This window comes from Rousettus aegyptiacus, unplaced genomic scaffold (genome assembly GCF_014176215.1).
Source record: "Rousettus aegyptiacus isolate mRouAeg1 unplaced genomic scaffold, mRouAeg1.p scaffold_m13_p_5, whole genome shotgun sequence".
NCBI lineage: Eukaryota > Metazoa > Chordata > Mammalia > Chiroptera > Pteropodidae > Rousettus > Rousettus aegyptiacus.
In genome coordinates this window covers 63,950,758-64,094,936 of record NW_023416308.1, presented here as the reverse complement: position 1 = coordinate 64,094,936, position 144,179 = coordinate 63,950,758, and the positions used below count along the sequence as shown (strand labels likewise).

Below are 144,179 nucleotides of genomic sequence, written 5' to 3'. Positions count from 1 at the left end.
TTATTAGACTAATATTTTATCATATGCCTTAGAAAATAAACAATGTTTACATTTTACATTCACATCGAAATAGTTAAATATGGGAGACCAAACAACAGTTTTGTATAATCCATTTATAAAAGATGTAATTAAAATCTGTTGATGAAATTATAGAAAGATGAATTTAAGCCCAATCATATTATTCTGTATTTCAGATGGAGATAGGTTGAATGTATTTTTTCCCCAGCATCTGAATAGAAAATCACAGGAGAAAAAAAAGGTATATAAGTAGTATCCCATAATCCTCAACTATTTTTTGAGTAATAGTTTCACAGGTGACAATTTCTGTAGTGACAACTTGAGTAATGAGAAGGGGAAAAGAGCCTTCAGATATCAGTGATGTGCTCCCTAATGTTTGCTAAAGGAGTAACATATAGATCCTGTAGTGGAGCCAACATGTTATCATTAAAACTGTATTCATTTATATTTTTGTCCTTATATTTTGTCCCAGACAGGATGGAGAGAAACAGTGCTAGATTTCTTCAGAATGGCATGCAACTTAAAAGTTATGAATTATTTATTTATAGACTTTTCCATTTAATATTTTTGGACCATGGTTGATGACTGGTAACTGAAACTAAGGATAAGGAAACCACAGATAAGGGGGCACTCCTGTATGTAGAGTAAATGTAGCTGGGAGAGAAATTGTTGATGTAAGGTTTCACATATGCTGGGTGTTGTCCAGTAAGTTCTTTAGGATTCTTTCCTATAACTAGAATTACTATGTCAGAGGCAGGCTTATTTTTAAGAATTTTAAAACATATTTTCAAACTACCCTACACTAACCTTAAACAAACCTATCAACTACATATGATAGTACCTGCTTTATACTTTCAGCAATGTTAGATAATATTATTTCTTAATATTTTCCAATTTCATAATTTAATAATGATAGTTCACATGCTTTAGAGAATAGTTTGTTTATGTGCCTTTTCCTCACTGTAATGGGAGGTCTTAATTTTTAATAATAGAAAATACATTAAAACAAACAGAATTAAGCATTATAAGGGTAAATATGCAACACCGACTTATTTAAATAATTTTAGGTCATCACAGATACAGAATATTTATAACCATAAATACCTATTTATGTGAGTTATATTAGAAGTATGTATCTGGCAGTATATTTTTACAAAAACTAGATTTTCTTTTGTGAAGCAGTTCGTTCTCATTACCAGAAGATTGCACAATATAAAGAAAGAGATGATCATTTTAAAAACTCACACACAAATTATTACCATAGATAAACATAAGGATTTGGGACCTTCAGAAACTTCCCTGTACAAATTTTGCTGTGTCTATGTACATGAATAAATTAAACAATCCAAAATTAATTCATATTTACATACTGCATTATAATCTAACTATCAAAACATTTTATTAATTTGGGGTTTCTTAATAATATCCCATTGGTGTATGTATTCAGATAATAAATTACTTATTGGAAGTTTACACAGAAATAACATTTTTAAATAGAGACAGAAAATGGATTTTTAAAAAAATATATGAAGCCTGATACTATAAAAAAACTGTCATTTATTTTAATTATGATATCCTGATAGCCAATTTGAGTTTGACCAAATTGCTTTTCCACCAAATTAACTGTGTTTTTTTTTACATCTCCTATTTGTCTAAATCCAGAACTAAATATAGTCATATTTTGATTTCAAATACTGCTTTAAGCTCTAAAAACTGGGGAGAAATTGAGCAGGACTAAAACAAATTAAATAGTCATCTTAAAGACAAGAGAATATCAGACTGCTGACCATAGAGAAAAACTGAAGTGAATATCAAAGGGAAGGACCTATATTGAAATAAACTCAGCTGTGGGAGCAGGAATGGGAGCAGAGTGCGGGACCCCAGAAACTCAGACAAAAATTCGCCACGTGTATGTTGTTTAAAAATCAATTCCAAGGATGAATCAACAATGAAGTGTGGGAAGGGTTTAAATGTATTTCTGGAGATGCCAAAGGAAATTAATCTAATCAAGTATCTGCTGATCCGTCTCATTGGAGAAACCTAATCAGGGTGGAGCTTCGGGGATTCCATTAGAAAGACATCTCAAAGCAGAGTTTATTCTGCCTGGAGGCCTTTGACGGTGGCTGAACTGTGGAAAACTCAGCTGCCTTCCAGTACCGAGAGCCCAGAGAACACTGCACCCCTGACCCAATGGGTGGCTTTGCCTACAAACATCTATGAGACCAATTATACAATCATCAGGTGAGTACACACTTGTAAGTAGATGAGTTCTTACTTATTTCCCTTAAAAATTGAAAAAGAAAATTTAACTGTCAGCAGGTTTAAGACTTTCCTAAGTGGATATATAATCCACCCAGTTAATAAAAATTGCGAAATTCTTTCGGTTTACTCTTGAGCTATAGAATTTTTATCTATTATTGTTTTTTGACATTTACAAGTGTATATAATCATTTTCCTTATGTTCTTTTTATATATAAATTGTAATATTTAGAGGGAAAGTTCTAAATTTTGTGTAGTTTTATATTTGGCATAGAACCTAAAATTTAATTGGAAAACCTTATGGTAGAACATAAAAGTAAAAGAGGCTTAAAGATAAGGAACAGTTGGCCAAATAAAATTGTAAATATTCTTTAAGTCTCATTTGATCCTTGACATTTGAAGGGAGAGGCAATATGATTCAATAGAAAGTGTTCAAACCTCTACACAGGGTCCAGATAATGGAGAAAGCAGTCATTTACTACAGCTTCAAGTCTCACTCATAAGAAACCACGGTGGCTTGTCTCATTCTGTTTCTAGCTCGTACCTTCAGCCACAGACACCAGAGCTACACTTAGAAGGTGGCCATAGTCGAGGTGCTAGAGAGCAAGTCTGTTCTCTTTTTGCCATTTCTCTTTCCATTTTAATTTTTCATTCTTCTTTCCCAGGACTTTTTTCTTACATTGAGCCTCTTGAGTGGCCAGTTGTTGGTCTTACTTCTATTTAAGACATGCCCTGGTGATATTCGGCAGAAGGCAGGCTAGAACAGAGGGTGACAACATTGAAAAGTACAAACATAGTATATGTAAGATAAATATAAATTTTACTTCAGAAGTAGGCAAGGTTTCATTTATATTGTTATGGGCTATTTAATTATATGAGGGACATATCCCACGTGGGTGGTGATTTTCACATGCATTTCTTCTCTTTCCCCTCTGAAATATAGAAACATATGCACTGCAAAATTTCTGAAATAACTTACCTGCTAAGACTTAAGAGCGAAGAATTTTGAGTTCCTACTGTATAACTGAGGCCTTGTACGTGGCCCAAAGTCCCGGAAATGGAGTCAACTAATGGCCAAGACCATTGGTCCAAAGAAGACATTGTGACATTACTGGAAAGCATGGAGGATAATCTCCCATCTCATGACAACCACACATTTAAAACAACTCAGTCACATATGGACTGGGAAAAAATAGCTTTTAAAGATCATTCTGGAGAAATGTGCAAACTCAAGTGGTTAGAGATTTCTTACAACATAAGAAAGGCTCGCACTTTGACAGAATTAGTCCTGGAAGCTAAGGAACGTGTTAATTATCTCCACAAAAGCAAAAAGTGCAAGAAACATCCGGACTTGCCCAAGAAGCCAGTGACTGCTTACTTCCGCTTCTTCAAGGAGAAAAGGCCCCAGTATGCCCAAAAACACCCCGGGCTGAACAACAAAGAGCTGACCAAGGTCCTGTCTGAGAAATACAAGGAGCTCCCAGAGCAGGTGAAGCTGAAGTATATTCAAGATTTCCAGAAGGAGAAACAGGAGTTTGAGAAGAAACTGGCTCAATTCAGAAAAGAGCACCCTGATCTAGTCCAGAATTCCAAAAAATCTGTTGTCCCCATGAGGAGACCAACCAGAGCCCAGAAGAAATTTCAGAGGAATGTGAGAGAAGCGAAGTCTCCCCGAGAAAACTATTTTTCCAGGAGAATGAAATTCAATGGAGAGCCCAGGAAGCCCCCCATGAATGAATACCACAAGTTCCAGCAGGACTTGTGGGAGAGCAGGGAGCTGCAGGACCTGCCACTGCGGGAGCGCATGGTGGAGATTGGCAGACGCTGGCAGCGCATCCCATGGAGCCAGAAAGAGCGTTATAAGAGGCAGGCCGAGGAGCTACAGAAACAGTACAAGGTGGACTTGGATCGCTGGCTCAGGAGTCTGTCTCCTGAAGAATATGCTGCGTACAGGGAGAGAACCTACACGAAGTATAAGAACATGAACATGAATGGAGGCCCGGACCCCAATATGAACCCGACAGATCTGCAGTCTCCATCAGCAAGGAGCCTGCAAACAGGGTGTGGACAGGAGCAGGGGATTCAGGCACCACAGATAGAATTATCAGAGGCTGTTGGGAGCCATTCTCATGCCTCTTGGGGATCAGAAGAAAATCAGGAAGATGCCAGACAGGTGGGAGGCAGCAGCTCCTCGGACTCCAGCAGTGGAGATGAAGATGAAGACTGTGAGTCTGGGGACAGCAGCTCGAGCTCATCTTCCTCAGGGGACACCTCTGACTCAGACTCCAACTGAGCTTGATCACACCCTAAGGATGGGACAGAGAACTTCCCAGCAAAAGTCCATAGCCTCGAAGTCAATTTGAAAGGATCTTCTAATTGTCTCTTTTCATTTCTTTGTTTCTTCATTTCCTCTCCTCCTCCTCAATACAGAGTAGAATAGGCTGGGAAGAAGGGAATTGAGGGCAGTGCTCTCAATATCAGCTCCATAAGCCTGGGAGGAGAGGACCCTTCTAGGAGAAGAAATGTAAGTATGAGCCTGTATCTGGTCCCCTACACTGTCGGTACTGCTCCCTCTAGGAACGCCATGTACTTAAAGCTCTTGAAACAAACAGTGACATTGGGCTGGGGGAGGAGGCACAGTGTATTAGACTGAGTATTTTTGAAGTAAGTTTTGCTTTCCTCATTTTCTGTCCACCAGAGATGGCCAGGGGCCCCCGTGAGCCTGTGACCCCAGCATTCCTTATAGAACTCTTCCTCTGGACTCTGGCACTACGTGCGGTGTGAGAAAGGAGTTGGCCATTCTGAAATGTGAGAGTGAGCAGTGTCATGTAGGAGGCAATATTTACATATATATATATATATATATATATATATATATATATATTCAACTCATATGTTTCTATTAAAGTTTCTTACTAGTTTATATATATATACATACTTACATATATATGTATATATGTATTTATTAAAAAGTTAACTATTTCTTTTGAATGAGCATCTCCATAAAATAAATGCATTATAATCTGGGGCACTGCTGCTTCAGGTGGTGTCTGCATTTATTCTTTGCCGAAGCCTAAATTCCTTCCTGTTGTTCTAGGTTCTAGTGAAGCTCATTTAGTATTCAGGATGGATATATGCAGGCAGGTAGGTAGGTAGGTAGAAATATAGATAGATGATAGATAGATAGATAGATAGATAGATAGATAGATAGACAAGGATGCATGGATAAATACACAGAAAAATACATAGTACTTAAGAAAGAGATAGACATAAATACATACACTCTTCTGTTCTATTGGTTTGTCTGAATTCTTATCCCAGTACCACATTACTTTGATTATTTGGTTTACTGGTATGTTTAAAACTCTAAGACTATTTCCCTCTCATTAGATTTCCCCCCCCCCCTGTATATTCCTGGCCATTTCTATATTCTGTTCTTGTGAACGTTAGCATCATAGAAGTAATTGTATCATTTTTATATGAAAACCATTAAGGTTTGTGTGTTTAGCTAACTAGATATCTTAGTGAAGTATTAAATGTTTTTCTAGATAAATAATCAGTTTCAGAAAATAATGGCAATATTAATATTTTTACACCTCTAATTATTTTTCTTTCTAAATGTGTTGGTTAGGATACCCAGAACAATGTTAAGGAATAGCAGTGGTATGAGCTTGTCTTGCTTCTGACTTTCCAGCTAAAGTGTAAAAAATGTGCAACTATTGAAATTATGCTGATTAATATACACTTGAAATAAATTATAATCTATTTAGAAAATACCTAGTATGTCTTCGTTATTTTTAATCCATAATGTATATTATTGTATAAGAAATCACTTCTATGATTGACCGGTTCATTTTTTCCTTAGCCATATTAATATAAGAAATCTGGTTCTTGTTTTACGTAATATTAAGCCCTTGTCACATTTCAGAAGTTAATCCATTTTTTTTTTTATTTTGTATCAAAAAGATGGTTAGAGTTTAGGCAAAATTTCCAGCCTTTCCTATGTCAGAAATATAGCATCTACACAAATCTTACACAAAGATTGGGAGAACAGGCCTCTGAGAGGTTCCCTCTAACCCCCGGGCCCATAGACCCTCAGACCACGGCCCCACCTCTCCGGATCTAACTCCACCACTGTGCCTGGCCACGTCCACTATTCCTGAAGGTCAGTTCCTGCGGCATTTCAGGATCCTCTTCTCACACTTCCTCTAGTCCCCGAAGTTCTTCCCCACTGGACGCCTGCCAGACCTGGAGGATCCCCTTATCCCCAAGAGTGAGACTTCCGAGTTAGGGTGAGAGAGAAACACAGAAGGCCATGGGCCCCACATCGACACTCTCCTCTAATTCGAAGGGGTAAAACTCGGCCTGAAATCAACCCCTCCGGGGGCAGGCACCGCCACTCGTCCCTCCCCGGGGGGCCAGGTGGCTTCGGTCGCGCCCCAAATGGTTCCGGGACCAGAGCCCCTTTGCACAATGACTTTTCGGCGCTCCAGCTCGGTCTGGTGAACTGCGTCTCGGGCAGTGAACCTGGAGAGAGGGACGAAGAGTTTAGTATTTGCCGGGCGTTCCCTCCCCCCACCCGAAAAGGGGGAAGCGAGGGCCCCCGCAACAGCCGGAGGGCGGGGAGTGGACCGTGGGCGCATCTCTGGACCCAGGGAGAAAATGAGGTCCCGGGGGAGCCCGAGAGCCAGAGAGCGATGGCCTGCGGGACCGGGAGCGAAGCGGGTCACCTGCGCGTCCCGTCCTGGTGACCCGACCCGGCTCTGCGCACCTTAGTTGGCGGGGACAGGCCAGCCCAGCCGCCTGCTCTGGGAGGAGCCGTCTTTGGACGAAGTTAGCGGTGACCTCCAGGACTAGGGTGCTGAGAAGGATCGCCTTTGGGATCCGAAAACGAACCTGGGATGGATCCAAAGCGCTAAACCAAACACAGGGGAGCGCGAAAGGGACTCAGAGCGGCTGCATCATAAAAACCAGACTCAAACCGCTCAGCTCCTGACTCTGCTCAAACCCACACTTTTCCCCGATTTCTAAGACTGTAGAAGGGGCGACCCCACGCGTGCCGGTTCCCTCCGACCCGCCTCCCACTCCAGGTAATTATAAATCTCTATGGTAATTATAATGCCTCAGGTGCATCAGCCTCAAAGTATTTTCCCTCTGCCCATTTGGGCGGCTGATTCCTGGCAGTGGATCCAGGACAGACGAACAGATGGACAGAGAGACGCGCACAGCGATATAGTAGCCCCTCTGGCAACGTTTTTTGATGAAAATTCTCTAACAAATACCAGGAAGAAAAGAATTGATTCCTCTAAGCCATAGGGAAAATAATAAAATTACCAAGCCCGGAAAGGAACAAAGGCCACTTCTCTAAGAGATGGGGTGCAGGAGCCAGGGCAGTCTTGACTTCTGACACTACCAGGGCGTTCCTGACAGTCTGCGCCTTTCAAAGTACTACACCTGCGAGGCCGGGATTTTCATCTCTTTTAGCAAAGTGCTGAAGCTTTTGCAAAGACTGGCTCAGAACGGGAAAGAAGAGAAAACAAAAGATTATAATGGGAGAGGAGAACAAAAAATGACAAAGGCACAAGAACCATCTACACTTTCTCACAAGCCTTCACAGACCGTGCAGCAGATGGTAGAAGGCAGGGTTTCACCTACCTATCTCCTGGAAAAGTTGAAAGACTGCTCTTCACTTCTTTGAACAGGCTCCTCTATGGCTAGCACCCTTTTCTTTCTTTCTTTCTTTCTTTCTTTCTTTCTTTCTTTCTTTCTTTCTTTCTTTCTTATTTCTTTCTTTCTTTATTCTTTTCTTTCTTTTCTTTCTTTCTTTCTTTCTTTCTTTCCCTTTCCTTACCTTCCTTCCTTCCTTCCTTCCTTCCTTCCTTCCTTCCTTCCTTCCTTCCTTCCTTCCTTCCTTCCTTCCTTCCTTCCTTCCTCTTTCTCTTTCTCTCTGTCTCTCTCTGTCTCTGTCTCTCTCTCTTTTAAAATTATATCAATTTAAAAAACACAGAAAGCCCAGAATCAGGTACACGCCCTCAAACTCTAAGACACCCACTATCTGTTCTTTCCGTTTCTCTGATTGTGTCTTCATGCTTTCATTCCCCTCTGTATCTTTTTTTCCATCTTCCTATACATTTTTTACCCTGGTAGCATGCTTTTCGGTTAGCTTTTTTTGATGCACGATTCACAAATATCATTACCAACTTTAAGTGTACAATTTGATAAGTTTTGAAAAGTGCAGAGTTGTGTTGAAAAGCAAATGGAGTCCCTATGTTGGCGTAGTGCCTGTTCATATCACCCCTCCCCCTCATTTTCCTACCAAGTTGGGTTCTTTTCTTATTGACTTTTGGGGTCCTTCCTATTTCCTTTGCAGAGTCATTTGTTGGATGCAGATATGTCGAATATCTTCTTCCATTATTGCCTTGCATTTTCAATGGTATTTCAATACACAGAAGTTATTAATTTTAATGCATTCCAATTTATTTTCCTTTGTATTTAGTATTTTATGTGTCCTACTTAAGAAAACATTCTCTGAAAATACATACTTCTAAAATGTTGTAAGAGCTTTATTTTTATTTATTATTCTTTCCCACAGTCATAACTGCAATAATGTGGAAATATTTTTTATGCCATAAAGGTTAAGATTCCTCTTTATTTATATTTACAACCATAATTGACTCAAAACTGTCCTTACCCTTTTATAATTCACAGATCATTATTTAAAAAATCTAAAAGAGAATAAATATTTATTCATGGTATGGGGATTACAAAAGAAGTACAGCATTAGTGGTCAAAATTACTCTCAAAGAATGGATTATTAAACTCGGGTATGATAGATAAGTAGGATTTAGTTAGAAGAGATGAGGAAAGTTTTTTCAGTTGACACAAGTGTGTTTGGAAGAAAGTGTCTTTCCTGTATTGAATATTAAACTTCATTAAAACATGGATTTCTTTTCACCTATTTATAATAGATAAACTAAGACAAGAACCACTACATATATTATGTGCATTATATCATATATTACGATTTTTCACTATAATTATTACACGAATTTCAAATTCATACACTTATATTGCCACCACACTTAATATAAAATGATGTTTTTTATTATATTAGAGGGAGCTTGAAGGCAATCAGATATCTATTTGTCTTGTTCAAGATTGCACAAGCAGTTTGGGTTTCTCAGATTTTGGCAGTCCCCTGATATTAGTACTTATTCCTGATTTGTCTTTAGCCAAATGTAATTATAGCAAAAGATAGGCCTAAGAGGGAGAGAGAAGGAGCAAGATGGGAACTATTAACAAAGCTTATACTTCTAGTTTGTAATCCAGGAATGCTCAGAAATCAATCTTGAAGCCTATTGATAAAAGTGGAAATGTGGGAAAAAGATTACGTAAAATGATACAATCAAGAAGAAAGAGTCCCTCTTTTTCACCAACTATGTCATTTTGATACATCTATCATTTTCCAGGAGACTGACCTGAACTCTTGGCCCAGACCTTCATATATGGCCATCTAACTGATGTCCTTAGCCTCGGACCACCATCTTGAGCCAGAGGGACCAGAAGTAACAGGAGAGCCAGCACATGACTGGCACTGTGTGACTAGGGAGAATTGTAAAGGCTTTGTTTGCAGATAACATAGAAATCGTCTTTTAGCTCAATATCATGTTGATTCTATACTATAAAATAATAAATCGTTGTCATCATTTTCTTAGTGTTTAGGTTGCTCTTCTTTGACATAAATTGAAGGTGGGAGTGGAGTGAAATTACTGAGAACATATTAAAAACTGAAGAGTGAGCAGTCCGTGAAACATTTAATTGGATTTTTCCTATAGATATTTAAAAATACAAATTTGGAACAAAAGGAATATCATCTATTTGGAGATGTAGTTTAGAGAATTACAATTGAAGCCATAGGATGACGAGATAATTGCCCCAGACATGCAAAGTACACTTAGCGAGCCACAATATACAAAGGATAGCTTTTAATAAAGGAGCCAAGGTGAATAAATGAAAGTAATCATCAGAAGGAGGTAGGAGAGGCAAAACAGTTAGGCACAGGAAGTCAAGGGACCAGTAGAGTTTTACAAACTCAGGAGTCCCTCCTAGTCCTCTCCCTGCTCCCTGCTCTAGCCCACTGTTCCAGTTTCTCTCTCCTTCTTCCTTGGAACTCTCATTCTCAGTTTTCAGGCAAATTAAAACTACTGTAATTGAGGGAGACAAAAGATTATATATATATATTTGGATCAATAGGAGGAGAAATCTGAGAATCCCTACTTGGGAGACTGAGGGCATTAGTAACTATTCTACTTTTTAGCATACGAACAGTTTGAGATCTAATTTGAGTTTCATATAAATAGTCTAAGACTTGTAATTTTTACTTAGATGACTATGTCAGGAATTCTATTGATTAGAAAATATTTATTTGGATAGAAATTATGGCCTGATTATTCTCCTATATAGGGCAAAACTTATAAATGAAGAACACATTTCTATAAATTACTCATTGAAACTGCATAGAGCAGAAAAATAAAGGTAGCAAGTTCTGTCCAAAATGACTTCAAAATGACAGAGCCTGGAAATGGTTTAAACAAAAGTTTACATCTATCTCATCCTTATTTAGAGTTTGAGCACATGCTTTTCGTAAATTGATTAATTTATTTGTATTTATTGACATTTTGTTTCATTTTCATAACTTAGAAACAATTTTCACTGTGATCGTGTTACCCTTTAAAATAGCAAATAATTCTGCTTTTTAAAAGTGACAATATAAATTTTTCTTTTAAAAAATAAATGTATAGAGTAAAAAGTGTAACTGGTGCTATGCAAAATACTGAATCAAAGGTAGGAAATAAAGGCTCCTGGTTCCCAGATCAGGCAAGAGCCCTGCAGGTGAACCCCAAAAGCCCGGAAATCCTCACCATCTGGGTGGGAACAAAAGCAGAGCGCCGCCCTCAGACTCCTCAGACCACTGCAGTCTGGAGATTCCCAGGCGCTCCGTGGGTTCAAGGCTGCCGCTTAGAGACAAGAGTTTTCTGAGTCCACGTAGGAAGTGGTTCCCTGGTTCTCTAGCATCCTCGCTGGATGGAGCATCTTTCTTCCAAAGAAACCCACCCTCGCAGAGAAACGCGTGCGTTTTCAGGAGAATGTGGTGTGTCGGGAGCCATTACAAGGCACTGAATGTGTCACGTAGCTTGGAGACATAAAGCAGTTGCTAACACTGCTTGGAGCCATATAGCAGCTGCTGAGACAGCTTAAACAATGATTCAAGGAAACAGGACGTTAAGTTAAACATTACTGACCCTGGTGAGGAGATTCTCCCCATTAAGAAACTTTTTTAAGGTAATGGAATGTTTTTACAACCGTGAAAGCAGGGATGTTTGTACCCTGAGAGCTGGATGTTTTATGATCTTGTGTAAATGTCAGCATTCGACTGATATACGTTATGCTTTGTTATTGTATCCAAAAACCTATATAAATGCTGTACTAAATAAACTCCGGCTGGCAGCAGTGAGACTGTATGTCCTCCCGAAGCGGTTTTCTGTCTTCTCTTTTTTTCCTTGGGCTTCACCCCCCTCTTTCAGGTGCTGTTCGATTTTAGCCGGCTGGCTCGGGCAGTGGTGCCACTTTGGATCGGAGTTTCCAGGGCCAGCGCCCATCTCGGTGGCTCTTGCCGCCCACCGCCGAGTGTGACGCGGGGGTGGGGCGCTTGGGCGTGACCGCGCCCTGGCCTCCGGCTCCCAGGAGCTTGGCGAGTATGACACGCTGTCCCCACTAACATGTCCAATGGATCACACATCAGTCTGGAAAAGGTCTCAGGTTCTGTTTGGCCAGGGATCTCCGGGACCTGTGGGGAGTCAGAAGGCGTGGATGGGGTGGGAGGACAGTCATATTCTGAAATGTGAAACGGGCTGTTCTCCAGGAACCCAGAGGTCTACTTTTTTGTCCAGAAGCGCCTGGCGATGCCAAGCAGTCCTGGTTGTCGCTTAGGACACTGGACGCGGGATTGAGGTGGTTCGAGTGTCACAAGAGAGGCGGAATCTGCGGGCACAGCCAGACAGGGCGCGGGAAACCTGCGGGTCCTTTAAGTGGGCGGGGTTCGCGGTATCTTTGTGCCTGCGATCTCAGCTCTCGTCTCCTTGTCCCGCTCCGCTGACGCCTAAACCCTGGGGGCTCCACGGTGCCCTCTCTGCGGAGCCCACTCTAGTTAAGACCTGCTCGGGCTCCTTTACTGAGCGCGTCCCGAGGGACCGCTGGGAGGAAGGCCCCGCCGGTTCCATCCATGCCTGGAACCGTGGGTGATCTCAGCGCGGGTCTTCCTCTGCGGTAAACGACAAGCAGGATTTCCTGATTTTCTTTTATTATTATCTTTTAAAAAATTATTCTGAGTGAGAAAGAGAAGCCAGACTAAAAAAGAACAAGAGTACATTTGTAGAAGTAAATTTATATAATATTCCAGAAAATGCATCTAATCTATTAATGGCAGAATACAGATCAGGGGTAGCCTGGAGATGGGACTAGAGGATGTGTGTGGCGGGGTGTTGTGTGGGGAAAGTTGGGTGAGAAAGATTATAAAAGGGCAAGAGAAATTTTGAGGGATGATGAATGGGTTTATTATCTTAATTGTGGTGATGGGTTCATGGCTGCGTACAGATGTGAAAACTTGAAATTATACACTAAATATGTGAGGTCTGCTGTGTGTCAATTATACCTCAATAAAACTTTTGTTTTTGTTTTTGTTTTTAATTAAAAGGCAGAAACTGAAAAAAAAGACGGGGTTTAACTTCTTGGTAAATATGTTCACAATTGTGTGTGTGTGTGTGTGTGTGTGTGTGTTTATTAGAGAAGTCATTTTGTATGAATATGCATTTGGCTATGAAAATATTTTGACATCAAAATGATACCAAAATACAACCAACAACCTAAAACTACTTATTTCCCCTCCAGGTATTCCTTCCACACCTCTGGGATGGGGCTGCAGAATCTTGGGCTTTGGGGTGAGCCTGGGACAGCACTGGACTGCATGCTCAGCTGGGGATTCAGATGAGGTCTCATCCAGGAGCCTGTGCCAGCCCCCTGGGAACAAGCTGCTCCTGCTCCTCAGGGTGTGCTCTCTGATTCACCCCTCTGCTGAGAGGAAGAAATAAAGCCTGGAACCTAAACAGAATAGAGATATGCCTGGGGCTCACAACCCTGTCTCCTCTGGAATCAGCACAAGCCTTTTAACTGTCTCCTCAGCCCTGCCAAGCACAGTCTCTATGTGGAATCACTGGGTGTGGGTGTGCTGAGGTGGTAAACTGGGTCCTGCTCCCTCAGATCTTTCTGTGGGGTCAGGGACCAAGCCCTCCAGTCCAAAGATTTCTTTCTATAATTGCTCTTGGATTTATTTATCAGGATTAATGTCTGTTTGCCCCAAAGATTGAAAGTGTCATCACGGCAAGGATTTTATTTGTATTTTTTAATGGTTATATAGTTAGGATCTGTAATAGTGAAAAGCATTAGGTAGATCTGATAAAAATTTCTTGTTGAATGAAGGAATGAATGAATATATAATGCAGTGTCGCATCACCCCAGACTGGCAAGAAAATTAAAATATTCAATATCCAGTATTGGCAAAATTATTCAGCATCACTAGTAAAAAGTATAATATGTAATGCTCATTTTAGAAAATGTTATATGATAAACATAAAATTATTCAGGACCCATAAACTAGTTGTATATATTTGCAAGTTTTATGTCTTTGTGTTAGGCAGAATTATGCCCCCCCTCCAAAGATGTCCACACCCTGAATGTCAGAAGCTATGAACATGTTACCTTGAATGGCAAAAGGGACTTTGCAGATATGATTATTCTTAAAGACCTTGAGATGGGGAAATTATCCTGAATTATCTTGGTGGGCTCAATCTAATCACAAGAATTCTTAGAGAATCTTTTCTGGGTGCAGAAATTTGTGTTCTTTTAAGCCCCTAAGTTTGTGGTAAATTGTTATGGCAGAAACAAAAACCAAATGAAACCCTAGAGAAAGCCTTGTACGTGTGCCCTGTAAAAATACAACAGATTTCTTATATTAGCAATGTTAGTATAGATCAATCTGAAAAAATGAAATGATAGTCAAAAGTATCACTGACATAATTTATTATGCTCATGAGTTGCAGTATTATAAAAATTGAATAAAATATACACAAACAATAAGACTTTCAGAATAATAATTTTACTTCAAAAAGGAAATTACAAAAAACATGATGATTCTATTTATATGACATTCAAAAACCTCCAACATGAGCAAAATTACCATATTAAAATATTTAAAAATAAAGGATTAAAATAGTAAAATGATAATAAATCACAATGCTCTGTTAAAAATATAAAAGAAGGTGTAAGCAGCAAAGGTAACACAGGTGGCTTCAAATTCATCACAAAGACTGAGTTCTCAAACCAGGTTGCTGGAGACTCAGCTGTTCATTACGTGGTTATTCTATATACATTAGAAATATTTCCTTATATTCTGTTGTTTCTATTTAATACCTAAAGAAGTAAATTAGTACAACAGAAAAAATTTAAAAAGCAATGCATTTTAAGTATTTTTGTACTAAGTTTATAAAAACGCATAATTATTGTCTTGGTGTACAGTCAATCTTATTATAATGCTTAAAACATTGCTGCTGAGAACAGTTCCCCTAATTATACAGTATGTAGTGTTTCTGGAGTTAACATAATGCTCTCATCTGGTCTCTATAAGCCTGATTCTATCTTTATATTTATATCCTAATCAACAACTTAGGGAGGGGTCCCTAAACACTAGTAGGAGAACCTGTGGCCCTCAAAATGTTACAAGATGAAGCAAGTTCCTCATATATCTGTGGGGCTCCTCTCATTAGAGAAAAGAGAGGGGAAATCATTGTAAATTTATTTATTTAATAGTTGTGCAGTAGTCATTTTATTTTTGTAAAAGAACCACAGGATGAATTAAATTTTTAAAAATCATAACCTTTTGAGGCTTTGTCACACTAAACCTAGTCTGGCTCACAGCTCATGGAAAAAGAAAGGTAATCTGTTTCTCGACCTGACCAGAATGCTGCAGTAACTGCAAATTAACCCAATCCCTGGATCTCTACCAAATGGCCATTTCATATTGATCGAGGTGTGTCTCATCCACATCTGGAAAGATTATTTGTCTGGAATAGGACAAATTTTCCAAAATATAATTGCAGTATTACAGCCTCTCTAAAGAGCAGAATATGGCCATCAAAGATACAGCAGCTTCACCTAAGTCTGAAGCTTCACACTATGGCTAGAGCAATAGCACAGCTGACGACAGATTTGTGAGAGGCCAAAACGACTTTCCCAGGATCACACACAGTTTCAGTACAAGGGCACGGACATTTTCATCGGAAATAGCTCGCCTTATGGTACTATCGACAATGAGCACCCAACTGGCTCTTTCACTCAGCCCTCGATGCAGGTGCTAATATTTTCTTCTTAAACTCACTCTTCTCATTTTTATTTCTAATTATAAAAAACGTATCTTTTAATTTTTTTATAGATTTATTTTTATTTATGATGGCATTGGTTAACAAAATCCTATAAGTTTCAGGTATACAGTTTAACAGTAAGGCATATATACATTGAATTGTGTTCACTGCCCATAGTTAGATTTCTTCCTGTCACCACATATTTGACCCCTTTTGCCTCATTTACCTCCCTCCTTCACCGTTTCCCCTACCCCCTGGTAACCACTAGTCTATTGTCCATGTCCATGAGTTTCTGTTTGTTTATCCTGTTCATTTGTCACTTTTAGATTTATATCCCACATATAAGTGATTTTCAACTTCTTCTGTCTGGTTTATTTTGCTTAGCGTGATTATCTTGAAGTCTATCCACGTTGTCGCAAATGGCAGTATTTCATCTCTTCTTATGGCTAAGTAATATTCCATTGTACATATGTATCACAGCTTCTCTTTTTTAAAGATTACAGATATTTTTAAATTTATTTATTTTAATTAGTTTTGAGTATACAGTACATAGGTTAGAGATCTATATATTTCACAAAACGATCCCCCCAATTACTTCCTCTCTCCTCTGGTAAAATGTATCTTCTTGGCATGTTCAAATAAATACACACTAGTGGTATAAATGCTTCCAGCTGTGTAAATATAAAAATACGAGAAAATGTGTCATATGCTTACCCATTGCTGTTTCTCCATAATCATAAAAAGAAGATATCATTTTAGTATATATTTATTGCCCATTCTTTCTATTCAGCATAGAATTGAGTTTCATGATTTAATTGGACAATATTTTTTTTAATAAGGGAGTTAAGTGCTTTTACTTTTATTAATATGAGAATTTTGTTCAGTTGTATTATAGTTATAGCATTTTATACTATGTGTTATATGCACATATTTGTCTTTCACTATCTTGTCTGTATTTGTTGCTTTTGTTTTAGTGTTGACATATTTAGGAAAGTTGGATTTTCGTTCTAATGACTACCTGATATAGTTCCCTAGAGTCATCTCTCTTTAGACAAGTCATTGTCTCCAGACTAAGACAGCCTCACTTCTATTCTTTCTTCTCCTTTCATGTTTTCCTTCATCCTTCAATTTGACATTAAGTGTTTCTCTTGGTGGTAATAAATATGCCTGTGCTTCTACAAACAAAATCTTTGGCTCCCAGACATTGGAGATGAGTCCGTCAATATGCTTATTCTACAAAAAGCCTTCTCATCCTCCTTTTCTCCCATTTTTCTTAATTCTATTATTTCTACATTATCAGGGCACCTAACAACTATATTCCTTTCTTTTAGCTAAACCCCGCATTTGTTTGTCTTCTTTAATTTAAAGTTAAACATATTTCATCCTCACTACCAGCACACTGGAAGAAGGAAGCTTTAAAAAAATACTAGAGGAAAAAACAAACAAACAAACAAACAAAAATGTATGTGACAGTGGAATAGAAGGGCAAGAGGGCAAATGAGGGAATGGGAATGAATATGTTTATTCTGATCTGGGAGGGGATAACACACCAAGTCTTGGCTCTGAGACAGCAGGCCAGGATGGCGGAATATGAACAGGTGGAGGTCATAGCTTTTTATGTGGGGAGGGAAGCACTGGCCCAATAAAAGTGAGCACGATCAAGCACTGGTGATGTTTCAGAAGAGATTGGGTATATTCGGGGTGGTATGGCCGTAGGTGATGTTTCAGATCGATGTGTCAACCCGGAGGCAGGAGTTTGAGAGACCTGTTTTAGAATCTCTTTTCCCCCCAAAATTTTAGATACTATTCACTGAGCAACTGTCTGCTATGTGACAAATCTGAGAAGCCAGAATGACTAGATTAGTAATATGGGTCAGAAGATTATATACTGAACAAAGATATCGTATTTCACATCCACAGCATCTGGTATTTCTGGAACTTGGGAAGTAAAGAAGTTATCTGTGCTTGAATTTGCTGAGGTCTGCCTTCTCCTTCCCCTCACACATATTTAATCTTTTTTCTTGGGCCTTGGTGTCCTTGTTGAACTCAACTTTTAATTGACTTCCTAAAGGTTCTCCTTAGGACAGGGCTTTGTCTCGAAAGTGGTTAATTTGTCAAATTCATGAAGTACAGACCATTCCTCCATCTGCTTTTGCCATCCTCCCTCTCCACTAGGAGTTGGGGTCTGGGAAGCCCTTCCTGGCCTCAGCTGCTGCTCCTGGCCTCAGCTGCTGCCCCTCAGGTTCTGAGCTCTCTGTGCAGGAATCCCTGAGTTGGGGGATGATTATCCATTAGCAACTGAATTCTAAGTTTCTCAGCTCTCAAAGCCTTTGAAAACCCTATGGCCTTTTCTAGCATCCTCCAGAACAGTCAATCTTGAGTACCCTGGATCTTCCGTAGCTTAGTGCCACTTGCTTAGTGTGGAGTTCATGGGGACACCTCATCACACTATCTTGTCATGGATGCTACCTTCTTGTCCTACTTGCTCTGTCAGCTTCTGTGTCAGATTTAAAGATATTAAAATATTTCTGCTATTTTTGCTGCAGAAAAATCAGACTGGTGAGAAATCAAGCACCACTCGTAGAGTTAGAGAACTCAGGTTTATTATGCTGGTGGTCCCAGAAGAGCTAGCACCCTGAAGATCTGGGCCCTGATCTCAGGGGTAACCTTCGCTTTTATGGGGCTTATCCATGCAGTTACAGATGGCGCGAGCCAGTTGGTTAATTTGTCCTCAGGTGGTTACAGAGCGTGGGAGTTGCTATGGGCTACGGGCAGTTAGAGAGGGGAGGGTGAGTCTTCAGTTGATCTTGAGGTCACCCTGCCCTTCTGCCTATGTGGCAAACGTGTCTACACAAGCAGACCAAAGAGCTGATTACAAAGTTAGCCATTTGAGTGGAAAATTCCTCTTCATTGCTACTAACGTGTTGCGAAGAATCCCTATTAACATATATAACATGCATATGATTTGAACCTGACATATTAATTCAAAATTATCTGAGATACAGAAGAGAGCCTCCTTGTCTTTCTGTCTTTGTGCATTACAACATTTTTGATAGAGAATATATGAGAACAACGTAAAAGACCCATTAATCATTAATCATTAACTGAAATACTATGCAGCTGTTAAGAATGAAGGAATTAATAAAAACCCACGATACGTAACTACACTAAATTTTTAAAAAGTAATTTATACAGTATATCTTTAAATAACATCATTTGGTTCAACTTCATTTTATTGTATGTTGAGGAGGAAAAAAATTTGATTGTTAGCTGGGGCCACTGTCTGTGTGGAGTTTTCACGTTCTCTCCACATTTTTATGGTTTTTTTCTGGGTGCTCTGGTTTCCTCCCACATCCCAAAGATGTGCACATGAGGTGAATTGTGAGTTGTCTCCATTGTCCCAGTCTGAGTGAGTGTGTGTGATGGAAGGGCCTCCTGTCCAGGGCTGGTTCCTGCTTTGTGCCCTGAGCCATAGGGAGCATTTTCGGTCACCTACAAACCTGAATTGGAATAAGTGGGTTGGAAAATCATTATCTTACTTGTTTTTATTAATATTTCTTAAATGTATGCACAGCTCACATTTATTGCAGTTTTTAATATTAGAAGCATTTTGGAAATTTGGCGATGTTTTTGTGACTAGGAACTTCAGTTAGACTATGGAAAATTTAATACATCAATTTAAAGTTGCAGTTTTTAAGAACCTATACAACATTAAAAAAATATATATCTATCTATACATAGATATACACTAAAAAATGAGTATAGGTATTAAGAAATATCTAGACTGAGTAAACGGTTCTATATTTTAACTTTATGCAATTGTATGTTCTCTGAGTATTTTGTATGCTAGAAGCAGGCATTACTATTTACTTTTTAAATTTTGAGGAAATCGGAGAGTCACATGCAGTTGTAAGCTATGATACAGAGAGGTTACTTATGGCCTTCACTCATTTTCCCCAATGGTGGCATCTTGATTAGCTATGGTGCATTATCGCAACCTAGGAATTGACATTGATAAAATTCACAGACCATATTCAGCTTTCACAAGTTTTATGTGTACTCATTTGTGTGTGTGTTTGTGTGTGTGTTCCTTTAAATGTGTAGATTCATGGAACCACCAACACAATCAGGATAAAGAACATTTCATCACAAGGATCCCTTACCCTAGTTCTTTATAGCCACAGCCAGCTCCCTCATTTTTCTGTCTCGAATACCTGACAAGTACTATTTTAATTTCTGTCTCTACAATTTGACATTTTGAGAATTTTTAATAAACGGGATTATATAACATGAAACTTTTTGAGACTGCCTTTTTAAACCCAACATAATTCCCTTGGGATCCACCTAAGTTTTACATATATTTATAGTTCCTTTCTATTGCTGAGTAGCATTTCATTGTATAGATATAACATGGTTTGTTTTACCATTAACCCATTGAAGGACATCTCAGTTGTTTCCAGTTCAGGAATATTATAAATACAACCTATACACATTCATGCATACATTTTTGTATGAACATAAACCCAATTCATATGTCTAGGATAAACGTCCAAGAGTTCAATTATTGGGTCATATGTTTAGTGCATATTTAGTTTTATAAGAAACTGCCATATGCCCTTCCAGAGTTACTGCACAATTTTATATTCCCACCAGCAGTGTATGAGTAATCTAGTTCCTTTGTGTCCTTGCCGGCATTTGGTATTGTCACAATTTTATCTTATCCATTCTGATAAATGTGCAGTGCTAGCTCATTGTGGTTTCAATGAACATTTCTCTAATGACTAATGATACCGAATATATTTCCCTGTACTTATTTAATATCTATCATTTTCAGTAAAATGTCTATTCATGTTTTTTTTTGCCTATTTTATAAATAGATAGCTTGTTTTATTTACTGTTAAGTTTTGAGAATTTTTTATCTATTCTACATACCAGTCCTTTGTCAGATATGTGGCATGCAAATGATTTTCCCCAGTCTGTAGTTTGTCTTTTCATCCTCTATGGCTCTTTACCAGGGCAAAGTTTTTAAGTTTAATGAAATCCAGTTGTATAAATGTTTCCTTTTTGTAGATTGTGCTTTTGCTGTCGAACATAAAAATTACTTGCTTAGCCCCACATCCCAAGGATATCTATCTCTATGTTGTTGTTTTCGTAAAAAAGTTTTATAGCTTTATATTTAATTCTGTGATTCATTTAAGTTCATTTTTGTTTTAGCTGTGAATTTATCCAAAGCTCATTTTTGTGCTTATGGTTATCTAATTGTTCTAGCATTTGTTGAAAAGGTTATCAAACTTCCTTTGAAATGCTTATGCACCCTTTAAAAAAATTAGTTGAGTATATATTTGTGCAGATTCTTTACTTTTTAACAAAATAAAAACTTAACATTCACCAGTTATGGAAGACTAATATATTTTTTAAAGGGGATGGTTCTGAAAACAGAATAAAACACCTTTACATGTCAAATTGGTCAATATGCATAGTACTATTTCCTTTAAACATATTAAAATGAAAATTTAAATCACTAAAGTCACCCAAAACTGTAAGTAATAAAAATTTATTAAATTGCTTGATTCTATACATTGAATGAGTTCCAAAAGGCCTATTGTAACCAGGAATAAGCAAAAGCTTAGGGTACCCCCAACCCCTGAGATGGAATTGATGACTACTGCCACCTTGTGGAAACATTTTTCCATTACAGGAACAATTTAGTGACTTCCAGTTGTGATAACCAAAAATGTTTCCAGACATCAACAAATGTCCTCTGAAATGAAAAAAGCTACTGCCAGTTGAAACTATTGCACTAATTACTGGAAAAAAAATAAATATGAGACATGGATCAGATCCTTAAAATAGTTTAGATATACTAAGTAGTTCTTAAAATCTTACAATCTAGAACATATAGAATAATAACGTATAAGAGAGTAGAAAATTTGCTTGTAAAAATGTAAGCATGGCAGTGAATGAGTAATAATATGAAAGAAAAATAAAAACAAATTCATTATAGTCTAGCCACTTATTTTTTAGAAAAAAACACATTTCAATATATACAGAGTTACAGATAGGTATTTAAAAATAGGATATTAGAGAGAAATAATAGCCTCTACTGTTGCAGAAAAATCAGACTGGCGAGAAACCAAGCACCACTCAGAGAGTTGGTTTATTATGCCGGCGGTCCCAGAAATGCTAGCGCTCTGAAGATCTGGGCCCTAATCTCAGGGGTAACCTTCACTTTTATAGGGTTTATTCGTGAAGTTACAGATGGCATGGGCCAATTGGTTAATTTGTCCTCAGGTGGTTACAGAGCGTGGGAGTTGCTATGGGCTACGAGCAGTTAGAGAGAACAAGCAAAGGGGAGGGTGAGTCTTCAGTTGATCTTGAGGTCACCCTGCCCTTCTGCCTATGTGGCAAGCATATTTACAGAAGCAGAACAAAGACCTAATTAGAAGGTTAGCCATTTGAGTGGAAAATTCCTCTTCAATGCTACTAATGTGTTGCAAAGAATCCCTATTAACATATTTAACATGCATATGATTTGAATGTGACACTTTAATTCAAAATTATCTGAGATACAGAAGAGAGCCTCCTTGTCTTTCTGTCTTTGTGCATTACAACATTTCTGATAGAGAAAATATGAGAACAGCGTAAAAGACCCATAATCATTAATCATTAACTGAAATACTATGCAGCTGTTAAGAATGAAGGAATTAATAAAAACTCACATGGTGTAACTATACTAAATTTTTAAAAAGTAATTTATACAGTATGTCTTTAAATAACATCATTTGGTTCAACTTCATTTCATTATATGTTGAGGAGGAAAAAAAATTGGTTGTTAGCTGGGGCCACTGTCTGTGTGGAGTTTTCACGTTCTCTCCACATTTTTATGGTTTTTTTCTGGGTGCTCTGGTTTCCTCCCACATCCCAAAGATGTGCACATGAGGTGAATTGTGAGTTGTCTCCGTTGTCCCAGTCTGAGTGAGTGTGTGTGATGGAAAGGCCTCCTGTCCAGGGCTGGTTCCTGCTTTGTGCCCTGAGCCATAGGGAGCATTTTCGGTCACCTACAAACCTGAACTGGAATAAGTGGGTTGGAAAATCATTATCTTACTTGTTTTTATTAGTCTTTCCTAAATGTATGCACAGCTCACATTTATTGCAGTTTTTAATATTAGAAGCATTTTGGAAATTTGGCGATGTTTATGTGACTAGGAACTTCAGTTAGACTATGGAAAATTTAATACATCAATTTAAAGTTGCAGTTTTTAAGAACCTATGACAACATTAAAAATATATATATCTATCTATACATGGATATACACTAAAAAATGAGTATGGGCATTAAGAAATATCTAGACTGAGTAAACGGTTCTATATTTTAACTTCATGCAATTGTGTGTTCTCTGAGTATTTTGTATGCTAGAAGCAGGCATTACTATTTACTTTTTAAATTTGAGGAAATCGGAGAGTCACATGCAGTTGTAAGCTATGATACAGAGAGGTTACTTATGGCCTTCACTCATTTCCCCATTGAATGAGTTCCAAAAGGCCTATTTTAACCAGGAATAAGCAAAAGCTTAGGGTACCCCCAACCCCTGAGATGGAATTGATGACTGCTGCCACCTTGTGGAAACATTTTTCCATTACAGGCTATTAGGAAAAGCAATGAGTGTGTGTAATCCTCGCAAAAGCTATTTTCTGCTTTCTGGATTCCTTAGATATGATAGAACTTTAGAGAGAATCTTTTACTTTCTCAAAAACAGCTGTAGATGTTTTCATCAAGGAACTGTGGTATTTGTGGTAATCCATTTTAATAGTTTAATTTGTTAAGTAATTTGTGTCAGATAATTCTGACTTAAAACTACAAACCAACCCGGATTTTTTAATTCTTTCTGTGAAAAATAAAAGTTGATTCTAAAAGTTATATAAAAGCTTTTGGCATCTATGAAACTGGGGAGATCCCAGACTCCAGGACGGCTTCTAGACTCATTGTCCTCCCAGCCCTTCGACCCTCCCCTAAACCCTTTGTGCAGATGCAAAAAAAAAAAAAATTTTTTTCTCCCACCTTCTAATTTATCCTGGCTTAGCTAATAATAAAATGAGACAGATTAACAGGAGAAAGTATCTAAATTTAATAGATATGCATATTCGAAAATGCCATAAGAATACGAGACCTGAGAACACTTGGGCAGTTGAAGCTTATATGCCATCTGGAGCTGAAGAGAAGGGTGGGTTGTGGTTTGGGACTTCAAAAGCCAGGAAGACAAGTCACAGAGATGGAAAAACAAATATTTGGTAAATGTTTGCTGTACCATCTTTAACAAGAAAACTTTAATCAAATGGGCCTTGCTAGGTTTCCCCTGGCCTATCACACTTGGTTCAGATTAAACCTATAGTTAGTTACCTATAATATCTTCCTTCCTGGAGCAGATTCTCTATCTAAATTCCTTTTAGACAGTTAGGGGGACAGACAATGTTTTTTATTTTTTTTATTTTTTATTTTTTATTTTTAGTCTGAGTCTTAAAAATAACTAGTTTAAATAACCAGTATCTCACAAGGCATATATTACTTCCCCTCAATATAAAATGTAAACATGGTATGAGGTGATGAGGTGTTTAGCATTTCAGTTTGTTCACCGGATGAGATAATGAAGATCGAACCATGACAGAACTAGAGAAAGAATGAACGTCAACTTAGAAATGCTAAACATGAAGCTGGTTACAGTAAATCTGAGTCTTTGAGTTGGTTCCTCCCATTGTGTAAAAGCAACTCTTTTTCTTTGGCTGTCAAGATTAATCATTCTAGACCAGTGGTTCTCAAACTTTAACATGAATACAATCCATCTGGAAGGTTTGTTACACACAGAATACTTAGTTTCTGACTCAGTGGTTCTAGGATTGGCCTGAGAATTTGCACTTCTAACAAATTGCCAAGTGATACTGTTAATCTCGTGACCTCACCTGAGAAACACATCGGTCCATAGATAAGACTCTTAACACATTTTTGTGTCTGTTTTGAGAAGGGGTGGGTAGTCTTGTCAAGTGTGAAAATTATAAAACTCCATGGGGATATGTTTTGGAAATGTAACTATAGGAAAAATAATGTACATGGATATTGAGCAGATAAATAAATGATAGATTATGTGGTTATTTGCTAGTGTGTGTGTGTATATATATATATATATATATATATATATATATATATATATATATATCTAGCATTTGAATCCTTTCTTTGTGGAATATGTCACTCTATGATTCTTTGTGGTTTCAGAACTCTTTCCCACTAGACAAGCTTTAAAGTCTAGACATTTTTTTTTTTTCCTTTTTTCCTGCTCCTGGAAGCTAAGGCACAGACTCATGATCAAAGTGTTCTTTTGATGGGGGGCGGCGGGGAGAAGGGTGGGGCGGGGGACGGTCTCCAGAGCAAGTACTACACAACAGCAAGGTTAATGCCACCCAGTGTCCTGCTCCTACAGCCACACCATACTCACCAAATTGTTCCTGTGACATGGTTTTTGCCATAGTTATGGGTGCCTGGCTACCTTGATTTCTGCCCACTTAAATTTTTTTTTTTTAATTTCAAATCTTGCCAGAAGTTCTGTGAGCTGCTATTGCTTTTCTGTTCGAGTCAAGTTAGTGTATGTTGCTTGCAAAATTGAATCTGACATATACCAAAGTATTAGCTAATAATGATGGTTACAGGTAATATGAATGACAATAGAGCTTTTTAAAAAAAATTAGGATTTTGTTACACTTTACATTGCAGATTAAATTACATTGGACTCACACTTTTTTCTTTTGGCATAAAAAACTAAATTAAGCTGGGTATAAATGTCAATGACTTTATATAGCTACAATTTTAGTCATCATGTTTCTGAAAAATTCTTATTGATATTTACCCCTTTAAAAAGAAACACTAGAAGAATCCTATTTTTATACAGAAAAAAATTTGAAAATGGAAAAGAAATGATGGCAAATCAACTTTTAAAGGACAATGATTTAGAAATATAGAATATAGAATAATCAGCTTCTAAAACATCTGCATTAGAAATCAAATTGTGTAAAATTATTACTTTAAATTTGTAAATATTTGAAAATTGGAAAGGGAGAAATTTGCAAAAAGGTTGATTTACATTTTTTAACTTAAATTGGACAGATATGGATGAAAAAAGGCATTCTATGGAAAGTAACCTTACAGGGTGGTCTGATCATAAAATCCTGGACAGATCATGGTGGGTAGTCGCACCCCAGCCTTAAGCAAGCTCTGCGCATTGTTTCTGTTCATGTAGGTTAACACATCTTTGAAATAAGCCAATACCACCCTCAAGAGAACACATAACTATCTTGTTATATAACCTTGTTAACTATCCTGTACTCAAATCCTTGCTTTGCTCTCTTCCACCTCCATATAATCTTCCTTATGTTCCCTCCTTAATTTCAAGTGCATAAAAGAAGCCGAAAAATTGTTATTTTCTACAGCATTTGAGATCTTGGTCTCCACCATATGTTATCAGTTTGGCTTAAATAAACTCATAAAATTTTCCTACATATTTGGATGTTTCTTACATCGACAGACAAGTACCAGTAATATCCATTAAGGTATTTGTAGGAAAACCTTAAGTTCAGAGTGTCCTGAATAGTGTCTGTTGGTTTAAGCCTCCTTTCTTTCTTTGCTTTGTTTATCTTCACACTCTGACCTGCTTCTGTGTCCTATGATATGCAACTCCTAAGCTGGTGATAATGCTGGGTCAGAGCTGATATACTATTTGCAGAGGTGATTGTAATGAAAGTTTCACTTTAAAATATTTTATTGACTTTTGAAAGGCTTACAAACTGATAAAATGCCGCAAAGATTATTTCTTTTTCTGTAACAATTGAAAAGTAGGCTGTTGACCTAAGCCCTACTACCTTTAAATACGTTAGTGCATATTTCCTATGAATAAAGACTTTCTCCTACTTAACCATAACATGTCATCGAAACCAGGAAATTCATAGGTACATTGCCATTTAATCCTCAGACCCCATTCAAGATTATCTAGTTATCCCAAGTAGTTACCATAACAAAATTCAACTCAGATTTCGAGTTGCATTTATTCGTCATGTCTCTTTAGTCGTTTTACTCTGAAACGGTTCCTCGGTCTTAACTTTCATGGCCTTGATGCTTTTGAAGGAGAAAGGTCAGATATTTTGTAGAACATCTCTTAAAGTGATTTTATATGTTTCCTTATGATTGGAAATGGATTATGTATCTTCGACAAGAAAATCACAAAGATGGTGCTGTTTTTATTGCATCCTGTCTAGAGGTGAATGATTTCAATGGGCCCACTGTCAATAATGTCCACTGAGATCACTTGGTTAAGGTGGTGTCTGCCAGGTTTCCCCACTTTAAAGTTACCTTTTTCCCTTTTCACTTAAGTATTTTTGTGGCTTGTTACTTTGAAACTATATGACTAGCTCATTCTTCATTAAACTTTAAGTTTATTCATTTATGTCATTTCAATTTATTCATTTATAACTGCTTACTCATGATTTCCAATTTTATGCAGTTATAATTAATTACAAGCATTATATATTTTGATGTCAAATTGTTCCAAATTCAATCCAAGTTGCCCTCTCACGTCCTTTTGATGTGTCTCCATTATTCGCTGAACACTTCCTTAATTTTCTGTACAAGATATTTCAGAGTTATCTTGTATTTTATTTGACACAACCTTGGAATAAACCATTTCTCTGAAGATCCTTGGTCCACTTAGTGGTGAATAACTGTGCTCACTACTTTGAAGATGTACTGCTCCCAGGTCCTCTCAGCAGACAAAGCTAGAGAATATATGTATGCATACATTCCTTTGTTTGCTTTTGTTAGATTATACGTAAGTGAGATCATATGGTATTTCTTTTTCTGTCTGACTTGTTTCACTTAGCATAATACCTTCAAGGTACATCCACGTTGTCATGATGGCAGGATTTTATTTTTTATAATGGAATAATATTCCTTTATATATACCTGCCACAATTTCTTTATCCACATATCCATTAATGGACACTAAGGCTGTTTCTATATCTTAGCTATTGTAAATAATGCTGCAATGCACACAGGGATGCAGATATCTTTTTGAGTTAGTGTTTTCATTCTCTTTGGATAAATACCCAGAAGTGGAATTGCTGGATTATATGGTAATTCAATTTTTTTATTTTTTGAGCTGTTTTAACTATAGGCAAAACACTCTTTCTCTCAGGTGAGATGCCATTTCCCAGTGCCTATAAGTATCCAAAGCAATTTTTAAAGTGAAAGGTAAACAGGAATCACCTCACACTAAATTCTATACTTAAAGGTCAGTTTTAAATTTGGTTTCACCAAAACTAATCAAATAAGAAAAGGTATAAAATTCAGGAAAGCTGATTATCTCAGTATAGGGTCTCTCTCCTTGACTGAATTTTGCTAGGATATGGTGTCTCTTTAGACCAATAAATTACATAGAATCTTTCTTCTCTAAGCAATACAGAAAACACAATGTTTTGATATTGAGATGACAGCTTTATAGTATGTCTGCTCACCACAACTTTTTTCTTTACAAAGATGATGACAAGAATGACCAGGATAATGGTGTTTTATCTTTCTGAGTTGATTGGAATTAAGTGTTTAAAATATTTTTGAAGAAAAACTTGTTACAGTGTCTGTAGATGGCTATAATCATTCTCTGATTTTTTTTTTTTTACACATCTAAAGTCCAGTTTTATTTAGTTGTAGGGTTTTTATCCTATTCTTCAATATATGTTATACTCAAGTTTCTGTTCCAGCTTAAAGGAATTTTTATGAAATATTCTAATAACATTCTTATTTATGAAAAGAGACTTTAAAGAGAAGTAAGTAAAATGTCTATGTTGGTTGGAGATTTAATTTAGTTGTGGACAAACGACCTGTGTTACAGGAATTAGGATAGAAGGCTATTAAAATTTTGGTCTTGGCGAAAGCCAGAGAGCATTCATTAAACTGGTTATTTCACATTCTTTGGATCATACCACAGTTCTCTTACTCTTTGTCTTTTCTTCCCTTGATAGTTTCACCTTTTTTCTGTGTATAGAATCTGCAAAAACTTCACCCCTCGATCATTTGAAAACCTCTTTCAATTACTAATAACCTTGCTCGTCTGGGACTAAGAAAAAGAAGGCATTCTGCATCAAAGCTGGTAGTAGTAGAAGATTGGCAAATGTCAGGCAGCTTTTCTCAGAATGGTCTGAGATTTAGAAGAGAATAAATACTGAATTCTAAATATTGGCAATGCAGTTTAGGGGACAGTAGTGTTGATCTTTATTATGCATAGGGCTTGCACAATAGGAATTATGTTGCTATTGTTATGAATTATATTGTCCTTGGTCATTCTAACTGGTCAAGAAGAGCTACCAGTTAAAGAGTCTGATCTCACTGGAGTAAAAACATAAAATAATTTTAGTTTTTCTAACAACTTCTTGCAATCATAAAATTGTTAAATACCTTTTTCTTACCCTTTTTCCTTGTTAGGGAATCTTGGACCATACGGTGGAAGAAGGCCAGGAACTTTCTTGGCCATTTGACACTACCAATGCCTCCTCCATCGGTAGACATATGGACTGACTATACTATTGCAAGGAGTGCACAGTCCCACAGGCCTCCCTTTGGGGTTGTCTGGTTCTTTGTGATGTTGGTGGTCACTGCTGATGTGGGGGTTTCCTAGCCTTTGTGCATTTCCTTCCCTCAAAGCAGGGGAAGCAAGATTCAAAAGCTTGATCAAGTGGGTTTGGTTGAGAAAGCTTTGAGGGATTTCAATAATAACATGATCTAATTGTTACTTCAGAAAGAAAACTCTACAAAGTCAAAGATGGTCTGCACAGGAGCAAGAGTAGGGGCAGAGACCACTTAAAAGGCTGTTATAGAAGTTGAGATGACAGATGATTGTGCCTCAGATTGGAGGAATACTGGTGAAGCTACTGAATTCATGATATATTTTGACTGCAGACACAATAGAACTTACTGGTCGATTGGATGCAAGGTGTGAAAGAAAACAGTGAAGGGACAGAGGTGCATCCACATCTGCAAAGCAGATACTACGACAACTGCAGAAGGTGGGAGAACTTCTTGGTGATCAGCTGGGGACAGTGATAAGAATAAGAAGCAAATGATGTAATCGGAGGACGGTAGGAACTTCAAAAGAGAATTCATAGTAAAATAACGTTGACAGAGCAAAGGTCCATCCTTCCTCTCTGACCTCATAAGTCCCCATGGGACTCATTTTTACTTCTGTATGAAGTGGAAATTTATCTGTTTTTAAGGACAGTGATATTATCAAATGAAAATAGGTGTCAGGTAAGATGGAATAGAGTAAAGGCTGTTAGAAGCATAATCAAGAATCTAGAGATTTATTTATATCTTATGATACCGAAGGTCCAGACATACAGAGACTTTGGATGTAAATAAGGTTAGGGGATGAGAGTGTTGGAAGAAAAAGCATGAGGGGAGCCCTGATCCTGGCACTATTAGGTAAAAGCTATCATGGAAAATAGGCTGAAGGCACATGTTGATAAAGAATGAGAGATACTGAGCAAGAAAATTTGGTTTAAAGGCCAAATAATAGAACTTACCAATGCCGAGTTTCCACCTGGAATGTTAGCATCATGGTACATATATCCTGTGTTGATAGGAGAGCAAGAGTGGGGGTCCTCTCTCTGTTTTACACTTTAACTTGGTGGGTCTTTTCTAATTTATACATTTACTGCTGGGTAGAGTAATTGTGACATCAGAAGGAAATTATCCAATCATGGTTTTCTGCCTTTCTTTTAAAATTTCTTCTCACTTATTAGTCTTTTACCCTTTCTGTCTACACTTGTGTCTCACTTCTCACCTGCACTATAGGTTATGGTATACTGTACAATGTACTAACATTCTAACATCTTATTTTAAGTGGAAAATGGGTTTTTGGCAGGTTTTGGACCTAGGATTTTAGAAATACTCAACTAGAATGTATCTCTTGTCATGAATCTCAGCCATCATAACATCAATCTTTCACTTTTTCAGAAAGTGAACATTGCTGTCTGGAAAACCAGATCATCATGTCACCTTGTGACATCATTAATGGCTTCATGTCTATATCTGTACAGTGAACATCTAGGTGACCCCTCTCATGAAAGATAAAGCAACATCTTCAAACAAAACATGAAATCTGACACAATTAAACATTCCTTCTCTATTAAATCTTAACTATCGGTATGTTCGTTAAGGAACTTATGGATTCTGCTTTATTAGAACACATGTCACACTTTGTTCAGTATGTTCATTAAGGAACTTACGAATTCTGGTTTATTAGAACACATGTAACACTTTGTTTTCAAACCTCGCTGTGACCAATTGATGGGATTTGAACTTTGAAGTTACAAATTGCCTCTTCTACATGTGGAAAGGGGCGGGGGGAGATTATGTAAGAGCAATTTAACTTTATGAATGGAGAAAATAGTTCTAGCATGTTAGACTTTCACTGAACAATGAGCAGATCAACTGTGTTAGTTTTATTGAGAGATGGATTTTCTAATACTGGAAGTCCCTTATACATTTTTTCATTTTAAAGGAGAGTTTGGAAGGGGTCGACATAAATCAACAATGTTGCTTTAAGTGTGCCTGAGAAAATAAAATATTTTCCAAGATACAAGTAATTAGAAACTGATAGCAGCCTTTTGCTATAAGGTTTAGATGAAATAATTTAGATGAAATAATGGATCTATATCTGTATTAACAAAAGGCCAAAGACGTACTGAGCCAGCTAACTGGACATTTTACAATGGATTGGCAAGATAAAGATTGTAGATGCCACCTATTGAGGCAGCGACAACCTTCACATTTAAGGTAATACTGCTCCTTCTTAGAAAACTTTACATTTAATTACATATTTAATATTTATGTTCTCATTGTATTATAGACTTCCTAAAGGCAAGAGTCATATCTTCAAAGATTTTCACAATGTCTAGTATGCTGTAGCCTCTCAACAAATATTGATTTAAGAAAAATCTAATTTTAATTTGAGAAGATTAATCAAGTTGGGAAACTGCTAATCCACTGATTTATTCTAATAATCAAACCTTATAAAGTTGAGATAGGAGTAGGAAAAACAAATTTCACAAATAAGTCATTTGAATCACTAATTTCTATCTTTCCTTCCTGCAACAAACCTTTTTCTAGAGATGATTTCGATCTACGTTTGGAGAATTGTAGTCAATAAACCAATGGTCCCATGGGTAGCAGAGAGAAAAGGCCAAGGGTCTAGAAATTAATAAATTACATAATCAGTCCTCAAAAGTTATATGTGTAACACCTTTTTGTGTGTATTGACACAAATAACACAAATTGTGTGTGCCATAGAGAAGACCCTTATCACCCAGCTGTTAAAGTAGAAACTGGGCTCTTACAACATACAAATATTTTGAAATCAGTGAATTCACTAAAGATATTTGTGTGACACTTAACTATCAGGGATTCCACAAAAATTTCAAGAGAAAAATCATCAGATACATTCACAAACAATTATAGTGCAAGAAAAAGAAAGTAGACTCTCTGGCAACTCCTTAGTAAAGTAACTTAACTACGTTAATCTAAAATAAAAGGCAACAAGCATTTATTTGATATCCAAAAAATTAGCTATTCAGAAGGCACTAATTCAGGCAGAAACCCAGTGTTCTAATTAGGGAGTCAAAACAAGGGGTTTTTAAGAGAAAGAGAAAAGTGGCTAATCACAGTAATAGAAGAATTTCTACTAGTGCTAATAAATCGAGAAAGGAAGTTTTATTGGTTTGGATAAGCTAAGTTATTCTTTAGCTATAGGTAGTGGTGCTAAGTCTAAAAACGTCTTTAACTTTCAGTCCCGTAGGCAGAATGTCTGCTTTGCAAACAATTGTTTGGAATACCATGTCCCTTTGTCCCAGTCTGAAGGTTATTTTTTCCATTACAAACATTCCAAAGTTTAAGGAGCAAGACATGTAAGGCAGTTCCTCTGGGATGGCAGCCCCAACTCCATTTCGAAGTGGCTCTGTTTATATTATTTTTCACAGCTATGATCACAAAGGGCCTTAGAGAATGCAGTAACGATTGGGGCTGTAACCACTGATGTACTGTCCCTTTCATAATCCACTCAGTAGGCATTTTTCCTTTGGCTGCAAACTACTTTCGGTTAGATATGAGGTATCCAGTCATAAGTTACTAAAGATTTCCTCTGGGGTGAAATGAATGGGAGCAGGAATCCTGTTTACCAGGACCACCATTTTGCAAATTTTCTAAACACTTTTTTAAAAGAAATATCTATAAATGTGGGAGCAGGAGGACGGAGAGGGTGACACTTGTTGAGAACCTGCTGTCAGTTATGGAGCCAAGCACGTTCGATGGGTTAGTTAATCTTATTAATTTGAACCTACAACATTCTAGTGAGGTAGTGAAAAACCCCAGTCACAGTAGAAGAAACAGGATTACAGCAATTTGGAGGCTTGTTCCATTAAGGGGGAACAAAAGAACTCAATCCTCTATCAGTTTTGATGCTGATGCCTGGTGGAGGAACTCTGGTGTTACAGTGGAGCAGCCAGGACCCTAAATGCTTCCCAACCGTGACCAATTAGAAATCAGGACAGAATACGGTTGCAGCAGAGTAATTTACAAATTAGAAGCAACAGGACTTCAATGTACTCTGCAGCTGAAATTCAGCGAGTCCTGGAATGGGAGTGGCAAAGAGGTAGTAAAGTCGGTAGAGTTCTTTAGGAAACAAGTAGGAACATTTTCAGGGGCCCCCCCCACACAGACTTTGTCCGGGTTGCTGGAAGAGCAGCAGACTGGATCGCTTGCCAACAGGAAGAATACTCCTTCCCGCTGGAGGGATTTCTCTCTCCCCTCCAGGCTCCCGGGGGACCGAAGCAGCCAGGAGTTGTTTCATTCGCCTCTGCAGGGACCGGGAGGGCGGAGGCTGGGATTTGCAGAAGGTCAGCGGTGGCCACGCTCCGCGGAAGTCTGGAAGCTCGCCGCGTCCCTGAGCGCGCTCTTTCTGCTCAGCTGCTACCCCGAGACTCGTTACAGGAGCCTGCGCTCCAAGCTCAGCCGCAAAGAAGCTATGGAGAAGTCCAAGGGCCGCTTGTACCTTTGGATGTGCTTGGCTGCAGCGCTGGCGTCTTTCCTGGCAGGATTTTTGGTGGGTAAGTGTCCAAACCCCTTCCCTCTGTGCCCAGGGCTGCCGCTCCTCCGCACAGAAAACCGAGTCCGACAATGCTGGCTTCACCCGCCCGCTGAGCTCAGTCGGGGTGGAGAACTCCGTGAATTTCAGCCAAACTGGAAACCGAATGGAATGCTTTCTGGCACTCCTAATAAAGTGTGACTGAAATCCAGATTTATTAACTGTTCACTGAGTGCAGGGTACTGATAACCGCTGATGGAAAGACAATTTTGAATTGTCGCAATCCTCAGAGATGAAAAACGATGGTTTCAGTTCCGAGCACCATTAATAAATCAAAACTTACAATTAACATGGACAGCACTGAAAAAACTTCCCTCCCTTCATCATTTGTTGACTATTTGTGAAATGCTCCCTGTGTGTCAGGTACTGCACTAAGAACTAGATCCCCGGGGAGAACAAGAAAGGCAAAGGCCCTTGTCTTGATGGGCAACATGTGGGAAAATGAAAAGACCTTCATATAAAACTTGTTTTAACCACCTCAAAATTACACTACACAGAAGAATTTGAAGGTTTTTTTACATTTAATATGAATATTTTTATAAAGCTCACCATAATTTGTTTCTTAAGGAAAGGCTTGTTTGTTTGTTTGTTTGTAGTTTTTATAAAAATCAAAAGCAATTACGTGTGTATTCTTCCCCAGGGTGGTTTATTAAGCCTCTCAGAGAAACGACTACTTCACTGCGTTATCATCAAAGTATACGGTGGAACCTGGTATCTGAGATGAAAGCTGAAAATATTAAGTCATTTCTTCGGTAAATTAGTTTTGGATATTTGATCCTAAAAATAAAATGTTTAAAATATTGCAGAGTGAGAAGTGTATTAAAACTGGTGATAGTCTTTGTGTGAAATTATATGATACTACATTCACTTACAGTAGTTTTAAATGTCCTTTTAAACTACTCTTAGGGTAAAATCTATTTTAATGTTGCAGGAGTGTTCCTTTCCTTCATCTACAGAAAAAAAGTATCTGATTGCTTTATTAAGAGATGATTCTTTGCAACTTGATGTCACTTTGGGCTGATACTGAGTGTTATTCTTTGCTCCCCATGCCTGGATTTAATCAGCAATGTTATTTAAACATTATGTCAAGAAGACTTAAGGTTGTAAACTGATTTAGAGGAAAGGAGGTTAAAGTTTCAGATTGCTTGCCACAAATTAAACTTCTATCCCAGTTTGCAAATATAAGTAATACAAATAGAACAAAATGGAAGCAAAAGAGTCAGTGCAAATCCACCAGTCTCTAAGCATGAAAAAGAGTGATATGCGGGAGAGTGATTAAGAACTCTGTAAGGTAGTCACCATGACATTTATTTCTATATTCAGACTCTTAAAAGAGTGTCATTAGAAATACCTCGGCTTTATTGAAGTATAATTTACATAAAATAAACTGCATCCATGTATAACCTACATTTTGAGAGTATTGGCAGATGCATAATATACTCCTCAACAAACTATCTTCTCAGTCATACAGAAAATTTACTTTATGCTCTTTGCAGTTTATTCCTCCCTTCATCCATCCCCACAGGCAATCAGTTTTGTGTCACTATGACTTCTTTTACATTTTCTAGAATTTTATATAAATGGAATCATAAGATGCCCAGGAAGAGAAATAATTTATCAAGTACCATAAACAACCAAGTTAATAAGGTGGCTCAGAAAGGAAATGAAAAGTGTCCATCTTCACTCAGCATAATGAATTTGGAATTCATCCAGGTTGCATATATCAGTAACTTATTGTTTTTTACCCCTGAGAGGTATTCTATTGTATGAATATACTACGATGTATAGTTGATGGGCTTTGGGTTGTTTCTAGTTTTTGACTAGTGTGAATAATGCTGCTATGAACACATGTTTACAAGTTTTTGTGTGGACATGTTTTCATTTCTCTTGGAATTGATGATAAGTATATTTTCAACTTTTTAAGAAAATGCCAGATTTCAAAAGCGGTTGTATCATTTCCAGTTTCTACCGATCATGTGTGAGTGTACCAGTGCTGTGCATTCTGGCCAACACTTAGTATTGTTAGTTGTTTTAATAATAACAATTCTAATGGGTGGCATCTCATTGTGCTTTTGATTTGAATTTTCTTGTTGTTAAGCATCTTTTCCTGTGCTTATTGAACTTTGTATCTTATAAAGTGTCTACTTCAAAATTTTTCTATTTATAAATAGTTTTCTTATTGAGTTATACAGTTTATTTATGTATTCTGGATATAATATTTTTGTCAGACAGGTATTATTAATATTTCATTCCGTTCTATGGCTGGCCGTTTGTTTGTTTGTTTACATAGTGAAGTTCTTGAAAGCTAGAAATTTTTAAGTCCAGTTAACCAATTTTTGTTTTATGTTTAATACTGTGTGCTATATAACTTTTCCTATGAGAATTTGTGAAGATTTTCTTCTTTTTCCTTTTAGAACTTTTATAATTTTAGCTTGCACATTTAGGTCTGTGATTCACTTTAAGTTAATTTGCATATGGTATGAGTCGATGATTTCTTAAATACAAATATTCATTTATTCCCACAACATTTTTGAAAAACCTGTTCTTTTCCAATTGAATTGACTTGGCATCTTTGTTCAAAATCACTTGACCATAAAATGTGTGGCCTGTTTTTAGATTTCATATTTTCTTCTGATCTCTTGATCTGTATATTGCAATATCACAATATCTATCTTGTTTAGTATAGTTTAATGGTAAGTTTGATAATCAGAGTTAACTCTCCAAATTTCTCTTTTTAAAAATTGCTTTTACTGTTTTAAGTGATTTGTATTTCCAAATAAATTTTAGAATCAACTTATCCATTTCTACCAAAAAAAAAAAAAAAAACCTGCCAGAATTTCTATAAAAATTGAGTTGAATCTATAAATGAATTGAGAAGAAAAATAACATCTTTAAAATACTGATGCTCTCAGTCCCTTCATTTATTCATCTTAGGAGATGTACTACAGTTTGACTTTTCACTCATTGAGGGACACTGGCATTTTCCCCAGTTTTTGGATATTATAATTAAAGCTGCTATTAACATTTATATACAGGTTTTATGTGATCACAGGCTTTCATTTCTCTGGGACAAATGCCCAAGAGTGAAAATTGATAGGTTGTACATTTTTAGTTTGAGAAGAATTTGCCAAATGACTTTAGAATATGACTATTTTAGATTTTCCATTGGCATAACCACTATTTTAAATTTTACTCATTTTGACAGGTGTGTAGCAACATCTCACTGTGGTTTTAATGAGCATTCCCCTAATGATTAATTAATAATATTGAACGTCTTTTCTGTGCTTATTCATCATCTGTGTACTCTCTTTAGTGAAATGTCTGTTCATGTCTTTTGACTATTTTAATTTTTTTTCCTTTCGAGCTTTAGAAATTTTTATATTTTTTCAGATACAAGTCTTTTCTTGGCTTTGTGGTGTACAGATATTTTTCCCGGTCTGTTATATGTCTTTTCGTGTCTTAATAGGGTCATTTGCAGATCAAAAATTTTTAATTTTAATGAGGTTGTTTATCGGTTTTTCCTTTTATGGAACATGCTTTTGGGTTCATGTCTAAGAACTATGCGAATAGCCCTAAATCCCTTTTCTCCTCTCTGCCCCCTTCCCAAATTTTATAATTTACATTTCACATTAAAGTTTGTAATTCATTTAGGGTTAGTTTTTTATATAAGGTATAAGCTTTGGTTGAGGTTCATTTTTCTGCCTGTGGATGTCCAGTTTCTAGCATCATTTGTTGAAATGCTATCCTTTCACTTAATTACTTTTGCACCTTTGTCAAAAATCAGTTTGGGTATGTTATAGTTTTTTTTTGGGTTTCTAGTCTGCCTTGTTGATCTAAGTATCTATTCCCTTCAGTACCATGCTCTTTTATTTTTAATTAAATGTATTGGGGTAACATTACTTTGTAACATTATATATGTTTCAGGCGTATAATTCTATAAAACATCACCTGTATATCGCTTTGTGTGTTCACCACCCAAAGGTAAATCTCCTTCTTTCACCATATATTTGACACCCTGTACTCTCTTAATTCCCCACCTCCCTCCTCCTCTCTAGTAATCACCATACTGTTGTCCATGAATTCGTTTGTTGTTTTCTGTTTTATATCCCACGTATGAGTGAAATCATATGGTTCTTGTCCTTTTCCATCTGACTTATTTCACTTAGCATGATACTCTCAAGATCCATTCATTTTGTCAAAAGTGGCAATATTTCATTATATTTTTTATGATCGAGTAGTATGTCATTGTACATATGTACTACATCTTCTTTATTGAAGGACATTTAGGTTGTTTCCATGTCTCAGCTATCGTGAATGATGCTGCGATGAACATAGGGGTACTGATATCATTACAAATAAGTATTTAAAAATTTTTCAAGTAGATACTCAGAAGAGGATTGCTGGGTCTTGTGGTAGTTCTATTCTTAATTTTTTGAGAAACCTCCATACTGTTTTCCAAAAAGGCTGCACCAATTTACATTCTCACCAGCAGTGAACAATGAAGGTTCCTTTTCTCCACATCCTCTCCAACACTTGCTATTTCTTACCTTATTGATAGTAGCCACTCTCACAGGTGTGTTGTGGTATCTTATTGTGGTTTTGATTTTCATTTCCATTATAGCTAGTAAAGTTGAGCATCTTTTCATATATCTGTTGGCCACTTGTGTGTCTTCTTTATTTCTCCTTTATATTTAAAGCAGCAGTCCGTCTGCAGCCTTTTTTGGCACTAGGGATTGGTGCTCCTATGAGAATCTAATGCCTGATGATCTGAGGTGGAGCCGAAGCAGTGATGGTAGTACTGTGGAGCAGCTGCAAATACAGTTGAAGCTTCACTGGCTCACCCGCCACTCACCTGCTGTGTGGTTCAGTTCCTAATAGACCATGGACCAGTAGTGGTCCATTGCTTAGTAGTGGTCCATGGCTCAGGGGTTGGGAACATCTGATCTAAAGGATTGCTTTGCTGAATATATTATTCTTGACTGATTATTTCTCTTTCAACCTTTTGAATATTTGATTCTAATATCTCCTAGCTTGTAAGGTTTCAGTTTAAAAATTCAATGATAATATAATGGCGTTTCCTTTATAGGCTAGTCTTCCCCCCCGCCCAGCTACCTTGAAAATTCTTTGTCATTAACTTTTGAGAATTTTAATATAATGCATCTTTAAGAGACCTTTTGGGATTGAGATAATTAGATGTTTTGGTAGCTTCTTGGATTTGAGGGTTCATCCTTTTATATAAGCTTGGGAAGTTCTCATAGATTGAATAGGCTGTTTTCTTCTACCTCTTTTAGTATACTCATTATTCTTATATTTTTCTTTCTAATGTAGTCATAGTTCGTGTAGACTTAATTTTTTATTAACTCTCAATTCTTTCTCTACCCAATTCATTTCTAGATTTTTATTTTTAAGATCATTCTTATTTCCACCTGGTCTGTTCTATTTTTAAACTCTCTAATTAATTCTTCATCTCATTTATTGAGTTCTTTAGCTCCAGAATTTCTGTTTGGTTATGTTTTATAGTTTCCTTCAATCTCTTTAGTAAAGTACTACTTTTATTCCTAAGTTGATTGAAATTCCTGAGCTCATTGAACTGCCTTTCTGAAAGTTTCTTGTATCTCCTAGAGCCTTTTCAGAATTGCAATTCTGAATTCTATCATTTAAATCACAGTCTTCCATGTCTTTGAGGTTGTTTTCTGGAGACTTTTCATTTCCTTTTTGAGCCACCTTATTAACTTGGTTGTTTATGGTACTTGATAAATTATTTCTCTTCCTGGGCATCTTAGGGATTTACATCTTTTAAAAATACTATATTTTGCTTTTAATGGTTTAGCAAGTTGATAAGTAGAGATCTTTCTTTTGTTTCCTAATAGATGGTGATATAGTACAAGTTTTTGTTTTCTCTTATCTGCACTGCTGGGACTTCCTGGATCTCTGTGGGGTGATGTCACCTTAGCCATTGAAAATGCCTTTTATTCCCCCAAAGAGCTCAGTGTCCCCTCTGTGACTGTGTCCTCTGAGTCTCAGGGCACCACCCACTTGTGGTGGAATGTGATGGGTCTCTAGGCCTGTGAGTTTCTGGTGCTGCTTTCCAGCAACCAGAAGCCACCAGTTACACTGTACTATCTGAGGTTTCAGTTGCTACTACCTGGTCCCACCAGACAGGGGGAAATATGGGAGGGGGAGGCGGGTTGGCGCATCTAAAACCTTCCTTTTTCCACTCAATTTAGCCACAATGTGTATGGCTGCTCAGCCTGGAATGTTGATTCTGCCCCTTCTCAACCTGCTGTAATGCAGACACCTCCACCCGCTACTGCCTCTGCTGAAGCTGGGCAGGGGCAGTGGAGGAGGAGCTGTAGTGGATTTGCATGTCTATGGCTTTGTTTTTTTCCCTGGTGATGACAGCTGCTCTGTCCTTCCTCCCCTGCTAACTCAGAATATCCAGCTTTGGATGTTAATGAGGGAATCTTTTATTGAATTATAGTTGTCTGACTTTAAGGTGAAAGACTAGAAAGCCTGACATTGGCCATGCTGTTAATGTCACTCTGTCCACACTGTCTTGATTATTATTGAAGCTATATCATAAGCCTTAATGCATAAAATGATTCCTCCCACTTTATTCTTTTAAACAATTATTTTAGCTATTATATATCCTTTGCCTTTATATATAAAATATAAGCACATTTATGTCTAGAAAAATCCTTGCTGGGATTTTGATAAGAATTGCATTAATCTTATAAAACAATTTGGAGTACTTGTCTTTACTATGTCCAGTCTTTCAATTCATGAACATAGGAAGTTTTTCCCATTACTTAAGTCATCTTTTATCTCTTTTATCAACATTTTATAATGTTCTGGTTACAGATTCTGTATTTGTATGGGGTAGGCTTATATCTAAGTGTTTTTTTTTTTTCATTTTTTTTGGGGAGCAAATGTAATTCATATTATTTTTAATGTTAGTTTCCACATGTTTATTGTTACTAGGTAGGAACACCATTGTTTTTTGAGTGTTCTTGTGTCCTATGGCCTGTCTAAACTCACGTTGTGAATGTTTTGCAGATTAATTAAGATTTTTTATGTAGACAATCATGACATACTTAAACAAGGACAATTTCCAAACTGTATGCCCTTTTCCTCTTATTTTTCTCTTCCTCCCCTTTTTTTTTTTTTTTTTTTTTTGGTACCGACTGGAATTTCAGTATTAAGTTGAATTAAAATGAGGAGAGCCAACATCTTTTCCCTGTTTCTAATGCTGGGGAAAATCATTCAGAGTTTTACCATTGTAATATTATCTGTAGATTTCTTATAGATGTTCTTTATCAAGTTAAGGGAACTCTCTATTCCAAGATTGCTAAGAGGTTTTTTTGTTTGTTTGTTTAATCATGAATGGATATTAAACATTATCAAATGTTTTTTCTGCATTCATTTACATGATTATATATTTCTTCTTTAGCTGGTTATAGTGATTATTTCTTTACTGATTTTTTTTTGGAGGGTGATCAAATTCTATCAGGGTGTTCATATCTCCTCTGGGAATTTAAAATTTTCTATTTTCCCATTAATTCTGTTAACTTTTGCCTTATATATTATGCTCATTTATTAGGCATATACACATTAATGGTATTATGTCTTCAAGATGGAAATACCTTTTTCTTTATGAAATGTCCTTCTTTATCTTTGGTAATAATCTTTATCTTTATTTTATTTGGTATAAATATAGCCACACCAGCTTTCTTATACTATGTTTGAATGGCACATTTTCTTTCATCCATTCACTTTTAACCTATCATTTTCTTTACAATTAAAATATGCCTTCTATAGAGAACATATATTTACTATTTGCTATTTTATCCATTTTGGTAATCTTAATTAAAGCATGTCCTCTGTAGGCAACAGATAGTAGCAACATGATATTTTATCCATTCTGGTAATGTGTGCCTTCTAATTTAGTAGTTAGTCCATTAACATATAACTACTGATATGGCTAAACTTAGGCCTACTTCTTCATTGTTTTGTTTGCTTTCTTTATGTTTGTTCATTTACTTCTCATTTTGTGTTCTCTTTTTGGTAGCGGGGAGAATATTTGAAATTTTATTTCCGTTTATCTTTTTTGCTATACCTCTTTGCATTGGTATTTTTTAGAAGATGCTCTCGGGATTACATTTCACATCTATAACTTTCCACTGTATTCTTAATGTTACTATACCACTTAACATAAAATGCAGAACTCACATTCCTGTATGTCCATTTACCCTCTCCTCTACCATTATCTTACAGCTGTCAGAAGTGTCATATGTACATACAATATAAACCTCACAAAAAAAGTTATAATTTTTTTCTTTGGGTAGTTTTATGTATTGAAAGCCAATTAAGAGATAAACATTTCTCAGTTGTTTATTATTGTCAGTGATCTTTATTTGTTTCTGAAAATTTAGGTTATCTTATGGTATTTCTATTTAATCTGAATAACTTCCTCACACATTTCTGGTGATAACACATTTGATTAGTTTTCTTTACCTATAAAATCCTTATTTCATCTTAATTCTTGAAACATATTTTCCCTAGATGTAGAATTCTAAGATGATTATGTTTTTATCTCCTTTCAGAACTTTAAATATATATATATTTTTTGTCTTCTGGCTAGTATTAGTGTCTGATGAGAAGTCCACAGTCATTTAAGTTATAGAACATGTCATTTTTGTCTTTAATTTTCAGCAGTTTTACTATATGCCTAGGCATGATTTTCTTCAAATTTATTCTGTTTACAGTTCTCTGAGCTTCTCGACTTTGTAGATTTATTTATTTCACTAATTTAGGAAGATTTTGTTTATTATTTCTGCAGCATTCTTTCTCGTCTCACCTTCTGAAACTTCATTTAAACTCTAGAATCAAATAAGTGCATACAGTAGAGATCAGAATATTATATCTTAGTTTCCATGGATGAACTAGAGGGACTTGGAGTAATGAGGAATGAAAACAGCTATTCTGTTCTTATGAAATTTGAGCTGGTTTATGACTGAGGCACATCAGATATCAGAAAGCTAATTCAAAAATGTCTGTTTTAAAGGGTTTATTTGGGGATATAGGAAAAGAATCAGTAGGATGTGTCCAAAAGAAATCACCTAGAAAATTCCATGAGGTGTCAGAAGCAAAAGCTGGTGATGCTCTTGACCAAACATTGAAACTTATGTCTGTTTCTTGTAGCACTGCTTTGTTTTAATGTGTAATATAGCATGGAGTGGTTAAGTTTCATATGGATGGTTTGCATGATTATTGTCTCTTTGGAGTTGCCTTTTCTTTCTTTTACACCCAACTGAATACGGAAATTGCATACCAAGAATGATGAGAGAATAAAGGTAGAGTGGAATAATTGAAATAGGAGCCCAGCACTTGACTGAAAGGAGTTGCCCACAATTTTCATAGCACCTAGAATATGTAGAAGGTGGTGACTTTTGGTGAGCTTCAAAAGAGTTGTTAGTTTTGAAAAAAGGAAAAGGGAAAATATTTGGAAGAGCCAATGGAGAGTAAGAAGGACTCCTAGCTGATCTTTTAGCCCTGAGATTTGTGTGTGTGTGTGTGTGTGTGTGTGTGAGGGTGGGGGGCGCACATAGGAAATAAAACAGTCTGCAGGAGAGCTGGGTTCTCTGAAGAAACCAGTTAAGGCAAGGAGGTCAGGCAAACATTCAGAGAAGGGACTGAGGATAGAGAACTGTTGCTCAGAGATCTGGAGGATTTATGATCAGTGCAAGAGTCTAGGAGCGTAAGGAGGATTCAAGATTGTGTTAAAAGAGTTAAGTATAGTGGAAATTCTTTGATTTTTCTTCAGCCACTTTGTTGTTGGCAGAGCCTTAACTGCTGGGTGTTTGCCCTTCTGCAGGAGGGCATGTGTTCAGTAAGGGTTCCTTTACTTCCAGCCTGGGGATCTCTTGATGGGTCTATAATCCAATCCTTATACCTCTCTTCCCTCTGGCAGTGGTTAGCTTGAGAAGGGGTATATGACCCTATTATGCCTAATGAAATGGGAGGAAAATTAAGCGGATATCATCTATAAAAAGCTTTCTTCTGTTAAAAGAAATGCAAAAGAAGAAATAGCTGTTCTTGTTTGTACTTTTTTGTCCTAAACATCACAGTGTGATTATACACACACACACACACACACACAAAGAAAAAGATGCTTGAGGAGTCCTAATAGATAATTAATAACTTGCAGGTGGGAAAGACGAATGACTAGAAGTGATAGAGGAAGGTTCAGGTAAATAGGACGTTTATATTTGAGAGACGACCTTGTGCAAAGGCTAACAGGTGGTCACTTCAAGAGAAAAATGAGTATACTAGATGATATAGAGCAGAAAAGTTTATGAGGAGTGTGGTGGGACGTGAAGCTAAAAATATTGAAGAGTGGATTAGATGAGGAAGAGTCCCGTATGCCATGTTGGAGTATGAAGTTTATAATGCAGGGTGTAGGGAGCCAGAGGATTTTAAGCAATTAAAAATATGATCAGATGAATGTTTCTAAAACATCACTATTTCTCAAGGTCAGACAACTGACTTTCAGATTCTAGCCTTGGCATTTAATAATTATGAAATCTTGAACAAGTTATTTAAGTACTCTGTTTCCTCATTTTCCAAATAGGAACGATGGAAGAAGGGTTGTGAGGATTAAATGAGATAACCCATGTAAAAGCATGTGGTCAAGTTCCTGGTGTGTAATGTTTTCAATAAATGTTAATTTTTCTTTACTACTAATCTTTTTTGGTTGTCTGATAGTTAACTAAAAATCCAATTTACAAAAGTATTATTGCTCTACTGATAGGGAGAAGGAGTTTGGGAAACTCTTAAATATTACTTCAAAATGAATCTTATTAAGAACTATATTTGTGAGATCACTTTGATGCTCCAGATCATTTAAACCAAGAACCAATTGAACATTGCCAAATTCAATTCAGTAAACATATATTATGTAATTCCTGGATAACAGGGAGGAATTAAGCCCTAAGGGATATAAAAATAAAAATTCATGGACTTTAACTTCAATGAGATAAATAAACAAGTGCATACAATATAAGAACAACAGTAGACATATATGTTAAACAGACTGCCCAACTGGCGTCTTACAAAGATTATGATTTTTTTTCAAAACTTTTTCATTTACTAATGAGCAGTAGGAAGGTGCACCATTGACATCGAGGCATGACATTCATCTAGGGTGTTTTCTCATACCCAAGCCTTTGCTGATTGTGTTTACCATGGGACGTGTTTTTTTCTGGGGAGCATAATGTAAAAACTGCAGTTATTCGCAAATATTTAAAAGCTGGAGTAGGGCAGAAAAATAAAATTTTCTCCTAGTTTTTAAGTTCTTCTGGCTGTACTAATAATCAAATTAACATGAGACAGATCAACAAGAGAAAATAACAAAATTTAATACACATGTACACATGGAGTTCCAGTGGGGCCTGATGATAAATCAGGAGTTAAGGTTTATATGCCATCTTGAGCTAGGGAGAAAAGGGAGGTTTGTGGTTCGAGACTTCAATAGATAAGAAGGCAATTTAGAGGGAGATAGAAAAGCAAATATTTGCTAAATAAATGTTTGCTGTACCATCTTTAACAATGGGACACGGAGAGGATTCCTATCAATTAGCTTTGCTAGATTCCTCCCTGCCTATCACACTTAGTTCAGATTAAATTCTAGTTTCAATGATGTCTCCCTTCCTAGAGCAGGTCCTCTATCTAAATTCCTTTTAGACAGTAAGGTGGAAGGTCAAAGGTTTTCTCTGAGACTTTTGTTTGTTGGAAATAACCATCTTAAGATAATCATTATCCCCAAAGGCACATTTTGAAGAGTGCCAAACTCTGTTCTCCCTCACTGGCAAGTCTAGAAATTGGTGTCTCTAACTGAGTTTTTTATATCTCTGATATAAGAATGAGAATAATATGCCTAAAGTATGAGTAATGCATCTAAAATAGTCCTTAGGCACATCATCTGAATATAGTAGTCTTTAACTCCACTTGTATTTTATTTTCACTTTAGTTCTTTTACAAAGCTCCCTCATCTGGCAGGAACAGAACAAAATTTATTGCTTGCAAAGAAAATTCAAACCCAGTGGGAGAAATTTGGACTGGATTCGGCCGAGTTGGTTCACTATGATGTTCTCCTATCTTACCCTAATGAGACAAACGCCAACTATATATCAATCATGGATGCACATGGAATTGAGGTGATGTAAGATTGTTGGTATTTTTTGTACTTTACAACTCCACCTTTGAACGTGAATTGAAATTTAGAGTCAAGTAAAAAGAAACTTGTTAATAATGCAATGAAACTCATATTTTCTAGATAAGTTAATAAATTACAAACTAATCAGTGTCTAATAAAGAGAAAACTTTAATGGTGCAATGAAACTCATATTTTCTAGAAAAGTTAATAAGTTACAAACTACTTATTCAGTGTTTACTATGTGTTAGGCATAATACTAGGTCATGAGGCCAGAATGAAGACTAGGGCATGGCTCCTTTGCTTAAACAAGGTGAGGCAGACATTGAACACCTCGTTTCAAACCAATATGGTAAGTGCTATGAAGAGTATGGTTAGGGTTCTTTACAAAGAAAGGGCCACAGACCAGTGTTGACGTAAGAACATTCAAACCTGTAGAGAATCTTTAGGAGTTTTTTTGAGCCAAACTGATGACGAATGCCGGGTTGCAGCTTTTTACATATTTGAAATTAAGGAGAGAACATAAGGAAAGTTACATGGAGGTGGGAGAAAGCAAGGTGTGGATTTCATTAAGGATAATTAACAAGGTTATGTGCTCTCTTGAGGGTGGTTACTGCTTCTTTCAAAGGTTAACCTAGATGCACAGAAACAATGGACAGGGTTTGCTTAAGGCAAAGATAAACCTTTTACTTAAAAAGTTATATGCCTGGAATATGACCTGCCCAGCTAGGAATTTATGATCAGAACACCACATGGGATTAATTTCCACAGAACTCTTTTTTCATCCATACCAGCCTGGGAGTCAGAGAAGAGTTGATGAGTCATGAAAAATTCTAAAGAGTTAATTAATTACATAGAAAAACAAGATAAGAGAATTCTAGGCAGAAGACAACATTGGCAAAGGCTTGGAGACATGTGCTGGTTTAGTATTATTGAGAGAATTTAAAGATTTTTCTGTATGTAAAGAGTGTAAAATACAGAGTGAGCCATGATAAGGGATAAACCAGAATACAGTTGATCCTTGAACAACATGGGAATTAGGGGTGTCAACCCTTAACCTATGTATAACTTTGACTCCCCAAAACTTCACTACTAAGCCTACTGTTGATTGGAAGCTTTACTGATAGCATAAACAGTGAGGTAACACACTTTTTGTTATATGTATTTTATACTGTATTCTTACAATAAAGTATGCTAGAGAAAATATGTTATTAAGAAAATCGAGATAAAATGCATTGAAAATGTATTTATTGAATGTATTTATTGAAAAAAATCTGCATATGAGTAAATGGATTGCACAGTTCAACTTGTATTGCTCAAGGGTCCACTGTATATGTTTTGGGGACAGGTCATAGAAGGGCTATACACTATCCTAAGGAACTTAGAATTGAATTTCAGTCAATGCAAGCCATTGACAAGTCCTAAGTAATGGAAGTGTGTGCCTAGAGAGGCATTTTAGATAGTTTGGGCAGTCTGTAGATTATACCTACAGAGTCTTAAGATAATAGTCCAGGTAAAAGAAGACAAAGCCCTGAATTAGGATGTTAGCAGGAATGAGGAAGAGGGGTAGATTTGAAAAATACTTAGGAAGCAGTATTGGCAGGATTTGATTAGTGTGATTGCCTGGAGGAAGGAGGTGAGGACAGAGTCCCAGTGTCTGGTGTGTGGCTAGCTAGTGATGCTAATAGTGTTAGAGAATGCAGACCCAGAATCAGCCCTGGAGTGAGAGAAGGTAAATTCCTATCTTGCTATTTTTAGTTTGGACATCCAAGCTGAAATGTGTATCAGGCCCTTAAATATACGAGTCTTGAAAGCTGGGCATTGTAAGCATATGGATAAAATTTTGAGAGTCAGTGAAGGAAGGGAATATAAAATAAGGCTAGCAGTGTACTAGGGACAAAACAAAGAGAAACGTTATTTAAATGCAGAGGGACCCACAAAGAAAGCTGAAAGGAATAGTTAGAAAAGGAAGAGAATCATGGGAGTGCCACCCTTTGAAGCCTGTTTTTATGCTTCATATAGGAGCTTTTGTTTACCTGAGATTGCATGCATTTATAGAAGTTTCTACTATTTTGAAGGCAACAATAATGATAAAGCTCTTTTTTGTTGTTGCCAGTGAAAGTTATTTGTTTAATAACAGAACCTTGTTTCAGGATGCTTAACCTTAAGTGGATACTTGAGGCAAAAATACATTAATCTTCAATAACAATGCAGAATATTTCCAACTTCGTGTGTTTTGATGCTTGCTAGATTTTCAAAACATCATACCTTGAGCCTCTACCAGATGGATATGAGAATGTTACAGATATTGTACCACCATATAATGCTTTCTCAGCCCAAGGCATGCCAGAGGTAAAATAAAAGACATTTTCTTATTCAACTCTTCAAATCTTCCTTTGTTATATAAAATCTCTGTAGAGGACTAAACCAAGATTAGGACGATCATACATCCTGTTCCATACTTTGAAGTTCAGTGCTATGTATACTCTACCTAAAAATAACTTAAGAAAATAATAATTAAAAAAAGGACACCAGAAAAAGAAAGAAAATAAATACGTGAAAATCAGACTGTGTTGAAGCAGATACCACTCTTTGAAATAAAAAAAAGAAAAACATGCCTTTAATTCAGTAAGGACGATATACGTTTTCCGAAGCTTTTTCGTTTGTTCGTAGTCTAACTTCATTACAGATTTATAGATATGATTTTATAGATCATGCCACAGAAATTTTAAAATTAAACATAGTTGGAATTTTAAAATGACTTTTATTATTCTATTTCCAGTGACTCAGTATACACTGATAATTTCTGTAAAGTAAAATACATAGTTTTCTGCATATATTGAAATATTTTCAAACTATGTCCATAGAATCAGCATGGATCTATTTATTAAGTCCAAGCCAAGAAAGATCATTTTCGATGATCCAGTGTCGGGGAGCAAACTTATTCTTTGGTTTTCTCTTTAATTATAGCAGTATTAAGTATTTTTCTCTTTTGTTTTCCCTGCAGGGAGATCTTGTATATGTAAACTATGCTCGTACTGAAGATTTTTTCAAACTTGAAAGAGAAATGGGCATCAATTGCACTGGAAAGATTGTTATTGCAAGATATGGGAAAATCTTCAGAGGAAATAAAGTATTGTTATTTATTTTTCTAGAGGGAAGGAGATAAGAAATATTCAATTAATGTAAATGATTAGCTTGCTTCACAGCTTCCAAAATTGATTTCACTATATATATATATATATATATATATATAATATATATATATATAAATAAATGGTGGACAATATATATATATATATATAGCTATATCCATGGTTGCACAGAAAATCCTTTTATCTTACCTCATATATCTAGAAAAATTATTTTAATAATTTTATTACCAAATAAATATTTGCTTTTTTATTTAATATAAATAAAAGGAAATTTATATAAACTAAAAAAATAAACTCCCCTGCATTACCCAGCTTCATTGCCCTGACATAATTAATCTTAACAGCTCTTTCCAGACCTAATTCTGTAAAATATGAATATAAATATATCTGTCTCTGTACTCATTTTACATACATTATTTTATGAAGAGGGCATCAGTTACTATATATTGTATAACTTTATTTTTTCACTCAGTAATAACTCATGGGTCTTCTTCTGTGGTTCAGTATATAGGACTCTTGATCCATACAACTCGGGTTCTGGTCTAGTCTGGGCTTCTTGTTTTCTAGATCTTTTTCTGCGAGCAAGTTGCTTAATCTCTCTATGTCAGTGTTTCTTCATATATAAAGTAGAAATGCTAATAATAACACTAATCTCTTAGAATCCTCCTTAGTATTAAATAACTTTACATTTGAAAGTACTTCAGGTAGTGACAGGTATTTAGTTTTTTCTATCTGTTTATTAAGTAAATACCTCATTATTTTAGATGACTGCATAGTACTCAGAATTGATAAGCAATTTATTTAACCATTCCTCTGTTGACAGATGATTGGTGTATCTTAAATTTGTTATTACAAATAATTCCATTATGAACACCTTTGTCAAAATGTACTTGAACATTTGTGTGAAGATTTTTTTGTAGTGTAGATTCCTAGGAATTGAATGACTGAGTCGTAATGCATATTATTTCAACATTTTGATGGGCATCATCAAATTATCCTTCAAAAAAGTTGTGACAGATTGTACCCTCTAATATTATGTGAGAGAGCTTTCTGAATATTGGAATACGCTTTAGTTGATCAAATCTGATGATTATCTTTTCCTTTAGTACTTCTGTTAACGAAAAATTCAGTATCATATAGGATAGATTTTCTTATTTGTGGTCAGTTTGGATTACAAAAATGTTTACAAAAACACTGTGAGCAATTTTTCACATAGAATTTTAAATTAGTGTGGTTCTACAAATACTGTGGAATGCTTCCTCTATAATGTGCCAGATCTTTGAGGGTGGACAGTTAAAAGTGATTAACACATGGTCCCACCTTTCAGAAACACCCTCAGTTTAGTAGGGGAGAAAGATATTTAAAAGATATATTTTAAAACATTTTTATCCATCCTAAAACAAAATTTTATTCAAAATATATAAGTATAATGAAAGGAGACATTAATTTTGAAGTTTTAGGGACAATAGGAATGCTTCACAGAAAAGAAGTGATAACTTGTTTGAAGTTGTATAGAATAAATGAGAGTTATTAGGTCTACCAAGAGAAATTGTATTCAAGGCAAAGAGAACAAAATGAGTAACAGCATGATAAAAAGCACTGTTTAAATTTCCTAACATTATGAAATTGATTTTCTCTTAGATGAATAAGTCAACCATTTGCCATTTTTACATCACGGGTTGCACATTGCTCCTGCAGGTTAAAAATGCCATGTCAGCAGGAGCCATAGGAATCATCCTGTACTCAGATCCAGCTGACTACTCTGCCCCTGAAGTACAACCATATCCCAAAGGATGGAACCTTCCTGGAACTGCAGCCCAGAGAGGGAATGTGTTAAATTCGAATGGTGCCGGTGATCCGCTCACTCCAGGCTATCCAGCTAAAGGTAATGGATGAGCCTGCCATGGTCCATTTTTGCAGAAATACTACCTTCCCTTATAGAAGATATAAAAGCAGGCATCTACAGGATAACAGTAAAACTGTGTGCAGTTATAATATTTTGGATTACTATTGCTAGGAATTCAGAGATATTTCCCTTGTATTACTTTAGTTTTAAATTTTCATGAGTTGTAGACATGGAGAAGGGAAGGTCAGCTCAATTCTCTCTCTAACTTTAGTAGAGGTTCAGAAACACAGAGTCTCATATCAAAGTAATACTGCTCTTATCAAACTAGAATATAGGGTTTCTGAATTGACTAGTGATTTTATCCTTCTCTAGATCATACATTTCTATACTTAAAAATGAGTTCTTTATTATTTAATATGTAAAATGTGAATTTTTTTGTGTCATTTTATGAAATGTGAAAACCATCTCCATGATCAGGATAACGAACATATCTATTACCCAAAAGAGCTTTCTCTCTTCTCTTTGTAATGGCTCCCTCTTAACCCTTCCTGCCTCTACCTACCCCCTGCCAATCCCTAGACAACCACTGATCTGCTTTCTGTCAGCATATTTATTTTGAAGTCTATCCATGTTGATCTGTGTCAACAGTTCATTCCTTTTTTGCTGAGTAGCATTCCATTGAATAGATATATTACAGCTTGTTTATTCATTTACTTGTTGATGGAAATTTGGATTGTTTTCAATTTGGAGGCTATTACACATAAAGCTACTTTGAACGGTTGTATACAAGTCTCTTTGTATACTTTTATTATTCTTGAGTACTGACATAGAACTAGAATGGCTGGATAATATGATAGTGGTATGTTTAACTTTCTAAGACACTTTCAAATTGTTTTTTAAAGTGGTTGTATCATTTTACATTTCAGCAGCAGTGTAAGAATATTCCAGTTGTGACATCCTTGCCAACATTTAGTATGTCAATTTTTAACAATATATTCTAATAGAAATGTAAGTTCTCCAAGTTCCAATTCTTTTTCAAGGTTTTTGTGATTATTCTAGGTCAATTCCATGTGAATTTTAGAACCAGTTTACCAATTTCCACCGAAAAGCCTCCTGAGGGGTTGAACAGTCTATAGATCAGTTTGGGGAGAATTGATATTTTAAAAATAAATAAATAGTGGCTCTTCAGCTCCCTGAACGTGGTAACAACTCTTCATTTACTTAGGTATTCTTTAATTTCTCTCAGCATGTTTGAAGTTTCACTTCACAGATCATGCATATCTATTTTCACATTTATCCATAAGAATTTCATAGTTTTATGCTATCTTAAATTACATTTTAAGTTTCAGTTTCCATTTGTTTATTGCTAGTAAGTAGAAATACTATTGCATTTCTAAAGTAAATATATTGATTGTATATCCTGCAAACTTGTTAAACTCATTAATTAGTTTTACTGGGTTTTTGTAGATTCTATCAGTTTTTACACAGATGATCATGTCACCTGCAAATAAAAAACATTTCCTTTGTTTCCAACCTGATGCCTTTTATTTCTTTTTGTCTTATTATATTGGCTAATACTTCTAGTATATTCCTGAAAAAAGTTGTTAGAGCAGATATCCTTGCCTTGTTCCTGCCCCAAGGAGAAGTCTTTTTCTGTTAAGTATGTTTTTTATAGATTATTTTTGTTAGATTGAGGAAGATGATTTCTATGCTAATGTGATAAGAGTTTTTATCTTAGCACATATATCTATGAATAATATTGAATTTTATCAAATGCTTTTACTACATCTATTGAAATGATCATAAGTCATTATTATTTTATTAAGTTGCACTGATTGATTTTTGAAAGTTATACCAAAATTTCCATTCTGGGATAAACTTCACTTGGTCACAATGTATTATCCTTTCATATATTGTGGGCATATTGTTGGATTTGTGTTAAAATGTTGTTAAGAGTATATGTGTCTTGAGTTACAGGGATATTAGCCTATAGATTTATTATAATATCTCTGTCTCATTTTGGTATCAGAGTAATATTGGCCTCATGGATTGAGTTAGGAACTATTTTATCATCTTCATTTTTTATGCAAGAGTTTATAAGAATGAGTTTGGTTTTGTCTATAAATGTTTGGTAGAATTCCCCAGCAAATATATCTAGGCCTGAAGTTTTCTTTGTAGGAATACTTTTAACTGTAAATTCAATTTCTTTAATAGCTATATGGCTGTTCAGGCTATGTATTTATTATTGAGTGAGCTTTGGTAGTTTGTGTCTTTCAAGGATTTTGTCTATTTCATCTAAGTTATTGAATTTATGGGTATAGAGTTGTTTATAATATTATGTTATTTTTTTTTTGTTTGTAGGTACTAGAGTGATATCTCTTCTTTATTTTAGATACTAGCAATTTGTCTTTTTTCTTTTTTCCTGATGTCTTGCTAGAGATTTATCAGTTTTATTGATCTTCTCAAAGGACCAACTTTACATTTTATTGATAATCTCTTATCATTTTTTTTCCTATTTCTTAGATTTCTGCTCTGATCTTTATTATGTTCCTTTTCTTGTTTTTCCTCATTTACTCTTGGTTGTCTAATTTCTTAAGGTGGATCTGATATCATTTGTCCCTTTTTCTAAGATAGGTATTTTAATATTATACAGTTCTGTTTTGGCTAAAAGCCAAAGTCCCAGTGAGATTTTTAAGCCTGTCAATATTTTTCAGTCTTTCTTTAAAGAAAATACAGTGTTTGAATAAGATCTTTATCATGTATTCCAAAGAGATCATAAATTCCTCTTAATTTTTTTTATAGTTATTTCTAGTTTCCGATTATGGGACATATTTTTCAGACATCTGGTTAATTGAAACTTCTCTAAGGATTCAAGATATGCTTGAGGAAATAAATATTCCTGTAAAATTCAAGAGAATTATGTGAAATGTCGAAACAAATTTGAGAATTTATAATACCTATAATTGATTTTATCTTAAAATGTAAATGGTTTAATTTCTTACTGTTGAATTAAATAGACCATATTAGATAAAATAAACTGACTTTAGTGGAACTTTACATTTTGTATATAATGTTAAACCTATAGCAAATCTGAAATAGTAATAAAAAAATTTCCTTATGCCCCTCGCTCAGATTCTGTTTTCATATTATGCAATTGATTTTTGCAGAGTACTCCTTTAGACTTGACGTTGAAGAAGGAGTGGGAATGCCCAAAATTCCTGTACATCCCATTGGCTATAATGATGCAGAAATATTATTACGGTATAGTTTTCTTATTGGATATGAGATTAAGATATTTTGCACTAATGTGTTCATTTTTTCTTCTAAAATCAATGTAATTTTGCTAGTAGTAGAGTCTTGTAGCTTAAGCTCCTGAAACAGGAGTAGCAGAGCACACCTTTTTTATTTTCCTCCATGAGAGCAGTCAGTTTAGTGACGAAGAAAACATTACTTTGTTTTGCTACACATGAGTCCCAAAAGCAAAACTAAGTTCAAAGTAAAAATACTGATTTGAGATTTTTCAAGTAGTTGGATTTTCTTACACTTCATTTGATATCCATACTTAATCTGCATTTTAAAAATATAATAATGACTACCACTTAGTAAATGTGTGAACTTGGACTACTTACTCATTCTTTCTCTGATTCAGTTTCCCTATCTTTAAAATGAAGACAGAAATAATTTCTCCCTTATAGAGTTATTACAAGTACATGAGATCATTCATGTAAAGTATCTAGAATACAGTAAACTTTCAATAAATGTTTTCTATTGTATGTAGTCTAACTAATGTTCTTTTTCAAATATACTGATGTATATTTTTAAAAAATGTCTGTACAATACAATTTAATAATTACTTTATGAGTGCCTACTGTGTAATGAGCAGCTTCTCTAGAAATTCATTTCTTCTTAACAGTCATGTATTTCACATCTTCAGGGTTTCTTGTATCTAATGCATCCCTACATAGATATAGCGAAAAGTAAGGAAGCCAAAGCTTCCCTTTCCTCTCACTATTTTGTTTTATTTTAATCCTTAGCTCTTATCACTAACACATGAAATACTTTGCTTATATATCTCAGTTATGGCTCTCTAACTAAGTTCTAAGCTCCACAAGTGAAGGGAGTTTTGATAGTACCTGGCACTTGGTAAATGCTCAATAAATATTTGTTAAATGTATGAATGAAATAGCTCATTGTCATACTTCATGATTTTTTCTAAGAAATTGTGCTCAGCATTTTTCTGCCATTTTCATTTTCTCTTGCTAGCCATATGGGAGGAACTGCTCCACCAGATGACAGCTGGAAGGGAAGTCTGAATGTGAATTACAATATTGGGCCTGGCTTCATAGGGCATGATTCCTTCAGGTAATTTTACATTACTTTAATAGCCTGAAAAAGTTTTATATGTTTAATGGGAAAATATCAAGATAACTGTTCTGCCAAGTATATTTTGCTTATCTTCTTTTTCCTCATTTTTTCATAATGAGTAAACATCTTATGTCGCTTCAGAAGTACTTAGAGAATGATGTATAAAATTTCTTCTGATAGTGGTACTACAACATTTATTCTATAATGTCTCAAAAATTACTATACCTGAGTTATAGGTTTAACCTTTAACTTCCCTTTTAGTTAAAGTTTTAAAACAGTTTTTATATAACTTTCAAAATGTTACACATGTGGAAACTTGTCAAAATATGGCGGAATGAGAGCTGTCCCCACATCTCTCCCCTTGAAACAACAATAAGCTGAACATCTACAACTCAACAAAAGCACCCAAACTGCACACCAGCACGTCTGAATGTGGGATCTGTGCATAAGAGCTACCACAGGTCAGAACCCTGGGTGTCACGCAGTGGACTGGGAGAAACAAAGAAGCTGCCTCTCATAGCCTTGTAGGAGGAGGAGAAGGGAAGAAGGTATGGTGAGTGACCAGAACAGCCCTGCCTAGGAAAGCTGTGAGCTCCATGCAGCCAGCGGCAATGCCCAGGCATCAGTTCAGAAGGCAGAGAAATGGAGATGGCAGAAAAGCAGGGATGGCAGAGATTTTTACCAGCTGCAGTTGCAAAACTGAGGCTGAGCTGCAGCCCCCGTCCCCCAACCCAGAGGGCCCCTCCCCCCATACCCTTCAAGATGGAATGGCACAGAGGCACAGGGGAATCTGAGCAAACACTACCAAAACTGTTGCTAATACTGACAGGAACTGAGACTGAGGGTAGCGAGTGTGATTAAACATTCATAAGGGAAAAAAAGATATTATTAAGACTCTATATAAAGCAAGAGTCTTAGATGCCACCTGCTGGAAACCAAAAGAAAAACACCTTATTGCAACAGACTAGGGACCATTTTAAAATAAATCTTTCTGAGGAAAAAAAAGCAAAACATACTTCCATTAATACCCAGGCGAAGAAATAGTCCATTAAACAGCATGAACAACCAAGGTGACAAGGCATGACAAAAAGAAAGAGAAAAATCTCTAGAAAATAAGTTTACAGATATAGAAATATGTGACTTAAATGACAGAGAATTCAGGGTGGTACTTCTCAGTGAGATCCAAAATGTATCATATCAACAGTTTCAAGAACTGAAAAAAACAACTAGATGAGCAGAATGAGTTCTTTAGCAAGGAGATTGAAATCCTCAAAAAGAACCAAATAGACCTTCTGGAGATGAAGAACACACTGCAAGAGTTGAAAAATGAAATAACGAGCTTGGGAAATAGAGTCAACGAAATGGAGGAAAGGATCAGTGATATAGAAGACAGAAATCTAGAAATAACTCAGAAGGAAGAAGAGACAAAATCTTACACATGTGAAACGTTAGGCTAACTTAAGGTAAAGGAGTAAAAGAAAGAAAGGAGGCAACACTTACTCATCACTTACTGTGTGGGTGGGTTAAATGAATTAAAATGGGCAAGTGCATGAGTATTGTAGGGCTCAATACACTTATCATTTTAATTTTTATTAATGCATAGCGCTGTTGCAAAGGAGGAGTGATCACAGGGTATGGATTCATTGAGCTTAATTTTACAGAAAAAGTTTTCCACTGGATTGAGGCAGGCAGGAAGTGCCAACTAGAGAGATCAGCTTGAACAGAGTTGTGAAACAACATGTTGTTATTAGAACTTTAAGTCATTTTATTTGCCTGAAATGTAGAGAGAAAGGGAAATGTAACACTGATAAATCAGAGAAGATATAGCTATTTTTATGAAATCAAAATTATTATATCAGTTTTGTTTGCTGACAGTTTACCTTAACAATGTAATCTTGGGTTCGTAGAGTGTTTTTTACTTTCCATAATTTATTTTTCATTTCAGAACTTTTACACTATTAGTTCAATTTTCTTATTTTCCAGGAATTTTAGATTTTTTAAAAAAATATATAAGTGCTTATTTATCTCTATAATTCAATCAGAAAGGGGTAACTTTAATATAAGAAATTTTATTGTATAATTTATTAATACCCTCCAGAGGCAGGAAAACATATACAATGAAAGATAAAGGACTTTCTGATTTTCAAACAGAAACAAATACAGAAAACAGAATATATAGTTTCAGTTCTAGTCAGTCACAGTTCAAGAGAAAACTCAAAAACATAAAACTTCTCTGGTCACGATACCAAAAAGCTGTTTACCTTTTACTATAGACACAAAACTCTTAGTTGACTTGAGCTCAAAACAAACACACAAATTAAGAAAATTGCTAAAAACCACATATTTTGTGTATCTCATCCCCAAAAGATCTTGATAATTTATTAATCCATTTGCAGAGATTACTAAATTACAAAACATGAATTCAAATTCCTAACCATTGCTGCCACCAATGGGGAATAACTTATCTACATAAACAAGCTAGAAACATAAAACACATAATTATTAGAAAAAAATAAGTGATACAGAGAGTCAGCAAAGTTAAAATTTTATTGCTACTTGGGATTTTACCTCTGAGAACCAAAAGAAGAAATGTCTGGGTTTAAGTTCCCCATAGCTGATCTGTGAGATGAATCCATTGTACACCTCAGTGGGATCCAAAAATGATAAAAGGTGATTTTTTTTTTAAAGTAAAACTATTCTTCTTATACAAATACAAAATAAAATGTGTCCAAAACTGTATTAATTAATAAGGTAACCTGAAAGGAGTTAAAATTAGCTCAAAGGAAAATTCAAAGTCGATACAAAAAATCAGCTCATTAGCAAGGGTGAAAAACTGATTCAATAGCAGAACTGATTTCTTCCACGCTAGGGGAGGGAAGTCAGTTGAATATTCACTAGACAGATTGTACATTTCAGTGAACATGAGTTATTTGCATTATTGTCATGTGTCTACAGATTAAATTCTGTCTCTAGAAAGTTGTAAAATCATCTGGTTAAAGACAATGATAGGCAGACAGGCAGGAGAAAGGAAGGAAGAAAGAACTCTGATGCATGAACTAAGGTCTTTCTCAATTTTTCCTTACAGGAGAATATTCATTTTACAAATACTTTTTGAGCATTAGCTATACCCCAGGCATCATTCTGGATACTGTGGCTTCAGCAGAGAACAAAACATTCAAAAATTCCTGCCCTGTGGAGCTTCTATTCTAGAATTCAGTTTATTTGGAACATGATGAGTTTGAAATCATGATAGGACAAACAAGTAGATATTTAGGCATTTCTGGAGTCAGTGATACTAAAACCTAGAAAGGCATAAGGATTAAAGATGTGGATGAGTTTCTTGGAGAATCTGAGCAGATAGCTTATGTTTATTTTCATTAAATTTCTTTTTATTAAAAAATTAAAAAGTATAGATTTTTTGCTTAGTCCTCATTGTTACATTCTTTCATTTTCTTCATTTAATGAATAATATCGATGAATTTGGGTTTCTTATCAATAGATCTTAGGCTCATATTTTTAGAAACACTATGTTATACAATGTTTCTACTTTTCTGCTATTAAGTTTTAGCAGCAGCAGAAACAAATTCTTTACTTAATGTCTTAAAATGAAAAGACTACCCATTGGTTGGTTTTTTCCCATAGGCACTTTTAGTCGAATATTGCACATGAATTAAATATGCATTTGGAAGTACAATATACTTTTGGAGGGAAAAACCAGAATCTGCACTTGACAATATACAGGTTTTGACAGCTTGGTAGTTCTTCCATGAAAATTGAACCATAGATTAGAAACTGCTGGGATCCCCTGCCCCCAAGTCCCTGCCAATAGATAAAGCCTTATTTGGGTCCCTTGTGAAAAAGAGGCTCAAAAGTTTCCATGTCATTTTGGATTCATGAAATGTGAATAATTTTTTTTTCTCTCTGAGCTTGATTATATTTCCCCTTGAATTCCACTTTGGTTGATTGTAATTCATGAATGAATATTTAAAAGGCAGGCTCTGATCAGAATCAACAGTGATGGCCTGGAAGTTTCATTATATGGTTGTCACACATTTTAGCAGGTGTTTCTAAAATTCTCATTTTAACAATAGAGTTTTATTATGCTTCTTTCAGGCAGCAATTAGGCAGCCCTTTAACTGATATACTACTACAATTATCTTGTAGCAGTTAATGTAAATACAAGAACACATTAAAAATAGGCTTATTTCTTCTTAAATACATAATGAGCTGTCTTTCTTATTTTTGGAATTAAGTATATTTAAAATTTTAGAATACTCAAGACATTAAATAATATTTGAATTTAAAAGAAATTATCAACGATATAGCTGTGAGGGAGGAGGAATTTAAAATATTGACATTCAGTTTTTAAAAATTTTATTTTAAGGGCATGTTTAGTACTCAGGAGTAAAATGTCATGATGTCTGCAACTTACTTGCAAATATTAATATTTAACAATATTAACAATTATTGAATTTAAGTGGTGGATATATGGAAATTCATTGAATTATCATAGAGTTTTCTGTACTTTTGAGATTTTTCATAATTAAACACTGGAAGAATTCTGTTAGACATGATGCTCTATGTGAAATAATTTATTTCATTTAAATTCTAGGAAGGTTAAAATGCATGTTCATAACATCAATAAAATTACAAGGATTTATAATGTAATTGGAACCATCAGAGGATCTGTGGAACCCGGTGAGTCAGAGAATTTTTAAAAACACTTTGTTTTTACAAAGATTAAAAGAGTAAGAGAAGATAAATTTTACTCTACAATTGAATTTCTTTTTTTTTTTGGACTGAAATGAAACAACTAAATTTGAAAAAAAAAAAAACAAAAGAAAGAAAGAAAGAAAGAAAGAAAAGTACCAGTCTAAAAGAAGACTCTGGGTATATATAGTTTTATTTTTTTCTATGGAGGAAACTCAAGGAAGAAGTTGAATTTAAAAACATAAATTGTAACTATTTATAATGCACTCAAAATTGTAGTTCTTTTAAACACATTGTTTTCCAGACAGGTATGTTATTCTGGGAGGTCATCGGGACTCCTGGGTGTTTGGAGGTATTGACCCAACCACTGGGACTGCTGTTTTGCAAGAAATTGTTCAGAGTTTTGGAAAGATGATGAGTAGAGGTAAATAATGTTTCTTTGGTAGGTACTGAAAAAAACTGACTCACTTTTCTTTTATTTTAAGGTAGGTGTACCTAACTATGTATGTTAACAATGCTTACAGGTTGGAGACCCAGAAGAACTATCATTTTTGCCAGCTGGGATGCAGAAGAATTTGGACTTCTGGGTTCCACAGAATGGGCTGAGGTAAATTAGACAAAGAAAGTTTTATTTTCTTGGTCAACAGGGGAAAAAATATATGTATCTCAGGCTGACAAACAGATTCCATTACTTAATATGGTTTTAATTTGGAGAAAAAGAAAATTTAAGAACTGGAGTTTGTTTTTACTTTCGCATTAGTTTGGCAAAACAGAAGAACCTCTTAATTACTCAGCTACAAACAAATTTATTTGTTGTCAAAATATTTTAGTTTCTCTTTGTATTTGTTTTAAGTAAGAAAAATCTGTAAGTTCAGAAAATAGTCAAAACCAGCAAGCTGTTTCTGACAAGTGAATTGACTTATCTTAAAACTTATACATATCCCTAGAGTTAATTTTCAAGTTTTTGAAGTTTCCATGGAATTCTTCTATCTAAGAAAACATAAGATGTGCTGTTAAGATGACTTGACTTTGATTATAATTTCACGTTTACAGATTTATATAAAATTGCAACCCTAGGTATATTTTACCATTCACAAAAATACTTTATTGTTTAGTATTAGATGATAATTTAGTAAATAGAATTATTTTAGGAAATTGCCTTACTTTAGAGTTTCCAAGATTTATTTTTTCTTCAGATATGATTCATTTTCATTTGTGACTGGCTCTTAATGTTTTATACTTGAAGTGTCTCTCTTAGGGCCACCTTCTTTCATCTTTTTCCATTAGCCTCTCTGCTGAGTAACTCTAAGCTGTTAAATGTACAAAGTAAGCTCATTTTTATAAAGGTGGACACAATATCAATACTTATTCTCCCTTCACCATGCTCTATTTATCTTTTATAAGTCCGGATTTTATAAGGTTGTTTCAAAGCATGTTATACATTTCTTGACATTGTCTCTAGTTCTTATAATGCTTTCCTCCTGACTCATTTCCTCTTACTTTACTTTAAAATAATATGAATCAAATCAATATGGGGGTAAAATCACACACACAATTGTTTATCATTTATTCTTTTATTCCATTTATATTGCACAGTTTTATTACATTAGTATGATGAACATGCATTTTTGAAGTAGACTATTTAGATCAATCAAATTTCATTTATTATGGTTGTTTACTTTTAGAAATATGTGATTTCTTATGAAAACATGTCTATATAAATACATGACTGCTTCTATAATTTTAGCAGCTTAAAGATAAAAGGAATCTCAGATATAAAATAATATGTTTTGCATTAATTCAAATACATATGGGTTGAAAGACAATTTCAACACTTTTTAGTTTTCTACCAGAATCTTTATCATATTCAACAGCATACTTTCTGTTAAATAAATTAAGGAATCTTCCTTATTTCTAATGTAAATCTGTTCTAATAGAAACTCTGATTCTATCTGTATGGCCGAGGCAACTATCATCTGGCCTGTGGGGGCAGATGCAGAGAAGTGGTAGTCCTCATTTGTGCCATAAACTCTCACAGCTTTAAATGTTTTTTTGAAAATCTCTTTTAAATAACATGTTCTTACAAGGTAGCAAGCTAGAAAGAGAAGTAAAGGGTGCTCTTAGCATATTCCTCCTATCTGTGTGTGATTTTAGTCTTTATTTTTCGTGTGTGTGTGTGTGTGTGTGTGTGTGTGTGTGTGTGTGTGAGAGAGAGAGAGAGAGAGAGAGAGAGAGAGAGAGAGAGAAATTCAGTCAGTCAGTCAGTATAGTGTTTGTCCTAATGACCTTCCTTCTTCCCCTCTAGTTTTTCCTCTGTCCTCCTCTCCTTTTCTTCACCATATTTTCTCTTAAAAAAATAAACAGAAATTTTCCATTTTTTTGCTTTTAAAATGATACATTTATTTGAGTATCCAGTATCAATGGGTCTCTCAAACTTCAATGTATGCTAGGATTGCCAGGGATACCTTTTAGAAAATACAGATTTCCAGGTATGTCAGCAAGTCTTATTCAGTAGATCAGGGGTGGGACCCAGGATCTGGGAGTCTTGATCTTTCATATTCTGGTTCTGAGATTTAAGGACCCACACTTTGAAAATACTTTTTCTCTGGGGCTCCTTGCTATTGCTATAAATAATAACTACGGCATGATATTTTCCTTTTTTGTTTTAATTGCTTTAATATTGTCAACCAACCTGTTATTAACATTTTCTCAGAAATTATGGTCCAAGACATAGGTATTTATTTATAAAGATATCTGCAACCACTTTCATACTAAATTAATTTGCTTATTTTGTTTACATTCCTACGATTGTAAGTACTGTGAATTAAGTAACAACTTTGCTTCAACTATAGGAGAACGCAAAAACACTCCAGGAGAGGAGCATTGCTTACATTAACTCAGATTCATCAATAGAAGGTAAATTTTATTTCAGACTGATATTAAACAGTATATCATATTTTAAGTCTGTAAATTCCAACTTATAAACTACCTAAGATTATTCTCTTTATATAAGATGCCTCAATAATACCTTCATTTCCATTTTACCAGAGAAAATCATTATGATTCAAATGAATCAATGATTCATAACTAAGCTATTGATCCTAATTTTTTAAGTATATTTATCATATTAGATTACTATTTAAAACTCTAGTATTAACCACATTCTTGCCGTGTAGGTATTAAAAGAATTTGCTAAAAAATTTTACAATTTACAAATATTTTACAATTTCATACAGAAATACTTTCTGTATTGGTACAAATTTTGAAATAAGCACACATACACAGAGAAAAGCACAACCTGCAGACTTTCTTTTGAACCTCACATGTGACATTTGTGTCTCTAGGCTTTCACTGTATTTTGATTGAATGATGTCTTCTATTTGAAGTCCGTTATATCTTATTTATAATTAGAAAATAAAGTTAGAATTAAACATAGATTGGAATTTCATTTGGAAATATTAAAATACTCTGTTTTATATTTCAGGCAATTATACTCTCAGAGTTGACTGTACACCCCTTCTTTACCAATTGGTGTATAAACTGACAAAAGAGGTACATAAATAGATCTGTCTTAATATTTTATGATGAGTGAATAAGTACATAATACTTGTTTTCTTAGCAGTACTTATTTTTAAATGATGACAGACATAGCTCGTTTGTATAAATAACAAGCCAGAACAAAATCTCTAACACACTATGTGACATTACAATGAAGATAGTATTGTTCATTTCTCTGTTCTAATAATAGTTCTTATTAATAGTTCTTATGTGTACTATGTAATTTCATCTGGTAGAGGCATTTTGATATAACAGAAAGAACACTGAGCTGGAATGGAGAAAACTTGCCTTGGCTAATCATTCATTCATTCAATAAATATTGAGTGATTACTAGATATCAGACCCTCTAAAATGAATTCTAGCAGCAACAATGATAAGATGACAAGGTCACTGAATCCAGATATGTTGTAATCTAGAGAGGATACAGACTTATAAATGAAGAATTATAATTCACTGGAATATTGGACACTATGTACGATAGACAACAATTATGGACTAGAGAACCTAAAATCCTGGGATAGCTGGGGGAGTTGGGAAGCATCAAAGGATGTTTATAAAATAATGAGCATTTGAGCTATAAATGGAAGGATATTGAAAGTAAGCGAGAAGACATTCTAAGCAGAGGACATAGTTCCCCCCAAAGATGTGGAGATATGAAAGGACATATTTCCTGACCTGCAGGTATAGCTCAGTATGCCTTACAAAATGTTCACAGAAAGATGGTAAGGACATGACAAATAGGCCAAGGAGTTCAGAAACCTGGTGATGGAGAAATTAATGAATCTTTAACAAGGCTGTACCTTAGCACATTTGTTCATTAGAAAGATCACTCTATCAGTGTAGTGAACAGGTTAAGCTGTAGCAAGCCTAAGAGCAAAGTGGAAATACTTCCCCATGCTGCTTATCACACAGGAGTATTATAAATACTAATTTTTGATATAGAGTGCTCTGAAAACTCTAAAGCACTGAGTCTCTAAAAATTATATAATCTACTCATTTTCTGTGAACTTCATTTAGTCCCTGATATAAAATTTAATTATAAAAATGTTTTTATAATTAAAACATTAATTATGTTTTATCAATTAGATATTGCTTAGATGATAGTGTGAAGTAGGTATCACTTTTCTGTAGACGCTATTTCCCAGTCTCTTTTAATCTTGCCCTTTCCCTTTAACTGTCTTTAAAAACTTGTTCTCCCAAATGAGTCTTCCATTATGCCCGTCACAACTCTCCTAACACAGAGGGTACCTTATGTCTTTGATATTTTCATTGGAATGTCCCGTGAAAAACTTCCCACCTAAAAGCAAGCTGTATAGAAAATCCGTGGTAGGAGAACCCTTCTCAGGATATGCATTTATGCTTTGTGTAGTCCTGCATAACTGTCTCTTGCTCATGAAGTCAGGGATAATAAGAATTTCAGGGCCAGTAAGAGAGACTTTTGGGTCTATGCCCTTTTGTACAAAATCAGGTGCTTATTTATGACATGTGAAAACTCAGTAAAAAAAAACCAGACTTTTTCATTCTCCTATCGGTAGCTGCCTGATAGAAGCAAGAAAGGGGACTAGGTGTTGATAGGGAGGAGAGCTAACAATTATGACAATGCATGTAGTTGAGACAGAAAAGTCTCATTTAGGGCTTCCAGGCCAAAGAGACACAGTTCTGGTTAATGCAAGACTGAGATGGTGTGATTCCAGGAAATGAAGATTTTGCAGGGAATTCAATCCAAGCTGGATGTAGGAACTGGAGTAGGATTTCAGCTATTGCAAATTGGCAGGAGCCAAGTAGAGAGTAGAACCCACTCATTGGGCTGGAAATGAGCAGCACACCTCTGCAGCTGCAAAATACTGGCAGGGAAGGGGATGCTTCTATGCAGTGCTACAACTGTTTTTAAGCTGAGGACCTCTTATGTGATGATGAAAGAATAACCAACTCTATATAAAGGCCAGAAAAGATATCGGAGGAGATGATGTTTAGGTTAAGGTGGGTACAAGTCCTCCTATTTCCACAGGTGAGAAAACTAGGGTTTAAAGATGAGAAGCAATACACCAAAGATTATAATGCTTTCTGGGTTTCTTAAGTAGGGCCTCCTTGGGTCTGTTTTTGAACGAAGCAGAGCTACAAATTAACTTCAGCCAATATATGTGATAACATGGATCTAAAATGGACATGGTTAGACTCTACAGTCCACAATTTTCCCCTTACATGGCCCTGCTTTTCTTAGAGTGTGAAAAGAAAAGTGAAGTTCATAAATATAAATATACTTTATTTTCCCCTTATGAACTGATTCTTTTTTAAAACAAATAAATTTATTTATTTAAATTAGTTTCAAGTGTACAGTACATTGGTTAGACATCTATAATGTTCGTAAAACGATCCCCGCAATTCTCCCTCCCTCCCCTGGCCCTCCACTCAGCCATCATATTAATGCTAACTGCATTCCCTCTGCCGTGCTCCCCATCCCTGTGCCCAACTATCAGCTACTAATTTGTACTTCTTCAACCCCAATCTCCCAGCCTCCCAAACCCCCAACCCTCTGTCTGTCACCAAATTGTTCACTATATTTGTGAGTCTGTTTTTGATTAGTTTGTTCTTTTTTTCCTTAGATACCACATGTAAGTGAAATCTTATGGTGTTTATTTTTCTCTGTCTGACTTTTTCACTCAGCATAATAACCTCTAGGTCCATCCATATCATTACAAATGGTAGGATTTTATTTTTTTAATGGCTGAGTAATATTCCATTGTATATATGAACCATAACTTATCCAATTATCTTGATGGGCATTTAGGTCGCTTCCATATTTTTGCTATTTTACAATTTGCTATTGTAAATTGTGCTGCTATGAATATTGGAGTGCATAGATCTTTACAAATTATTGTTTTGGTTTTCTTTGGCTAAATACCCAGAAGTACACTGCTGGGTCAAAAAGTATATCCATTTTTAATTTTTTGACAAACCTCCATACTATTTTCCATAGTGGCTGTGCCAATTTGCAATCCCACCAACAATGTATGAGGGTTCCCTTTTCTCCACATCCTTGCCAACACTTACTGTTTTTTTTATTTATTGATGATAGCCATTCTGACAGGTATGAGGTGATATCTCATTGTGGTTTTAATTTGCATTTCACTGATGATTAGTGACCTTGAGAATCTTTTCATATGTCTGTTAGCCGTCTTTATTTCTTTAGGGAAGTATCTGTTCAGGTCTTCTGCCCATTTTTCATAAATATACTTTTAATAAGGGTACTAAAAATGTGTATGTATACACAGAAGCTCTTAAAATTCCCAAATAAAAATCTGAGGTTATGTGGTTTTTAAAACTCTTCAAATTTCAACTTTGTTTAAATACAATCAGACTTTCTAAAATAACATTCTTTCTCATCCCACCCACTTTACAAATCCAGGAATTATATTGACAGTTTCAAGCTCAGCCTCATAATCTGCTACCCTGAGGCCTCTTTGCAGGTCTTCTTGGATAGAAGCAATTTACTAAAGTAAATATTATAACTAAATTTCCTCCCAGATACTTCTCACCAAAAGAAATTTAAGCTGCCAAACATTGAAGTGATGACATTGATTACAAATCTGAAACTCTATTTTAAAAGTTTACCAAAATAAGCAGGAAATTTTATCCTAGGTACACAGCAAAATTACCAATAGGCAGGCATCATAAATGAACAAGAATTTGGGCTGGATATTTTTCTTCCCATTCGCAAAAGCATTTTTTTTTCTATGAAGGACATGATACACGAATGTATACATAGTTAGAAGTAGACCTTGATGTTAACAAGGATGTGGTTTTATGTTGGCATAAATTGAGTTGCTTCTGCCACTAATTCCTAGTATTTCATTTCTTTTCAGATCTCCAGCCCTGATGATGGTTTCAAGGGTAGATCTCTTTATGAAAGCTGGTTGGAAAAGGACCCTTCATCTGAAAATAAAAATTTTCCTAGGTAAATTACTTGTTTGTAAATTTTCTACCACAGAATAAATTATGAACTCCCTTTTGCCCCTTGTTTCTCTAGACATGGAATTCTCAGATGCCTAGTGAAAAGATACTCCTAAAGGATCCCTTTGGCCTTTGATGTACCCATCAACCAGACAGTCAATCTTAAGTTAAAATTATTTTGCCACATTGTTAGAAATATTTTGCATCCCTGCATAAAATTTTATTCCAATATGTATTAAATATATTAACAAATAACTTCAGGTGATAATGATGAAGTAAAAAAAGATGGATTATTTTCTTCTAAATTTATTAATGGACATTATCAACCACCAAATTACTTGTAATCAATTTATATTTTACAAAAGTATTAATTTTCTACTTGTTCTCATTCATACAATAGCTTTCCTAAATTTATTTTATATTTGTTTTCTATTGCAATACTATTTCTTTTCTTTTCTTTTTTATTGTTTATTGGGGTAACATCAATTAATACAATTATATAATTTTCAGGTGTACATTATCATTCGACATCTGTATATTCTATTGTGTTTTTATCACCCAAAGTCCAGTTTCCTTCAGCTACCATATATTTGATCCCTTTTATCCACTTCACCCTCTCCCTCCCCCCATATTTGACCCCCATAACCCCATCTATCTCTTCCTCCTCCCCCACCCCACTAGTAACCACTACTTTGTAGTCCTGTGGTGACCACTAGTCTATAGTCCATGTCCATGAGTCTGTTTGTCCTGCTCATTTGTTGCTTTTAGGTTTATATCTCATATATAAGTGATATTATATGATTTTCAACTTTTTCAGTCTGGCTTATTTTGCCTAGCATGATTATCTCGAGGTCCATCCATGTTGTCACAAATGGCATAATTTCATCTCTTGTGGCTGAGTAATATTCCATTATATATATGTACCACGGCTTCTTTAGCCAATCATCTATTGTAGGACACTCCATGTTCTGGCCACTGTGACTAATGCTGCTATGAGCATCGGTGTACAAATATCTTTTCGGATTTGGGTTTTCAAGTCTTTGGAGTAAATGCCCAGTCGAGGCATTGCTGGATCATATGGTAGGTCAATGCTTAGTTTTTAGAGGAACCTCCATACCGCTTTCCATAGTGGCCGTACCAATTTGCAGTCCCACCAGCAGTGTATGAGGGTTCCTTTTTCTCCGCATCCTCTCCAACATTTGTTATCACTTGTCCTGTTGATTATAGCTATTCTAACAAATGTGAGATGGTATCTCATTGTGGTTTTGACTTGCATTTTTCTAATAGCTAGCAATGTTGAACATCTTTTCATATATTTTTTGGCCATTTGTATGTCCTCTAGGGAGAAGTGTCTGTTCAGGTCCTCTGCCTACTTTTAATTGGATCATTTTTCCTTTTGTTGCGATTGAGTTGTATGAGTTCTTTGTATATTTTGGATATTAGGCCCTTGTCAGAAGTGTTGCTTGCAAATATATTTTCCCATTCAGATGGTTGTCTCTTTACCTTGTTGATAATTTCTTTTGCTGAGCAGAAGCTTTTTAGTTTGATATAGTTCCATTCATTTATCTTAGCTTTTACTTGCCTTGCTTTTGAGGTCAAATTCATAAAATCCTCTTTAAGTCCAAGGTCCTTGAGTTTCGTTCCTATGTTTTCTTCTACGCATTTTGTTGTTTCAGATCTTATATTCAGGTCCTTAATCCATTTTGAGTTAATTTTGGTATGTGATGATAGACAACAGTCTAATTTCATTCTTTTGCAGGTGGCTTTCTGGTTTTCCCAGCGCCATCTATTGAAGAGGCTTTTTTTTTTTTTTCTCCACTGTATGTTTTTGGCTTTTTTGTCAAAAATTATTTGCCCACATAAATATGGGTTTACTTCTGGACTCTCGATTCTGTTCCACTGGTCAGTGTGTCTGTTTTGCTGCCAATACCATGCCATATTGATTACTGTCACTTTGTAGTATAATTTGAAGTTGGGCAGAGTGATGCCTCCAGCCTCGTTCTTTTTTCTCAGTATGGCTTTGGCAATTTGGGGTCTCTTGTGCTTCCATACAAATCTGATGATTTTTTCTTCCATTTCTTTAAAAAATGCTGATGGGATTTTGATGGGGATTGCATTAAATCTGTATAATGCTTTTGGTAATATGGTCATTTTAACTATGTTGATTCTTCTCATCCAAGAACACAGAATATCTTTCCATTTCTTTGTATCTTTGATTACTTTTAATAGAGTCTTATAGTTTTCATTATATAGGTCCTTCACTTGTTTCGTTAAATTTATTCCTAGATATTTTATTCTTTTTGTTGCAATTGCAAAAGGAATTATTTTTTCCACTTATTTTTCTGACACTTCAATATTAGAGTATAGAGGCGCTATGGGTTTTTAAATGTTAATTTGTATGCAGAGACTTTACTGTATTTAGTTACTGTTTCTAGTAGTGTTCTTGTGGAGTCTTTAGGGTTTTCTATATAGAGAATCATGTCATCTGTAAACAGTGACAGTTTGAGTTCTTTGTTTCCTGTTTAGATGCCTTTTATATCTTTCTCTTGCCGGACTGCATTGCTAGGACTTCCAATGTTACATTGAATAACAATGGCGATATTGGAGAGCCTCGCCTTGTTCCTGATCTTAGAGGGAAGGTTTTTAGTTTTTCACCAGTAAGTATAACGTTGGTTGAGGGTTTGTAATAGATGGCCTTTATTATGTTAAGGTACTTTCCTTCTACGAAGATTTTGTTAAGTGTTTTGATCATAAATGGATGCTGTATCTGGTTGAAGGCTTTTTCTGCATCTATTGATATGATCATATGATTCTTATTTTTTAATTTGTTTATGTGGTGTATCACATTAATCTATTTGTGTATGTCGAACCATCCCTGTGCCTCTGGGATGAAGTCCACTTGATGTGGTGTATAATCTTTTTAATATGTTCCTGTATTCGGTTTGCTAGTATCTTATTTAGAATTTTTTGCATCTGTGTTCATGAGAGATATCAGTCTGTAGTTTTCTTTTTGGTATCAGGTTTTGGTATCCGAGTAATATTCGCCTCATAAAATGAGTTGGGAAGTATTGCCTCTTCTTCGATTTTTTGGAAGAGTTTGAGGAGAATCAGTATTAAATCTTCTTTGAACGTTGGCCCTGGACTTTCACTTTTGGGTAGGTTTTTGATGATTATTTTAATTTCCATACTACTGATTGGTCTATTTAGATTTTCTAGTTCTTCTTGATTCAGTCTAGGAAGGTTGTATTTTTCTAAGTACTGGTTCATTTATTCTAGGTTATTCAATTTGATATTATACACTTTTTCATAGTATTCTTGTATGATCCTTTGTATTTCTGCAGTGTCTGTCATAATTTCCCCTTTAATTCCTGATTTTGTTTATTTATGTCCTCTTTTTTCTTTAGTGTGTCTAGCCAGGGGTTTGTCAATTTTATTAACCTTCTCAAAGAACCAGCTCTTTGTTGCATTTATGCAGTACTATTTCTAAAACCAGCTGATGATGGTAATTTATGGCTTCATTCTATATTCCAAATAAGTCTATGAAAGTTTAAATGTGTTTCCATTATAGAAGTTTACGTGCTTATTCAAAAAGAAAATTTAATAAATCCAAGGTGTCAATCTCAAAAACACATCTAATAATTTAGAAGTACATAGTTATGTTCTTTATGTATATGTAATTTTATATTCTGCTTTACTGATGTATTATGAACATTTTCCCATGGCATTACATTATTTTATGTGTATACATATGTATGTATATAGTGGTTTCTTGATTACATGTGAAAAAATGTATTTAGATTTAATTTTGAAATAAGGCACATTTATATTCTTCATAATCTTAAATATAGACTTTCACGGCAATTTTCTTACTAGACTATAATTCTCTGAGGGCAGGGACCATATTTTATTTGTTGTTTTCCCCTCTAAACAAATACCATAAATGCAGAAAATATGGAAGAGAGTAGTCACTAGGCTGCTGTCTTTGGGGGCACTGCCAAAGTCTGGTTGTAGGCAATACAGATTTATCACACCAGTAAATGACAGGGAAGTGTCTTGGGGGGTGGTATACCTTTTCCTAATGCCTATATATATACGATGAAATTCCTTGCTATTCTTGGATTAGTTGTCCCATCTGTTTAACTTCATATTTATTTATGCCTGTGTGTGTGTGTGTGTGTGTGTGTGTGTGTGTGTGTGTGTGTGTGTGTGTTTATTTTCTATATCTAGAATCAACAAGCTGGGATCTGGAAGTGATTTTGAAGCTTACTTTCAGCGACTTGGAATTGCTTCAGGCAGAGCCCGTTACACTAAGAATAGGGTAAGCCATTTTATTTTTTTGGATGTATAGTTACTCAACCACTATTCTTTTTGAAAAGAATTGTCATTTAGTTGTTTGGCACAGACACCGAATGAACATGTGGCCTGTGAAGGATTTCAGGGATAGAGACAGACTTCATGCCTCTTTGTGGATGGACTAGTTAGTAATTTGGGTTATTTTGTGAATTTTCACTGCCAGGGTTATTCAGTGAAATGGTAGTTGACAGAGCAATGCCAGGGACTTAGCTGGTTATCAGTACCAAGTAGTTTACATCCTGTTACTGAGGCAGGCTTTGTTGGAAAAATCTCATTCATTGTCTTGTAGGCTCTGATGTGCTTTTCCTGAGGAAGATGTACAGACAGAGAACCTATTTTGGTTGTGGGGAGTGCTAGGCTAAGATTTTTTTATTATTACTAGCTACTTTTCACTTTCCCACTACTGCCCGCCCATCATCTGAGTCCAGAGCTCTTAGGGAATGAAACAAAGTTTTCTTTCTTTAAAAAAATTTTTTATTATTCAATTAGAATTGAAGTTCAATATTATTTCTTCTTTTTTAACTTGACTTGATACTGTGTTCTGTTCTACACCGACTGGTCTGCATGATTGCCACTCAAACACATTGAAGATATGCAATTCTTGCATACACCAATATATATTATGTTTGCTACAATATGTTATAAATTATGTCATAAACAAAATTGAACTCAGATCTGTTAGATTTTAATAATTTTCAAATCATAATTGCAAAATGCCAATATCTTGCTTTTATAGAATACATAGCCCTTGTAAATTTGACTATCCAGAATACAACTCAAGCAAGAACAGCTCCAGAGTAACCCAAAATAAATGCATAAATCTGTATACTAATACTCACTACACCGAGTACATAAAAGATGCATTTCACCTCTTTCAAGGTCTCTTCACTTTTATGCTCTGCCACAATTCTTAACAAAGTTATCTAGTTTCTAAGACAAAGCAGACTAAAAGAAGAATACTAGACAGGAGAGAGACTGATACAGAGGTTCTTTTAGTGATACTAAAATCAGTAAGAATGATAGCCTTATAGCGATGTAGAAGATAGGTCTGCCTTTCCTAACTTTGTTTTTCACCTAAGTCAAAAAATATTTAAATAGAATACTGTCATGTGATTATTGTAATGGTAGCACTAAATGATACTTGGAGATGCACTGTTTGAGTAGACAGGGAAGATGCTTAAGAATTTAATCCTTCATCTATATAGGTACTTAGCTACCCAGAACCTTTCATTCTCAATCAACTGGTAGATAATTTAAACTCTGCTGATATATGATTGGACTATAAACTTCTTAATTTTAATGATCAGAAAAATAAAATTCTCAAACAGCAGTATTTTGAATGAAGATTACATGAATTATAAATGAATAATTGTATAATTTTAAATCGCTGAACATTTAGTGGTAGTGTTTTAATTAATTTTTTTTTGCTTTTTTGTGATTAACTTGGTGCCATATAGTCGCATTTTTTTCCTCCAATCATTTTTATTATGCAAAATATTGTAATTCAAATATTTAATGTTTGTATTTGGTCTTCCCCTGCCCTTTTTTTTTTTTTTTTTTTTTTTAGAAAACAGATAAGTACAGCAGCTACCCGGTATACCATACAATTTATGAGACATTTGAATTAGTAGAGAATTTTTATGACCCTACATTTAAAAAACAACTTTCTGTGGCTCAATTACGAGGAGCACTGGTTTATGAGCTTGCAGACTCTCCAATCATTCCTTTCAATATTCAAGACTATGCAAAAGCTTTGAAAAACTATGCAATGAGTATTTACAATTTATCCAAGAAACATGACCAACAATTGAGAGACCATGGAGTATCATTTGGTAAGAAATGACTAAGTAGGTACTTTTGATGTTTGTAGGATGAATCCATTTTGCTAAGTTTGTGCTCGACATTAGATTTTCCCTATACTGCCGCCTTTAAAAATAACTTTGCTGTTACAAAAATGTAACAATATTACACAAAATTTGGAGAGAAAACTAATTCTATTACATATATGTATTATAATTGTTTATTATTATTGCATGTACCTTTTAATGTTTGTCTCATAGATGATTTTTTTAACATAGTTTTTAAGCAGTTTTTCTTTGTATATCTGGCCATTTTGTGGTTGCTGTTCTATACTATATCTCCTACAGAACAGGGATGAAATTTAGTATCATGTAGTAGCATTGAGAATTGGGTCTGGAAGCAGTTTCCTGGTGCAAATCCTGGCTCTAATATTTAATCACTATGTGACCTTGGGAAAGTTACTTAACCCTTTTATGTGTTAGTTTTCTTATGAGTGAAATGGTAAAAAACATTTCCAAGATTGCTGTGGAGATGCAGTTGGTTGACACATAGAAACAATGGGGACTAACAGTGCTCATAAATGTTACCTACTATTTTATTGTAACCATTTTCTTTTATTCTGAGTATATATTCTTAGCATATACTACCAAAATTATCAAATATGTACTGTCTACTATGTACCAAATACTGTGATGTTTCCTGGGAGGTATAAGGATGTTTAAGATAGTCATTTGTCCTCAAAGGACTTAGAGTTTCTTGTAGGAAAGGAGGAGACAAAATGCGAGGAACAAGTTATTATAGAGATATACATAGAGAGTACTATAGATGCACTAAGGGGCCAGTAAGGGTTTTTGAATATCACGTAAGAATTAGTAATCTTCAGAGAGTTATGATAAACAGGAGGTACTAAGATCTAGAAATAAAATGAAGCAAAGATAATTTAGAAAACTATAACGATGCAATGGGAGAATCTCTGCAATAATGGAGAAAATGGCGATGAAACTGGAGACATAGCAGGGCCTACAATAAGATGGATATTCATCATTCTGTGACTATCCAGCATCTAGTTCTCTTCCTAAATGCCCCAATTTCCTTGCATCAATTTGTATAAGTCAGGGTCCAATTGAGAAAGAAACCACACAGTTCCAGTGGAAGGACTCTTTATGCATGTTATTTGATCCACCCGTTTACCTTAAGGACCTAGTCTGATCTATTCATGCCTTTCTCCTCCATATTGCCAAACTCTTCATCTCTATTCGTGACTCTCCATCAACATTAAACATTCTTATATCTTTTCTTAAAAACAATTCTTCTACCTGATGTGCCCTACTTCCTTCATAATCAAAATTTTTTATTTAGTATCAGCTAAAAACAGTTCCTCAAAAAATGTTTTAAGAGGACAATGATGACTGATCTATATTCTGTCTTCTGTTCTTTACCTCTCATTAACCAAACCACTGAACTATCTTATGTTCCTACTACTCTACTAAAATTGCTCTTCCCAAATTTTCATTCACCTGTGTCACTAAATAAATCAGATACATTTCAATTCTTATCTGTCCTTATTTCTATGCTTCATTTGAAATTTAAAATTCCTTCTTCAATACTTTGTCCTTAGCGCCCGTATCTATTATTAGATTATCTGATTTGTACACTGTTTAAAATTATAACAAAAATTAAAGTTTAAAGAATATCTAGGGCTAAGAAAGACCTTTTTTCTTATATTGAATGTACTTATTACACTGATTGTACCGGAGAAGGTTTTCTAATAATGTTTCACTCAGTGTTTCATTATAATAGATAAGATTCCTTAGAAACTTAACTCTTGTGTCTATCAATGAGCTTATGGTAAAACTGTTTTCATTGTACATTGCTTCACTTAGTTGCAGGACCTATTGACACTCAGGACTTACTGTACTTACTAGCAATGTGAATTATATGTCCTAGACTCTTAATAACTAATTTTAGCCATTTTCTATTTTATACATTATTTCTTTGTTACAATATTTTTAAATAATTTCCATGGTTCTGCAAGAGGGCTCAGTCGGAAATGGTTTCAATATCAGCCTGGAATGGGGAGGGCGGGAAAGAAAACCACTGATATATGAAGTACTTGTGCTTACGCATTTCTCTTCTGCTTTTCTATTTTTAAAAAAGATTCCTTATTTTCTGCTGTGAAAAATTTCTCAGAAGCTGCTTTAGATTTTCATAGAAGACTTACAGAAGTTGATCTTAATAAGTAAGTTTCAAATATGAAGCTTCCTGTTGTTTTGAAAAACAATTTGGTTATTAGAATGAACTATGTATACTCACAAGCGCTCAACTCTAAATCATTGCTACTCAAATAATGGTCTGCAAACTGGCAACATCAGCCTTGTCCTTATTTAATATTTTAAAATATGGTTCCATGATAAGGGTTATAATTATGTTTCTCATTCTCACAGTCCCATTGCAATAAGAATCATGAATGACCAATTGATGCTCCTGGAAAGAGCATTCATCGATCCCCTCGGTTTACCAGGGAGGCAGTTCTACAGGTAAGGAAGCAACAGGTGTTCCACTAAAGGACACCACATACATCACTAAGACCAAAACCAGCTTACCTGAAGTTGGCTTTAAACTATTTCCATCAAATGAATGGAAGGTAAATATGCATACTGAGAATAATGTGGATAAGATACATAACAGTATAATTTATAATATCAGAAAAAGTAATTTTATAGTTTTATTGCTTTACTGCAGAGAGGTAAATGATAGCTGAAAAAGGACTTCACAACAAAAATATAAAAGCCATAGAAACTTAAAGGGGATCTCACAGGTCATGTGGTCCAGCCTTCTACATAAATCTTTTCTATAGGATCTCAGAAATAGGCAAACCTCATTTTATTGTTTTGAGCTTCGCATAGATTGCATTTTTCACAAATTGGAGGCAACATGCTCCACTGGCAAAAGGATCGTGAAGCTCACTTTACCAAGTGGCTTGCTTTACCACAGTAGTTTGGAATTGAACTCACAATATTTCCAAGGCATGTCTGGAAGTAGTTACCTAGCCTCTGAATCTTCCAGTGATGGGAAGCTTACTATCTTATGAGGAGGTCCACTCCATTTTAGTAAAGATCTACATAACAGAGAGTTTTCATAAAGATCTATTACTCTGTCATTTCCCCCCATTCTTTTGTGCTCTCTACAGTCAAACAGAATAAGTCTAGATCTATTTCCATGTAACATTTTGGGTTTCTAAAGATGGCTCTGTTTCCCCTAAAGAAATATCCTTTTTCTATGTGACTTCTTTGTAATTTCCTTTCAATATCTTACTTGCATGCTTTTGGATAGTCTCTAGTTTTTCAAGGCACCTCTCAAACTGTGGTTTCTTGGTGGAAATTAGAAAGGTCCTAGCATTTAGAATCATAAAATCTAGTTCATTTCTACAAGTGTGATTTAGAGCAAGTCACTTTTAGGTGTTCGTCTGAATTAAGATGGTGAAAAGTGCTGTTTTACAAGGCATTTATCAAATAACATACATGAAAGTTCTGTATGTTACCCTATGAATGTTAGAGATTAGTATTTTTACCATTTCACTAATTGTAAATATAGGCTTTTAGAGCCCAGCTCTGCTACATACTGCGAAGTATATCTTGGGCCAATTATTTAAGCCTCAGGTTCCCCAGCTATAAATTGAGATTATAATTGCTTTTGGTCCATAGGTTTGTAGATTTAAAGTAAACAGAAGATTTAGTTCAGAGGGATACACTCAGGAAATGGCTAATATGAACAGAAATGTTAATTGATACAAATAAGTTACCAATTACGTTTACATATATCATTTTTATCCTCTCTTGCCTGTTATCAGTCTTATATATATTTATCAGCCAAAAAATCTCATCAAAATAAATTCACTCTATAGAAGCATATAGAAAAGGGACAGTGTCCCTTCAGTATTCTTATACATCCCACACCCAGTGTTAAAATCTGTGTAAAATATTTAATGCATTTCTGGGCACATGTACATATATTATGTATATATTCATGCATATTTACATAAATAGGACCTTATATCATTTTGCAGCTTGATTTAAAATTATCAGAGATCTTTCTATGTCCATATACAGCTGATCCTTGAACGTGGGTCCACTTATACATGTTTTTTCAATAAATACCTCTGTTTTTGATCCACTGTTGGTAGTTTGCAGAAGAGCCAAGTGTATGCATTGATCTATACCATTTAATACAGGGGACTTGAACATCTTGGATTTGGGTACCATAGGGGGCTCCTAGAACCAATCTCCTGTGGCTATCAAGGGTAGTTAAGTTTTTAAGGAATCAAAGTTGTACATGGGTTTCTGACTGCATGGGGAGTAGTGCCTTGAACCTTCCATGTTATTCTAGAGTCAGCTGTATAGTTTTAACTCTTCTCATCTGCTGCATAGTATTCCATGGTATGGCTCACATATATAGGTTTTTACTCCTGAGTTTTAGGTTCCTACTATTATGAAATGTGCTACCATAGGATGTCCCTGTATTTTGCTTGAATGTTTAATATCTCTGTAATCAGTATCTGAGGTTTCAAAGTCAAAGGATAAACACATTTTAAATTTAACAGTCAAACTGTACTCTAAAAAGACTGCATTCTATTTTAAAAATATATTTGGAGTTAACCAAATATTAAGACTATGTTCTGAAGCCGGGGAGAGGCGGTTCAAGATTGTGACGTAGGAAGATCCTGAACTCAACTCCTCCCCCAGACACATTGAATCCATAGCTACATATGGAACACTTTACTCTGAAAAAGACATGAAAACTAGTGAGCAACTCCACATTGGGCAAATGAGAAAAAGGCCACATTGAAGCAGGTAGGAGGCCAAGAGCCAATCTCACCATTAACCCCACCCCAGTATAACGACCCATAATCTGGAAGGAACTCAAACCAGCAGCTTCTCCTTGAGAAGCAAAAGGTTCATACTCCAAATCAGGTACCCCAACTATTAAAACCTGCACCTGAGAGATGACCTCTTGAAACATCGGGCTTTAAAACTAATAGGGCTCATATCCACGAGACTCAATGGGCTGTAGCAAACAGAAATGGCTCTTCAACGACTCGTTGGACTCATCACAGGGCCCAATGCATAAGTGGCCCCTGGAAAAGCACACAGATTTCATGTGAATGAGATTCATTTCTATTCTTTAACACTGGCCAGAAAGGCAGGCGCCTACAGGGATACTCTGGTCTAAAGGCCGGTAGGTGCCACTTTCATCTCTCCCTCTGCAGAGCACCAGGATCTCCTGGAAGGGAACTTTTATCTGCATCTGGTGCCCTGAGTTTTTGACCGACTGCCATGGAGAATACCTCTTGATGGTTTGGCTCCAGAGGCCAAGGTGTACTGGATTCCTTGGTCCCACAGGACTGTAACAGAGTTTATTCTTGGCCTACCATCACCCCAAGGTACTACAAATCCCCATCTTTCTGAGAAAGCCTATGTGGTTGTCCAGGAACTTTGGCCTGAGATGCAAGTTCCCGGTCTGACACACTTCTAGAAGCCCAGAGTTGCTCTCAGGGAATAGAGGCTGGTGGAAGCTGTCTTAATGCTCTCCTTCTGCCTTGTTCCAGCTTGATGATATCTCCTAAGAAGGTTATACCCTTATTTGGCACCGCAATTTTTGCAGCTGCTGCCAGGGAAGACTTCTGCCTCACCTGGCTCTGGTGGCCAGCAGGGCTTGCATTTGCAGGTCCTACAGGCTCTTATAACTGATGTAAGATTGTGTACCAACTATACTTAACCAATGGAGAGAGTTCTTAAATAGCTACCACAGACAGCAGACCCAATAGCTCACTGACAGAGGCATATAAGCTTTTCATCATAGTCATAGCCTGAGGCGCAGGTTTCCAATTAAACATCCATCTAAGGACTAACTGTAAACCTTACTAGACACGTTGGAGGGCTGGCGCTGTCTTCATGCTTTCCCTCTACTGTGCTTTCCTTCTGCTGTGCTCCAGTGTATTGTTATCTCTTGGAGAGGGGCTCTTACACTTGTCTGATGTCTTGGTTTTTGAAGCTGCCTCCCACTCCATCCCCCAATTAAGGAGAGAATCTTAAAAGCTGCAAGAGGAAACAACTTGTTACATGTAAGGGAACCCCTATGAGACTGTGAGCAGATTTTTCGGAAGAAATTTTCCAGTCCAGAAGGTAGTAAATAGCACAATATATTCAAAATGCTGGAGGGAAAACAAACCTTCTAACCAAAATACTCTATCCAGCAAGGTTACTATTCAGAACTGGAGAAACAGTTTCTCAGATAAGCAAAAACCAAAGGGGTTCACCACTAAACTGGCCTTACAGGAAATGTTAAAGGGAGTTCTTAAAGCTGAAAAGGAAAAGGGCTAAATGGTAACAAAACATATAAAAGTATAAATCTCATTGGTAAGGCAAATATATAGTAAAGATAGCAAATTAATCACTTATAAAGCTAGTATTCGGTTAAAAGACAAAAGTAGTAAAAATAACTATGTAATTAAGAGATACTCAAGATTAAAAATGGTAAAATGTGACATCAAAAACAAAAACAAAAACAAAAACAAAAAAACTCTGTGGGGTGGGAGAGTAAATGCATTCAATTTTAAGTTGTTTTCCACTTAAAATGCACTTTTATAAGTGTAAGTGTTCATGTGTAAGCCTCATGGTAACAACAAAGCGAAAACCTACAGTAGACACAATGATGAGAGAAATCTAAGCATACCACTAAATAAAGTCACCAAACCACAAAAAAGAAACAGGAACAGGGAAAGGAACCAAAAAGAGAAAGGAACAGGGAAACTACAGAACAGCCCTCAAATGATTAGCAAAATGGCAACTGAGTACATATCAACAATTACTTTAAATGCAAATGGACTAAAATTTTCAAATTGCTGAAAGGATGAAAAAACAAGACCCACGTATACGCTGCCTATGAGAGACTCACTTCGTGTAAGGACACAGAGACTAAAAGTGAGGGGATAGAAAAAGACATGCCATATAAGTGTAAACCGAAAGAAAATGGAGTAGCTGTACTTATGAGGCAAAACAGGGTTCAGGCCAAAAATAAGACACAAAAGAAGGTCATTATGTAATAAGAGTCACTAACTATAGCAAGAAGATATGACGATAAATGTACGTGCACTCAACATAGCACCTAAATATATAAAGCAAGTATTAACAGACCTAAGAGAAATAGACAGCATTACAATAATAGTATGAGACTCAAAGACCACACTTACAGAAATGGATAGAGCACTTAAACAGAAAATCAGCAGGAAACATCAGCCTTAAGTGACACTTTAGACTAAATGGACTTAAAAGATATATAGAACATTCTATCCAAAGCAACAGAAACCATTTTTCTCAAGTGCACATAAAACATTCTCAAGGAAAGATTGTATATTAGGCCACAAAACAAATTTAACACATTTAAGAAGTCTGAAATCATATCAAATCTCTTGACCACAGTGGTATGAAACTAGAAATCAATTACAAAACTGGAAAATTCACAAATATGGAGATTAGAAAACATGCTACTTATTTACTTTAGCATGCCTTTTAGATTTATCCATGTTATCGCAAATGGCAAGATTTCATTCTGTTTTAATTGTATAATATTCCACTGTGTAGGTATACACATCTTCCTTATCCATTTATCTATTGATGGACACCTAGGTTGTTTCCATAGCTTGGCTATTGTAAATCATGCTACAATGAACACAGGATGCATGTATCTTTTCCAATTAGTGTTTTCATTTTCCTTGGATAAATACCTAGAAGTGGAATTGCTGGATTGTATGGTTTATCTATTTTTAGTTTTTTGAAGAATCTTCATACTGTTCTAAAGTGACTACTCCAGATTACAGTCCAACCAACAGTGCACAAGGGTTCCCTTTTCTCCACATCCTTGCTAGCATCTGTTATCTCTTGTCTTTTTGGTGATGGCCATTCTACTAGGCCTGAGGTGATATCTCATTGTGGTATTGATTTGCATTTCCCCGATAATTAGTGATATTGAGCATCTTTTCACATGTCTGTTGGTCATATCTATTATGTCTTCTTTGGAGAAATGTCTTTTCTATGCTAAGTAAAATATGTCAGGCAGAGAAAAAGACAAATACTGTATGGGTTCACTTATAATTGGAATCAAAAAACAAAACAAAAACATACTCAGAAACAGACCATACAAATGGTTACCAGAAGGGAGGGGTGGGAGGATGGGTTAAATGGCCACAGGAATATGGTCAATAATGTAGTAATAAGTTTGCACAGTGACAAATGATTACTAGAATTAGTGATCATATTATAAGGTATAAAAATGTCAACTCATTATATTGTATACCTGAAACTAACATAACTGATATAAGATTGTATACCAACTATACTTAAATAAAAAATTAAAAAGTAAATAAGTATACCACAGGGGAAAAATATTTTAAAAACATGTTACTGAACAACTAATGGGTCAATGAAGACTTTAAAGATGAATACAAAGTATTTTGAGACAAATGAAAATGGAAATATAACATGCCAAAATTTTGAGGCTGCAGAGAAAGTAGTTCTAAGGGGGAAGTTCATACTGATAAATGCCAACCTCAAGAAAGAAGAAAAATTTCAACATTATACTATAATTGGAACTAGATAAAAATCACAAAAAGAGCCCAGAGTTAGTAGAAGGAAGTAAATAACAAAGATCAGAGCAGAAACAGAAACTAAAAAAACAAACAAACAAAAAACAAAAAAAACCAAAAAAAACAAAAAAATCAATGAAATTAAGATCTGTTTCATTTAAACAAGATAAAAAATACACAGACCTTTAGTTAGGTCCAATAGGAAAAAGAGAGCCTCAATTAAAATCAGAAATGAAAGAGGAGACCATACAGCTGAGACCACAGAAACAAACAGAATCACAAATTGGACAACATAAAATAACATAGATAAATTCTTTGAAACGTACAATCTTCCATCATTGAATCATGAGTAGAAAATGTGACTGTACAGATTACCAGTGAGAATGAAAAAGTCATCGAAGTCCACCCCCCCACCCCCCAAAAAAAATCTAGGACCAGACAGCTTCAGTGGTAAACTCTACCAAACATTTAAAGAATTAATAGCAATCTTCTCAAACTCTTCCAAAAAACAGAAGATGAATTCCAAACTCATGAGTTCAGCATTACCCTGGTATCCAAACCAGACAAGAATACAAGAAACAAAATTACAAGCTAATATCCCTGAACATAGGTGCAAAAATCTACATCAAAATATTAGCAAATCTATTAAGAAAATGCAGGGATGAATGTAGCCTATTGTGCCACCATGGTTTCACTTTTCAAGATATCTGAAGCATTTCATTTCTTTCCTGTTTTATTGATATGCAGCTCTGTAAACCTACTTTTGCTGTTTTGATTAATTTTATGAATAAAATTTGGAAATGTTTTCTAAAAAATAAATTAGCAAATCAAATTCAACAATACATTAAAATGATTATCCGTCATGGTCAAATGGGATTTATTCCAAGGATGCAAGATTGTTTAACATATGCTAATCAAAATGATGCACATTAACATAATGAAGGATAACAATATCATCTCAACAGATGCAGAAAAAGCATTTGATAAAATTCAACATCCATTTATGATAAAAACTCTCAAAAAAGTGCGAATAGAGAGAATGTATGCCAACAAAATAAAGACCATATCTGATAAGCCCATCACTAACATCCCACTCATTGGTGAAATGCTGAAAGCTGTTCCTCTAATGCCATTCTTGCCACTTGTATTCAACATAGTATTGGATGCCCTAGCCAGATCAATTAGGCAAGAAAAAGAAATAAAAGGCATCCAAATTGGAAAAGAAGAAGTAAAACTGTCACTAATTGTGCATGAAAAGATTTTTATATATCGAAAACTCTAAAGACTCTACCGAAAACTGTTAGAATAAAATTCAGTAACGTTGCAGGGTCAAAAAAAAAATCAATATATAAAAACTATTGTGGTTCCTATACACTAACAATGAACTGTCAAAAAGATAAATGAAGAAAACAGTCTCATTTATAATTGCAACAACAGAATAAAACATAAGAAATAAATTTAACAAAAGAGGTGAAAGACCTGTATGTTGAAAATTACAAAACATTGTTGAAAGAAATTGAAGACAACACAAAGAAATGGAAAGACAGTCCATGCTCACAGATTGGAAGAATTAACACTGTTAAAATGTCCATAGTACGTAAAGCAATCTACATAATCAATGCAATCTTTATCAAAATCCCAATAACAAAAAATGCTCACCTTGTATGGAACCACGAAAGAATCTGAATAGCCAAAATCATCCTGAGAAAAAGAACAAAGCCAGAAGTATCACATTCCCTCATTTCAAACTATACTACAAAGCTATAGTAATCAAAACAGTATGCCACTGTCAAAAAAACAGACACATAAACCAATGGAACAGAATTTAGAGTTCAGATATAAACTCACACACGGACAATTAATTTACAAAAAAGTAGCCATGGGAAGTCTCTTCAATAATTGGCATTGGGAAACCTGGACACTATCTTATACCATACAGATAAATGAACTCAAAATGAATTAAAGACTCGAATATAAAACCTGAAAACAAAATATACAGAAAAAAATAGGTGATAAACTTCAGTATAACCAAACTTTTTGTAAATTTGGTTCCAACGAGGGAAACAAAACAAATGGGACTACATAAAACTAAAAAGCTTCTGCGCAGCAAAGGAAACCATCAACAAAACAAAAAGGAAGGCAACCAAATGGGAGAAGATATTTCCTAATGATACTTAAAAGGGTAACACATTGGGTTACCGATTTTTTAAATCCAATATTTATCAATTCTAAGTGCTAGAAAAAATTTTTTTAACTATAAATCTGGTCATCTCTTTTCTTGAAGTTTATGAAGTAACAGAACTTGAAAATGGCATTGACACAGTACATGTACCGAAAATTTTTGATCTCACACAACCATACAACCATAAAACCTGATTAAAAATGGGCAAAGGATCTAAATAGACATTTTTCCTAATAAGACTTATAGATGGCCAACAGATACATAAGATGTTCGACCTCATTAGTTATTAGGGAAATGAAAATCAAAACCACATTGAGATGTTACCTGTCACCTGTTAGAATGGCTTATTTCCAAAAGACAAGGAATAAACAAGTGTTATGAAGTGGAAATAAAGGGAACATTTCTGGTGGACTTGTGAACTGGTGAAGCCACTATGGAACAGAGTATAAAGGTTTCTCAAAAAAATTAAAAATGGAACTACCACATGACCCAGCAATTCCACTTCTGGGTATTTATCTGAAGCACATAAAAACACTAATTCAAAAAGATATATGTATCCCTATGTGAACTGCAGCATTATCTACAATAGACAAGATATAGAAACAACCTGTGTCTATCAATGGATGAATGGATAAAATGTGATATGTATTTGTATGTTTATATGTATGGAAGTAGGTAAAGATATAAATACACATAATGAAATATCATTAAGCTATAAAAAAGAATGAAATCTTGTCAATCTTGGATGGACACAGAGGGCCTTACGCTGAATAAGTCAGACAGTGCCACTACCATATAATCTTAGTTATATGTGGGATTAGACAAAAAAACAAACCAAGTTCAAAGATATAGAGACTCATAGTTGCCAAAGGCTTTGGGGGGACAGGGTTGCCAATGGGTGAAAGTGGTCAAAAGTTACAAACTTCCAGTTATAAAATAAGTCATGGGATGTGACATACAGCATGGTGACTGTAGATAAAATTGTATTGCATATTTGAAAGTTGCTAAGAGAAAAATCTTAAAAGTCATCACAAGGAAAAAAACTTTTGTAACTATGTATAGTGACAGATGTAAACTAGACTTAAATCATATTGAATCATTATGTTGTATATCTGAAACTGACATTGTTATTTTCAATTATACCTCAATAAAAATAATTTAAAAATATTTCATAATGCTGTTTCAGTCTGCAGTGGTATGGAATTTTTTTCCTGATTGTAAAGATTAATTAATTAAATACATATATATTACAAACTCTCAATTTTCTCAATAACTCCCTAGAGAAATGTAACTATAATACTAATCCCAGCTACCCAGAATTTTTCATTCCTTTAAATATAATTACAAAAATTTCCCTCTCATCTGGCAATGTAGATCAGGTTAAAAATGAGCTTGTACATTTTTTTTAAAAATGTGAGATCAAAAATTTTCGGTACATGTACTGTGTCAATGCCATTTTCAAGTTCTGTTACTTCATAAACTTCAAGAAAAGAGATGACCAGATTTATAGTTAAAAAATTTTTTTCTAGCACTTAGAATTGATAAATATTGGATTTAAAAAATCGGTAACCCAATGTGTACACATATTATGTATTATATAGGCATATATACATTATATATGTATTATAAAATCATAGTATTTATTCATAATGAATTAATCAGGAAAAATTGAACGTATTTTTAAATGTTTAACTGTGTAATATATTTAAAACATTCATTTTAAAATTCAGAAGTATAAATGTAGAGTGAAAACATGCTAGAAATTAATTTCTGCAAACTTAAATGAGTTGTGGCTAGTACACTGAAATTATAACAATCTAAATATTTCTTTCACTATCCTTCACTGAGCACATTTTACACATTCTACTACTACTCTTGTCTTTTTTTTCTCTAAGGAAATTTCCATAAATTGCTTTTGTAGGCAAAATAATAGTGTCATCCAAAGATGTCTATTTCATAATATCCAGAACCTCTGAATATGTTAAGTAACATGGCAAAGAGGAATTAAGGTAGCAAATGGAATTCAAGTTGATAATCAGGTGACCTTATGATAGAAAACTTTTCCTGGATTAGTGGGGTAGGCCCAATCATGTAATCATAAAGTCCCTTTAAAAGTGCAAGAAAGAAACAGAACAGAAAGTTAGAATGATGCCATATGAAGAGAACTCACTCTGACCTACTGCTGCCAATTTTGTAGACAGAAAAATGAGGTAGGCCCACAGAAGCTAGAAATCAAGGAAATGGATTCTCCCCTAAAACCTGAACAAATGTATATGATCCTGCTCATACCTTGATTTTAGCACGGCGAGAGCCATGTCAGACTTCTCACAGAACTGCAAGGTTAATAAAATTGTGTTGTTTTAAACCCCTTAGCTTGTGGTAAATTGTTACAAAAGAGAAAATACACTCTGTAAAGAGTATTAAATAAAAATTACTTTTCTTGTAAACATCAAATGAAATAAGGTATGCATAAGTGTTTAAAAGCTGCAAAACATTTGATTATGAAAATATGAAAACATTTTCATTATGTACTGAGGGAAAAATTGAAAGAAAAAAGAGTATTATTGTCTACATGCAGAATGTAGTCTACGGTCTGCTATAGTTCTTCATGCCTCTCGAAAATGTTCATGTGGAGAGTGATACATTTTCATGATACACTTGAGAACTGGACTAGAGTTTGAATTGTTATGGGGCCAGAACAATTTTGGGGGTCCGCCATTCGTGAAAGGGTATTCGAATTGGTTAAACCTTGTCCGTTGTCAGATTCTTTTAGCTAACTTCTTGCTTTTTTAAGTCTAGTGGGTATACATTATTATTAGTTTCAGGTGCACAATATAGTGACTCAACATTTATATACCTTACACATGATTACCACACTAAGTCCAGTAATCATTCGTTGCCATGCAAATTTATCACAATATTATTGACTATATTCCCTTTCACCATTTTCCTCATCTCCCCCACCCTGCTTGCTCCCTTCTGGCCACCACCAGTTTGATCTGTTTGAGTCTGTTTTTTTGTTTATTTGTTTGTTTGTTTGTTTAGATTCCACATATAAGTGAAACCATACAGTATTTGTTTTTCTCTGTCTGACTTAGTTCATTTATCATAGTACCCTCTAGGTCTATCCATGTTGTCATGAATGGCAAGATTTTCTGCTTTTATCTGAGAAAATTACAGAAAGGATTTAGCCTTAGAATAGCTAATATTTATTGAGCATTTACTAAATGTCAACTTACACTGAGTGGTTTCCATCCATTATTTGATTCTCACAACAATCCTTTGAGAAATATTACTCCCACTTAAAAATGAAGAAACAAGCATGGGGTGTTAAATAACCTGTGTGTGTGTGTGGGGGGGGGGGTACATGATAAATATGATAGTATTCTGATTTTAAAATACAGGCATTCTTACTCTAAAACCCACTTAGTAGCCACTATTCCAGACAGAGCCTATTTACAGTTCTTTTACACACATGGGGCGAGTTAAGATGTTTAGGTAATTTGACAAAGACCACAGAGGTATTAGATGCCAGGTCAATGATTCCAACGTTTTACTCCTATATCAATAATTTTTTATTATACTTCCCCTCTACAATTCTCTGGAAGAGGGAAAGTATATCAAGGAATACCTATGACCTGTATCTTTAATATCTCAACTCGTATATAGGTCACAATATCAATGCTTATATACTTGTTTTAGTAAGATCCACTCGAGGCTATATTAAGATTTAAAAGCCAAGAGTGATAAATCTTGATGTACTTTTGGAAATCTAAGTGATCAGCATTATAAATTTCTCTTTGATCATTAATACTGATTTAGTGGCTCATATTGCCTCATATATCTTCAAGAAGCTGTAAGATTTGAGCACTGGACCTAATTCCAGATAAGATTAATAAAATATGTTCTCTTCTGGAGTACAGTATTGAAGAAAAAAGTAGCTTGATTTCTTGAGGTATTTAGAAGATGAAGTTGGAAATCTATCTCAAAACCTTCCTTCTATTATCAGAAATTAACTGTCTTTCTGGGCAACCCATATATACTTCTATATATAACTGTTTCACCTTTACGGAATGGGCACCATTATCCTTACCATTTACGATATTGTGTGAATACAAACTTCTTTAACTACTGCTTTTTAATGATGCCTGGAGAGTACTGAGAACAACTGTCATTCTTGAATCTCTAACAAAAGCAATACAAAGATAAATAATTTTTTCCAATTTCCACTCTCCCTCTCATTAACTATATCCATAAAGCATACATTTTATCACTGTCGATGTCCAGGCAGTTAGACAACTAATGCACACAACTTACAAGAACCTAGTTCCATTCAAACCGAATGTGTTGGCAATATATGATTCATGAGACCCTTCTTAAACAAATGAATATACCAAGCTCCTTTCTTTGCTTAAAATTACACCGTTACATAAGTATCTCAATTAATTATATATGTCTTCGTTTTAAAGTAACAAAAGTGAATGCCTGGAGAAAGAATACTTAATATAACATGTGGTCTAACAAAAGGAAATGGGTAGAGAAAATGCATACAAAACATATGTATATTCTTAAGCTTAACCTACCTTCTTTTATGTTTTCTTTTTTTTTTCTTCCTAATAGGCACATCATCTTTGCTCCAAGTAGGCACAACAAATATGCTGGAGAATCATTTCCAGGGATCTATGATGCTATGTTTGATATTGAAAATAAAGCAGACCCACGTTCAGCCTGGAAAGAAGTAAAGAAACACATTTCTATTGCAGCCTTTACAATTCAAGCAGCAGCAGGGACCCTGAAAGAAGTGGTACAGTAAGATCTCAGCCAAGTGGCTAGTCAATAAAAGTGTCTGAGGATAAAATCTATTTTTCCTTTTATGTTTGATTTTAGACTTCCACCTTGTTCATGTGCAGATTTTTGGTTCTTTAAAAATCCATAACTTCATCACCAAAGTGTTAATCTAACAAAACAAAACAACAAAACAAACTCCAGTCATGTGGCAGAAAGAGACAAAGAAACTGAAAATTCTCTAAAATAAAATACAGCAAGGAACTTGAACTCTCAGACATTGCTGGTAGAAATGTAAAATGGTATACCCACTTTAGAAAAGTTTAGCAGTTATAAAGTTAAACATATACTTACTTTATGACTCCAAATTACACCTCTAGGTATTTCCTAAAGAGAAGCAAAATGTGATCACAAAAAGACTCTTATACGCATGTTCCTAGTGCCTTAAAGTGGATGACTTCAATGGATAAATGAATGAATTGTGGTATATCCACAATGGAATACTATTCAGCAATAAAAATAAGCCAATATATGTAATATTACTGACAGACATTGCTGAGCGAAAGAAACCAGACACAAAAGAATATCTAACATACACACACACACACACACACACATATATGTGTGTATATATATACACACACATACACACACACACACACACACATATACATATATATGAAGAGGCAGAACTAATCTATGGTGTTAGAAATCAATTAGATCACTGATTGCCTGGGGCAAGTAAGGGGGCAGAAAGGAGAAAGGCTGCAAAGAGCATAAGGAAACTTTCTGGGATAATGGGAGTTTTCTGTATCTTGGTATGAATGATGGTTATACAGCTGTATACTCTTGTTAAACCTCATCAAACTGTAAACTTAAAGTGGGTGAAAGTTAAGCCTCAATAAATTCGATTACACTACCTCCCCCCTCAAAAAAAGAAAAAGAAAAAAAAATCTGGTAACGAATTGCTATAGCACACCTCTTATAAAAAAAATCCCCGTGGAGTGCAAATTCTAAGGAAAAAGTGAATAATATACACACATTTAAAAACTTTACCTCTACTGAATAATGTGTATGTCTGAAAGGTGAAGAAAATAGTTGCCACAAATCTTTATACTCTAATCAAGAAGAAGATATAACAATTGTAAATATATATGCACCTAACGTTGGAGCACCAAAATAAATTAAGCAAATACTAACATCTAAGGGAGAAACAGACAATATGATAACAGCAGGAGTCTTCAGTACCCCACTGTCAGCCATTGATAGATCATCCAGACAGAAAATCAATAAAGAAACATTGGAACTGAACCATACTCTAGAACAAATGGACTGAACAGACATCTCTAGAATTTTGTCCCACAGCAGAATACATAGTCCTAAGTGCACACGGAACATTTCCAGGTAGATCATATGACAAGCCATAAATCTCAGCAAATTTAAGACTGAAATAAGACCAACTATCTTTTCTGACCACAATGGTAAGAAAATAGACATCAACAAGAGGAATGCTAGAAAATCTACAAATTTGTAGAAACTAAACAATGCACTTCTGAACAACCTATGGGCCAAAGAAAAAAAATCAAAGAGAAAAAAATAATAAACAAATGGAAATACAACATAACAAATATGGGATTTGGCAAAAGCAGTTCTGAAAGTTTATAGTGATAATTGCATATATTAAGAAATTAGATCTCAACCTAAGTTTATATATCAAAGAACTAGAAATAACGAATTAACTAAAGTAAGCAGAAGGAAGGAAACAATAAGGATCAGAGTGGAAATGAATGCAATGGAGACCAGAAAAAAAGAAAAGATCAACAAATTGAAAGCTGAGTCTTTGAAAAGATTGACAAACCCTTTAGCAAAACTGAGAAAAAAGAGAGGACAAAAATTAGACTCAAAATTAGAAATGAAAAAGATATTATAACAATCTACAGAAATACATAGTACTATAAGAAAGTATTATGAAAAAGTACATGCCAGCAAATTAGATAACTTAAAAGAAATGAATAAATTTCTAGATACCTACCAAGACTGAATCAGAAATAGGAAATCTGAACAGACTAGAAATGAGCAAAGAGACTGTATTGGTCATCAAAAGCCTACTAACACAGGAAATCCTAGGAACAATGGCTTTACTGGTGAAGTCTATCAAACACTCAGAGAAGAATTAATACCAATTCTTATCAAACTCTTCCAAAAAGCTGAGGAAGAAATACTTCCAAACTCATTCTATGAGGCCAACACTGCTCTGATACCAAAGCCAGATAAGGACACCACAAAAAAAAATACAGATCAATATCCCTGATGAATACAGATACAAAAATTCTCAACAAAATATTAGCAAACTAAATTCAAAACACACAAAAAGGATTATACACCATGACCAAGTGGGATTTATTCCATAAATGCAAAGATGGTTAGATACATGAAAATAAATTGAATATATATTAATAAAATGAAAGAAAAATCATAGATGCAAAAAAAGCACTTGACAAAATACAATACCCTTTTATGATTTAAACCCTCAGGGGACTGCACATAGAAGAAACATACCTCAACCTAATAAAAGAAATAAATGACAAACTCACAGCTAACATAATAGTTAATGGAGAAAAACTGAAAGCTTCTCCTCTACAGAAGATGGAACAGGACAAGGAAACCTATTCCCACCACCCTTAGTCGATATAGTACTGGAAGCACTAACTAGAACAATTCAGCAAGTCAATGAAATAACAGGCATCCTTCACAATAAAGATGGAATCTCACCCCCCAAAAAGAATGTTCAAATAGGGAAGGAAAAAGTAAACCTGTCACTATTTGCAGATGCTAATATTTTGTACCTAGAAAATCCTAAAGACTCAATAAAAAAAAACCAAAAAACAAAAAACTGTTGAAAGTAATCAATGATTTCATTAAAGTTACAGGATACAAAGTCAACATACAGAAATCAGTTACATTTTATACACTAGAGATGAAACAGCTTAAAAAGAAATAAAATGATCCCATTCACAATAGCAAAAAAAAAAAAAAGATAAAATTCTTAGGAATAGATTTAACCAAGGAAGTGAAATATCTCTATAACAAAAACTACAAGACTGCTGAAAGAAATCAAAGACTACACAAATAAACTGAAGGACATCCCATGTTCATGGACTGAAAGATTAGTTATAATGTCCTTCTTACCCAAAGTCATCTATAGATTTGACGCAATCCCCATCAAAATACCAATGGCATTTTTCAGCAAAACAGAAAAAACAATCCTGAAATCTGTATGGAATCATACAAAGCTAGTGGTATCACATATCCCAATTTCAGCCTATATTACAAAGCTACTGAAATAAAAATGGCATAGTACTAGCATAAAAATTGACATTGATGAATAGAATAAAACAGTGTGCCCAGAATTATTCCCTGCTTATAGTCAACTAGTATTTGACAAGGGAACCAAGAAGAGCCAATGGAGGATAGTCTTCTTTAACAAATTACACTGGGAAAACTGGATAAACACAGGCAATGAAGAAACTGTACACCTATCTTCCACCATGCACAAAAATTAACTTGAAATGGATCAAAGACTTAAACATAAGACCTGATACTATAAAACTTTAGAAGAAAACACGGAGAAGCAGCTTCTCAACATGGGTATTGGCAATGATTTTTTAGATATTACACCATAAGCAAAATCAACAAAGAGAACTATATCAAACTTTAAAACTTTTGCACAAAGAAACAATTTAAAAAATTAAGAGACAACCTACAAAATCAGAGAAAATTGTTTTTGTAAACCATATATCTGACAAAAGGTTAATATAAAGAATGTATACAACTTGGTAACAAAAACAAACAATCCGATTTAAAAAATGAACAGAATAGACATTTTTCCAAATGGCCAATAGGTACTTGACAAGATGCTCAATATCACTAATCATTGAGGAAATGAAAATTAAAACCACAATGAGATATCACCTCACACCAGTTAGAAAGGCTATTATCAAAAAGACAAGATGTAAGTGCTGGTGAGGATATGGAGAAGAGGAATCACTTGTGTACTGTGGGTAGAATGTAAACTAGTATAGCCATATGGAACACCAGTATAGAGATTCCTAAAAAACTTAAAAATAACCATTTCTGGGTATTTGAGGAAAATGAAAACAGTATAGGAAAGATACATGCATCTGTATTCACTGCTGCATTATTTACAATAGCTGAGACATAGAAACAACCTGTCTACCCATAGATGAATTCCAAAGAAAATGTGGTACATGTATACCAGGAGAAAGGAGAACATCCTGCCATTTGTGACAACATGGATGGGCCTTGAGTATATTACGCTAAGTAAGGTAAGTCAAAGACAAGTACTGTATGTAATCACTCATATGTGGGATTTTAAAAAGCCAAATTTGCAGAACAAATAAAAATGGTGGTTACTGATAGATGAGGATTGGGGCAACGAGACAGATGTTTAAGGTTACAAATTTACAATGAATAGTAAATAAGCCTTAGAAATACAATACACGGTATAGTGAATATACACAAAAATACACTGTTTTAAGTATTATAATTATCAGACTTGCTAAGAGACTAGAACTTCATTATCCCAGCTGCCAAAAAGGATCATTATGTAATAAAGGTGCTAATTATCACAATGGTAATGACATTAAAATATATAAATGTATCAAATTAACATGTACATGCTAAATTTATACAAGGTTGTATGTCAAATATATTTTTAGAAGACGACAATCTAGGTGCTAGCTTTATCTTAGAGTTCCTAGCACCCAGCATGGCACTGCTTTAAGTGCTCATTAAGCTTCAAACATACACAGTTGCACAGAGAACATAAACTTCCCATCTACCTATAACCTAGCTCAAAGAATCATCCCTCAAAAAACAAACAACAAAAATCTTTTCCCCCTAAGCATTTGAGATGAGTTGAATTAAACTGTTAATCATTATTCTCCTTTCATGTGATTCCTTGGTCTGCGTCCTGAGAGATTATTTCTCATAAGGATACTTGGGAAATAGCAAACAAATTATTTTGCTAGTTAGTGCATTACCTGTTACTGACTTTAATTTAAATAAGCCATAAATCCCTATTATAATGCAATAATTTAGTCATTTAAAGAATCTAAGCTTAATAAGTTGTTTAATATAAATGGAAACTAGTAAAAAGCATTTGATATATATATATCTTAGACATTTAAAAAATTTGTTGGAGAAAATTTGAGAATGCCAATATATGTGACAAAGATGTTTACTGCAGCATTTTTTATAATAGTAAAAAAGTAACAAACTAAATATTCATCAATGGGGAATTAACTAACAGTAGAGTAACAACCATAAAATTGATAAAAACATTTTTCATTCTTAGGGTATGTTCTCCATAAGTTGAGTTGGAAACATATGGTTGTAAAACTGAATGTACAGACATTACACAAAATGTCAACAGTGCTTATATTGGAGTGATGGACTTTTAGATGATTTTTACTCTGTATTTTTCTGTATTGCTTGAATTTCTTACATCAGAATATATTCCTTTTATATAAAACTACAATCTGGCTCTTTCCATTTAGGAATAGAAAAAAGTACATAAATTTCTGGGATGTAATAAAGTTCACAATTAAAATTCCCTTTTTGTGTCTTTGTAATTTACTAGTTTTTCTATTTGTGGGATCTAAATAAAACTCCTTTACAATGCATGTGTAGGCTATTTTAATATTTAGTTTAGAATTTCAAAAATATCAATTGACTCTCAAACTTTCAAGTTTATACATGCAGGTAAGAAAAAAGACAACCAATTATCCTCCTACTCTTATAAAAATAACTTATTAACTTTAGTGAGTCCTCTGGTCTTTTTTTCCTCTATCTTTATAATATTTATTATATTTGACTTCTTCCAATCCCCAATACTATTATTCTAAATTCAGGCCAACAGTATCTTTCACTAAAATGAAGCAACAACTTCCTTTCACATTACCCTGCTTCCTTTCCCATATTGTTTTACAATTATACTACCTTCAGCAAGAATGATCCTGCTAAATTTATCATGCTATGCTCTACTTAAAAACTCTTTAATAGAGAGTTCCACTCACAGGGATGATAGAGTAGGTATTGGCAGGCAATCACTCCAGCTGCAAGTAGAGAAAAAAATGAATGTAAAATATTTTTAAAGATATAAAAAAGCTGTGGAAGCAATAACCCTTAAAGTCCTTCCTAAATAGCTGATAGCACCAACTCTATACATCACTGGGGGCATTTCAGTTCTAGGCATGGGCTGGATTAGATTTGGCATGGACTAAATAAAGTATTTTACAGGGGGTGAAATCAGCATAGATGGCTGTATTAACTATCATGATGTACTGGAAATCTAGAGGAGCCTGAAATCAAGGCTGAGATTTTTTAAGTTTGCTTAAGGATTAAAGACAGAAAGATTAGGGGCTGGGCAAAATTCTCTCACCAGGAAATCGCCCTCTCTCAACTCCATGTCTTTTTACATCCTAGTCTTTTCTCCATGGAATCCCTTTCCTATTCATCTGGTTAACGCCCACTCTTTTTTTTTCCCCCCCCCCAAGGCTCTGGTATCTATCCCTCCAAAATCCACCTGTAAAATCTACCAAATACGCTTCCACAGTAATTCTTTACAAGTTTATCTATAGCAGTTTTTATTTAATGACCTCTTTTCCTTACTGGAACTCTCCTTAGAAGCAGAGGCCTATGTGTTCGGTCAATTATCCCCAGCACACAGGAAGTGCCTGAAGTGTTGCTGAATAAAATGAAATAATTAAGCAGAGGGAATGCTACATTATTGAAGATGCTCATAAATATTTCTTACTAAAAAGATTAATAAAATCAGTAATTTCATACTTACCAACTCAGAAAAATTCCTTTGAGAAAAAAAAACTATTAATAAACCTAAAGCTCAGCTAGCCTCAAGATTAGCTAGTAAAGCCTAATAACACATAAGTACATCATCCATTATGCTAGAGATCTCTTTGGAAGAAGTGTCCTGTAATTTATAAAATAAATTTTAAAAATATAATTTGTTGGGATGTCTTCCCTAACTTTTCACAATTGAGAACTTATCTAGGTTTACATGACTGATGAGTGAATTTGTCTAATACACTAATACTTTTAATGCAGTTTCTTTCACCCTATTACAGCAACGTTATTTGCCTAAGCACATCCTCCAATTATCTACTTCTACAAATACTGACACAGAAAATTGTTAAGAGTCCAGATAATAAGGCCAAAGTTATTATTTACATATATAAGCCCCTTTAGAACAAACTGCCTGTGCAGGACAAATTCATTGCTATTGGACTTTTGATTCTGTCCTGCACACTCTATCTTTAATTCCTGTCAATTGCCCATCGGCCCTTTAGATGTCCTTATCAAAAAAGTCAATGGCTCAATTGATTACTACAAAAGTTGAAAACAACTTTTCACAGTAAGTCAGGCATTAGGTACTAAGGAAGAAAAGACTAGACAGTAATAAACAAATGACAGTTCCAATTTTAGGTTTTGCAAAGTGACTTAGATTGCCTTCAGTGTCATGAAGTTTAAGAGCTTTGGAGTCAGAGTCTCTAATTTTAAAATCTAATTTCAGCATCATGTTACCCATATGATCTAAGTTATGGAGCTTTCCCTTGCCCATTTCTCTATCTGTAAAACAGGAATAATAGTCTATAATCACGCGGGTATTCTAAAGATGAAATGAAAAGCTATTAAAGGCACTTAGCAAAGTCCTTGGCATGCTCTAATTGGCAAGCTATTGAATAAAATATCAACTATCATTATCTCTGTAGTTCTGAATTATACTACTTCCTAAATTCCTAAGTCTAAATCACAGAATTTGTGAAGCATCCTAATAAAATCCAGTGAATTAGTCTTATTAGACACCCACTTTTCCTGAAGGTTTCAAAATATCTGCCTGTAAAATGAGACTAGAATCCTATCTAAATATCTTCTAATTCTGATTTTCATTATCTTGACATTTTCTCCCTTAAGTTTGTTCCCCTTTTCCACTTTTGACTCCACCTTTTCCTGCTTATAATTCAACTAGTTTTATAGGCAAAGAGGAGTGGGACTACAAGAATTATTAAGACATCAAAAACAGCCAAGTTGGCTTCTAATACGATGTCCACAGTCTGGGATCAGTCTGTTATTGGAATCCAGCTTTCATTAGTAGGAAACCTTTTAAAGTTTTACACACAATTATAAGGAACCCATTAATTCTAATAAGCCAACCCTAATTTGTCAAACATTTAAAACCTATGGATTTGACATATATAATCTTTACATTTCCCAGTACCTTAAGAATATATCATGCTAACTAAAATATTTATACTGACAGATTCAAGGGTCTATGGTGAATTTATGTTGTTTTTGTCCATCTAGCCTTTCTTCCCCTTTCTTCTGGTAAAAATCTTTTCTTTCTTACCGGGTGCCTATTACAGGTGGTTTAGATGGCACACACTGCATATTCAGGGTGTAAACCTAAACAATCCTTTATCAGACTTAAAAAAAAAAAAATCTAGTTTCAAGTATACAATACATTGGTTAGACCTCTATTTGTTCATTATCCAATGCCTTTGTGCTCTTACTGCACTATACTCAAGGGCAGAGACTGTCGCCACTTTTTGAATGAAAGCAAGATGCCTTTGAAAGTTCAGAATGCCACCAACTTTGCATCTTCGAAATTAGCTAAATGGTGTATTTGCATTAGTATCTATTTACTTATGATTTCCAAATCCTGAGAGCCAGACAAGGACTCACTGTCAGCTTCAGAATAGCCTAGACTACTTCACCTGGATGTTACAGATTCCTTGGACTCAGTTCTCTGTGAAAATCACTTCCTCCGAAACCTTTTTCTATACTATCCTGTTTATGCTGTTTGTTCCAAAATCTTAGTTATCCTCAAATTTTCACCCTCTAGTCTCTAATTCCTTTTAGTTCAAGATTCTAAATCTTTTAATTTGTGCCCTCACCCTAATTGGTTTTTCTCTTTAAACCACTCCCAATTGCACCTTCTATCAAACTGATCTAAAATGAAATGCAAGCCTTATTTCAAATATATGAAACTGCAATGGAAGAAGAGAGGAAAATGTGCTCAACTGAGTCTAGAAATGAGTAAGAATAAAGGCCAAACAAATCAGTAACAACCAAGTACATAAGCACTGTACTCTAGTTAATAAATGTTTGCCGTGGGAGGTTAATACTTCTGACAGTTATATATGTATACTGGAAATGACAAGTAAATGGATAACAGAAGGCAGAAACCAGGCTGTTCCCTGTAGGAGTAGGAAGTTACAAATGAGCAAGGAGTAGACACTAGAATGATCTACATGGTAATGAATTAGTGTCGGAGATGTAAGTATGAACTCATGTTTAGCTTAATATAGATATAAATGGCTGCTTACAGAAATATTTAGATGTGTTCAGAAACAGGTTAATATATACATTTATTTCTTTGCTATCAGCTGAGTGTTCCTGGAAGCAAAAACACCTCGGCAGCAATAAGTATACCTAACATCCAGATTATGGTTTCTAACACCATTCTCTAATAAAAAAAGACCAAGGATTCTTGGAGAAATGGCTGATGGGAACATCTCGAAGTGCCAAATTGCAAAAGAATTTAAAAATCCCTCCCCCTCAAAATAAAACAAACCTGCCATGACAGTGGTATGACAAAGAAACACAGGAGCCAAATGAAAGGTCACAATAACCAAAGCTGGAACAATTTGAGAAACGAAAGAAATACTGGTAACTCAAAATATAAAATACTGTTCATATTGATATGATTAAATAGGGATAAGAGACAAATCTACCGAACACAAAAATTCTAAATTTATGTAGATACTCTGCCCTCAAGAGGGGGACTGTAATTCCCCACTCCTTTTTGTATGGGCTGCACATAGTGACTTCTGAAGAAAGGGAGGAAAAAAGTAACTTTATATTTAAAAAATGGACAAACACTACCTTAGCCAGGTTGACAGTATGTACCCTTGATACGACCAATAACATTTTCACCTCTGTGATTTTCTTAAAATATGTAGGTTTAAGCATAGGAAAAACAGGCAAATTCCATTTGATGGACGTTCTACAGAACACCTGACCAGTACTCCTCAAAACTATTAGGGTTTTGAAGAAAGTCTGAGAAACTGTCAAAACCAAGAGCCCAAGATGACTAAATGCAAAGTGGTATCCTAGAACAGAAAAAGACAAGTAAAAACTAAGCAACATAAAAATGTTAAGGTTGAAAGTTTTATTTCACTTTAATAGACATTAAAGGTGGCCTAGTAAATTGGAAAACGAAGTCATTATTTAGCATTTAATAAAAACATACTCGTGCTCTTTAGAAAAACTTTTTGAGGGCATTCACAACTAAGAACTACATAAAAACTTAAAATCAAACAATAACTATTAGAAGAAAAATTGCAAGCCCAGTTATTTTAGGGATAATGCTACATGTATAAAGCCCCAGGCACCTACCCTTACAAGGCAAGCCATGCAATAATTCCAGATGAGTTTAAGATGTAAGATACTTAGGCAAAGAAGCAATCAGCTAAAGAATCAAATTCCCAGTTACCCAACGAACAATTAAATGGTTAAAAAAAAAAAAAAAAAGCTGATTAACAAAACCTAAAACAAGATGGACTTAGCTTGCATTTTGGAACCAAGGACATAAAATTATGATTTATGCAAAAGAATCAAAACAAATACCAAACGTAAGTGTTAGATCAAAATACTTTGCAATCAAACAAAAAACCTATTACTGTTCTAACAGGTAACTTGAAAGTACCTGGATGCTAAAAATAAATTACAGAGTACATACCCAAATGCCTTAAAACTGACACCAGAGCTTTAAAACTTTTACTTATTGCGGGTATACATATGACAAGCATTTCAGATTGGAGAATGATTTTTTTTTTTTTTTTTAAGGGGCAGCAGAGCAATAATCCAAAGTCACCTTAAATTATTTGTAAAAACTCTTTAAGATTCTCTTTACCCTTATGTAGCTGAAGAATTGGCTAAAGAAAATCAAACAAGTTGTACTTAATAAAAATTTAAAATCTATAGCATAAAATATAAATTCTGATAAATTTTAGTTTTTTGCCAGGATATGGTTACAAATTACATCATTGATCTATAAGCATTTGTCTACATTAGTTTGATTTCATTTCATATTAATGGTTTATACATTCCTGGCTTAAATTTAAAAAAAAAGCTAGGTCTCAAGAACTACCCTTTGATAGTGTTCTGCTAAAAACATGGCCAAAATTAAAATGTTCTACTTTAGTTCATAGTATTGTACCAAGACTAATACTTAGTTTTGTAAATGTTCTGTGGTCATGTAATATTTTAACATAAGAATATTAATATAGGATATAACAAACTTTGTACTTTTGTTTTGCAAGTCTTCTGTAAGTCTAAAATTATCTAAAAATAAGAGGTTGATTTAGCTATCATATTAGTTACCAAGTGTATAATAAACATAGCATTGACTGCTTTGCTGTAATTACTCTGAATGCTGAGAAAGACAAAGCATGTTTCTACAGAAACTTAAGTTAACCATTTTTTATTGACAGACTGATAAAAGTAAAATACATTCTTACCTTATTATAACTGTCTATATATGAGTCAATGATAAGTATCATTTAGATTTTTATTTGGGCAACAAATTCAGAGGTTCAATCAGAAAGGAAAGAAAAAGGTCACTAATGTAACCAGACTAAATACATCAACTGTATTCAAAAAAAGATCAGTGCTTTGTACCTAACTCTTAGGTGTATGTATAATCCACTTGTTTTAATAATAGTTCAACTGCACATACATACTAGATACTGTTCAGGGGAAAACAGGCTCAAAAAGAAAACCTCAAAAAAGGGTCTATTAACCATTACCTCAAATTAAATTAAGTATCAATCTCTCCCCTGAACAGGATTTCATGTCTCAAATGAACTCACGTTCCTAAATTATGAAAGGTAACTTAAAAAAATTTAAATACAACCCAAGTATTATAAACTTATAGACTCTATTTGGGTCTAATTTTTACTGCCCCAAATGTCCTGCCATGGTATTTCAGTGTCATGAAAGCCTGGTTGCCAGAGTTTTTATGTCTTTATTTGTAACAGAGCTAAATATTTAATAATTACATAACTGCATCTAATAGCTATTTGCTAAGGTAGTACAGTGAGATATATTAACTCTTTAACACTGTATTCTGCAAATTTTCCTAAGAATTCCACTAATATCAAAAAAGAAAAACACTCAAGGGGCTTAGGAAATAATCATTTTAATCTACATAAGCATAATTCATGCCCGAACTTAAGTTCTGCCAGAGTTTTGGCCTTCATAATACTTATTTTTCATTTTCTTTCTGAGCTCTGCACTATCTCAAAGAGTAAGTTACCCTTCAATGGGTTCAATTAGCATAAACAATCTAATTCTGTGGTATTAAATAAAGTACAATAATCAACATTGTATCACCTAGAATTGTCAAACTTTTCATGAAAAACCCTCCAAAACAATTAAGCTATTTAACATATAATACAGTTATCATAAAGCAAAGTTTAAATATTTAGTTTTCTTATACACTAAAGTATTTCCCATAAGCTTTTAACTATAATTGTATATAGTTTTCTATCAGGGAGGCCAGATATAATTTCTTTACATGTAATTAAAGATTGTAAGAGGGTATAGACTATAATTCAGATACAATTTAGTCATAACACCATACCAAGATCTTATAAATAATCAGGAGATATTGAACATTATTGCTTAGTCTCATAAAATATGAATTTTAACCAAATTGATACCTCTATACTCTTATTTATAATGTTTTCCTACATCATACTGCTTGGCAAGTAATATAGGTAGAAATAATTTTCATTTCAATTCGTTGTAAACAAATTCTAATTTGTTAACACACATATTCCTCTTTAACTATGTATTACACTACCTCAGAACCCTCCTACAGACGGTAACTGACTCAAGTAGAAAAAACACTGCAGAACTCGCTTCCTTGAAGATTTTCAAGTATTATAGGAACACAAACTTATGAAAAAACTAATTAAAAATTTGACAGTCCATCTTGCTTTACAATTATGGAATAATAGAGATATAAACAAACGGTACTTTTATATTTCTCACTTAACATATTATATTAAGAAGTACTGTAACTGTTTATGTTCTATCTTCTAGCTTCTTCAAGTATAGGACACAACTACAGTTCTACTAGCGAGGAGAAATGAATAATCAATCTTAGGTAACTCAAAAGAAAAGTGGGAGGCACAAAAAGATAATCTGACTTTGGCTTTAAGAATCTACGGTTGACCCTGAAATGCCAGATTCAACAAAACAAAAGATTACAGCAGCAAGCCACATCACCACATATTAAAAATTCTGAAATAGGCAATAATTTTTTTATTCCTTCTCAACTCTCATTCTGTTTTATCTTCTTTTCGTTTTTCCTGGTTTTGGGTTGCAGGCAGTTCAAGGCTTGCCCATTGCATAGGTTCAGCTTTTCTCATGGTGATCTCAATCTTTGTTGCAGTCATAGTTACAAAACTTCGCTTTACATCAATCACCTGCAACATATTAAAGAGAATTACAGTAAACCCAGGTGGTTTTATTAGTGTTAGAGGAAAATACTGGTCTTGTTTATGTTTATAATGAAAAAACCCAAGTCTCTAATGCCATTTCTATACCTAGATTTCAACTTTTGGGTAAAAAAACAGCAAGTTATATACCTACTTTGCATCAATTACTAAAATTCTTCCCTTTATTGTACAAACAGTATTTTAAATTGTAAGAAAAAACTCTCCTGGATACATGATACTTACACCCCATAATTTAACATTTTGGTGAAATTCCTTTTCTCCTTCGAATACAATGTGTACATTTAACTGAAAAAGACAGAAAGTTGAATAACTGATCAAATCCAAACTGAAGGTTTATGACATAAAACAATTATATGAAAAGAATACAATGATAAAAATCATTTAAGCTATTTTAAGAAACTGCCAAAACTGTATTTTATTTGAGAAAACCATAAGTGAAAAAGAATTAACCTGAAGTTTCACACTGAGAACTAAGTACCATATTAACTGATAATCTTCCAGGCTACTATAGTATCTCTGGAATGCTTCAGAAATACCTCTATTACGCAGAAATTTTCATTAAAATAGTTTCTGTGAAAGTAATTTGGAACTATATTTTCAAATGAAAAAAGACCTTAAAATCAGCTCAAACAAGAACATTACATTAAGAATAATGCATAAAGCCAATTTTTACTCAAGAGATATTCCATGTACTTACCAATGTACTATTAGCTACTACTTGACTAAGTTCTGGAAGGGAATTTTTAGCATATACTGAAATGGTGACTTCACCCCCAGTCTGATGCCAGTCATGTCTACATGGAACAACTTTTTTCCCCTGTAAATATAAGACAAACTTTATGAATTTACGAAGTGCCATATAATTTGACGCATATAAGAGAAAAAAATAACATGTGCAACTGGGAATCTGAGAAAAAATAACTGACTATAACTATCTGCTATTGTCATTAAGTAACTATTTTCCTCTCATAATATGCAAAAAAAAAAAAAGGTAGGAATTTGTGGAAGTAATCTTTTTATTACTATTATGGAAATAATTATTACCCTACCAGTGATACATTGCTGTATCAGTTAACTACTTGAAAAACAGACAAATTATGATCACAAAAACATTTCATCACAGGCTATATTCTGAAAACTTACATATAACAGAAAACAAGAGTCTATTTTTTCAAACTAAATCTTTCAACTTTTGGACCTTGGAGAAATTACAGGGAGACTTCATTTTTGCTTATAAAACTAGTTTTATGGTAGATGAATTAGAATAATCTCCAACCATGCGCTATTAAAAAAGCAGAAACTATAAAATACTCAAATATAGAATGAATCCCTAAAGCAATTTGAAAATTTACAGTTACTTTATAAAAGACACATATACTGAAAAGTTCATTGCCTTGGGGTTAGTAGTGCCAATACAGCACATAAAACTAATTTACTATAAAACAAATAATAGCTATCAAACATTTAGCAATAAATTGCTTTCCTAATTTTGGGGAATTATCTGTAAAATCCAGTCTTTTTAAAAGTTGTACAGGGATTTTATTTTTGTTGGTAAATTTTCCTGTAGCAAGCACAAGCATATAAAACAAGTCTGCAATCCCCCTCACTGGCTACTAGATGACGTCAACCATCTGTAAATGGTTGAATGAAGTTCTAAGTGGGCAAGAGAATCAGAAGTCTAAGTGATCAATAATATCAAATGGGTACAAAAGTGATTTTTATGAAATAAAAAATGGGAACAGGGCATGGAATTACAAAAAAATATGCTCCAATTTTGGCAGGCTTGGGTATTTCACAAACACCTATATGGCTGCATTATCAGCATACGAAATGGCTGTTTTGATCAAAGGGCAGGATCTGAGCAATTGACTCAAATTTTAGTTTTAAGGCCATTCGAAACTTCACTGTGTGAGGAAAGAAAACTTTTAAAAAAATCTATACTGTGTGAGGGAGAAAACTTTTTTCTTTAAATCTAAAGACAGAATATCAAATCTTTTAAAAATGACTCAAATGAATACACCCTAATGCATTATTTTGAAAGTTACTTACAGCATCCTTTGCAGTCCACAGGTGTTTCCCTGTTGTACAGCCTGCTTGGGCTAAAAATGTATTAAAATCAGAAGTTTTTCTTCTACAACAGCTCCAGTATTTCATCCTTTAAATCAGCATAGAAAAATTTCAGAAATAAAATCTCATAGCCAATTAAGTCCAGAAGTATTATGTGACAGTGATTCCAAAAAAATATTAAGTGTGAACTTTAGTATCTTAGAAGTGTCTAAGTTATCAAACACTTAGAAGACTAATCAATTATAGCAATTTTGGAGTTCCTAAATAAAGATGCTTAAAACCAAACACAAAATTCTGAATCAGCTTTTCACTGATAGCTCACATTCCACTGTCTTGCAGCTACCAAAAAGTGCTATGACCAAAAATTTAAAATCCTCACATTTGAGTAACCCAGCAAAGTAAGACTATTTAAACAAACTAAAAAATAATGTTTACACAACCTGTGAAGGTCAGTCCCATAGTAGGTGAAACCCACTATTACATGAGAAAAATCTAACACCGGATGACAAAAATTATAGTAAACCTTTGGGTTTGACTCCTGAAGAATACTGGAAACAGGGTGGAAGATTTTAACACAGTACTGTGTTTTTATAAACTACAGGGCAATACAGAAGAGAGGCTTTCACCTGAGGGCCATAGAAAAGTATGGGTTTTCTTGGATGCCAGTGTAGGCGTTTTAGTGCCCAGGGTCAAAATTTCTAAATGTCCTAAATGTGCAGGACAGTCTTTCAAACAAAATATTATTTAGCCCAACAAAGTATCACACTGAAGTACAATGAGATAAGGAGAAACATGAGGTTTGAACTACAATGGCCACTTAACTGTAATACTGTTTCAATTTCTCATGTATAAAAGAAGATAAAACCCACATTTATGGGTTATTGTAAAGATTATATAACAATGTAAATAAAATATCTAATTACGTTGTATGACAAATAATGTATAAAGGCATATTAACTTTTCTAACTTCTACCATAAAGTTTTTAGTAGTCACATATAAGTTACCCTTCATGGAAAATAGGTACTCCAGAATGATATACACAGACTTCTTCTAGACTCTGCAGACCCTGATACGTCTAAAAGAGAAAAAAGAAAAAAATTAGCTTCATATCTCAATGTTACACTTTGCACATTATTTGTAGTATTGATGACTTCTATGAATTATGAAAATGCTCAAGAAATAAATTCACCCTGGGCTATTCTGACAAGTTATGAAAAATGATTCCTTTTTAGATATCTTTACGTTTCAGTTCCCTATGAAAAAAGGTAATAGAAGAGTAGACAATAGGATGTATTAAGATGCTTTTGGACTTCTGGGTATTAGGTCATATCCAAGCACATTCAGGTATTTAAAATTTACAATGTAATATTAAAACCAAGAGATCAGTAATCTCAACAGAAACACAGCATGATTTATGTGCATCAATTCTGTGTGCGTATTATCAATTAATACGGAAAATCTAATAAGCAATTCTGGAAGTTCTAGAGTGATGATTTCTTATCCCTATGAAGGGTAAAATGAGCTGCAGACCTATATATATATCCAGGGTTTGTCTGGAAGATCCAGGCCCCAATTGCTGCTGTAGGTGAAGGCTCTACAGATGAATTCACAAAAAGTTATGTTAATATAACACAGATGAGGCCAGTAGTATAATTCTATTTTGGTATTTATTGCAACCACCTATGAGTACAGAAAATAGAATTCTGTACGTTTACTTTTGTAAATCTGAACTACTGGGTGTGTACATATCCTAAAGATATTCCATAAGCATGTAAACTCAGTATATTAGATTCTCAATTTATCACTGTTGCTCCCCAAAGCTACTTGATGGCTCCATATCCACTCAGTCTCCCAAAGCAAAACTCTGTTAAGTCCTCTTCAATTTCTCTTCTTCCTCCACCCATATGTAGTCTATCACAAACCTGTCAATTTGTCTTAAAAATATCTATCAGTTTAATTTGCTAAACTTCTTCATGATCACTAGCAGACTTAAGGCAATGAGACCATACTAAGAGATTCTAATTCATGGCCCTGAGATTAGTAGATTTCTTAAATAGGGCACAGAAAGCACTGGTCACAAAGGAAAAGATAGGAAAATTGGATTTTACTAAAATTAAAGAGCCTCTGTTTATTGAAAGCCATTGTTAGTGAAAATGTATGTCTCTTTGATAAAGAACTTGTAGCTAAAAAAATATGAAGTCCTAAAATCAATAAGAAAAAGCCAATTTAATAGAAAAATAAGATTTTGGACATTTCAGAAAAGATATTCAAATGATCAATAAATATACAGAAAAATACTCAGTATCATCTGGAAAGTGTGAATTAAAACCACGATGGAAACACTACACATCCACCAGAATGGTTAAACTATAAAAAGCTGATATTACCAAGTGATACCAAGGTGTAGAAAAAGGAAACCAGCCTCACAAACTGCTGGTACGAGTGTAAATACAACCACTTTGGGAAACCATAAAGAAGTATCTGTTAAAGCTGGTCATATACACACCCTATAATCCAGCATTCCATTTCTAGTCATATCTTTAACAGAAATTATACCTGTCCCAAAAGTCATGTTCGAAAATGTTCAGTATCATCAATCAAAAAAAATTTAAAGGGCAGTAGAAGGGATAAATTGGCATATTCAAATAATGGTATATTTTAAAGCAATGAAAATGTACAAACTACAGCTACATGCAACAAAGGTAACTCTTAACAAACGTCTTATTAAGGAAAGGAAGATAGACACAAGGATACCTATTCTGTGATTCTATTTGCATTAAATTCAAAAACAGGCAAAACTAATCTATGTTGATAAAAAGAAATTGTGGTTACCTTTGGGAGAGGGAGTGAGAGGAGACGTTAAGGAGGGTTCTAGCGCTTTATGAAAATTCCTTGAGCTATAAACTTACATTCGTATACTTTTAAATGTTATATTTCATTGAAAAAGATTAAAAATTTTCTTTAGTGGCCTCCATAACCCAAAGTCAAATCTAACTCTTGAGGATTATACAAGTCTTTCAGGATCTGACCCCTATAATTCTCTTTTAATCTTAACTTCACACCAGCAAATTCTGTACCATCCTTAACAATTTTTTTTCTGTATACTGCTGCTAGCATTTCTGCTTGGGATAACTTACCTTTTTTGTCTATTGAGAGAATTGTCATTTGTTTTTCAAAATTCATCTGGGATACCCTCTGTCTTATCTGCCTCTACTACCCTATCACTTCACTTGCACTCTCTCTCCTACTGCAAGAATTAATCATTCTCTTTTATCTACTACTTATACCTTATAAACATGTGAATACATTTATATTTACATCCCTAAATGGCAAGGCGATATCAAATTTAACATGAGGGAAAACCACAAACCTGCTCCCCCAACCCTGTCTTCTCCTTGGTTAACGGTGTCAGCCATCACCTAGACGCAGGAGCTATAAGCCCCTTTCCTTCATTTCTGGTTCATTACCAAGTCCTGTTAATATTTCCAAATACTCATGCTACACATATTTGCCATGTCCCAGGCATTGCTCTAAGCATTCAAAATACTGCAAAGAACAAAGTCCTTTCCTTGTAAACCTCACATTAAGGAGGAAAGGGAAATTTAGATGGGACAGATCATAAGCAAAATCAATATGCAAAGTAAGTGGTAGGTTTTAAGGAAATAAGTGCTAGGAAGAAAGAGAAGACTGAGAGTGCAAATGTTGAAGGGTATGCAATTTTACATAATGTAGGTAAGAAAAAGCCTGAGATGTTTGATCACCTCCCACATTTAACCACTTCTCAAAAACATACTCTCCAATCCCACTGCCTGGTCTTCTGCAATAGCATACTAGTTGGTTTTCCTTCTTCCAAGTCCACTCCTGCCCCATGTTTGCCACTTGGCAGCCCAAACTGTATTTTTTAAAACTTCTCCTTAAAACAGATGATAGCTTTCCATTACACTTAGAATAAAGCCCAAACCCCTCATTATGGCTTATAAGAACCTCCATAATCTTGCCTACCTCTTATCCACTACTTATACACCTTTGCCCAAGCCCAACTAACCTTTCCCCAAATTCCTTGAAAAGACAAGCTCTAAAACCTCTACACGTATTACTTCCATATCTACTCCAAGGTTTATAGAACCCATCTGCTACATTATTCAGATTTTTGACTTAGTGTCAACACTTCAAAAGACCTCTCTGAAATCTTAAATAGCTTCTCTCTATCCTCTTTTCCTCATAACTACCTGAAATCATATTTAATTACCTATTTGTTCCCTCTTTCTCTAAACTAGAATACCAGCTTAGCAAGAAGAGATTTTTGCTTTAATAACACGTCCCCAGCCCTCAATATATGACACATACTAAGTGCTCAGTAAATGCTGACTGAATTGGAATTATTCCCAAGATTCTATCAGATATGATGCTCCTCAGACAGTCTCTTATTCATGTTCATAGCCCTAGCTCACAGCATAGCGCCCAACATGTAGTAGGCATGCAAATCTGTGAATTGAGTCAGTAAACTGAACTGCTTTTTCAAAATTAAAGTTTTACTTCCATGACGTGACAGAAATTTTACAACATATACCTTTGAACACCCTCCATTTTTACATGAGGTTCCAATCTTAATTTCATCACTGTCTTCTTCTGAAACATAGGAAAAAAAATCAAGTAAGAAACGGTAAAACAGAACTCTACTGTAGTATCATTCTTAAAAAGGAAACTTTTCCATAAGCATTTAAAAAAATAACTTAAATGCAAAAACACTGACATTTTAAAATAAGAAAGTTTTCTGTGACTTCTCAGGCAATGTATTTAAAAAGCTATTAAGAAGGCAACTATTATGATTAGGTTTTGCCTCTGTACTCAACATGATATATGACACATTTCTATTTTATAATACAATACTATATCCAATATCTTAACATTGTAAAAGAGAAATCATAAAAGGATACTTTCCTCTCATGGTATCAGGTAAAGATTAGAAAACACCAATTTTTTTTTACCTCATGGACAATGAAACATTTACATTAAAGAAATTTAAGTCACTGTTAAAAAGTAATGAATCACAAGAAAAAATTTAACAGGCTCTCATTTTGAATAAACTACATAGTAATTCTGTGGTATTACTCACATTTAGAAAACTAAGTTCTTTACTACAATGTGTTATTTTTTCGAATATACATTCATTAAACTATATGGCTTCTGGCTCTTTTAGATAATTGGTTAATTATACAGGAAAAAATACAACACAAAACAAAAGCTTACCTTTCTTATTTTCTTCATTCCCTGATGATAGTCTAAGTTTATCAAGTGCTTGTTTTAGGGAGGCAGATACTTTTAATTCCAAATTTGACATTGGTTCATCTGGGCTGGAGAATTTAAAGACTTTATTACCATTAATGATATACCAAAATATTCCTTTGTGCTAAAATAAATATACTTAAGAGCCTATTTATGAAGAGACTAAATGCCTTATGAATCAACTTTTTCCCATTAAAAAGTATTTTACAAATAACCACTACAATGTACTGACATTTCTACTGACAAAGAAAATTCTGATATTAATACATTAAATTATTAATCAGTAGGGCTAATGGGAAGAAAATAAAGACTAGGAATCCAGGTTTGTCAAGATGAGTAACTCCAGAGAAGGGACTATGATGTAATTTTACATTCCATGCCTAAGCAAAATGCTGAGTATATAATAAACAGGCAATATGTACTAAGTGAATCCACTTAGTAGAGACATGCTACTGGTGGAGATAATTCACTTTGAGTGAACACTGGTACATACATCTATAAATTCAGATATAACTGTATCACAGGCAATTTTAATGGAGCTAAAAACACAGTAACAACAGTATCCCCTAACATTTCATGACATATGTACCATTTTTTAAGAGAGTAAATAAGTATTAAGAATACTAACAAATGCAGCAATAAAAATGGAAACTCCAGGTTATTCATTCTACATCCTTAATAAATACTAATATAGGAGGCATTAACAAAGTACATAAAAACCTATCTTTGCAATAGCACTAAATGAATTTAAGATGTTTCCCTCATTTCCTCTTAAGTGAAACAGACTATCATTTACAGAAGATATTAACTTATATTGTCAATTATAGTAGAGTCCACTGTAATACTTAAGAATGAGCTATGTCAGAATTGTCTTTTTCTGATTATTTTTTTTACCTGCCAAATCAGCCAGCAAGACATCTAATAAAGTCTCCCATGATTACAAATGAGGAATAAAATCATTCTATGTAGTTTGGTTAAACAAACCAACCTCAAAATGTCTCTTAGGGTTCTTATCTTGGTCTGGTTATTAGTCAATACATTATAAATTTAAGTAGGATCAATAAAAAAAAAGTTAGAAAGACCCTAAGTCCATTGAGTGAATAAAATGTCAACAGGGGGCATATATGAAGCCAAAACCCATCTGTTTTTTAATTCTTATATTTTGGTTCTAAAACAATTCGATACTCAAGTGCAATAAGAAAAGAACCTGGTATAATAGTGGTACCCAGTATGTATGTGTGGGAATCTAAAATTAAATACAATCTAGTTGATCAGAAGGTGAGTAGGGAGTCTGTATAATTCTACTGCAAAATAACCAAAAGGCCTTTTAAAAGTACTTTAACAGAGATACCATTTAAATCAAAAACAAAAACTTGTCAGTGATAACGAGATTAACAGTTTTCAGGCATCTGAAAGCAAAAAATGAGTGACAGACTTGTTCTAAGTAGCAAAACATGGACAAAGAAATAATCTGGCTCAACACACAGGAAAAATTATACATTGATTTAGTAATATTATGGACCTCTAAAAAAGTAAATTCTTCTTCACTAGAATTATTTGAAACTAAATATTCTTCTGTCAAGAATGTCCTAGAGGATATTTGAGAAACAGGAGAAGAATAGAAAACAAGACCTCCAAGTTCTTTTTCAACTCAAACTGATTATCCAACAAGGACAACTCCTTTACAGAATTTCACTATGCCATAGTGAAAGATACAAGACAAGGCATAAGAAGTATGCTTGGCTTCCTCACCCTGCCTAATGATGACGCAGTGAACAAGTCTGCAATGGATTTTACTGTGTACATGCCCTTAGCTGAGGGGGAATAAAAATGAAAGGTACAAAAGAATACCAATGGTTCAAAAGTTGGTGACCTACACTGACAGGCACAAACAATATTATGCAATATCATAAAAGGAAATACCAGAAACAAATATGCAACTATAAAAAATGTACCTTGGCCTCTTTATTGCTTCTACTGGTTTAGGGGCTTGAATGATGTGCTCCTGAAATTTAGGTTTCAATTCAGATAGTTCTTTCTTCTCAGTAGTCTTGACTTCGGGTTTGACTGGCTCAGGTGGCTTTTCGTTATTATGTTTACCTTTTGTACAGCCCTGTTAGTGAAAGGTATTATTAAGAGTTATCCTTTCATCTATTTCACATGCCATGAAAAAAATACCATTTTTCAATTTTTTATTAAAAAATCCTCTTTTTTATGTTTTCTCCACTTTTATCACATTATTTTAAGAAACTAAAAACAGGAAAACAAATTTGCTCTATTTGTAAATGAGTTATTATATTTGAGTAATGCGTTTTAAAACACACTTCATAAATATCTACTTAACTATTAAATGTACAGCATAAATTCCTTGTTTATAGGAAACAAATTCTGGAGATCTAAGAGAATTCTACAAATTATTTATAAAAAAGGGCTTCAATATGATCCCCAGTTCAGCTACTTACTGGCTGGCTATATGACCTTGAGCAAATTAACCTTTTTAAACCTCAGTTTACTCATCAGTAAATGAAGATAATAGCACTTTTTTGAGAGGATTAAAACATCAGAATTAAACAATAGAACACTTCATACATCTGGCAGGTGGCAAATGTTCAATAAATGATAGCTACCTTTTCTATATTCCACCAAGTCATACTTACATTTTAACATCTCTGAAGTAGTAAGATCAATGGCATTTCGATGTTTTTTCATTAATAACTTTAGCTTTCTTTCTTAAGGTTATACAAAAGAATGGTGTACTCCAATAGTATTGTTCGTAATTGAACATGCATTAAATTGTTGCCTACTGCTTCCTTCTTCTTGATGTTCTTTTAGGACTAGTAACATCAAGCATAAACCTAAATTGACAAATGAGTAATTCATATTTTGAAACCTTCATTTCTAAAACATTAAAATTCCTATTTTAATGACTGTAGACAGGAGGTAAGCTCCATTTTAAAAGAAAGGTACTATCTGCTAGGTAACAGGAATTCATCAATAGATGTCTAAAATCAGATCCCTCAAATCTAACTCCCCGCAATATGTAATTTTCAGGCGATAATCTAGAAAAAAAATTAATACTTACTACAATGCTTAAAAAATCAGAAAAATCAGTTGTTCTTCTTTTACAGCAAGACCACCCCTGTAAAACACAAGAGAATAAAAACTGAAAACTGTATTTGCATGAGAACCACACACAGTGAAAACTCCACTTGCACTTGTCTCCTTGATTCCAGAAGTGGCTTGAATAAATATGCATTTCACAGTTTCGAGGTGTTTGGAAAAAAAACAATTAATGAATATTAGAAGTGATGTGTAGTGAGATCTAACTCAAGGAAGCACCTTAAAAACAAGGAAAGAGAAATTGTTTCTGTATTAAAAATAGTACTTGATTTTTAGAAAACAATTTATAATTTCTAAAAACACTGTATATTTTAAAGGACCTAGGAAGTGAAAAATATAAGTCTGAGATAATTAGAATAATTCAGTTTCTAAACAAACTCATTGTACCTATTCCTCAATAAGCTTTCTACCTACTTTCAGAACATAGATTAATTAATGCAGCAGTATAAGCAGTGCTAGACCTTTGAAAGTTAAATCTTTTCAGTGAGAAACATAAAAATATAGAAATTGTAATGCAGTGCATAATTTCTGAACAAAGTATCAACTGGCCTACCAAAAAATAGCTTTAAGTTGTCATCTATAACTTTAGTGCAGTGCAGGGACTAAGGAAATAAAAAGGCAGCAGTTTCAAGACTTGGGATATCTCAAATAGACTAAGGGCTTGTTTTAATTACACATACCCATCTGGGCCTCACTATTTTTCTCAATATACTGCTTTTGAATTTGGCAGTGATTTTTTTTTTTCACAATATGCACTTAAAAGTTTTTTATGTTCAATACGCTATAATTCAAATTTACCTTTATTCTGATTCTTTTCTTCTGAATTGAAATATACATGAAAAGTTACTACAACTAAATATAGGGTTTAATTAGCACTGATAATACAGTCATCAGAAAAGTTATTCTATACAAGAATTACATCGGGTATTCTGGAGATCCTGAGATACATATATAAAACAGAGTAATTATTCCTGAATGCCTACCTGGGATCCATAGTTCTCAGTAAAATGAGAAAAGGAAGGGTAATTTTAAATATCTGCATATAAGGTTGCTGACTTTTCTTAAGTAGGATTGTTCTTTTCTCTGAATATGCCTCTTCTAATTTGAACATTAAAGTGTTCTGTCATTTGTTAATGTAATATTTAACTCCTTAATTGGTCAAAAAGAAAACTGGCCACAACAGACACTAGATACTATATCGACAAATTCTGTCTGAAATTTACTGGGCTGTGAAATCCAACAGTCTTGGAAAGCCTAGATATTCAAGAAATGTTTATGGAGACAGTAATAAGCAAAAGAATTAAAGAACAGAAATACTTGAAAATAAAATCATAAGATTAATCAATCTGAGTGATTAACAGTTGTGTAGTAAAAGCAGAGAGATGTAGACTAAATGACCAAAAGTCAGTGATATCATTACTAACAGTGGCAAAGCTGAGAGGCAAGCTATTTTTGGAATGAGTCCACTTCAGATAATGGTTCACGGCTGCCAATGACACACATAAATGCAAATATGTTCCAGAAGCCACTGGGATAGAGGTGACATTTAAGGGGTAGGAATGAACTGAGAAAAGAGGAAGCCTAAAGACTGAGAAGTCTGCTTATGATTTGGAGATAAGAGGACAACAGCATAGAAAAAGAAAAGTGGACAAGAAAAATAAGCATAGAATAAAAAGCATCTGAGAAAATTCCCCAATCCTGCAAAAATGAATATTTCTACAGAACCACAGTTTCCAACCCCATAAATCTGTAAAAAGGCTAAAAAGATAAAAGGAGGAGTCAGGTCCCAATTCGTCCCATTGAATGTTTGTTCTATTTTCCTCACTTAGAACTAACCAGACTAACAAACTTATCTGCTTGTACATCTTTGTTTATACTTGGCTATCTAACAGTTAAATGCCAAAAAAGTCCATCTATTCCCTCTCAAAGCGTGCGCGCTTTGAGATCCTAATAATGTAGTGTAATGATATTGGTCTTGTAGGTTTTATTAATTTCAATTATGCATATACCAGACAGACCGATTTGTGTCTTATTTCTTTAAAGAGCTACTTCACATATAAAGCTATATAATAGCCTACCCCTTCAATATGTAATTTCAATATATCTGTTGTCTATAAATTATCCTAAAAGTTTCAAACAGAATTTCATAATTTTTATTAAAGATCATTTACCTAAAATATCCTAGTAGCATTTTTCCCAACCATAAAGCAAGAAATTTGTCTATCATCATCTTTGAATAAATAGTGGAAACTTTCTATTTTAAGGACATGTATCCCATCAATTGGAAATAGTACCTTACAAAAAAAAGGGCACTTTTTCAATAGAAATAACAGTGATCTAAGATATTTGATATGGGCAGTACTTTTATAAAATAAAATATGCTAGAAATCATTCCCTGCAATTTTTTTAAAAAGGTCAATTATAATAATAATAAAAAAAACGCAAAGGGAATTGGCAATATTTAAATATTTATGACTGTGTGTTTGTTCCTAAGAACAAGTAACACCACCTAAAATCATGGCAGCCATGCTGCAACATTCTGAGATAACAATGGAAAATGTGCCATATTATCATAAATTCTGAAAGATCAATAAGACCGATATGAAAAACCTGGCTAAACAACATCCTATTATTTCTCTAATTCTCTAGAACATTAATGAAGTACAGCCGGAAAACACGTGGCATCTCTTTTCTGTAAACTTACGTATCTGTCCTGAGATGGGCACCATTCTCAAGTGTTTATAACCTTTCCTAAAATTCAGAGCTGCTCTTCTTAGATGGCACCTGTCTGATAGATTGAGAGCTTAAGATTCCATACAACTACTTGTATTTCTCCTCAAATTTAGGAAGGTAAAGAAATGAGGAGTAGAGAAAATGAGAATTGGGGTAGAAATAACAATTTTATTAAACAAAATTTCCAGTAGTTTGCCTTTAGTGGAATACTTGATTAAAGCACCCCAAAATGGTCCTTAAGAAAGCAGAAAGTGACACTGTGGAAAAAAGATGAGACAATAAAGATTTAGTATATTATCTCTAAATTTACTATACAAATATGAAGACAATGAAATATATCAAGTTCCTACCTTTAATGCATCATGAAAGACTGGAACACCTGGGTGGTATATGCAAGCATCTGTTCAAAAACAGAGAAGAAAAAAATATACCACTTTATAATAAAGAAATATCATTTCCTTCAGGTGTTAACATTTAACACTTTTTCCAAACCCAGGTAATATTTTTCTTTTCCTTAAATATTCACTAACACTCTAGTTTGATGCATGACACACTGTGCTTAATGTAACACTGAATTAAAATAGTAAGTTAAAATTCTAATTTGAGTGTGTTAACTATACAAATAATACAGAATAGTTCAAATATAAAAAATAAATTCTATTTCTCTAATCTTTGTAGTAAAATTTGTTTAGTAGTATCAAAACTACAAGCTCCAAGATTTTTGCCATCATCTTTCAATTCTGTTTTTACAAAAATACTATCAAACTTATGTGTTCTCATGTGCACTGATCCATAAGGTTCCCCAAGAGAGTCCCCCAAAACATATTTGAGAAGAACAGGTTCAAAATTTTAAGAACTGATGTAATATCTAATTTCTAATTCACTTTTCCCAGACAGGTATCAATTCCTAGATATAAACCTCATTAAAAAGAACTTTAAATTATACTTATTGTTATTCTGTATTTCTTTATACCATCCTCATTATACCATCAATTTTTACTTAATTCTTATGAAAAGAGGCTTTTACAGTTTGCAATATGAAATATTACATTAAACAAAAATAGAAAATAAACACTGAGAGAACCATGAACTTAAAAAAAGGTCAGCCCCAAGTCTGCACTATTTTCTTATAAGGCTACTTTGCTCAACCTTCATGTCTATTTAGCTTTCAGCTGTCTACAACCTGATTCCTGGTATTGCCTTAAAATGGTTAATTCCTGGCACTTAGGGAAATCTCCCTACCCCTGTATTAATAGCCAATATCGTTGCCTTAGTTAGTAATCAGGTGTTACATAAACACTAATGGTGAATGGAAAGTGTCAAGTATTTTCATGACATAGTAAACAAAGAAATAAAGAAGCTATTAATTAGGGGTAGTAGTAGAAGGGCTGAAGGAGGAGGTTCAACGTAGAAATAAATATGCAGCAAGATATGAAGTTGAGAAGGGCATCAAAGCAGACAATAGAGTATTTTTAAATACCAAATATTCATAGTTGGAGATATAACATGAATAACGTAAAACACGGCAAGAGGCATAATCATAACGGTCAGTTTTGGCAGAATGGCAGCAGCAGTGAGTCAGGTTTTAACCATACGATTAGTATAAACAAAATCAGAAAATCATTGCTTTCAAAAGTAAGTAGCAAGTCAATGAACATTTTCCTCTTTAGCCTTTATCAGGATTAATAGTTTAGCTCAAAGTAATTATTTTATGGGTAAGAAACTACAACTTGGTAGTGGTTAAGAGCCAAGGGCTTTTAATATTGGGTCTGACCCTGGCTCAAATTCTACCTGTGCCTCTTGGTAGCCATTTCAATTTCCTCATGTATCTGGATTTAATAAAATACTGTTTGTGAAATGGTGCTTTTTCCAGAATAGCTAACATATATAAGTTCCTAATCATTTTCCTTTAAACACTATAGCTGTGTTTCAAACTAAAATGTCCTATCAGCTTATAAGGGAGTTTTGATATTTTTTAGTCAATACACAAGGTCAAATCTCTCCCGCATAAAACTTTCTCCTAAATAAGTCCACAGCTTTGCCATTAGCTCTAGATTCTACTCCCTATCTCCATCTGCTTAACTTTCCATTCAATCAACTTCCTTGGGATATTTAAGTCTCTAAAATTACCCCCACTTTGCTAAAGCCAATTATAAACATACATATTGCCACATACAATAAAGCACCAGTCTTTCCCCTTTATTACTGGAGTATACACAGACACTAAGATAATTTACTTTTTACAGAGGCTACCAATAGCGAAGGACTTTAAAAAAGACCCTAATTCCTCGATTATGTCATCCACTGAAATTTCTAAATTTTCCCCTTGAATAACTTTATATCATAAAAATGTCAATGACAGAAACTAGAATATTGTACAAAGACTGGACATTATCTTTTCTTTAGAATCCTGCCAATGGTCTTTTCCATTTTAAATGATGTCACAAATTCACCTGTGCGCCGAGATAAATATTTCAGACATCTGAGAGGTGAAAAAGATTTTAAAAGGCATCGAATTTAATCTCTTTCACAATGGGGACCCATGATGCTACCACGTTGAACTTGGCTTCGCTAATAATGCATACTTCATAGGGTAATTGGGAAGATTCAAATGAAATAACGCAAAGTGATAGACTGGCATGTGGAAAACAAGACAGTAAATGCTAAATTTGCATAAGTGGGGTCAAGTTCCACAATATTCAAATAATCAACTCATTTATTTATCTCATTCAGCAATCAAAATCAAGTTTGCTGTTCTTTTTTCTATTTCTCACTCAGTTTAGTCGCTCTCTCTCACTTTACATCCTTAACTATACCTTGGTGCGGTGGAGATAATTCAATCACTTTATCCTAAAAATGGCACGGAATTAAATTAGGAAGACTAGCGCAAAAAACATCCAGCACAAATACCGCTACTAAGTAGAGGATAACGAATGTACCACCCACCGGGGCGGTGTATCACAACAGCGCAAAAATATAGAATGATTTTCCTAACCAAGTACACATTTAAAAAAGTTTGGAACAGTGGGTCTACCGAACAGGCCGCCAGTCGGCTTTCAGACAAATTTCTACCCTAATACAACGGAGATGAACTTAAATACTACGGGTACCCACCCCTCCGGCGTGTCTCTCGCACACACACGATCACAACAAATCATCCGCTACGCGAGGCCAGCCGCACCCCGCTAACCTCCGCTCCCCGGACAGAGCGGCGGGGGCCGAAGACGTTCTAGCCCCCAGGCGAACGAGCGCACAGGGCGGCCCGCTGGGGAAACACGTGGGCCCCGGCGAGGGCCGGTCCGCGGGTTCGAGCCGCGGCGGTGGGGGGCCGGATGCCGTTACCGGGGCCCTGCCCAGGCCCTGCGCAGCGAGGGCGGCCTCGGGGTGACGCCGAGCGGGGGCCGCGCGGCGACGGCCGGAGGTGCGCGGGGCACCGCCGGGCCCCAGGAGTCCCCCGGGATGAGGTGGGGCGCGCAGGGCGGGCTGGCGGCGCTTCTCTCTTACCCTCGGAGTTGGTCTCGGGATCGAAGCGCTGACCGCAGCCCCGGTTGTAGCACAGCAGGGCCATTTCCTTCCCTGCCGTTAAGAGTCAGGCTCCAACCCGGGGAACTGCAGGAGGCTGCGTCTGCAACAGCCGGACTCACAGCCGGGGCTGCAGCTTCCGGAAACGGCCGCCGTCGCTTCAGGAACCTTCGCGAATTTTCCGGTCGCGCAGGCGCAGAGGCGATGGGAAGAGGCGGAGGACGAGCAGGAGGCGGGGCGGCGGCGGGGCCCCGGGGGCCGGCGCCCGCGGCTGGCGGCGGGGAGCGGAGGGCGAGAGCGGTTCCCGCAGAAGGAACACCCTACAGGCAGGAAGTGAAGGCGTCCGCGGTGGTGTCGTTCTGTCTCCAGATTTCCTTACGGCTTATTGGCTGTGGGTGTCTGGAGCGGAGGATCCTCGCGACCCCACCTCCCAGCATCCCTCTACTTTGGGAACAGCAATGTCGATTTGTTTGTGTCCTGGTTGCTTGAGGGTAAGTGCAGAGTAGTACAGCGTTTCCGAATCCTCTATATAGAACACGTTCGGTTAGTGAATGATGAGAGGAATGGCTGATGACGCTCCTCGTGTGTGTCTCCACTGTCTTTATTTGGAGGCACTGAGAAAATGTAAGGCGTTAGGAGCAATTTTAATAGCAGTCATTGAGGTCAAGTCACTGTGAAAATACAAAGCACTTAGAGATCAGAATATCAAAAGTACTGATCAAATACAGTGCTAGAAATGGTAACTACTGCTCTAAGACCTTGGGGTAACTGTTACTGTTTCATAATAGCCTCCATTTAATTAGTTTGTCGGTACTTAATTCTCCATTCCTGGAGCCCTTAGTAAGAGTTCGTCAAGTGCATTATAAAAAGTATAGTTCTAGACTAACAGGCGCACTCAAACAAATCTGGCGCTGTTTCCAAACTTGGGGCATTTGAAATAAACGCAAACGCGTAAACATATCCAGCATACAGAACAATCTTAGAATATCAGTAGTTTCTAAGTAGAAGTACAAAACTATACAGTGTTTCTAGTGATCCCAAGTGTTAATGAGAGATCGGCTCATAGTCTTCCAACCCCAGTAAAAGACTTACCATTTCCCCATATTCCCCCACTTTCTTTATATTTAGAAGTGCTAAATTTTTATGTAGTAATCTCAACATAGACACATACAGTATTCTATTCTTTTATTTAACCTGAGCATTTATTTTGTTTTGTACTCATGAATGATGTAGTATTCTGTTGAATTAACTGCACTATAACCATTTTTCCTTTAATCTTACCACCTTTATTGTACATAAGCTTCAGTAATCAACTTATTATATGTTGTTTTCTTATTTTAGATTTTCCCTCAGGATAATCATTGAGAAGCAGTACTGGAGTAGACAGCATAAGCCTTTAAAAGTAATTTTAAGATTTTAAAGATGTATATTGTCAATTGTTTCCAAAAGATGATACCAGTGTGCTATTTCACTAGCCGTGGATTCAAAGAATAAACCATAGGAATTAATCTTACACAGAAGTGGAGAGATGGAGAAGCTCAGAAAGTTTTTATTTGTAGCTAAATCCATTGTCTGAGTATGCTAGCATCGCCGCAACATTACTAGGACTATAGGCAAATGGTTTTAATGTTTATTGTCATTTTTTTTTCAACTATAGCTTTTTAAAATCAGAAACTAATAAATGCTTATAGTAGATAGTTTGAAAATGCAGAAATATATTAAGATCAAAATCCACAATGATTCCACCACCCACCATTAAGTACCGAAACACTAGAATAACACTTCGATAAATTCATTTCCAGTTCTCTTTCCTAGGCATTTATTGGGCTGCCAGGTACCAGGAATACCACAGACTGAGAAATTTTGTGGTGGTAACATACATAATTTATATAGTCTTTAGTTCCTGGCCCCTCTCTCTGCAACACACACACACACACACACACACACACACACACACGTGCGCGCCGCGCGCTTGCGTACTGCAACACAGTATCTTGAGATCATCCCATGTTATGAACGCAGAGTTCTAGAGTAGTTAAGAGTGGAATTTGGAGTCAGACCAAGATTAAAAAATCCTAGATCTGCAATACAAAGATAAAATCTACTTTTATCATCTCAAGACATCTGTCAGGGCTTCAATTTTCTCTAATGTAAAATGTAAATAATTTTGTATAGACCATGTAAATTTTGCTAGTATTAAAAGCATCTAAATAATTTGTAAAGCTCTTAGTACATTGGTTTGCCCATTGTACAAACTCCATAAATGAAAATGAGTTTTTCTTTGAAATGTGCTACTGTAATAGTATGACTGGATGGTATTCAATCTTATTGCTACAAATACCAATATCTTAGACAACAAAAGGCATTTCTCTGTTGCCATTGAAATGGTTTCCAATATTTTTCATTTATAAACAATAATATGATCATGAGGGCATTAAGAACTATGTACAAGAATGTTCAGAGTAGTGTTATTTATAAAAGTCAAAGACTGGAAATAACCCAAATATTAATTAACTATAAAAACATATGCACAATTGTGGTATAGCCATACCATGTAATAATATACAAAAATGGGAGTGAATGAACTACAAATAAATTGAAATGGATGAATTTCACAATGTTGAGTGAAAAAAGCCAAGAGAAAAAAAATACATGCACTGTAATCCATTTACATAAATTTCAGAAACATGCATAAATAAGCTGTTATGCATGTTCAAGAATGCATGCTACCATAATAAAGCTATAAAGGAAAATTAAGAAGTTATCATAAATGCCAGTATAAAGGTTAATTTTGAGGATGTTGGAGGTATTTCTGAGGTTCTGGCACATTTCATTTTTTTAGATGGTGGATGTTCACTTTATAATGATTCATAAAACAATGAACTTATGTACTTTCTATCTTATTATTCCCATATCATAGGAATGCAAGGACTAGATGGTTAAGTTGTAGAAAATTCCAGTAGTAACTTAAATATTATAGCATAAATTTTTTATACAAAACATTAGTTTGAATAATCAAATTAGTTGCAGATTGTGGTAGATAGATTGGTTGATAGACAAATAGCCGAAACTCTCACTTATTTGCAGTGAAGGGCCTTTAGAAAAAAGATGGAAGTAGATAAACAACCAGTAAATAAATGTACCATTATTCACCTACTATCCCAATCCAGAGACATGGCATAGCCAACAATGAGCAGTCATCTTGCATTTTCCTTCCTGATCAGATATAAGTCTTGAATGTCATGTAGGGTTCCTTATAGACCTGACCCACACACCTATCTACAGCAGGAAGTCCAGTCTCGGGAATTGAAAAGTAATGTTACTTATTTTGATTAGTCATGCCATATTGAACATATACATTTACCTCAATTGTTTCCTCAGATCCCATTAAAATTTTGGTGAAGGAATTAAATAGACAGACAGATCCCTCCTTCCCGCCTACCCTCTCTCTCTAGAGAGAGGTAGATATATCTATTTAGCTATATGTATATCCACAAGGACAAAGAAATTTGGATAGGGTACTGCAGCAGACATTATATCAGCAAGTTTAGATTTGTTTACTTTTGTCTGTATTTTGGTATTTAGGATGGTTTGTGTTTTGTTCAAGTGGTTTTCTGTATACTAATATCTTTATTTAATTAACTCTTTCTTATTCTTAGGCTTTCCTACTCAGTTTGTCAGATTTAACTGACTTTGGCTTAGTTATCTTTCTATAAAACAGTCAATGAGATTTCTTCCTTCTCTCATTTTGTCTTTGTTCTGCTTTGTCAGAGAATGTACCATTTACGTATTATTGCTTTATTATTGCTTTATTATTTATTTGAAAAATATACTTATTATATATTATGTTAATATATAAATGTATGTTCATCTATATACATTTGTAATATATATGAAAAATACATTTATTGCCTACAATTATTCATTTGGTTGAATTTTCCTCAGTGATTCTTGTGCTCAGATGAAATTTGTCTTCTAGTAGAATCATCAGGAATAGCTTATGAAAACAATATTCCCTGAATTTTTACATGTTTAAAAAGCTTTTTCTATAGACCTGCAATTTGAAGTATTTAAAAGTATTGCTTCACTATTCTTATCTCTGTGTTGCTTTTTATAAAAGTTGGACATCTGATATGATGATGAATGCTACTCTAAGTTCAATTAAAAAGTTCTACATTAAAAATAAAAAATAAAATTGTTTTTATTTTAACAAGATGAATACCAACTTTATTGGAGCACAGCATCGTGGCACAAACAATATTCTTACCAAATTAAGAAATTTTATGAAGCAAAAACGTACTTGGGATTAGTGGTGGTGCATGCATAATTTTATTTACTTAAACTGTATTACTGTACTAATTAAAATAGAACTCTGTCAGAATTTACAAATATTTTTTACATTGAATAACTGAACTTATTTTTTTATTTTTATTTTTATTTATTTTTTTGCAGTGGGAAGCCTATGCTGAGGCAAAAATAAAATTAGAGGAAAGAAGAAAGGAAAACCTCATCATGGCAGTATTTTTCTTTTTGCTTCCCTGAATCAGTCAAGCTTTTAGAAATCTCCTGAACTTATTTCACTCACTATAAATGTCCTATAATAGTATTGCATATTTTGTAAATGAATTTCCCAAAATTTGTTTACTTTTTTTTCAAGATAAGCTGAACATCTTTAACTAAAATAGTTAATAAATTTGGATTGCCAAAAACCCTTTAGCTTTTGAAGTACTTAGCGAATTGCAATTTTAAAAAACATTACAAATAAGAATACATTGAAACTTATCCCCACAAAGCAAGGGAGAAAAAAAAAATAAGGACTAGAGGTGATAATTTTGTATATTAAAAAAAATACATTTATGTTTATACATTTTAGCATGTGTGTGCACACACACCAAACACATATACACACACCATACACAGTTATCTGGAGTACAACTTTGGCAATGTTATCCATATTTGAATTTCCACCATAGGCAGCAATCCCAGTGAATGTAATTTATCAAATTCTCTTATCAAAATTGTAAAGTATGTTTTCTTACAATAAATTCTCATTTATTGTTTTTACTTTTTAAAATTTCCACCTAAGATATTGACCTTACTGTTTTATTAGCTTCAGAAAATGGGAGGTGAGAATCATACTTTTTATGTCCCATCTCACTTTCTCTTGCCTCACCATTCTCTCTAGTCATTGTGATAAACTTGAAAATATCTCATTTCATCTGCATCACATACCTTTTGCTGCTCTATAGTCCCAGGCTGTTCTTTAGTCCCAGGCTTCTCTGGTGCCAATATGAAAAATGCCTGATAGAGTCGAAGTCAGCCATTCAGATGCTTACCAAACCTGGAGGTGGAGTTGATATTTACTGGTGCAAATCTTGACCAATTTGTAGATAAGGACTGGTGGATGAATGCTTCTGATTCTCAAGTGGACAATTCTAAGGTGTAGTCTACAACAGGTGTACCCAACTAATGTCAGTGGACCAGTACCCATCCTTGGCCTGTTAGGAACCAGGGCTCACAGCAGGAGGTGAGCGGCAGGCAAGCGAGCAAAGCTGCCATCTGTATTTGCAGCCACTCCCAAGCACTAGCATCACCATCTCAGCTCCACCTAGATCATCAAGCATTAAATTCTCATAGGAGCACCGGTTCCTGGTGCCAAAAAGGCTGGGCACCGCTGGTCTATAAGGCTTCTTAGAGGAATCGAGTCCCAGTTACTTACCACAGTAATAATACTGCTCAATAGTCTATCCTAGGATTCAATTTTCTCCCTTCCCTTCTCTTTCCAGTTACCCAGCTGTCGTTTTTGGGATAATTTCTTAAGATAAACTATCTGCTTATAAGTTTTTGTCTCCTGCTCTGCTTTTGGAAAGGGACCAGGCTGAAACAAATTGAAATATGTTTAAATGGATGCATTTTTACTGAATGTCTTTTTTAAATTAAAGCTTCAAAAAATGAAATTTATCCTATCTCAGGATTTTATGGACCAAGTTCTCTATTAATAGAAAACGGAAACAATCCTACAGGCTGAAAGTTTGAAGCTGTTGTAGAATAGAAGGAATGATTTGCTTGTGCAACAATTGCTGGTACTTTCTTAAAAGTACATTTCCTTTATTGTCTAAAATGTCTGCTTTTCTAAACAATTTCAATTTTCATTAAGCTTTGGCTCTTTTGATGCTGTACATGAGTGCTAAATGACTTGTTTTGTACAGAATTGAATAAACCAAAATTTAAAAATGTATTGCTGAATCATTTATTTTTAGCCCACTTTGTTTTAATCTTACAAATACAGAAATAATCACTAAAACTTTCATTTTCTACAAAATTTGATATGCATGTTTTCAATTTTGGATTATTCTAGACTATATTTTTTCTAAAAAGAAAGCCCATCTTAATGATAATTTCTTCTGTATCTTCCTTCCTCCCAAACAAAAAACGTATGTACTTTGTTACAGTGGATAACAAAGATGTTTTTAAAGACCATCAGGACATACAGATTCACTTTATATATCCAACTAAAATGTAAGATCCTTAAAGCAGAGAATGTTGTCTCTCTATTTACTATTATCACTATTATATCCCGAATGCTTAGAACAATGTCTGACATAAGAAAGGCACTCAATAAATATTTAACGAATACATTGAATGAATAAATTTATATATACTAAATAGGAAAAGAGCTAAAAGGTGGCAAATTCACAAATTATTATTGAGGTTTTTCTTTAGTTTGTAGAATTTGGAGCAAAACTGAACAAAATATATAGAAATTAATTTAGAGATATTTATATTACAATTAACAAAACTATTAAATTCCAGAAAGACAGTGATAAAATGTCCACATGTATGCAAAGTAAGTGTGTGTGAAAGCAGAAGAAGGAATACTTTTAAATGTTTAAGGCTTAAATTGAAATTTATTTCTTTTAGAAAAAGTTGTGAACTATGGATAACTATGGACTCAGAAAATCTTGCAGTTTAAACATTGTTATAAATTATAATTTTTCTTACCACAAGATGGCAGCAAAGATTTATTTTAAAATCATTAGCTACCCTCAGTCTTCATACCAGATGATGTAGTACTTTAAAAGCTATAGTGTATGAGGAATGTAGAGGATATATATGTTTTGTATTATTCCTTGAAAGTACCACTTCATCAGAAAGGTTCTATCATTGGTGCCTAAAGTTTCTATGACTCGTTCTATGTGCCTTCTCCCTTTTAAACTCTCCACTTATATTGCATTTTGTACGCAATCCCAGATTAATCTTAAATTATAAATCCAAATATGTCACGCACATAAAACAAAACGAAACTTTAAATAATTACCTAAGAGAATAAAGAAAATCCTTTATTCACTCAACCAATTCAGTAACTATATTTTATTTACAAGGTACTGTGATAGGCTTTAGGAATAGAAACAAATATATGAAGCTTTCCCTTTTGGGAATTACAAACATGTAAAGATACAGCTTCAACAAAGCACTTACTTAGAGAAAAGTCCAATTTGAGGACTTTCAAGGCTCAGAAGAAAAGTGGGAATGAGAGATGAGTTCAATCATGGTCACCTAGGTCTGGAATTCAGGTAAAAAATCTGAGCTTGAGAGTAGTTTGGGAATCATCAACATAAAAGCATAATTGAAGAGTATATAAATATGATTGGTGAATTATTGACTTCAATTTTAAAATTTATACATGATATTATAAAAATATTTAAAAACTATAGAAATGATTAATGTGGAATTCACCCAGAATATGTCCATTGCCTGCTAATATTTTGGTTTATATTTTTTTCAGACTTATCTCACGTATACCCACAACTTATATGTGCATACTCTGAATAGTTATAAATACATAATCAGTCACAAGTGGGGTGATAATACACATCCTGTTTTTGTAATTGCAATTCACTTAACAGTCAACAAGGGGGAGGTGGAGAGGACAACAAATGAAACTGAGAAAGAAAAGCCAGGATACTTTATGAGAATCGGGAGAATAGTATCACGAATGACAAGAATTGAATTACTTTTAAAAATGGAATAATTTAGTGTCAAATTCTTCAGAATGATTAAATGAGAAGAGAACTAAGGACAACCGATCGGATTTGGCAATTAGTATCCTGGATGGTGACCTCCACCGAACAGCTTTAGCCCAACAGCTGTGGGACAAAAGAATGAGAAGCAGAGAAGGCGTGGCAGTAATAGTGAACATATCCTATGAGAAGATTCCTTTGAAAAGACAGGATGGTAGCTCCATAGAAAGACTGAATAGAGATAGAATATTTATTGTATTGATCGGTTTATTTAAAGTAGAGGAAATTAAATCATGAATATAATTTGTAAAAACAGCCTGGAAGACAAAGGTATCTAAAATGTAAGTAAAATTAGGAATAACTTACAACAAGATTCTGGAAGTGGTCAAATGTGGTCAAAAGCTAGGTGAAGCATTTGTTTATACATGGAGAGAAGGTTGGATGTTTTTCCTTCTGAGTCTGGAGGAAATTATGTGAAAATGAATGTAAATATAAACAAGTTTTTAGATGTGGGGATGGAGAGTTCATATTCAAAGATCTTCAAGTAATGGTCTAAATCCATTTTTTAATTAATTATCTTCATGTGGCTTATATATGACTCAAATTGAATTACTACTGCTTGCCCCAATATGTGTCGCGATTTCCTTACACTTTGTTTACTTCATTCTCTCTTCTCTGATCTCATTGTTTAAAGCTTATATATTCTTCGAGGTCTATAACAAATTACAGGTCCTACCTGGAGCCATTGTCACCATATATCTAGTTCAAGTATAACTTCCCATTACCTGAAACTTACGGGTTAATTAGTGAATGTTATCTTCAAAACCAAAACCAGTATAGAATACTGGAGGGAAACAAAGCAAGTGTAAGATGGGTGGGTGGTGGTTTAGAGAAGAACCATCTAGAACACTCATGGTCTAACAACATCAGAGAATCTTAGGGGGAGTGGAGTGGATTCTTTGTTTTAATCTGGCTCAGCAGTTTTAGAAAATTTATTCAGTTCTCTTAAAATTTAATTCAAACCCCAGCTTTTTGAAAACACAAATTTCGCTCTCATTATTAAATATGAAATATACATTAGAGTTTATTTGTCAGTAAGGAAATGTTTATTTAATTTTTGTTTTATTTCTGTTTACGTTTCCCAAAGGTAATTCTAAAATTGTGTTAAATTCTTTATATAACGTGACTTTTTATCATTTATAAGAATAAAATTAAGAAAAATAATAACGGCAGTCGGATATTATAACGTAATCAAAAACAAGTAATGAGAACATCCAGGATTTGAATTAAGAAGACCTGACATTGAGTCCAAATGCATAATCTTGCGAATGTCACTTCTCTGATCCACATGCTTTCTAACCTAAAAATAGGTTAGGAGTATTGATCGAAAAAGCTTTTGTGAAAATGTGTTGCAAACCAAAGACTTGTAAAAGTATTAGTAAAGTTTTTTAGAAGCATTCGTGTAAAAGTATGTCATGGTTTTTATTTAAGGAGCTTTATTATAATTACACTATATAATGATAAGTTTTACAGATTTTGATGTCTATATGAACAGCAATTTGGTTCTTATTACTAAGCACAGGTTTGACAAAAGTCCCTCAGCAAATGTTTGTTAAGTAAATCGATAGTGAATAACTGTCTCTATCCTGAACCCTATCAAAAAAATTTATTTTAAGCATCAGAAGGTCATTACTACATTTAAAAAATATATAGAATATTTTGATATGTTTTTAGCTAATGGGTATTTAACTTTCAATTTTAATCCTGAGATCATTTTGCCCCTTGCTCATGCGTATAAAATAATCAGATTTATTACAAAAACGACTATTTTTGTGTATGAATATATATTTAGAGGAAAGATGTCATATATTAGTTTAATCTGTTGATCATTTTCTCTACATTGTTAGCCCACACAATTTTGCCATTTTCATTTTAAATTTATTTTCATTAATATATTTTTTCTTATAAAGTTTTTAAGATTTGATCCAGTGTTTTAGGCTCAAATTGTTATTATTTATAACTCATGCTACTGGGAATTTTCTTCGGTGATCATTACTTCTATCAGATTCAGTGTGCTTGCATCAAATTTTATATGTCATAATATTACACTTTGAGTTTATTTGTTTACAAATTTTTTGTCTACTTATTATTTGCACTACTTATACTCATCAAAATTTTAAAGTCTGAAAGTTTACGTGTTGGCTAATCTTAAAAAATCTATATATATAGAATTGTTGTCTTCAGATAGTTTAAGATTAAGCTAATGTCCAGGGCTGGTTTCTTATAGTAATAAGCCAATTCTTACTTATTATTTTTTTAATCATTCTGTGTCTTAGCAATGTTTCTAATTCAAGTTTTTACTATATTTATAATGTACTTTTCTTGAAGTCTGCGAAATGAGTCAGCTTAGTAGATATAATTTAAGTAGACATTAAAAACCACATATTTGGTCAATTATCTGTGGTTCTGAATAACATATGCTTAGACTTTTCTCCATTTCTTTGAATAGCTATGTTAATACAAATTATTTTATGGGAAATATAAAAAATACATATTGGTCATGAGATAATTGAATGAGGATTTCATAAATATCAAAGCAGAATGTTTAGAGGACTAAAGAGAAATAAGATAATATTGTAATATAAGAACACAAATTCTAAATAAATCTAGTTTCAGGAAAATGTTCTAAAACTAAAATCATGCTGTGAAATATCCTCCCATGGGAAGTGTGAACACTTCAGTTATTCAAAACCAGCCTGGAAACAGCATTTAAAAATATACCTTTGGGAGTAATTTTATACAATGGTTGAGTCGATTAGGAACTTAATAGGCCTTTACTATATCTACTTGGTATGACAAGTAAAATAGCAACTTTCACATAGTACTCACCATTGGAAAGTAGAAATTAAAAAATAATGTGACCGGTGCAAGTAACATGACTCTTTAACTAAAGTGCAGTCACAGTTTACTAACCTATCACATAAGAGGAATAATGATGATTTTTCAAAGAATTTTGAAAATAAAAAATGTTATGAAGTGTTGTCAGGCTCTATTACATATTTTTAATCACACGTATTACTTCTCCAGAAAAATAATTCTATAAGCTGAAAAGTGGAAAAGAAAGGGGACTAACATAATGAAAAGGAAAAAATAAATAGTAGGGAAAGCAGAAAACATCTGTTAAGCACTCAAAGGCCATTGGGCTTTAATGGGACCAGTTTAAGTAGTATTTATTTGTATTAAAATAAAAAAGAAATCCAGATGTTTCTATTTCAAATATGTCAAGAGAAGTATGCTCTGTGTTTTTTGTGAACTCATCTTTTATTGGTAGCATTGTTTTCAGGATCTCATGTGAAGAATATTTACTTGGTTAAGCTTTTGAATATCTTTTTCTTAGCATTTTAGTTCATTTTTCATCATCAAAAGTCAGTGAATATGTTGAAAGACAGTGATGTAAACTACAACTCCGGATATATAATATTTATAGTATTCCATATTCATTAAAAAAATGAAAGTTCAGGGTTCTTTGAAAACAGCAAAAGCCAACTAAATAATGAATAAATATTTGCATGTTTATGCTTCAGCTGAGCTATGTACATATGATTTCTTAATTTTTAACAAGAGCTGAGAACATGAGATCATGCTATTCTTTTACATTCATTACTACACAAGACAACAAGAACAATTTAGTGCTCTGTTTCAGGCTCTTTACATTAAATAATCCTCACCAAAACTGAGATGGGTACTTCATTATCCCAATTTTTCACATTAGGAAATCAAGGCATAGAGGAGTTAATTAACTTGCCTGAATTATCACAGCTGGTAGGTCATAGAGCCATATTTAAACCCAGGTATTCTGAATCCAGAGCTCGTTTCTGGAGCTCTGTCCAAAGTATTTTAAAAGAAGCTTATTCCATAGTATTTGGAGTTATAGAATTTATAAAACAGAGTTGTAATATATTTTGTAGTTCTTGTATAATTAATTTGAAGACATTTTCAGGTAGAAATTGGCTAGCATTATCTTCTCAGTAAGTGTTCTATTATAGCCAAAGTCAAGTCTCTTACTTTTATTCATAGGTGCCTAGTACAATGTCATTATATGATCCTGTGAATACCTATTGCATATTTGTTGAATAAGTTATACATTAAAATTTCACAGAGAAAATTGCTCAAAAAAGGAGGTGGGAGAAATATTTGAAAGCTACTTTTATTCTACAGAAAAGTTTTTTAAAAAATTACTTAAAATTTTTATTTTGAAGTGATTGAAGATTCACATGCAACTCTAAAAAAATAACACTGAGAGGTCCCATGTACCCTTTTCCTGGTTTCTGCTCATGGTGACATCCTGTAAAACTATAGTATAAATACCATGATGAGGAAATTGACATTGATACAATCCGTCCATCTTATTCAGATTTCTCTGGTTTTACAGGTTACTAATTTGTATGTGCCTGTGCATGTGTTTAGTTGTATGCAATTTTGTCTCATGAATTGGTGGGTATAACTACCATCACAGTCAAGGTACAAAAAAGTTCCATCACTGTAAGTGTACCTATTATGCCCTTTCAAAATCACACTCTCTAATCCCTAGCAACCACTAATTTGGTCTCCATCTCTATACTTTTGTCATTTCTAGAATGTTATGATAATTTTATAGTATAAAGCTTTTTAGGATTGCTTTTTTTTTTCACTCTAATTCCTTAGAAACTTATCCAAGTTGTTGTATATATCATCACTTCATTCTTTTTTATTGCTGAGTAGTATTCCATGGCATGCATGTGCTTCAGTTCGTTTAATCTTTCACTCACTGAAGGACATGTGGGTTGTTTCCAGTGTTTAGCTATTATAAACAAAGCTGGTATTAACATTTGCCTACATATTTTTGCATGAATATAAGTATCCATTTCTCTGGGATAAATGTTTAAGAGTGCAATCACCGAGTCATATGGGAGTTTCATGTTTAGTTTTACAAGAAACTGTCCAAATGTTGCACGGTGGCTGTACTATTTCATACTTTTAGCAGCAATGAGTGGTCCAGTTTCTCTGAATGCTTGTCAACATTTGGTATTGTTACTATTTTTAATTTTAGTTCTTCTGATAGGTGTGTAGTAATATCTCATTGTGGTTTTACTATGGTATTAATTAAATATGTAAAAACAGAAATAAGTATAATTTTCTTTTGTTTATATCTCATGTGTTTATAAACTACGAAACATATAAAATAAACATTAACAAAATTAATTTTATGTAATAAATGAATATCTAGTTCAATCTTGTTCAAGTTGAAAATGGTACTAACTCTTCAAAAGCAAAGACTACTTAGTTTAAAATGACTATGTGATGACTGAGTTCTCTGTAACTTTTTTCCTATTGAATTACTTTGAATACCTTGTTCATTCAATACATTGATGTGATATTTGGCTGTCACTTAGCAAAACTCATTGGTTATATATAAATGGTTCTTGTTAGACTCCAACAATTAAAAGCTCTTCATTGTTATACCATAATAATAAACACAAACTGGGTACCGAATTTATGAAGCAGCTCTTAGATTTAAGATGGTATTCAGATGATACAGAACCTACTTATATTAAATATCATATAGATTAAATGGTTTTAACCTATACATATGTTGATAAAATGTTATTTAGGAAATGCTTACCTTGAGTCTTTCTATTTAAAAGCTGGCAGTACAGTCTTTTATGAAAATAACATCTCCTTAAACATATTATAGACTTGAAAAAAATGTGTATGTGTAATTTACCTACAGGTATTTGCTTTGCTATATTTTATTTATTCTGAAGGATTCACGTGGAATCATTGTCATCAGAATCTGAATTCAAGGTAGTACTATGATGTTCTTCTAAGATGTAGCATAATGTATTTTTGTATTACTATTTACTGAATACCTACTGCATGCTAGTATTGGAAGTGAAAATTAATGCTTGGTCCCTGCCATTCAGCAGTTTATGAACCAGTTTAAGAAACAAACCATTCACATTAAATTTATAATATCTGTAGTTAGCATTTTGAAAAGCTTACCATTTTCCAGGTTCGATATTAGGGTCTTTACATGTATTAAATCATTTGTTCATACAAATAATCTTATAAGGCAGGCACTATTATTTTCCCTCTTTTACAGAAGTAATTAAAGGACAGAGTTTAAGTAACTTGCCCAAGATCCCATAGCTAATAAGTGGCAAAGGTACCATTCAAACTAGGCTATTTGACTTAATAGCCTGTGCCTTTAATCTTTACTCAGTCTTGTTTTCTCCTAAATGTAAGTTGATCATCAGATTGGTTGATCAGGGACAAGCTTTGAGTCAAATGATTCTAAAGGTAGTGTTTTACTATTTTATACTCCATGCCAATGCAATCAGTAGATTGACACAACCATTTTTGAAAATTGTGTAAATGGGAAAATTATTTGGTCATTTATAATGGCCACATTTGATTATATATTTAGGAAAAGCTCTACCGCCTAAACATTTTCAACTTTATTGTGAGAGGCTCATTCGGAATGACTGTCCCTGTTTGGGACAACCCAAGGTTGGACTGGTAGATGTGCTGCATTTTATGTGATTTTATTTCTTAACTGGCCTTGTTGAAACATAAAAAAAATCAGGAATATATTATGACCAAATAGGCCTCCTATAGTTGAAAATTATTTGGTTTATACCAATATATTTTTAAGGGTGTTTCTGTACTCAAGTCAATTTTGATCGTTAATACTTTTAACATTCATGAATTAGTCCAATCAGGTATAAGAGTAGTATTTTTGAATAACTTTAACAATAATATTAAAAGGACTTAAATTTGATATGTTTTTCAATAAATGCATTATTACAACTGAGTTAAAAATTGCAAACATGAAATTTAATTAACCCTTTTTCAGCGATGGCTTGATAATTTGGGCTTTTTCTTTTTCTCAGTCTAAGCCAATGTAATATTGGCAATGTAATATTAGCATATTACTATAATTTTATAATTACTTGTTCTTATAATAAATAAACCATAGAAACTAATGCTAATAGATAGTATCTTAATTGCTCTAACAAAAGCTTTACAGTCTTATTGTTTTTTGTGTGTCTTATTAATTGTTAATGTAACAGTGAAGATGTACAAATATGATTTGTTTGGTTATGATTCTTACAAAGATACGGCATAGATTTGATCCTTTAAAGACATGGCTTAGTCATTTTAAAACCAAAAATAAAGGCGTCGTGGGGGTAGTAAGAATAATCGGAGTGATGAAATTAGAGGGGAAATAGAATGAGTTTTAAGAATATGTGAAAACTTATTGACATACGTACGCTTGCTGCCTTAAGCTATATATTAATATTTTAATTACATATATGAATAATATGTAGATATATGAAATAAGATGATCTTAAGTTACACAGCTTAAGCAAGCAGTTGTTCAAAAACATTTACTGATTCTTCATAATTTTATTAATCAGCAAATTTTAGTGAGAGCCATTTTAATTTGATTCAGGGATGCATTGCCTCTACATTGTAATATTTTGAAATTGAGGTACATGGTATAATCCATGTTAAATTTTTAGCCTCAATGTCAAAACTTTGGTAAAGCATGAAGCTGCCATGTGGTCCTCCCTGCCTGCAAACTTAACTATGTGTAGGTACTTATTTATGTAATTGTCAACTCAGATTATTTGCATATTGGTAACCAACAGAAGATTAAATTTTAATTTAATTTGAAACAATAATTGCAGCCTAGAATTCATAAAAATTATTTATTACATCGGGTTGCAACATTGAAATGAAAAGTATTATGTTCAGAAGAATATCTCATAGATGTACGAGGTGCAAATTTATTATAAATTGAGCATATATTTGTTGCTGAAGCATTGTTTGCAAATTTTAAAGCATCGACTGAGTGATTTACAAAACCTAATTAGAGAAAAAAATGCACAAGAAGATAAAGCTGAATTTCATTTTGTCATTGAGACACTTGAAAAGGATTTCTGGTCATACTCCAGGTAATGCAATTAAAGATAGGAGAAATTGCCAAATCTCTTGGAAAAGATCACAGAATTTTCAAAAATAGGAAAGGTTGGTGTGATGATTCATACATCATGAAAATCTACTCCTCAGATACTGAGCATGTGAATTTCAAAGGCTTCCAGCTGACTTCTAAGAGAAGCTGTTAACTTCCAAGGACACCTAAATCCTATAGGGAGAAAAAGAAACCTTGAATTTAACAAAATGGGAAGTGCAGATGAAATCTTGATATTCTTTGATATGCCCCAAATTACAGTCAATGTTAAATGTGCTAAAGCAGTCAGGATCATGAGCATAGAATGTGAAAAGCAGTGTTTCTCTGTTATGTAACTGCATATGCCTGGAAGTGATTCAGGAGAAGCTCTGGATTTTGAATTATTAAGAACATTCTTATTTCTCCAGGAGAAGGAAGTCTTATTACATAGCTAATATCCAAAGGCCTCTAGACTGTAAATAGGATGTCTCACTTGTCTCCAAATCCAGACAGTAATTCCAGCAATGAGAGTGAGAACGAGAACAAGAACGAGAGTGAGAGGAATGCCGAGAGTGAAGAGTAAAATGAATAGATGGCTTCCAATACTTGAGAGTCTAATAGAGGAGTCAGCAGAAAGAGGCTGTAAGAATGGAGGCAGAAAGAAGGGAGGAAAATTGATGGAGTAGTGTTATGGTAGCAAAGCAAAAGTAGTGTTTCGAGGTGTTTCAAGGAGGGGGAGATCAACTGTTAAATGCTGTTGAGCTATTGAGTAGAATGAAAGCCGAACATGTTCATCTTTAATTTAGTTACAAGAGCTAACTGAAATTTATGGGAAGTGGTTTTCATGGAGTAGTAAGGCAGAAGACAGATTAGATTGGTCTAAGAAGTTAATGGGAGAAAATGTGGAGACCGAAATTAAATAATTTTTCTGATAAATCTAAATGTGTGGAGGATATGAACTGAAGGAGTACTTGGGGGTGACTTTTAAAAAAAATAGATGAAATAATTTAAAGATAAAGTTATAGGGGAATAGAGTAATTCACTGTGATTAAAATTACAGGTTATGACTCATTAGTATTTTGTAACATTAATGAGTAGTGACCAGCATTTAAAAAAAAAGGAAGCAAAATGTTAATGCATCACTCATGATAAGGTAATCTTATAAAATTTTGTTTAGCTTATTTGCATAAATTGTCTACTGCAATTTACTGAAAGATATTTTGTATATTTATACATATTTATATATAACATGTATGTTATATATTATGTTTACATATAGTACATATGTATAATATGTATATATTGGGTTGTAATGTCATATATATTTCTGGTTGTGGGTCACAGTAAAAAAAAGCTAAAGCATTAAATGTTAGCATAGATTCTGGAGAATGTGGGAGGGACAGGGACTCATTAAATGCAGAGGAATTGGCCTTCAACAGGCAGAGAAACATACTTTTTTATATCAGGAGCGCAAGAGAAGAAGATTGGTACAGATGCAGGTTTCTGACAGATTTAGCAGAAGAGTGTTAAAAAACTGTCTGATGGCTCTAATCACTTAGTTAAGCACAATGCAATTATCTGCTGAGAGTAAAGACTAGAGAGGGGTATCATGGTTTGTAAAGGACAGAGGAATTCCGAAATATTTGTTATAAAAATTAGATCAAAATGACTAGAGAATTATATATGTTAAGACTGTGGGTTGCTGATTGAGTTTTTAGGAATACCAATTCACTTAAGAGCATTCTGCTATCCGAGTATATAATACAGACACAGGTTAACAAGGATTGTGGAATTCAGGATTGGGTATTTTTAGCTGTAGGCTTTGAAAGAACAAATGGATGAAGGAGGTTAGTGTATTGGTACCAAAATGAGTGAAATGAAAGGTTTTAGAATCAATCGAGTTTATAAGAAATTTGATATTTTGGAAAAGAGTGGAGTGGTAAATAGAGATGAAAGCTCAAAGAAAGATCGAAGAACAGTGAAAGTCAGATGTCCTTAATAGGCAAATGAGAATTCTCATAAGAGTGAAATGTTGGCAATTTTGAGAGTCAAAATGTTTTTGGTGATTAGTTAAAAGCATTGGTGGGGATGATGTGAAATATACCATGGATGATAAGAAAGTCAGAAAATCATTAAAATATGATATTGGCTGGGTTGTCCAAGTGAACATGGAATTTCCTGAGGTGATAGCATGAATCAAGAAGGAAAGAAATATCCTGATATCAAAATCTTTAATGAATGAGATGAAGTAGCCAGAAGGTTGGTAAATGACAAGACTAAGAAAGAAGAGTTTTAAAAAGCGGCTGGAAGAGCTTTTGTGGAGCAAAGAAACTCAAGCCCCACTTCTAACCCATGAGCTATGAAAAGTGCCACCCCTGCATTCTGACTCCATGGATTCCATTGCTAGCTTCATCTCTCAGTACTTCCGTGACCTTGAGAAAGTTCTTAACCTCTCTATGCCTCAGTTTCACATCTGTAAAATATGGATAAAAGTATCTACCTCATAGGATTGTTGTAGTAATTAATTTATGTATAGTATAAGTATCTCTCTTGTTTACCATAGAATCTATAGTGTCTAGATAGTCATCATTTGTTAAATGGAGAAGATCCTCCATTCCTTTCAATTTAAGGGATTTATATAATTTTAAGGATTATCATCCTCAGTCTAATATGTGGAGTTACTTTGCTTTATAAAAATATCATATTGCTGTTAAGGGCCTATAGCTTGATTCAATTTACCATTTTGAATTTGTCTTTCTTACAATATAAAAACTGAAATTGTGATGAGTCACTAAGCACCAATTAATGGTTTTATTGTGCATTAGTATAAATAATTTTATTCTGCCTAAATTTAGAACTATTTCTATGAAGCTTCACACATTTTGTCCTTTGTATTAAGTCCTCAGTGAGGCAGAATATCTGGTTCTTCTAAAGTGCTGCACTTGAGAAGAGGCAGAGAAACATGGCAGCTTACTGAAGTTCTCCTCACTATATCAGCCCTGTATCAGCTCTCCTTGACTTTCTCTTATAGCCCTCAAAATTAACTGAAATTAGTTTCAGAATTGGAAGATCCAGTAGCTTCATGAAGAATTCAGAATCTATAGAATTTATTTTCTTTTTCTGGGAGCAAATGGTCAACTGGAAACCTTTCCTCTGCGCAAACAAATAGACGTTTCAGAAAGTACAATCGTCTGAAAAGAATCAAGTACCTTCATAGAGCCATTTGCTTTGATACACCTAGGGCTTGCAAGTGTTTGTGTGTGTGTGTTTGTTTGTTTTTTTGGTAGCAAAGACCATATTAAGCATATGTAATTAAGTATCTGCTAAGATTCTTGTTTTGTGATTCACAGTTTGTAAAAGGATTTTAATGAATATTGACAATTCCTATTCTTTGTCTTACACTCTGCCCCTTTTCAGCGTGCTTTGTTAGAGTTCCTTAAGACTTGATCTGGGCCCTGTTAAGTTCTCTGATTGCACTTACTCCTTCGCTGTTCTCATTTCAATATATAAATGTTTGTGTCTACAGCCATGCCACCCTGAACAAGCCCAATCCCGTCTGATCTCAGAAGCTAAGCAGGGTTGGGCCTGGTTAGTACTTGGTTGGGAGACCACCTAGGAAGACCAGGTGCTATAGGAGTAAAAAATAAAAAAAATTAGGGATTGTAAACTGATAAGGTCCTTACAATCTGTGAGGTCAACTAAGGTATTTACATTTATGTTTATATTTCAAATCACTCTAAGATTCATACTCATATATCCAATTATCTTCCTGACATATCTATTCAAAAGCGGCAATGTTGTCTTAAATTTAACAAGTTCAAGAACAGATTTAATCATTTCCTTATTTACCAATCCGTTTCTCTGTCTTTTCCTCACATTATTTGGCAGCACCATTCATTCACCCTGTCTCATGAAGAATAAATTGAAGAATTTCTTCTTCATTATTTCCATCTATCCCATTGGGAAGGCCAGTCAAATTCATTTCGAAGATACATTTACAATACCCACTCCTCTCTATCTCCTTTCATCCATCAAAACCAAGTCACCATCATCCCTTTATAGATTACTTTTCTCCTAACCACATTGATTTCAGTTTTAGTCAAGTTCTTCTTCCCAGAGAAAGAGCAATTCTCTTTCTCAATTATTTGCTCTAGTAAAAGTCTAAGGTGGGGCTTCATGAGCCTGGCCTGAGTCACAAGGGCAACCCAGAACCAAGTACTGTACCAGAGGGAAACACTGCTCTTATTTGTCAAGAGTAGTTATGTGGAATTCTGGGTCCAGAGGGGTCAGCTTCAGCAAAACCACAGGGACAGAGAGAAGGAAAAAATCATTCCCTAAAGGAACATCAGGGCACTATTTTCAAGAGATCGGGAAAGGAATGTTGGAAAGGAAAAAACAATGGATGCTGCCACTTCCATTGTTGCCCTCCTACAACACATTGTCCACATGTCAGTCAGCCTATTTTAAAAACTCGTTATATCATTGCATTACTTTTTAAAACTCTGTTCATGGTTATTATTGCATTTAGAATGCATTTCAACACCTTTTAATAGCTACAAGTCCATACGATATCTGGAACCTGCTCACAATTTAGTTTCATGTCACTTTCTCCCTCACCCACTATGCTCTTAGATGAAAGTTCTTTATATAGCAAAGTTCTTTTCTCACCTTAGGGCATTTGCACTTGCTGTGCTCTCTGCCTGGAGATATCTTTTGCCTATTCTTGCTACCCTGCTACTTATTATCCTTCATGTCTCAGCTCAAATGTCACTTCCCCAGAGAGGCTTTCTCTATCTACTTACCCTTACACACGTAATTTTCTGTTATAGAGTCTCTTTCTTGCTTGCTTATGCACTCACAAGCTCTAAACATTAGTTGTTATTGCCTACCTTCCCCAGTTGAATATAAGTTCAGTGAGGAGAGGGGCTGTATTACTTTTTTCATTACAAACCCAGAACTTACCACAATTTCTCTGGGTTAATATAATTTGAGTCAATGAATCCTTAAGGGCTCTTTCTGCCACTGTACATTTTTGATATTTTCTTACACATCCAGGGATCCCTGCGATGCTACCTCAGCTACTGCAATATCTAATTGTTTTTACTATTAGTGTCTTATAATGATTATTCTATAACAACATTAACAAAGTTCTTTGGTCAATTACTTAAATAATTCTTTTAGTGTCTTTAAAAAATATATGTCTTTAAAAATGCAAATTACTCTTATTTTTCCCTTCTGGCAACATTACATTAAATTCTCTCCCTGCAATGATGTATATTTTTATCCATTTTTAAATCAACATGTTTTCCAGTTAATGTGTCATGCAATCTTTATTTTTCTGCTTTCCTTACATTTTCAATACCCTGAAGGTCTGAACAGGTTGTATTTAGAGTTCAGACCATTAACTCATGAAATGTAATATAAAATAATAGCTATCTTTTAAAATACCAAATGTAGCAGGAACAGAATATAAAAGTTTTCATTTGTACTTTAAATAAAATCAACTAAGAAGCACATAAACTTGTAGTATACAATGTACGGACGATATTTATACACAAATATGTCAGAAAGAGGAAGCTAGTGATACTTTTACTGGACCAAACAGCAAGAGTATAGTTATGTAAGACTATGCCAATTTTCTTTGTGAGACATAAGACTTTATCACATACTTTTGTAGTATAGAGGATATAAATTTTGTTATTAGTAAAGATTGAATAAGTGTTTTAAGCTTTCGACTTAAAATCTAATGTGAAATCTATTATTATAATGTAAAATTTAACATTCTTAACATATGTATGATCAACATTCTTCTGTTGTGAATCGATCTTTTGGGAATTGAATTGTCAAGGGCTATGCAACAGACATGTGGAAACAAATCCCAGGGAAAGGTCCTAGGGAAGGATCAATAATCAGTGTTCTCAACGAGGTACTGAGAACACTTGCAGGGATGAAATCAGGCACAGGAATCAAGGGAACAGCCTGGTATTGTGGGGGGGTGGGGGGGAAGGTGTTCAGCTTCATTGATATTGAAAAATGGCTTTAATGGTATATTTTTGTCAGGCATTTTTTAAAAGTACTTTTCTTCTTCCAAAAAAGAGTTGTATGTTTGTTAGGAGGCAAATCAGCTATGTGTAGTCATTATACCAGGATCCTTATGGTTCACAGAGCTGTGCTCAAGATGTTTCAGATCTTATCAATAATTTACTTTATCTGATAATTTAAAGAATTATATAGTTTTATTTTTTTAATTAACAGATTTTACTTTTTAGGGCAGTTTTAAGACTACAGAAAAAAGGAGCAGAAAGTATATAGAGCTCTCATATACCTTCTTTCCTTTTGCATGGTTTCTTCTATTATTTTTCATTACTTTTAATGCCTCCTTAATTATTGTACCAGAGAAGTAGTATTTTTACTACTTCAATATGACCTCTATAAATGAAATTTATTCTGAAATCTACAAACTTTAGTTCAATGGTTAAAAGCATGGTCTTTAGTATTAAATAGTTGCATTTGTGACTATGAACAAGTCAGTAAAGTCTTTTGAGCCTCAATTCTATTGTCTGTAACATAGGAATAGTATCTACCTCATAAGGTTGATGTGGGGATTAAATTAGATTATATAATTAAAGCATTGCTTTGATATCTATCTCAATAAAGAGAAGATTTTATTTTTATTACAAATGAATGAATGTCATAATTTTTTAAAACAAGTCATGATGTGGAATTTGAGGAACATTTAACGCAACAATTTATGGCAGAATGGTAAAGTAGTATAGTACAAAAAAATATTAGAGTAAAACAGTTTGAATCTCACTATCACTACATAAAACTGGGTTACTTGGGACAAGTAGTTTAAATTACCTGGTTCTCTATTTTTTCATCTTAAAGATGGAAATGTTACTTATATTTTGTCTTGAGAATTAAATAATACGTGTAAAGTATCTCCCAAAGTATTTAACATAATTGAACAAAATATATGATTGTACTCCTATAAGGAACATGCATATGTAATCTTTTCTCATTGTATGAAATGATAAAATATAAATATGGTAAGTGGGAGTTATTTGATGTAACTTATTGGAATGTTTAACAAAGCTTTTGGCAAGTTTCTGTACCAAAAGTTATCTAAATGTAAAATTCTGAACAGATTTTCAGTTATGATTTTAATCATAAGTAACTAAGATATTTTAGGTAAACAAAAATCGTCACATCTCTTCATAGCCACAACTCTTCATAGAGTGAATTTAGAATTTCACTCTAAGTTCAAAAGACTCCACAGTTCTCAACTGTGTGTTTTTGGGTTAGTTTCCTAGCTTTCTATGTTTTTTATAACACAGCTATCAAATATTTATTCTGATAGCATACTTAATAAGGTGATTATATATAAAAGACATTGTGTGTATATGACATACAAAGCTCTGGCATGACATTTGAAAGGCAAACAACTTAGCCACCAAACAAAGCATAAAATTTTGTTGGGAGTAAAGAGATCAGGGTTCTCTTCTTGCTTACAGTGGAACACTTTTCTTCTGTCTTTTTTAGGTGGAGTGTTAAAGCCAAGTGTGTGTTCTCCTTAGGAAGCCCTCTGCTTGGAAAAGTCAAGCACAGATCTACGGTAGGGCCGGGAATAAGGAGATAAGGGATGAATTGTGTGGTTGACCTGGTCTAGGATGTAAGAATGAGAGTTGCTTTGCAGGAGAAGAGAGTAGACAGGGATTATGCATAGAAATCTCAGAAAGGAACTAAGAATGTGCACACAAGTGTTATCTTTGACATTCTATTTCTTGGGATCTTTTAGCATAGTCTCAGAGAGTAAGAGACATAGATCCCAGAGGCTAATATGTGAGAAAGATAAACTTCTGCCTAATGACCAACAAAGTAGTTTTTTCTTCCAAAATATCCAAAGTAATTTAACATTTTTAATGAAAATATTTGATAATATATGTTGGTTTTTGTTCTGTTTGCTTTATTTTGTTTTATAAATGACACCAAGTTATAAAATAGTGCAAAATCTAAGTACTAAGAGACTTACAGGGAAAGATACTGAGTTTTAGGTAGATTACAACCTGACCCAAATCTTACAACCCTTAGTGACAGAGCCTGGACGGAACTGAGGTTTCCCAGCTGACTGCTTTTCTCAGGATGCCATGTTGAAAAGTAGTAGGTGATATTCTGTATTATGAAGTGCAGAAAAAAACTTAGAGAAAAATAATCCAAACAATATCTACATAGCAATAAACATTAAATAAACATTAAATTTTCAAAAGGA

At 34.4% G+C, this 144,179-nt stretch overlaps 4 protein-coding genes and 1 pseudogene across 5 annotated transcripts; 4 read left to right on the top strand and 1 right to left on the bottom strand.

Moving 5' to 3' along the window:
• Positions 1 to 3,334: 3,334 nt before the first annotated feature.
• UBTFL1 (upstream binding transcription factor like 1) lies at positions 3,335 to 4,570 on the top strand. Its single transcript, XM_016153177.2, has one exon. It carries the CDS (start codon positions 3,335 to 3,337, stop codon positions 4,568 to 4,570), a length of 1,236 nt encoding a protein of 411 aa, XP_016008663.2.
• Positions 4,571 to 33,425: 28,855 nt separating this feature from the next.
• On the top strand, positions 33,426 to 90,138 carry NAALAD2 (N-acetylated alpha-linked acidic dipeptidase 2). The gene is made up of 19 exons (XM_016153171.2): positions 33,426 to 33,941; positions 34,620 to 34,731; positions 46,008 to 46,194; positions 48,441 to 48,542; positions 49,198 to 49,323; positions 51,044 to 51,230; positions 54,359 to 54,452; positions 55,455 to 55,553; positions 60,169 to 60,254; positions 60,571 to 60,690; positions 60,791 to 60,873; positions 63,119 to 63,182; positions 63,751 to 63,818; positions 67,688 to 67,779; positions 72,003 to 72,093; positions 73,696 to 73,960; positions 76,086 to 76,167; positions 76,373 to 76,465; positions 89,372 to 90,138. The coding sequence occupies exons 1-19, from the start codon at positions 33,860 to 33,862 to the stop codon at positions 89,562 to 89,564; spliced, it is 2,226 nt and encodes a 741-aa protein (XP_016008657.2). The 5' UTR covers positions 33,426 to 33,859; the 3' UTR covers positions 89,565 to 90,138.
• Positions 90,139 to 99,791: 9,653 nt separating this feature from the next.
• Positions 99,792 to 120,058, bottom strand: CHORDC1 (cysteine and histidine rich domain containing 1). 2 transcript variants are annotated; one of them, XM_016153172.2, is made up of 11 exons: positions 119,876 to 120,058; positions 116,722 to 116,771; positions 113,601 to 113,657; positions 112,474 to 112,631; positions 110,483 to 110,586; positions 109,803 to 109,861; positions 106,237 to 106,307; positions 105,214 to 105,319; positions 103,862 to 103,981; positions 103,387 to 103,449; positions 99,792 to 103,131 (listed from the first exon to the last, which is right to left on the bottom strand). In XM_016153172.2, exons 1-11 carry the CDS (start codon positions 119,937 to 119,939, stop codon positions 102,985 to 102,987), a joined length of 999 nt encoding a protein of 332 aa, XP_016008658.1. In that variant the 5' UTR covers positions 119,940 to 120,058; the 3' UTR covers positions 99,792 to 102,984. The 2 variants fall into 2 exon arrangements, with proteins under 2 accessions (XP_016008658.1, XP_016008659.1); XM_016153173.2 differs by having other exon boundaries at positions 109,803 to 109,858.
• On the top strand, positions 117,933 to 126,131 carry LOC118602962 (circumsporozoite protein-like). Its single transcript, XM_036221569.1, has 3 exons — positions 117,933 to 117,944; positions 119,579 to 121,295; positions 124,346 to 126,131. Exons 1-2 carry the CDS (start codon positions 117,933 to 117,935, stop codon positions 120,380 to 120,382), a joined length of 816 nt encoding a protein of 271 aa, XP_036077462.1. The 3' UTR covers positions 120,383 to 121,295; positions 124,346 to 126,131.
• A 13,297-nt stretch (positions 126,132 to 139,428) lies between these two features.
• On the top strand, positions 139,429 to 139,547 carry LOC118603385 (annotated as a pseudogene).
• The last annotated feature ends 4,632 nt before the right edge of the window (positions 139,548 to 144,179 follow it).

What these genes read in the sequence shown, in the direction of transcription:
- UBTFL1 (XM_016153177.2), top strand. Translation starts at nt 3,335, where the DNA reads ATGGAGTCAACTAATGGCCAAGACCATTGGTCCAAAGAAGACATTGTG.
- CHORDC1 (XM_016153172.2), bottom strand. Translation starts at nt 119,939, where the DNA reads ATGGCCCTGCTGTGCTACAACCGGGGCTGCGGTCAGCGCTTCGATCCC. An exon ending in GAATGAAGAAAATAAGAAAG is followed by an intron (nt 109,862 to 110,482) that starts GTAAGCTTTTGT and finishes CCTATGTTTCAG; the next exon opens with AAGAAGACAGTGATGAAATT. An exon ending in TGTGGACTGCAAAGGATGCT is followed by an intron (nt 103,982 to 105,213) that starts GTAAGTAACTTT and finishes TTATATTTACAG; the next exon opens with GGGAAAAAAGTTGTTCCATG.
- NAALAD2 (XM_016153171.2), top strand. Translation starts at nt 33,860, where the DNA reads ATGGAGAAGTCCAAGGGCCGCTTGTACCTTTGGATGTGCTTGGCTGCA. An exon ending in TGTATAAACTGACAAAAGAG is followed by an intron (nt 63,819 to 67,687) that starts GTACATAAATAG and finishes ATTTCTTTTCAG; the next exon opens with ATCTCCAGCCCTGATGATGG. An exon ending in AGACCATGGAGTATCATTTG is followed by an intron (nt 73,961 to 76,085) that starts GTAAGAAATGAC and finishes TTTTTAAAAAAG; the next exon opens with ATTCCTTATTTTCTGCTGTG.